Source organism: Crinia signifera, chromosome 3 (genome assembly GCF_055691185.1).
Source record: "Crinia signifera chromosome 3, ASM5569118v1, whole genome shotgun sequence".
NCBI classification, from domain to species: Eukaryota; Metazoa; Chordata; class Amphibia; order Anura; family Myobatrachidae; genus Crinia; species Crinia signifera.
Genome location: NC_139219.1, coordinates 89,884,792 through 90,028,970, shown reverse-complemented (window position 1 = coordinate 90,028,970; position 144,179 = coordinate 89,884,792). Strand labels below are relative to the sequence as shown.

Sequence of the window (144,179 nt, the reverse complement as noted above, 5' to 3'; positions counted from 1 at the left end):
TCTAGCCAGCAGCAGCATTTGTAGCGGATAGCAAGGACACCATGGAGAAGTCCTGACAGCACCCAGATGAGCAAGTGTGTGGCTGGGGTCTCTGGATGGCGACATTACACATTTTACATGGTAAATACAACATTAGTATTTACTAAATACACTGTCCAGACAAAGATAAAAGTAAAAATATAGCAGCCTGCATATATGCAATGACCCTCTAAATTTAATTCTAGCAATTTGGAAGATGAGAAACCAGCTTGGGTTAGCAGCACATTGCATTTGTGTGTGATCTCCCTTCCTCCAATAGGATTAAAATTTTAGCATTGTGTCTTCTAGTGAGGACAGTCCGAAAGGTGTATAGTATTGAGCTCATCCTTCCACAGGGTAGTGGATACCATGGTTACAATAATAATTGTGCCATCTTTTAAAGATTCAATTATTACTAACATTTAATGAATAAATTAATTAATCAGTTATCCTTTTTTTTCTAAATTAAATAAATCTGTGGTCTCTAAAAATGATAGTAAAAATATAGAACCGTAACTAGTCTATTTGGCGCACTATGCCATAAAGAGCATTAGCACATTCACATAATTTAAAGAAGGGAAGTGCATGCCAAAGGCTCAAAAAAAAGTTTGAGGTATCCATGAGAAGGGGTGTGGCCACATAATAGTACCCTTAAATTATATAACCCTACACAGTACTACAACCTTGTTCATGCTACACCACACAGCAGTGCCTCTCATTCACATTATACTGCATAGTAATGCTCCTTATTCATGGTACACCACACACTATTTCCACTTAATCACTTGACACCACCTAGTAGTGCCCCTTATACATTAATTCACACAGTAGTAATGCCCATTATACCCAAAATGACACAATGTAGTAGTACCCCTAAAACACATTATGACACACAATAGCAGTTCCACTTATATACATTATGATACACAGCAGTGCCCCTTATTCCCATCACACCACACAGTATAGCTCCTAAGACACATTATGCCAAATAATAGTGCCCCTTATTCACCCGATGCCATATTGGTGTCAAGTAAATTAAAGATAATAACACTGGGCTTTAGTACAACTGGTCCTGGTAATAGTAAAGGAGGTGGGGTTGGAATATTACTGTCCCAATTTTTCACATACATAGTTCTACCATTAGTTCCTTCACTGACATTTACATGTTTTGAAGTTCACTCTATCAGAATTTTCTTTCCATTTTCTCTGTGCATTGCAGCTATCTATCACCTACCTGGGCTTCCTAAACAACAATTTCTGGAAAATTTTACTGCCTGGCTCTCAGACATATATTATGACATCACCATCATCCTGGGTGACTTCAATATCACTATTGACAACCCACAACCTACCAGGCGCTGCTTAGTTTCTGAATTCATTAACACTCCTTCCCCTCTCTCTGATCCCAACCATGATCACTTTTTCAATCTCTTCCATTACTCCAAACTCTATGACACTGAAATCATGCAAGCCTTTAACCCGCAGAAATACTAACAATGTACATTTTCAACAACTTTCTACCTCTTTGCAACAAATGCTCTCACCAAGTTATACATTTACGTCTCCTGAGAATGCTGCATCCCACCTGAACCAGACTTTAGAGAGAGCCCTTGACGAAGTGGCTCTGGCTACCCCTCACACTCTTCGTAGGCTTTAACACCAACCATGGCACTCTAAATCAACAAGACACCAACTAAAACTGTCACGTAAAGTAGAACGTCAGTGGTGCAAATCTAAGTATCCAAGTGACTTCCTCACATATTGTCACGATCCGAGCTCTCAGACAGACTTTCTTACCGGCTAAGTGCCTCCGCAGGTTCAGCTTGCGGTCCAGACGTCATCCCTGCCGACGTCCTGTCTGCCGTGCGCCATCACCGCTGCCATCCTCCAGTCCTCTCAGCGCTGCTGAGTCCGCGGCTGCGCGGCGCACCGCTCTCCTGTCTCCCAGTGACAGTCCCCAATGCACGGCAATCCACCTGTCCGCCGCCATTGCTCCCAGTATCCAGCATGGCGTGCACAAACATACTTTCCCGCCATAGCAGACATGGGGGCTGCCATGTTCTTCCCAGTCACATGTCTGTACTGTCCAATCCCAATGGTTCTGATCTCCCTGTCATACCTGCCCGGCCAATCCTGGCCACCCAGTGGGTATAAGTATGCAGGGAGCTCTCAGAACCATTGCTAGTGCTTCAGTTGTCTCCAGTATATGGTCAGCTGTCCTTGTCTCCGTGCAAGTGTATTTACCTGCTGGTGTTGTCTTCCATGCTGCAGTGCGTTCCAGGTTGTTCCATCTCCTGTGAAGTCCAGGTTATTCCACCGCCTGTAATCCTGCCTCTCAGCCCAGCGACCAAGCCTAGCTCCGGGACTCTGGTCCTTCCGATGCTCCAGCATCATCCACCATCGATGTTTCCTCGCTAGTCCGATATTCCGGATCTCCTGCTTCCGTCCATCATTCCGGACCCACAGTCATCTCCCGTCCGTCATTCCGGACCCACAGTCATCTCCATATCCGATATCCGGATCCGATGTTCCACCATCGATATCATTCATTATATCTGTAAAGTATTGCAATCTGCATGAACTGTCATTATCCCTGCATACTTTACTGTCTGTCATTATTACAACCATCTGCAAATAAACTCCGGTTGTATTTTTCCTCTGACTGCTTATTGGCTCTGGGTGCACTGTCGCGCAGTTCATGCGCAAGGGTCCTCTCCAACCTCCCCAGTTCAGGTACCGGTCCAGGTCCCCACCAGAGGTCTCAGTCTTGTTGACCAAGCCCCCTGGTGTGACAGTAAGCACTAGCCAAATGGATCCAGCCGCAAACCAAGCATCTCCACCCAGCCCTGTACAGCAACTGGCTGTTCGCTTGGATCAGCAAGAGGCTGCGCAGAGCCAAGTGATTCATTGTCTGCAAGATCTGTCTTCCCGGCTGGATAAGCTACAGACCACTCTCAGTGGCCCTGAGCCTGTCAGAGAACTTCCAAGTCTCGTTCATCCTCCTGTGATGGCTGCTGCACCTCGCCTTCATCTGTCTGTCCCCACCAAGTATGATGGGAACCCCAAGACCTGTCGAGGTTTTCTCAATCAGTGTGAGATTCACTTCGAGCTGCAACCCAGCAACTTCCCTACTGAAAGGGTCAAGATCGCCTACATCATCTCCCTCCTGTGTGGAGCAGCGTTAGAATGGGCGTCTCCCTTATGGGAAAGATCTGATGCCATCCTGTCCAACTACAAGGACTTTGTGTCAACATTCCGGCGTATCTTCGATGAGCCTGGGCGATCAGCATCTGCCTCCACTGAACTCCTCCGTCTCAGACAGGGATCCCGCTCCGTCGGGCAATATCTGGTCCAGTTCCAGATTCTGGCGTCTGAACTCTCCTGGTGTGATGGGTCCTTATACGCAGCTTTCTGGCATGGCCTATCCGATCGTATTAAGGATGAACTCGCTACCAGAGACTTACCTTCAGGTCTAAGTGACCTTATTTCATTGTGTATCAAAGTAGACCTACGCTTCCGAGAAAGGGCTGTAGAACGTCACAAGAGCGCTCCAGTTAAAGTGCCAACTCCTCCATCTTCTTTACCCACTGCTCCCGCAGTCCATTCCAAATAAGAACCAATGGAGATAAACCGCTTCCGTTTGTCTCCAGGAGAACGTCGACGTCGTCGGTTGGCACAGCTCTGCCTGTATTGTGCCGATCCTGCACATCAAATTTCTGCATGCCCAAAGCGTCAGGAAAACTCCTCCTCCTAGCCCGTCAAGGAGAGGGTAGGGTACTCTTTACTTAGAAGGGCGCCCATCACGGTGATCGCGGGCATCGCGGGCAGTACATTAACGGCCGCGACGCGATGCCCGCGATCACCGCGATTTCCCATAGGGTTCAATGTTAAATTTAGTGCTGACCGCGATTTTACATTCAATGCTTCAATGGCCGCGATTTGGCCATAGGAATCAATGTTAAATGGGCTACAGAGCCCAAATAGGCAAAATTAACCCTTAAATGTCCCCCCAAATTTTTAACGCCACCCCACGATCCACGCCAACCCGAAGCGTGGCGAGCGCAGCGAGCCCGCGAGGGGCAGCGGTACGCGTCCTCCGACCTTTTCATGCCCTACTATCCACGTCGGCGTGGAGTTGAGAATAGAATAGTGTGGCGAGCGCAGCGAGCCACCGAGGCCCGAAGCGTGGCGAGCGCAGCGAGCCCCGCGAGGGGACGCGGATACCTTCACAGTTATACGCGTCCCCTCACGGGCTTCACAGGTGTCCGTGGCGACGTGGACACCTGTGAAGCCCGCGAAGGGACGCGTTTACCTGTGAAGGTATCCGCGTCCCCTCGAGGGGCTCGCTGCGCTCGCCACGCTTAGGGCTCGGTGGCTCGCTGCGCTCGCCACACTATTCTATTCTCAACTCCACGCCGACGTGGATAGTAGGGCATGAAAAGGTCGGAGGACGCGTACCGCCGCCCCTCGCGGGCTCGCTGCGCTCGCCACGCTTCGGGTTGGCGTGGATTGTGGGGTGGCGTTACAAATTTGGGGGGACATTTCAGTGTTAATTGTGCCTATTTGGGCTCTGTAGCCCATTTAACATTGATTCCTATGGCCAAATCGCGGCCATTGAAGCATTGAATGTAAAATCGCGGGCACCACTAAATTTAACATTGAACCCTATGGGAAATAGCGGTGATCGCGGGCATCGCGTCGTGCCTGTTAATGTACTGCCCGCGATGCCCGCGATCACCGAGATTTTTTTACCCACGACGGCCGCGATGGAGATCGTGGGCGCCCTTCTAAGTAAAGAGTACCGAGGGTAGGCTAGGAGTGATTAAGTCCTCTCCATCAGCAACTGATTGTGTCCTTCCAGTTTACCTACAAGTTGGTCAGCATTTCAAGACTGTCTCCGCACTTCTTGATTCCGGTGCCGCTGGCAACTTCGTTACTGCAGAACTGGTCCGCAAGTGGGGGTTACCCACTGAAAATCTTTCCAAGACTGTCTTCCTTACTGCTGTGGATGGCAGTAGGATTCCTGATGCGACAGTCTCCCGCAGAACTTTGCCACTTACAGTAAAAGTGGGAGTCCTGCACACTGAACTTTTGTCCTTCCTGGTTTTACCCCGAGCCACTCATGCTCTGGTTCTGGGTTTACCCTGGCTCCGTCTTCACAATCCTCGTCTTGATTGGAAGACATCGGAAATCCTTTCCTGGGATCCTTCCTGCTCCGGTACCTGTCTCCAAAAGGTACTCCCAGCTCGTCATTCTTCAGCCGATGCAGCAGACCTTCCGCCTCTTCCCTACCAAGAGTACTCAGATGTATTCAGCAAGTCTGGCGCTGATGTCCTACCTCCTCACAGACCGTGGGATTGCCCTATCGAACTTATCCCAGGCAAAGAACCACCCAGAGGTAGAACCTATCCTCTCTCTCTTCCAGAGACTCAAGCCATGACCAATTACATCAAGGAAAATCTGGCAAAGGGATTCATCCGTCCTTCGACTTCTCCTGCTGGCGCAGGATTCTTCTTCGTCAAGAAGAAGGATGGAGGTCTACGTCCCTGCATTGATTATCGCGGTCTCAATGACATTACAGTAAAGAACCGATATCCGTTGCCCCTCATCACCGAGCTGTTTGACCGTGTCAGCGGTGCAACCATCTTTACGAAACTCGATCTGAGGGGTGCATACAATCTCATCCGCATACGAGAGGGCGACGAGTGGAAAACGGCGTTTAATACCAGAGACGGCCACTATGAGTACCTCGTCATGCCCTTTGGGCTCAGCAATGCCCCAGCCGTGTTCCAGCACTATGTCAATGAGATTTTTCGGGACATTCTGTATCGTCATGTAGTTGTATATCTCGATGACATTTTAATCTACGCCAATAACATCACTGAACATCGTTATTGGGTCAAAGAGGTTCTGTCCCGGCTGCGAGCTAATCATCTCTACTGTAAACTGGAGAAGTGTGTCTTCGAGGTGAAGTCTATACCCTTCCTAGGGTACATTGTCTCCGGTTCTGGTCTTCAAATGGATCCAGGAAAACTGCAGGCCATCCAAGATTGGCCAATTCCCTCTTCGCTGAAAGGTATTCAACGTTTCCTGGGTTTTGCCAATTATTACAGAAAATTCATTCGTAACTTCTCTTCTATTGTGGCTCCCATCACTGCCTTGACTAAAAAGGGGTCTAATCCAGCGAAGTGGCCGGCAGAAGCCATCGAAGCCTTCCATCTGTTGAAACAGAGGTTCACTTCCGCTCCTGTTTTAAGACAACCTGATATCACCTTGCCCTTTATTCTCGAGGTTGATGCCTCCTCCGTGGGTGTCGGGGCAGTCCTCTCGCAGAAAGCGCCCGATGGTCGTCTTCATCCCTGTGGGTTCTACTCCCGTAAGTTCCTGCCTGCAGAGCGTAACTATGCCATCGGCGATCAAGAGCTCCTCGCCATCAAGTTGGCATTAGAAGAATGGAGATATCTTCTAGAGGGCGCTGTTCATGAGATCACAATTATCACAGACCACAAGAATCTTCTGTATCTCAAGTCTGCTCAATGTTTAAATCCCCGTCAAGCCAGATGGACACTTTTCTTTTCCAGGTTCCGTTTCAAGCTGTCGTTCTGTCCAGGGACACAAAACCGAAAAGCTGATGCCCTTTCCCGCTCATGGGAGCAAGAAAGTGAGTCTAAGTCCACACATCAACACTTTATTATTGATCCAGTGGCATTTTCCGCAACGAGAGTCTCAAATCTCACGCCCCCTACAGGGAAAAGATATGTAAAGCCAGCTCTAAGAAAGAAGTTGCTCTGTTGGGCGCATTCTTCAAAATTCGCTGGCCATGCAGGCATTCAGAAAACTTACGAGTTTATCACCAGGTCCTACTGGTGGCCGTCCCTCAAACAGGATGTACAGGACTTTGTTTCCTCTTGTGCTAAATGTGCTCAGCACAAGATCAGTCGTCAGTCTCCTCCTGGGCAATTGATGCCACTGTCAGTGCCACATCGTCCTTGGACGCATATTTCTATGGACTTTGTAACTGATCTTCCAGAGTCTGACAAATTCACCACCATCTGGGTGATTGTTGACTGGTTCACCAAGAAGGCTCACTTCGTCCCCCTCACCGGTCTTCCATCAGCTTCCAAGCTGTCCCAGCTCTTCATCAAAGAGATATTCAAGCTTCATGGGCTGCCTCTTGAAAACATCTCCGATAGAGGAGTCCAATTCGTAGCTAAATTCTGGCGAAGCCTGTGCTCCCTGCTTCAAATTAAGTTAAAGTTTTCCACAGCCTACCACCCTCAAACCAATGGCCAAACGGAGAGGGTGAATCAGGACCTTGAAGCATTTCTCCGCACATATGTCTCTTCTTCCCAAGATGACTGGGCTCAACTCCTTCCATGGGCAGAGTTCTGCCATAATAACCAATATCATTCTTCATCAAATGTCACTCCATTCCTTGCCAACTATGGGTTTCATCCTCGAGTTCCTGACTTCACTCTGCAACCTGTATCCTCTGTTCCAGCGGTCGACACGACCATCCGGCAATTCGTCAAATCCTGGAAGCTCATTCGTTCTTCACTCCTGAAAGCTTCAAGCAGGTACAAAAAATTTGCCGACAGGAAACGCAGAGCTGTGCCAGCCCTCCGTCCAGGAGATCGTGTCTGGTTGTCAACCAAGAATCTTCGATTGAGAGTGCCATCGATGAAGTTCGCTCCCCGATATATTGGTCCTTTCCCAGTTGAGCGAGTCGTCAATCCAGTAGCTTACAAGCTCAAGTTGCCGCCCTATTTGAAAGTGCCAGCTACATTACACATTTCGCTGCTCAAGCCGCTGGTCTTGAATCGCTTTCATTCCAAGCTCCCCAAGGCTCCTAAGGTTTGCACCCAGCGTGGAACAGAATATGAGGTCAGTAAGATCTTGGACTCTCGCATCCGATATGGTCGTCTGCAATATCTGATCGATTGGAAGGGCTACGGCCCCGAAGAGCGATCATGGACCAATGCCATCGATGTCCATGCTCCCAGACTCATCCGGGCGTTCCACTCCAAGTTTCCCTGAAAGCCTAAAAGGTGTCCTGGGGCCACCCTTAAAGGGGGGGGTGCTGTCACGATCCGAGCTTTTAGACAGACTTTCTTACCGGCTAAGTGCCTCCGCAGGTTCAGCTTGCGGTCCAGACGTCATCCCTGCCGGCGTCCTGTCTGCCGTGCGCCATCACCGCTGCCATCCTCCAGTCCTCTCAGCGCTGCTGAGTCCGCGGCTGCGCGGCGCACCGCTCTCCTGTCTCCCAGTGACAGTCCCCAATGCACGGCAATCCACCTGTCCGCCGCCATTGCTCCCAGTATCCAGCATGGCGTGCACAAACATACTTTCCCGCCATAGCAGACATGGGGGATGCCATGTTCTTCCCAGTCACATGTCTGTACTGTCCAATCCCAATGGTTCTGATCTCCCTGTCATACCTGCCCGGCCAATCCTGGCCACCCAGTGGGTATAAGTATGCAGGGAGCTCTCAGAACCATTGCTAGTGCTTCAGTTGTCTCCAGTATATGGTCAGCTATCCTTGTCTCCGTGCAAGTGTATTTACCTGCTGGTGTTGTCTTCCATGCTGCAGTGCGTTCCAGGTTGTTCCATCTCCTGTGAAGTCCAGGTTATTCCACCGCCTGTGATCCTGCCTCTCAGCCCAGCGACCAAGCCTAGCTCCGGGACTCTGGTCCTTCCGATGCTCCAGCATCATCCACCATCGATGTTTCATCGCTAGTCCAATATTCCGGATCTCCTGCTTCCGTCCGTCATTCCGGACCCACAGTCATCTCCCGTCCGTCATTCCGGACCCACAGTCATCTCCATATCCGATATCCGGATCCGATGTTCCACCATCGATACCATTCATCATATCTGTAAAGTATTGCAATCTGCATGAACTGTCATTATCCCTGCATACTTTACTGTCTGTCATTATTACAACCATCTGCAAATAAACTCCGGTTGTATTTTACCTCTGACTGCTTATTGGCTCTGGGTGCACTGTCGCGCAGTTCATGCGCAAGGGTCCTCTCCAACCTCCCCGGTTCAGGTACCGGTCCAGGTCCCCACCAGAGGTCTCAGTCTTGTCGACTAAGCCCCCTGGTGTGACACATATAAGACCACCTACCACACCTATCGTCATGCTGTGGATATTGCCAAACAAACATACTTCCAATCTCTTATCTCTTCTCGTGCCAAAAAACCCATGACTCTTTCATTCATTTAAATCACCTCTTTACCCTCCCTCACCATTCCTACCAGCCACTATCAGTGCACAAAGAACTTGCTTCTTACTTCAAGGACAAGACTGAGAAAATCTGAGATGAAAAGGTATGCTATAACCCATCCAGTGTCCTGCTTAATTCCCTGTCTGATTTACCCTGTCACCTTCTCTTCAATTGAAGATGAAGTATCAACACTCTTCCCCTCCTCCTACTCTACTACCTCTCCTCTTGACCTTATACCCTTAAGAGTCAGTAAAACTTTGTCTCCTGTCCTTATCCTAACCTTAACTAAAATCTGTTGTCTCTCACTCTACTAGTATCTTTTCTTTTCTGCTTAAACATGCAGTGACCATTATAAAAAACACAATTCTGACCTAAACTCTCTCACTCTCTAATTACTGTCCCATCTCTCAGCTCCTTTGCCTCTGCAAGCTACTTAAGAGACTTGTCTACACTCACCTGACACACTTTCTTAACTCTCACAACTCATTGGACCCACTTCAGTCAGGCCTTCAGTCACAACATTCCACAGAGACAGCAATGACTAAGGTAAGGACTTATGATCTGGCCACTGCTAAATCTAAAGGCCATTACTTACCACTCTCTTCTCATACAAACATTGCAATCCCTAGGTCTTCAGGACACAGCCCTTTTATGGTTTACTTCTTTCCTAACTTACCGCTCTTTCACTTTTTACTTCTCTGATTCCACCTCCTCTTCCCTACCTCCATCAGTTGGGGTACCGCAAGGCTCAGTCCTCTACTTTTGTTAATCTATACCTCTTCGCTTGGTAAACTAATTAACTTCTTTGGTTTTCATTATCATTTGTATGTGGATGTTACTCAAATTTACCTATTCTCCCCAGATTGTTGCCATCTGTATTGGTGCGTGTCACTGAATGTCTTTCTGCCATTTCCTCTTGGATGTAATTTCACCATCTCATGCTCAACATTTCCAAAACAGAATTACTTATTTTTCCAAAAGCCAAGACTAGCTACCAACCTGATATCTCCATAACTGTTGAAAATTCAACTATCCACCCTACCCTACAAGCTCGCTGCCTAGGTGTCATCTTTGATTGTGAACTGTCCTTTGTTCCACACATTTAATCTGTCTCTAAATCATGTTACATGCACCTAAAAAAATCTAAAACTAGTAAGCCTGTTCAAAACAAAAGCTTTCAAAGCTAGTCTGCTACCTTCTGTGTTTGTGCATGTGTGAGAGAGAAAGAGCTGTAGTTTCACTCTCTACCAACAGATGGCAGTGTTTCAGAGACAAACAGACACTAGACATATATACATAGAGGATAAGACCATATCTTACACAGAACTTGCAAAAAACTCTAATCCGTGAATTTATTATCTCCCGCATTGACTATTACAATAGTCTCCTTACCGGACTTCCCAAGAAAAGACTATCACCGCTACAATCCATTTTGTGGTGTTCATAATATGCTGATCTACTCTATCAGTCCCTCCATCGGTTGCCCATATTCTACTGCATTCAATTCAAAATACTTCTACTCACATATAAAGCAATTATCCAAGCTACACCAGCATACTTGTATATGTTAGAAGCTGCACGGGGAATCCTCTCGCATCCCCGGCAGCCTCTGGGCGGCACGTCCCGGCTGTTGCTAGGCAGCCGGGACGCCGCCGCGTCATTAGACGCGTACTTCCGCCCGGCAGGGACGCGCTGCCTGCTACTGCAGCGCAGCCCCTTCCTCCCTTACCGCAGCGGTTGCCTAGGCGACGGGGGACGCCAGGCAGCCGCGGGTAGGAGGGGGTGTGCCGCCATGGCTGACGTCACTCTGGCGCCTTATTTTAACCTCCGGACCAGGACAGTCAGCGCCGGTTATAGTTCCTTGCTTGGCGCTTGGAGTGTTCCCGGTTCCTGGCATCTGTCTCCTCGTGTTCCCATTCGGTTGCAGTACCCTTGCCTTGTGTCATCAGCGTTCCAGTGTCGGTATCTTGGAGATAGTCCTGGCTGCTCGTTATCCTGGCAATCAGCCTGCGGTGGTTCAGATAAGTTTGAAATTTCTCTCTTCTCTTATCTGCCGAACAGTGTTTATATTATACCAGCTTTTGTGTATTGTTACACCTATCAGGATTTATATGATACCAGCTTCTGTGTATTGTTACACCTATTAGCATTTATATTATACCGGCTTTTGTGTATTGTTACACCTGTCAGGATTTATATCATTCCAGCTGTTGTGTATTGTTACACCCATCTGTACTTAAACGGTGCTAGCTCTAGCACCTTTTGTAAATTCGGTATAGTCTAGAATCATTGCCAGTTATTGGATACAGTCTGACTTCTGGGCACTGCCTGTTCCCAGGGGGATCCCGGTTAGCCTGTGGCACGTACAAGACCTCTTAAAGGGCTGGGTGCACCTCACCGGTTGGGTCTAGCTAGTTTTCCCCTTGTACACCTTTGACCTTGGCGGCCGCGTTGTCACTCATAAGACCAGGTGGCATCGGGGTTGGAGCCTGACTAACGGGCTCCTTCGGACGCGGCTATTATTGGTGAAGCCTAGCACCGCACGCGTCCGCCAATTTCACTGGGAATCAACGGAGTCAGGTTCGGTGAGGTCACCCGAGACCCTAACATTATAACCGGCCCATACTACACCCCCAGACCCTTATCTTGCTCCTATGGACCCAGCTCAGCAAGCCGCAGGCCACGCTCTGGTGGGGCAGATGCATACCCTTACGCAGAAACTCCAGGAATTGACTCTTCGGGTTAATTCACAAGAAGAACGGGTTCAGGGGGCATTAGCCTCGCCTAGGAACCTCGAACCCAAGTTGAGTCTCCCTGACCGTTTTTCTGGGGACCGGTCTCAATTTTTTAATTTTAGGGAGTCGTGTAAATTATACTTTAAGCTCCGCCCGGTTTCTTCTGGCTCTGAAACTCAGCGGGTGGGGATGGTTATTTCCCTGTTGCAAGGGGATCCACAAACCTGGGCTTTCGGATTACCTGCAGCATCTTTGACCCTTGCCTCAGTAGATGCCTTCTTCACTGCTATGGGGATACTGTACGATGACCCAGATCGGGCCGCTTCTGCAGAATCTAATCTCAGAGCATTACGGCAGGGTCGGGGCAATGCTGAAGCATACTGTACTCAGTTCAGGAGGTGGGCCATAGATTCAGGTTGGAATGACCCCGCGCTGCGTAGTCAGTTTAGAATCGGCCTATCTGAAACCCTTAAAGATGCCCTGGTACACTACCCCACTCCCACTTCACTTGATGGTCTTATGGAACTAGCCATCAAGGTAGATCGGAGGTTTCGTGAGCGTCATAGAGAGAGGGAATTTGGGGTACTTCCCTCATCTCCGCAGGGAGAGGTTTCCGAATTGACTGGGGAAGAGCCCATGCAGATTGGAGCCACCCGTTTGTCTGCCGCAGAAAAGAATCGCAGGAGGCTCAAGGGTCTCTGTCTGTACTGTGGGGGCCAGGGTCACCGTGCTGCTGTCTGCCCATTAAAGGCGGGAAAAGACAGGGCCTAGGTGAGTCCGGGGGAACTCACTTGGGCCTATCTCGATTTTCTCCCATAGACTCTATACTTATTCAAGTATCTGTCTCTAGTGGTAACCGTACCATCAATATTGCCGCCTTTATTGACTGCGGGGCAGCCGGTAATTTTATTGACGAAGGGTTGGTTAGTTCACTGGGGCTCAAGCCTATTCCCTTGGTCAATACTTTGTCGGTCTGTGGCTTGGATGGTCGCTCATTAGTTAACAGTAAAATAACAGCATGCTCCCCCACTCTTCAACTCTCAGTGGGGGCTCTTCACTCTGAAGAAATTTCATTCTTTCTGTTCCATTGTCCACTTACGCCACTCGTTCTGGGGCTACCATGGCTTAAAAAACATAACCCCAGCATTGATTGGACCACGGGGGAGATTACACGTTGGGGGGCCTCTTGTTCTGGTCATTGTCTTTCTCTTCCTCTTCGTGTTGTCCAGTCTGTCCTTTCTTCTCTTCCGACGCCCTACAGAGACTTTGCCGATGTCTTTTCCAAAAAAGAGGCGGAGTCGTTACCCCCTCACCGCTCTTTTGATTGTGCCATAGACTTAGTCCCCAATGCCAGATTACCCAAGGGACGTCTATATGCCCTTTCCGGCCCAGAATCCCTGGCCATGGATTCATATATTAAAGAGAGCCTTGAAAAGGGGTTCATCCGTCCCTCAAAATCTCCGGTAGGCGCAGGGTTTTTTTTTGTAGAGAAGAAGGATGGTTCTTTACGTCCTTGTATTGACTATCGTGCTCTGAACAAGATTTCTATCAAGAATTCCTACCCCTTACCACTCATCTCAGTATTGTTTGATCAAATTCGGGAGGCAAGGGTTTTCTCGAAGATTGATCTTAGAGGGGCGTATAATCTTATTAGAATTAGAAAAGGGGACGAATGGAAAACCGCCTTTAACACTCACACAGGCCACTACGAATATCTTGTAATGCCGTTCGGCTTGGCTAATGCTCCTGCAGTTTTCCAAGATTTCATCAACGAGGTTCTGCGACCTTACCTGGGTCTATTTGCTGTAGTCTATCTTGATGACATTTTAATTTTTTCCAAGTCTCTTCCTGATCATCGGCAACATGTCCGGACAGTCCTCCAGAAGTTGCGTGAGAATCAACTTTATGCCAAACTGGAAAAATGTGAATTTGAGGTTGGTCAAGTCTCTTTTCTTGGCTATGTCATCTCTCCCAAAGGTTTTTCCATGGATCCAGGTAAGGTCCAGGCCATCCTCTCCTGGGCGCGTCCTACTAACCTCAAGGCAATTCAAAGGTTTTTAGGATTTTCCAATTATTATCGGAAATTTATCCGTTCCTTTTCTGATATTGTCGCTCCCATTGTAGAATTGACCCGAAAGGGTGCAGATCCAGAAAATTGGTCTCCACAGGCCATCGAATCTTTTGACAGGTTGAAAGTAGCCTTCAGTTCTGCTCCTATTTTGCTTCATCCGGACCCCAGAATTCCTTTCATTGTTGAGGTCGATGCTTCGGATGTTGGGGCTGGAGCGGTTCTTTCCCAACGAAAGGACCATGATCAAAAGATTCATCCCTGCGCTTATTTCTCTCGCAAGTTTTCCGCAGCTGAAAAAAATTATGATGTCGGTAATCGCGAGTTATTGGCCATAAAATGGGCTTTTGAGGAGTGGCGGCATTGGCTTGAAGGTGCCAAACACTGCATCACCGTCATCACTGACCACAAGAACTTAGCGTACATTGAGTCGGCCAAACGTTTAAACCCCCGGCAAGCCCGATGGGCGTTGTTCTTTACCAGATTCCATTTTATCATTACTTTCAGACCAGGCCCCAAGAACATCAAGGCTGACGCACTATCACGCAGTTTCCAGACTTGTCAGAGTGCCGGCCTGGGGGAAGCTCCCATTGTTCCGCCTTCTACCATTTTCGCTGGGCTGACCCAGGATTTGGCCTCCCGTGTTATTGCTTCTCAACATTCTGCTCCTCAAGAGACTCCACAAGATCGTCTCTTTGTCCCCAAATATTTACGAGACTTAGTCCTCAGGGACTTTCATTCCAGCAAAATTTCTGGTCACCCTGGCATTACTAAAACTCTGGAACATTTGTCCAGAGCAGTCTGGTGGCCCACCATGAAACAGGATGTCGTTCAGTTTATCTCTCTTTGTTCTATTTGTGCTCGGCATAAATCTTCCAGAGGGTCACCAGTGGGTACACTTCATCCTTTGCCCATCCCAGAAATACCGTGGTCCTGTATTTCTATGGACTTCATTGTCGACCTTCCTCCGTCTGCACATTATACCACCATTTGGGTTACTATCGATCGATTTAGTAAAATGGCACATTTTATACCATTGCATAAGCTTCCCACGGCCAAAGAGTTATCACAATTGTTTATCACCCATATTTTTAGACTTCATGGTCTTCCTGTGGATATTGTTTCGGACAGGGGGTCTCAATTTGTGGCCAGGTTTTGGAGACACTTTTGTTCTTGTCTAGGTATACAGGTCAGTCTCTCGTCTGGATACCACCCACAGTCCAACGGACAGACTGAACGGGTCAATCAGGCCCTGGAGCAATATTTACGTTGTTTCGTGTCCAAATGTCAGAGCAATTGGGCAGAGTTGGTGCCATTGGCCGAGTTTGCCTATAATAACTCTTATCATGTGGCCTCCAAGAGTTCGCCTTTTTTGTGCAATTATGGATTCCATCCCAAATGTAACTCCTTCAGTGTTCCCAATGTTCCCTCTAGATCTCCTTCGTCCACGGTGTCCCTCCTCAGGAAATCATGGCAAAAGGTACATCTTGCGCTCAGACAGGCTTCTGCATGCTCTAAGGTCTTTTTTGACAGACATAGGAAGCCTTGCTTGTTCAGAGTAGGGCAGAAGGTTTGGTTGTCTACTCGTCATATCAAATTACGTCAGAGATGTCCTAAATTGGGACCCAGGTTCATCGGGCCTTTTCTGATTACAGGACAGATCAACCCGGTAGCATTCAGATTACGTCTCCCCAGAACATTACGGATCAATAATGTTTTTCATTGTTCCCTTCTCAAGCCTGCCTCGAGGACTTCTCACTCTGGGTCTACACAGAACCGTAAACCCATTGTCGTTCAAGGGCATAAGGAATTTCTCGTGGAACAAATATTAGACTCCAAGTTCGTACGGGGTCAACTTAAATTTCTGGTCCATTGGAAAGGTTTCGGTGAGGAAGAAAGATCCTGGGTGCCCGAGCGATTCCTGCATGCCCCCAGGCTCAAAACTGAGTTTTTCAAGAAATTTCCGTCCAAACCAGGGTCAAAGGGTTCGGTGACCCCTCCTCAAGGGGGGGGTACTGTTAGAAGCTGCACGGGGAATCCTCTCGCATCCCCGGCAGCCTCTGGGCGGCACGTCCCGGCTGTTGCTAGGCAGCCGGGACGCCGCCGCGTCATTAGACGCGTACTTCCGCCCGGCAGGGACGCGCTGCCTGCTACTGCAGCGCAGCCCCTTCCTCCCTTACCGCAGCGGTTGCCTAGGCGACGGGGGACGCCAGGCAGCCGCGGGTAGGAGGGGGTGTGCCGCCATGGCTGACGTCACTCTGGCGCCTTATTTTAACCTCCGGACCAGGACAGTCAGCGCCGGTTATAGTTCCTTGCTTGGCGCTTGGAGTGTTCCCGGTTCCTGGCATCTGTCTCCTCGTGTTCCCATTCGGTTGCAGTACCCTTGCCTTGTGTCATCAGCGTTCCAGTGTCGGTATCTTGGAGATAGTCCTGGCTGCTCGTTATCCTGGCAATCAGCCTGCGGTGGTTCAGATAAGTTTGAAATTTCTCTCTTCTCTTATCTGCCGAACAGTGTTTATATTATACCAGCTTTTGTGTATTGTTACACCTATCAGGATTTATATGATACCAGCTTCTGTGTATTGTTACACCTATTAGCATTTATATTATACCGGCTTTTGTGTATTGTTACACCTGTCAGGATTTATATCATTCCAGCTGTTGTGTATTGTTACACCCATCTGTACTTAAACGGTGCTAGCTCTAGCACCTTTTGTAAATTCGGTATAGTCTAGAATCATTGCCAGTTATTGGATACAGTCTGACTTCTGGGCACTGCCTGTTCCCAGGGGGATCCCGGTTAGCCTGTGGCACGTACAAGACCTCTTAAAGGGCTGGGTGCACCTCACCGGTTGGGTCTAGCTAGTTTTCCCCTTGTACACCTTTGACCTTGGCGGCCGCGTTGTCACTCATAAGACCAGGTGGCATCGGGGTTGGAGCCTGACTAACGGGCTCCTTCGGACGCGGCTATTATTGGTGAAGCCTAGCACCGCACGCGTCCGCCAATTTCACTGGGAATCAACGGAGTCAGGTTCGGTGAGGTCACCCGAGACCCTAACAGTATATCTCTTCACGTATCTCAAAATATCTCCCAACTGAACCTCTCCGATCTTCATAAGATCTGCGTCTCTCATCCACACTCTTTACCATATCTCATTCACAATTGCAGGACTTTCATGGGGCAGCACCCACCCTATGGAATGCCCTCCCACCAACCATAAAACTTTCAAGCGTTCCCTGAAAACTCTGCTCTTCAGGCAAGCTTATCAAATCCTGAACTGCCCACACAACCTTCAAAAGCTTTCATTCTAATTACTGTACATCCCATCAGGGACTGCTATACTATAGATAGTGCCTATCCTTGTGTATCCTTCCTATTTCCCTATAGATTGTATGCTTGCGAGGAGAGCCTTCCAACCTCTATGTCTGTATGTAATCACCCAATTTTTCTTATCACTGTTGATTTCAGATGCGCTATATAAGAAACTGTAAATAAATAAATAAAGTTAAGCTTTTCAGAGTTTTCCTATATAAAAATGGCATCAGTCATTCAATGTTTGGACAGAGTATCAACAGAAAGTAATCTTCTGATCTCTACTGTATTTTGCTCCATGTTCCTTTCTCCCTACGATTTGGATTTGCATGCTAGGGCTTATGAATAGATATGTGCACCAATAAGGCCAAAGTAGGTGATTGTGGAAGCTCTCCATGAAACACATACAGTTGACCGATGGTGGGAATGCCAGAGGTCAGAATACTGACCCTGATATACTGATTGGAATCTCGACAGGGGTCTGGTAAGTATACTTACCTTCCTGTCCCTGTAGGTTACCCCCTAACCCTCCCTCTCTGCAGCCTAACACTAACCCTCCCCCTGCAGCCTTACTCTACCTGCTAGTGCCTAAACCGAGTACACCGCTATATAACCATTACCCTCCCTCCCCACAGCCTAACCTCACCACTTTGCATACAGCCTAGCCCTAAGTCCTACCTAGTGCCTAAACCTAATTCGCACCACATACTAACGGACGTCGGCAATCTGGATTCCGGCATCGGTATGCTCAGCATTGTGAGGATTCCAGCACTGGTATTCTGACTGCTGGGATCAAGATTCAAACTACTTCTGTGTATAAAGAGGAGAGGTCAGAGTCTTACATGATAATATGCTTTCCTCTACTCCAACATGGCAGCCATCACCTGTGGGTTCTTCCCCTCTCTGGGTAGTAATTGGAAATGAAAAAAAACACCGGCCCCTACAAAAAACACTGCCCACCCTGGCCTCCGTGTCTTCACCTCCGGGTCTTCACCTTCTCTAGATCCGAACACAAAATTAATTATTTGCAAATCATAAAGCTGCCATGGAGCAATAGAGGAAAAAATATTATCAGGTAAGAATCTGACCTTTCCTCTACCTCCCCCATGGCAGCCATCACCTGTGGGTCATACCCAAGTCACTGGGTGCGATATATATATATATATATATATATATATATATATATATATATATATATAAATAGATTATCCACAATGGACCGGCACTCCGCGGGCTTGAAATAAATAGCAAACGACCATACTGTGCTTTTGCAACGTTTCGAACTTTACTACAGTTCGTCCTCAGGCAGCGTACAGACAACAAATAATACATAAAACTGACCTTATATCCCTGTGCTCGTCCATTCCTCCTTCGCGCCGGGTTATCCACGCACTTCCTGTCAAGGTACCGGAAGACCTTCTCTCCTCGGTGCAGCTTGTTTAGGGTTGCTATGGAAACCCAGCGTCCAGGTCCTGGAACGAGAAAATACAAAACAGAAAAGCAGAATATCACCAAAAAGTGCCTTATAAAGATTAAAAATATACAATGTGGCAATTTCCTTCAATATAAATGCCATAAGGCTCTAGTACATAAAATATGACGGGCAAATAGTTGACACAGAGCTCTGTGTCCATCATTGAGGTACTGTACTTAATGTCTACTGGTAATCTATAAGCACACATTCAGATTTAACTGGTCATTGAGACCCCTTGGTTTTACAGTGTCCAAGAGATAAATCCATTTCGCCTCCAGTGCCAGTAATTTTCTATTTCTATCACCACCCCTGTTATCATCTGTGATGTGGTCTATTACCATATGCTTGAACGTAGCCATAGAATGTTTGGCTTCTGCAAAATGGCGGGCCACTGGTTGCTCAGATGGTTTCCCACCTAATGCAGCCCTAATGGCTCCCCTATGCAGAGCCATCCTTTCCCTGACTGTTCTAATGGTCTTCCCCACATAACAGAGACCACAGGGGCATTTTATAAGGTATATAACGTACGTGCTCAAGCACGATAAGGCATGCCGGATCTCTAATCGTTTTCCAGTGTGTGGGTGCGTGAAATGTTTTCCTGTCAGCATATGATTACAAGTTGTGCATCCCACACACTGGAAAACGTTGTGGGATGCACAACTTGTAATCATGTTATGTGGGAAAGACCATTAGAACAGTCAGGGAAAGGATGGCTCTGCATAGGGGGGCCATTAGGGCTGCATTAGGTGGGAAACCATCTGAGCAACCAGTGGCCCGCCATTTTGCAGAAGCCAAACATTCTATGGCTACGTTCAAGCATATGGTAATAGACCACATCACAGATGATAACAGGGGTGGTGATAGAAATAGAAAATTACTGGCACTGGAGGCGAAATGGATTTATCTCTTGGACACTGTAAAACCAAGGGGTCTCAATGACCAGTTAAATCTGAATGTGTGCTTATAGATTACCAGTAGACATTAAGTACAGTACCTCAATGATGGACACAGAGCTCTGTGTCAACTATTTGCCCGTCATATTTTATGTACTAGAGCCTTATGGCATTTATATTGAAGGAAATTGCCACATTGTATATTTTTAATCTTTATATGGCACTTTTTGGTGATATTCTGCTTTTCTGTTTTGTATTTTCTCGTTCCAGGACCTGGACGCTGGGTTTCCATAGCAACCCTAAACAAGCTGCACCGAGGAGAGAAGGTCTTCCGGTACCTTGACAGGAAGTGCGTGGATAACCCGGCGCGAAGGAGGAATGGACGAGCACAGGGATATAAGGTCAGTTTTATGTATTATTTGTTGTCTGTACGCTGCCTGAGGACGAACTGTAGTAAAGTTCGAAACGTTGCAAAAGCACAGTATGGTCGTTTGCTATTTATTTCAAGCCCGCGGAGTGCCGGTCCATTGTGGATAATCTGTATGCTGCATTATTGACAAGGCACCCCGGCACGAGACGCTGTGACAGAGAGAGTGCCTGCTACTCGCAAGTTATATATATAAATATATATAAAACTACTTCTTTCCTCTTTCTTTTTTATATATATTTTTTTTTCCATAACACCGCACTCAAAACATTTCTACCAAATTTAGCATCTACTGATGATAGGACTTCAATTCTGTAGTGTTTGGTAAACGTATGAGCCGTAGCCCAGATCGCGGCTTTACATAGATCAGTGATTGATGCTGACCCTTTTTCTGCCCAAGAATCTGCCATGGCTTTGGTCGAGTGTGCTTTCAACCCCTTTGAGGGTTTTTGCTTATTAATCTTATAAGCCTCTGTAATTCAAGTTTTAATCCATCTAGTAATAGTGGATTTTGACGCTCCTTGACCTTTATTCTTCCATTCTGTTAAAATAAATAGCTTATTTGTTTTCTTAAGGGTTTTGGACGGCTTTGAAGGCTCTCACAGCATCCAATTTATTAAAACGCTCTTCTTTAAGATTGCTCGGATTTGCACAAAAAGAAGGAAGTACTATCTCCTGATTTATATGAAAGTCCGAAACTACTTTTGGCAAAACTTGAGGACTGGTTCTCAACACTACATTACTGTCGAAAAAATTAAGGAACGGTTGCTCTGCCCACAATGCTTGCAACTCAGACACCCTTCTTGCTGACTTTATAGCCACCGAGAATACTACCTTCCAAGTTAGAATCTTCAATGAAACATGTTCTAATGGTTCGAAAGGCACTTCTTTTAAATTATTCAGTACCAAAATCAAGTCCCATGGTGCTAATGGACAGTGAAATGTAGGTTTTATTTTCCTACTTGCCTGGACAAACCAACATCTGTCTTCTGCGATTTTTTTATCCAGCATAGCAACAAGGGCTGATATCTATACCCTTAACAAACTTGCTGACAAGTTCTTGTCCTGTCCGGATTGTAGAAAATTCAGAATAGTTGAGATATGATCTGGATCTTGTTTATCTTCCCTACACCAAAACACATACTACCTTCATATTTTGTAATAAGTTTTGGAGGTTGACTCCTTGCCTTAAGAAAAACTTTTTTAGAAAAACCTCTATCTCTCAAGGTTTTGGACTCAGAAGCCATGCCATCAGGTTCCAGGCAGCTGGCTGTGGCTGACGAACTCGGCCCTGCACCAGAAGATTTGGTATTGCAGGCAGTCTCCACAGTTTGCATACGGCTAATTGAAGGACTTTGAAAAACCAAGCCTTCCTTGGCCATAGGGTAGGACTGCTATAACCATTGTTTTCTCTCTCTGAATCTTCATCAAGTCTCGGTATAATCGGGAAGGGCAGACACCCGTAGGCCAGGAACATACCCCATACCGTCATCAGTACATTGAATTGTGACACTTGATGTTCCTGGTACCAGGAAAAAAATATGCTAATGACACTGCTCTCATTTCCCTTATATTTGAAGGTGCCAGCTGGAATCCCTCTGGCTATTTTCTTTGCACAAGTTCTTGTCCACAGACCACTCCCTAGCCTACTTGGCTCGCATTTATGGTTACCAGGACTTGACATTTTGTTGTGAAGGACTTCCCGCGTTCCAACCTTGTCTTGTTTGACCACCATCCCAAATCTGCCCATGCCCCCTTGATAACAGGATCTTCTGTGTCAATATCTTGCTGTTTCCGTCCCACTGGGATAAGAAACAGACTTATAGTCCCCTCATGTGGAATCTCACGCAAGGAACTGTATCCAGTGCTGCCACTATGAGGCCCAAGGTTTTCATGCAGACTTTTGACATCACTCTCTTCCTTTTTAACACTAACAACATCTGCTGCACCAATTTTTGTTTCCTTTCTGAGGTTACCTTTACCCTCATTTCTTGTGTGTCTACTAACACCCCCAAATATTTGATTTGTCTTGTTGGATTCAACTGGCCTTTTTGAGTATTGATGAGCCAACCAAGTTCTCTTACTGTAGATACTGTAATGCTCTGTCTGTATGTCTCCTGAACACTTCCTCTGTGTCTGCGACTATCAGGATGTCGTCTAGGTACGGCCAGATCAACATGCCTTCCTGCCTTTGTTTGCAATGACGACGACCAACACTTTGGTAAATGTCCTTGGAGAAGTTGACAGCCAGAATGGAAGAGCTGTAAACTGATAACTTATTCCTTCTATGTGGAACCTGAGGTATTTTTTATGGCCTCCAAAAATCAGGAAATTAAGATAAGCGTCCTTGAGATCTATCAAAGTCATGTACAGTATGTCCCATGCTTTAGATATGGCAGAATTGATCTTATTGATTCCATCTTGAATGACCTGACTTGAATGAAGTGATTGAGGTGTCTCAGATCAAAGATTGTCCTGAACCCTCCTGATGCCTTTTTTACCACAAAGAATCTGGAGTACCATCCCTGATCCTCTACGAATTGGGGTACTTTCACCACTACATTCTGATCCATCATCTCTTTAAAACTTGTAAACAATGCTTACTTCGCCACCCCGTCCTGGAGAACTTGGGTTTTTAGGAAGGAAACCCTTGGATTTTTTTTAACTCTATCTTGTACCCTGTTCTTTTTATCTCTAAAACCCATCTGTCCATGGTTGATCTTTCCCAGGTGTCTCTGAACTGTAGGAAAAAGTGGCTCTAAATTGCACACCCTCAGTAATGAAAGGTGCCATTTGCTGAGAATAAAATGGTTTACACAGAGAGAGAGAGGGTGCAAATGCACTATGCGATCATTACATTACAATATAATATATAATAAGAGGTTGTTGGTACAGTATATCATTGGCCAGTGATATTGGCCTGTCCACCAATCGTCCAGGTCACCTCTTGTCGAGCAGATCCCTAACACTATGGGGTCACCACCTGGGATGCAGGGAACCGCGAAACATGATCCAGCTAAGGACCCCCCCCCAGGGCATCACAAAAAAGAATAGTGATAGTAAAGTGGTAAAATTATAGGTACTCTTTACCTAGAACGGCGCCCACGATGTTCATCGCGGTTGTCGGGCCGAAAATCGCGGTCATCGCGGTGATTGAGGAATCGCGGGTGTTGTTTGCGGTACAAGATGACCGCGATGCCCGCGATTCCTCAACTTTTTCCTCGGCACCATGAAAAATCGCGGTGATTGAGGCATCGCGGGTGTTATTTGGGGGACAAGATGCCCGCGATGCCCGCGATGCCCGCGATTTCCCGCTCACACTCACATCTGTAATAGGTTGGAATGACCCTAATTCTGCATAGTAACATCTGTAATAGGTGGAATGACCCTAAGTCTGCATAGTAACATCTGCAATGGCTCACATCAACTCTAAGGCCCTTATTCTGATTCGCGCGGTACGGCCCGCGTGCGGCCGTACCGCCGATGTTTTCCGTCTGCACATGCGCAGAGGTCAATCTGCGCATGTGCAGGCGAATTCGCCGCACATAACGTTACTACGCCGCAAAGGGGGCGTATAGGGGAGTGAGGGGCTTCATGCCCTCATTTCCCTATGTATACGCCCCGCGTTTCATGGGCGTTCCCATGCAAACGCGGGGCGTACGCATGCTAATGAGGGCATGACGCAACTCATGGGGGCGGAAAGCTGACGTCGCCGGATGTCAGCTTTCAGCCCCCATACAAGCTACCACACGGACGATTGTCCGTGTGGTCTCAGCTTGCGGGAGCTGCCGCGGCGTGCGGACCTGCCTTCGATGGTCGACGACCATCGAATGCAGGGGGCAGCTCCCACCATGGTGGAGGCGTAGCCTCCACCATTTTTATGCGGATCGCCAGCCGTCCGTGTACGGACGGCCGTGGCGATCCGTAGGGTGGGCGGGGATTCGTCTGGTGCGGTCGGAGCCGCATATGCGGCTCGACCGCACCAACCAGAATAAGGGCCTAAGTCTGCATAGTAACTGATGTTTACAGGACAGTTTTCATAACACAAAAGGGTACATCCCCCTGTCTGAGACTGACCCCCTGTGACAGCTTGGCAGAGTTTCATTTTGTGGGTAGTTTTGTTGGAGAGAGGAGCTGTGGTTTGAGAGAGAGAGATTTGTGCGTATTGATTGATTTGGAGCTGATTATTACTGATTCCTGAGTCCCTGCTGCTGATTGCTGTGTCCCTGCTGTTGATTCTGCTGCTGATTGATCGTGATTCCTGAGTCCCTGCTGCTGATTCTGCTGCTGATTGAGTCCCTGCTGCTGATTCTGCCTGCTGCTGATTCTGCTGCTGATTCTGCTGCTGTTCCTGTCATGGCCATGGCATCTGGAGTGACCATGTACTCCTTGCCTCAGACGGAGGCGGAGGCTATCTCATTCCTCCAGGAGCATAAGCTGTTGCCCAAGGAAGCTACTTGTGGCAATGGCCATGCCATGAAGCCCAGTGAAAAGGAGGGGATGTGGCGCTGCCACGTCAGAGCCTGCCGGCAGAAGATTAGTCTCCGCGCGGGGCTCTTCATTCCTGGCTGCCGGATGTCTTATGTGAACATCATCCGGTTTATTTTCAACTGGGCAGAGGAGTTGACGAACGGCGACTTCTGTGAGCGGCACCTTGGCATCTCCCCCAAGACAACAGTGCTTTATAACAAGTACATGAGGGAGGCGTGCCTCATGGACCTGATGGCTCAGCCCCAGCGGCGCATCGGTGGGCCCGACAAAATAGTCGAGGTCGACAAGACTCTTTTCGTCCGCAGGAAGTCCCATGTCGGCCGCGTGCTACCCCAACAGTGGGTGTTTGGGGGCATCTGCCGGGAAACCGGCCAGTGCTTTGCCACGAAAGTGGCCACCCGGGACGCCCCCACTTTATTGGCTGCCATTGTGGAGCACGTGGAGCCGGGCTCCAGCATATACAGCCATTGCTGGAGGGCCTACAATACCGAGCAGCTGGAGGCGGCAGGATTCCAGCATGCTAAAGTCAACCATCGGTATAATTTTGTGGACCCCACAACAGGGGTCCACACACAAAACATTGAACGGATGTGGGGGGCCGCAAAATGGTGCAATAAACGCCACCGGGGGACGGCGAGACATTTGCTGGAAAGCTACCTCCAGGAATTCATGTGGAGGAAGAGCCTGGGTATGGACAACACATTTGAGCGCATATTACATGCATTGACTCTGTGAGATAAAGACGATTAAAACTCCATTGACTTTCATGTTTCCTAATTGCATCGTTTGCTACTACATGTTTCATGTTTACTGTTTTGTACTATGCTTCTTTACTATGCTTTTTTTTGGAAGTAAATTACTGTGTCTTTTACCCAAAGTTGTCTTTACTGAGTCAGTTGAGTGATTTTGCATGTATGACTGAATTTGCATACACACCTGAATTAGGCCCATTTCCTACTCTTCCCCCAAAATAAGTAATAACATTCCCTGGTATCTTAAGCAGTGTTCACCCATCATGTATCACCCCTAGCCGTATTGTGTCCCTGTAATTATTCATGTATCCCCCCTAGCCGTATTGGGTCCCTGTCATTATTCATGTATCACCCCTAGCCGTATGTGTGTCCCTGTAATTTTTGTCTCCCTGTAAATTTGGCCCAAATCATCTGCTGTCACCTCTCACACTGCTTATGTGTGACAGAGGATCACAGCAATGGTATTCTAATATATCACCCCTAGCCTTATAGTGTCCAAGTAATTATTGTCTTCCTGTTAATTTGGCCCAAATCACCTGATGTCACCTCTCACACTGCTTCTGTGTGACAGAGGTTCACAGCAATGGTATTCCAGAATCATTTTAATCAAGTTAACATTGAAATCGCGGTCATCGCGGGCATTGAGCTGTGTAATGTACACCTCAATGCCCGCGATGACCGCGAGGACCGCGATTTGATGCACTTTTAGCACTACTAAAGTTAACATTGAAATCACGGTCATCGCGGGCATTGAGCTGTGTAATGTACACCTCAATGCCCGCGATGACCGCGATGACCGCGATTTCATCCACTAATGTCACTCAAACTGGAAAACTGCATGCAAGGAAGACAGGAAGTGTCCCAGCATGCAATTCACTCTGCAGACAGCGCGGAATCCATGACACACCCTGCCCCTGCTTAAAATGTAAGTGCCTTGAAGCGTTTCTAAATAAATTTGAAGAGTGGGGGGGGGGCTGGGAAATGATAGGGGTAGGGAGGGGGGGGAGGGAGGGAGGGAGGGGGGGGGTGAGAGGAGGGGGGCAGATGGCTTGTGGGGAAGAAGGGTAGGAGGGGGGCCCAGGGGCAGGTGGAGTGGGCCAGAGGAGTAGGTGAGATGGCCAGGGGGAATCAATGTCAGTATAACAAAAATCGCATATAACACTGCTTGCTATGTGCACTAGCACATAGCAATGTATGTCACCATATTATCAGTGAGTGGCTTATGTTGCTATATGGTATTGCACATAGCAACCAATGTAACTCAGTTAAAATTACAGTGGATAACACTGGTTGCTATGTCAAATAGCGCATACCAACATACGTCACCTGCATATATTATGTTTGTGACAAGTGTTGCTATGCACTCTTGCACATAGCAACCAGCATTTTACACTGTAAATTAACATTGAAACGGTGTTTGCTATGTGTAAAAAGGCATAGCAACATATGTCACCAACTGATTATCAGTTGGTGACATATGTTGCTATGCCTTTTTACACATAGCAAACACCGTTTCAATGTTAATTTACAGTGTAAAATTTGAAATTCTCTTAAAAAAAAAAGCAGATCAATCCAATGGACCATAAATTTACATAGGGTACTATGTAAAATGGCCCCCAGAGCCCCACCCTAATTTTTTAAATGACCCCCTTCCCTTGTGTACCACGCCCACTATCCACGCACACCCGAAGCGCGGCGAGCACAGCGAGCCCCGCGAGGGGCGGCGGTACGCGTCCTCCGACCTTTTCATACCCCCACTATCCACGTCGGCGTGGAGTTGAGAATAGAATAGTGTGGCGAGCGCAGCGAGCCACCGAGCCCAAAGCGTGGCGAGCGCAGCGAGCCCCGCGAGGGGACGCGGATACCTTCACAGGTTAGCGCATCCCTTTGCGGGCTTCACTGGTATCCGCGTCCCCTCACGGGGCTCGCTGCGCTCGTATACCAGTGAAGCCCGCGAAGGGACGCGCTAACCTGTGAAGGTATCCGCGTCCCCTCGCGGGGCTCGCTGCGCTCGCCACGCTTCGGGCTCGGTGGCTCGCTGCGCTCGCCACACTATTCTATTCTCAACTCCACGCCGACGTGGATAGTGGGGGTATGAAAAGGTCGGAGGACGCGTACCGCCGCCCCTCGCGGGGCTCGCTGCGCTTGCCACACTTCGGGTGCACGTGGATAGTGGGCGTGGATTTCTATGTCATTGAATTTTAAATAATGATGGTTTTTTTTTTGGGGGGGGGGATTGCAGTTGCTGTTAACGTTGATCCTCAATAAAAAAGTTGATCCGAACAAGAGATCTTTATCCCCAAATAAGGTAAATCGTGCTTAAATTGTTCTTCAAATTAACTTGTAAATGTACTCCAAATGCCTTTTTTTCCAGTGTACCACCCCCACTATCCACGCGCACCCGAAGCGTGGCGAGCGGCGGCGGTACGCGTCCTCCGACCTTTTCATACCCCCACTATCCACGTCGGCGTGGAGTTGAGAATAGAATAGTGTGGCGAGCGCAGCGAGCCACCGAGCCCGAAGCGTGGCGAGCGCAGCGAGCCCCGCGAGGGGACGCGGATACCTTCACAGGTTAGCGCGTCCCTTCGCGGGCTTCACTGGTATCCGCGTCCCCTCGCGGGGCTCGCTGCGCTCGTATACCAGTGAAGCCCGCGAAGTGACGCGCTAACCTGTGAAGGTATCCGCGTCTGCTCGCCACGCTTCAGGCTCGGTGGCTCGCTGCGCTCGCCACACTATTCTATTCTCAACTCCACGCCGACGTGGATAGTGGGGGTATGAAAAGGTCGGAGGACGCGTACCGCCGCCGCCGCTCGCCACGCTTCGGGTGCACATGGATAGTGGGCGTGGTACACAAGGGAAGGGGGTCATTTAAAAAATTAGGGTGGGGCTCTGGGGGCCATTTTACATAGTACCCTATGTAAATGTATGGTCCATTGGATTGATCTGCTTTTTTTTAAGAGAATTTCAAATTTTACACTGTAAATTAACATTGAAACAGTGGTTGCTATGTGTAAAAAGGCATAGCAACATATGTCACCAACTGATAATCAGTTGGTGACATATGTTGCTATGCTATTTTACACATAGCAACCACCGTTTCAATGTTAATTTACAGTGTAAAATGCTTGTTGCTATGTGCAAGAGTGCATAGCAACACTTGTCACAAACATAATATATGCAGGTGACGTATGTTGGTATGCGCTATTTGACATAGCAACCAGTGTTATCCAATGTAATTTTAACTGAGTTACATTGGTTGCTATGTGCAATACCATATAGAAACATAAGCCACTCACTGATAATATGGTGACATACATTGCTATGTGCTAGTGCACATAGCAAGCAGTGTTATATGCGATTTTTGTTATACTGACATTGATTCCCCCTGGCCATTCCAACCACTTCTCTGGCCCACTCCACCTGCCCCTGGGCCCCCCTCCTACCCTTCTTCCCCACAAGCCATCTGCCCCCCTCCTCTCACCCCCCCCCCCCCCCCCCCCCCAATTCTTCAAATTTATTTAGAAACGCTTCAAGGCACTTACATTTTATGCAGGGGCAGGGTGTGTCATGGATTCCGCGCTGTCTGCAGAGTGAATTGCATGCTGGGACACTTCCTGTCTTCCCTGCATGCAGTTTTCCAGTTTGAGTGACATTAGTGGATGAAATCGCGGTCATCGCGGGCATTGAGGTGTACATTACACAGCTCAATGCCTGCGATGACCGTGATGACCGCGATTTCAATGTTAACTTTAGTAGTGCTAAAAGTGCATCAAATCGCGGTCATCGCGGGCATCGCGGGCATTGAGCTGTGTAATGTACACATTACGGATACCTTCACAGGTTAGCGCGTCCCTTCGCGGGCTTCACTGGTATCCGCGTCCCCTCGCGGGGCTCGCTGCGCTCGTATACAGTGAAGCCCGCGAAGGGACGCGCTAACCTGTGAAGGTATCCGCGTCCCCTCGCGGGGCTCGCTGCGCTCGCCACGTTTCGGGCTCGGTGCTCGCCATGCTTCGGGCTCGGTGCTCGGTGCTCGCCATGCTTCGCGCTCGGTGGCTCGCTGCGCTCGCCACACTATTCTATTCTCAACTCCACGCCGACGTGGATAGTGGGGGTATGAAAAGGTCGGAGGACGCGTACCGCCGCCCCTCGCGGGGCTCGCTGCGCTTGCCACACTTCGGGTGCACGTGGATAGTGGGCGTGGATTTCTATGTCATTGAATTTTAAATAATGATGGTTTTTTTTTTGGGGGGGGGGATTGCAGTTGCTGTTAACGTTGATCCTCAATAAAAAAGTTGATCCGAACAAGAGATCTTTATCCCCAAATAAGGTAAATCGTGCTTAAATTGTTCTTCAAATTAACTTGTAAATGTACTCCAAATGCCTTTTTTTCCAGTGTACCACCCCCACTATCCACGCGCACCCGAAGCGTGGCGAGCGGCGGCGGTACGCGTCCTCCGACCTTTTCATACCCCCACTATCCACGTCGGCGTGGAGTTGAGAATAGAATAGTGTGGCGAGCGCAGCGAGCCACCGAGCCCGAAGCGTGGCGAGCGCAGCGAGCCCCGCGAGGGGACGCGGATACCTTCACAGGTTAGCGCGTCCCTTCGCGGGCTTCACTGGTATCCGCGTCCCCTCGCGGGGCTCGCTGCGCTCGTATACCAGTGAAGCCCGCGAAGTGACGCGCTAACCTGTGAAGGTATCCGCGTCTGCTCGCCACGCTTCAGGCTCGGTGGCTCGCTGCGCTCGCCACACTATTCTATTCTCAACTCCACGCCGACGTGGATAGTGGGGGTATGAAAAGGTCGGAGGACGCGTACCGCCGCCGCCGCTCGCCACGCTTCGGGTGCACATGGATAGTGGGCGTGGTACACAAGGGAAGGGGGTCATTTAAAAAATTAGGGTGGGGCTCTGGGGGCCATTTTACATAGTACCCTATGTAAATGTATGGTCCATTGGATTGATCTTCTTTTTTTTAAGAGAATTTCAAATTTTACACTGTAAATTAACATTGAAACAGTGGTTGCTATGTGTAAAAAGGCATAGCAACATATGTCACCAACTGATAATCAGTTGGTGACATATGTTGCTATGCTATTTTACACATAGCAACCACCGTTTCAATGTTAATTTACAGTGTAAAATGCTTGTTGCTATGTGCAAGAGTGCATAGCAACACTTGTCACAAACATAATATATGCAGGTGACGTATGTTGGTATGCGCTATTTGACATAGCAACCAGTGTTATCCAATGTAATTTTAACTGAGTTACATTGGTTGCTATGTGCAATACCATATAGAAACATAAGCCACTCACTGATAATATGGTGACATACATTGCTATGTGCTAGTGCACATAGCAAGCAGTGTTATATGCGATTTTTGTTATACTGACATTGATTCCCCCTGGCCATTCCAACCACTTCTCTGGCCCACTCCACCTGCCCCTGGGCCCCCCTCCTACCCTTCTTCCCCACAAGCCATCTGCCCCCCTCCTCTCACCCCCCCTCCCTCCCTCCCTCCCCCCCCTATCATTTCCCCCCCCCCCCCCCCCCCCCAATTCTTCAAATTTATTTAGAAACGCTTCAAGGCACTTACATTTTATGCAGGGGCAGGGTGTGTCATGGATTCCGCGCTGTCTGCAGAGTGAATTGCATGCTGGGACACTTCCTGTCTTCCCTGCATGCAGTTTTCCAGTTTGAGTGACATTAGTGGATGAAATCGCGGTCATCGCGGGCATTGAGGTGTACATTACACAGCTCAATGCCTGCGATGACCGTGATGACCGCGATTTCAATGTTAACTTTAGTAGTGCTAAAAGTGCATCAAATCGCGGTCATCGCGGGCATCGCGGGCATTGAGCTGTGTAATGTACACATTACGGATACCTTCACAGGTTAGCGCGTCCCTTCGCGGGCTTCACTGGTATCCGCGTCCCCTCGCGGGGCTCGCTGCGCTCGTATACAGTGAAGCCCGCGAAGGGACGCGCTAACCTGTGAAGGTATCCGCGTCCCCTCGCGGGGCTCGCTGCGCTCGCCACGTTTCGGGCTCGGTGCTCGCCATGCTTCGGGCTCGGTGCTCGGTGCTCGCCATGCTTCGCGCTCGGTGGCTCGCTGCGCTCGCCACACTATTCTATTCTCAACTCCACGCCGACGTGGATAGTGGGGGTATGAAAAGGTCGGAGGATGCGTACCGCCGCCCCTCGCGGGGCTTGCTGCGCTCGCTGCGCTCGCCACGCTTCGGGTGCGCGTGGATAGTGGGGGTGGTACACTGGCAAATGTCAATGATTTTTGGGAAAAATGGTATCGCATCACATCAGATGGCATGGGAGTTGATACCACACAAGTACCGTATAGACATCAATTACTTATAGATGGTTTTGTTTGTGTTTCATTTTTCAAGCAATGTCTAAGAAACGAACTGCTTCAAACAGCTTCTTGGCGAAGGTCATTGACATGTACAAGGAGAATAGATGCCTCTGGGAGAAGAAGGATAAAGACTATTACAACAAGGCAAAGAGGAATGAGGCATATCAGAAAATGGTGGCTCTCTGTCGAAAACGGGAACCTGATGCAAACATCGCCTGGGTGCAGAAGAAAATGACAAATATGCGGACAGTCATGGTGAAGGAGTTTAACCGAGTACGGCAGTCTCAAAGTTCCGGAGCCGATGCTGAAGACGTCTACGTGCCGAAATTATGGTACTACGAGCGGATGAAGTTCATCTTGGAGCAGAGAGAACAGAGTGGAACAGGGGGAACGGATACGGAGGACACCTCTTCGTCCGGTGCAGCGGAGAGTGTGGACGTTGTAAGTATTTGCTGTGACATGTCTTGCATGTAAGTGACTGTGAAATGTCATGTTATTACCATTTGCCCTTTTTTTTTCTTTCTAGGAAGTTCCCCCTGAGACAGAGCAGGAGTCTGCGACAGTTGCGGAGGTGGACACTACTCCAATGACGGAGAGCACTACACCCGCTCTCCCGAGGAGGCGCCGCAGAAGACAGCTGTCCAGCACTGCTCCCAATGTCCAAGGGCATTGTTGCAGGTCTGTACCGGAGGCAGTACAAAATCCCCCTGACGATTGTCAAATTTTCGCAAACAACCTTGCCGTGGAAATGCGGAGCATGGAGAAAGACCAGCTCCTGCATTGTAAGAGGTTGGTATATTGCACTATGATGCGCGCAACAGAGAGAAGTCTCTCTGCTGAGTGCAACATAGAGCTATCTGCCACGATCGTAAGGCAAGTGGCCCAAACGCCCAAATACCCCTATCACTACCCTTCGTACAGTGCGTCGGGTTATGCTCCGCCTCCTCCTCCTCACCCTTTTATGTACGCGCCGAGGCCCCCTATGCCACCAGTCACAGACCCTTCGTCTTTGCCTGGGACTATTTCAAGTGCTCTGTTGAGCACACAAAGTCCCCTCCCAGGTGAAGAGCGCGATTTCAATTAATTATCAATTTGGCTTTATTGGTTTTAAATTATTGTGCCATGCAGCAATGTCCTCGTTCTACTCTGTTTGTTATTTGCTCCAAGATGAACTTTTTAGCTCGTAGACCATAATTTCGGTTACTGAGGGTCGCAGTATCGGACTCCTGAACTTTAAGCTGTCCGTACTCGTTTTGCGCCTTCACCATTGACTGTTCCGCATATTTGCATTTTGTTCCGTACCCAGTGCATGTTTGCATCATGGTTCCTTGTTGTACATTAAGCCCCATTTTTTGTATGCCTCATTCCAATTTGCCTTGTTGTAATGCAATTTTTCCCATGAGGCATCTATTCTCCTAAACTGTTAATGACCTTCCCCCAGAAGAATGACCTTCCCCCCATTGGCCAAAAATAAAAAAAAGTGATTATTTAAAAATCATAACCTGTGTCGTGTGTTATTTCATTGTCTTCTAATTGAGGGATGGCATGTAATTTGATGTGTTTTTCTATTGTATTTTGTTGCTTTTTGCTCACCCATCACGGTGATTGCGGCCACATGACGGCCATGGGCACCCGTGATGCAACCGACACGCGACACGATCGTTGATCGCGTCGTGATCGTAACGGTCACATCACGTGTGCCCAGTAATGTGGCCGCGATGTGCCCGCAATTACCGCGATATGTGCGCGGTTTTAATGTTATCTTGTCTTATAATTAAGGGATGCCATTAAATTATATGTCATTTAATAGTCTAACGTTGAATCTGCAATTTTTTTTTTTTTTTTTACAATTGAGGGATGCCATGTCATTTGCTGTTTTTTATCTGTTTTTCACTTGACTGTTTTCCACAGCGTCGGTCGCATCGCGGGTGCCCAATAATGTGGCCGCGATGTGCACGCGATGACCGCGATGGGCGCCGTTCTAGGTAAAGAGTACCAAATTATAAGTATGAAAGTCCCTACTATATGTTTGGAGGTAGAGAGTGTGTGAAAAAAAGAGTGCATACATAAATAATAGACATTACCACAAAGAATCTGGAGTACCATCCCTGATTTCCTTTCGAATAAGGGCACTTGCACCACTACATTCTGATCCATCATCTCTCTAAAACTTGTAAACAATGCTCACTTTGCCACCCCGTCCTGGGGAACTGGGGATTTTAGGAAGGAAACTCTTTGATTTTTTTTTTAACTCTATCTTGTACCCTGTTCTTTTTATCTCTAAAACCCATCTGTCCGTGGTTGATCTTTCCCAGGTGTCTCTGAACTGTAGTAGCCTGGCTCCCAACTTTTGCTGGCCTGGCGTCTTTGTGGGTTTTGATGAGAGGGAAATCTACCCTCTCTTCCCCTTTGGCCACGAAAATCGCTCTTGAATTTGCCCAGACATTCCTCCTGTAACTTCTCCCTGGTCTGTATGCTATGACAACTCTATAGTCTTGAGGCTGATACCTAAATTCCCTATTCGAAGGGCCTTTCTTTCCAACTCTGTCCTGAGGTAGCCAACTGACTTATGCTGGGTACACACCAAAACAATTTGGGCACAATCCCATCAATCTGGATCCAATTCAGACCAATTGGATGCAGATTGGATGCAGATTGGGTCAAAATCGATTGGTTGGATCTGAATTGGATCCAATTCCGATCCTACCTGCTGCAGGTAGGATCTGTATAAGATCCATTCATCTGAATACAGATGGGATCGGATTGGGATCGGATCATATGCAAATCAAATGCAAATCGGATCGCACAATTTGCATACGGTTTGCATACGATTTGCATCCAATCCAAATAGTTTTGGTGTGTACCCAGCATTAACCCCAGACATTTTGGTGATGAGTTCATACAGTTGCTGAATAAACAGGTAACTGCCTTTAAACGCCAGAGAAACTAATTTTGGTACTTGTTTCCTATCTGGGCGCCCAGGTTTTCTACGTACGGCACCGTAATGAAATCGGATCGCATCGCATCGTACACATACACGATATTGAACGATGCGATGCGATGCGATGCGATCCGATTCGATTTCCCATAGGAAACAATGTGAAATGGCTCAATTTAGCCAAATTCTCATAGGAACAATAGTAAATGGGCCAAAAACACCCCTGAACATTGAAATGTCCCCCCAAAAGTAGTTGACGCCACCCCGCCATCAACGTGAACCCGAAGCGTGGCGAGCGCAGCGAGCCCGCGAGGGGCGGCGGTACGCGTCCTCCGACCTTTTCATGCCCTACTATCCACTAGGGCGTGGAGTGAGAATAGAATAGTGTGGCGAGCGCAGCAAGCCACCGAGCCCGAAGCGTGGCGAGCGGACGCGGATACCTTCACAGTTATACGCGTCCCCTCGCGGGCTTCCCAGGTGTCCATGGCGACGCGGACACCTGGGAAGCCCGCGAAGGGACGCGTTTACCTGTGAAGGTATCCGCGTCCCCTCGCGGGGCTCGCTGCGCTCGCCACGCTTCGGGCTCGGTGGCTCGCTGCGCTCGCCACACTATTCTATTCTCACTCCACGCCCTAGTGGATAGTAGGGCATGAAAAGGTCGGAGGACGCGTACCGCCGCCCCTCGCGGGCTCGCTGCGCTCGCCATGCTTCGGGTTCACGTTGATGGCGGGGTGGCGTCAACTACTTTTGGGGGGACATTTCAATGTTCAGGGGTGTTTTTGGCCCATTTACTATTGTTCCTATGACAATTTGGCTAAATTGAGCCATTTCACATTGTTTCCTATGGGAAATCGAATCGGATCGCATCGCATCGCATCGTTCAATATCGTGTATGTGTACGATGCGATGCGATCCGATTTCTCTACGGAGAATAGCATGGTGCGCAATTAACTTAGCGGGCGCCCAGATAGGAAACAAGTACCCTAATTTTTTTTTTAGACTGGACATCTGCCGCCCAGGGCTTTAACCAAAGAGCCTTTCTGGCTACTGTGGCAGTTGTGTTGGCCCGTCTCGAATCCATTGAGGTATTGCATAAGAATTTAACAGCTAATTGAATGTTCTGTATTATTTTAAGCAAGTCAGACCTCTTAATGCCATCCAACATTTCAGATTCTAACTCCTGGCACCATCCTCTGAGCACTCTCGAGGTTACAGCCATGGCTGCAGCCGGCTTCAATGCTGCACCTGTTGTTGAATGCTGTTTCCTTAGCCCCAATTCTATCCGTCTATCCATTGGGTCTTTAAATACATTAGCCTTCTCTAGAGGTAACATCATTTTTTAAGAGATACAAGCTATAGCTGTGTCCCCCTTAGACGGTTCTTCCCATGTGAGGACCTGCTCCTGTTCAAATAGATACATCTCAAGTATCTTTGGAGGTACATTGACTCTTTTATCTGGATGATTCAATTCATCCGATATCAAGTCTTTAAGGTGGAAACAGCAGGTGCAGGGGGTCAATATTCAGGAGGGGTCAGTTGAATACTGACCCGCAAGTTGTGACGGCGAACAATCAGCACTTCTCGCCATCACAGCTTGCTAAAGAGCATTGAATATACCCCACTTTGTCGCACAGCTTAGCTACCAAGATCCAATGTAGTAGGTTTGCAGGTCCCCTGATGAACAGCATCACGCTGCCTCTGTGCTGCCAACCTGGCGTCCAGCACATTCCTAATGTGCACTGCGCCTGCCGATGATATCCAGCCCGGTTTCACCTGTGGAAAAACCCAGGCCAGGCATGTCCTGGCTAACATCATTCAAAATCCGCCTGCCTGAGGACGCCGCCGTGTCTGGACACCCAGGAACAGGGGATTGCCTGCGACTACAGGCACATATTCAATGCCTCCAGAAGGCAGGCTCCGACCTTCTGCTACCTGCCAGGATGCCCAAAGTGGCAGCGGGGGAACCATACAGACTTCCCGGGGTAAGCCACTTCCACTACCCGGTAAGGAAAAAAGACACAGAGGCCAGGATGGGTGGTGCATTTTGTAGGGGCCGGTGTCTTTTTTTTCCTTTCCAGTTACTACCCAGAGATCGGAAGAACCCACAGGTGATGGCTGCCATGGGGGGAGGTAGAGGAAAAGTTGGTATTTACATATTAATGATTCTATTAGAAATTATCAATGGCACTGCATTTTTATTTAGTGGTGTTTATATTCAGACATCTTTAAGAAATAAGAGTGAACAAGAAAGAAGGCTGCTTGCTGCAATGATATAATGAGACAAATGAATCATAGATATTGAATAGCTGGTGTGAAGTTAGGCCGTTCTTAGGTCAAACCAACTAATATTGACAATGTCAAACTTAGTAATGAGAGGAAATAGCTTAAATGAGAAATCCAGCCAGTAGTTATATTTTAGTTCTAATCCTGCTCCCTAAAATGAATCGAATACTAAATAGGAACCTGTGTCATTCAAGAGCTACATAGCATGCTGCTGGCTGTACAAGGTAATTCTGGATACTGTCAATTTGATTGACAGTCAGGGACCATTTAGGGGCTGTTACAGGAAGTGGGGTGTATCGGCATACATCTGTGATCGTATACACAGATAACATGGCACTAACACCTCAGTGCCCTGTCCAATCTACATAATATAAGGTTACTCAGATGGTTGATTATGAGTATACATGACCACCTCTGCGTGTTTGTATGTGGGGCTGTCAGTGGGCACCACAATCCATTTACAGGCAGATGCAGCATTTGTATTCTTTCTCACATATGCTACATATAGGATTGTAGCTGCAAATGCATTAGCATAGATCTTAATTAGGCCCTATGTGGCTTAGTTACCTATTCATCCAATCAGAACTTAGGGGTCTATTTATTAAAGTTAGCTACAGCACATGTATAGGGCAGTACGGATGGTGTGCATAGGCGTGCGCACGGTAGGTGCCGGGGGTGCACAGGCACCTCCTAATGCCCAGCAGCCGCAGTCTGTAAGTGGGGTCTGGCCATCTGGGTCAAGACAAACACAGTTTGACAGCGGTCACCTCTATATATAAATCGGCAGCGGGAGCGTGGGCGGCCGGGCGGCGAGTATGAAGAGAGGAGTAGAGGTCAGAGGCCGCTGTCAGTGTAATGACAGCGGCAGCAGTAGTCCCCCGCTGCTGCGGAGCTCTGCAGACACTCTCGCGAGATGATGATTTCATTATCTTGCGAATCTGTCTGTGTCTGCAGCAGCCGCTGGGACTGTAATGATGGTGCACCGTGCGGGACATGCAGGAGCTCATGCACGGCTATGGAGGAGCTCAGGCAGGGAGGCTGTGCTCGAGCCGACACTGCACAAAAAATGTGGCTGTTCTGTAAGTACAATTCTCTGCCTGGCTACTAAAATGTATTGGAAAGGCTGTGGAGTGCCTGGCTTCATACATAAGATACTATGAATGTATGTATGTATATATATATATATATATATAGTATATACCGTATACATACATTCACACACACACACACACATCAATCATAGTATCTTATGTATGAAGCCAGGCACTCCACAGCCTTTTCAATACATTTTAGTAGCAAAGATGTGAATTCTGACGTTCGGGGTCATAGAATCCTTTTACACCTTGATAAAGGGGTTCTATGACCACGAAACATTGCAATTCACAACTTTGCAACTAAAATGTAATGAAAACCTAGAGGAGTACCACTGCCTTTGTTTGCACCATTGTTGAGATGTGTGTTTGTGTATATATATATATATATCTATATATATATATATATATATAGATATATATATATAGATATCTATATATATATATATATATATATATATATATAAGGTTTCAATGCTTCTAGGGGGGTCCTGTGAAGTTGCACGCTTCTAGGGGGGTCCTGGGAAGTTGCACTGGGGCCCTGGCTGCAGCCCCCTAAATATACCCCGATCCCGCATCAGGGCTGTGTGTAGGGTAATGGGCACCACACATTGGTGCCAGGGAGGAGGCACAAGAAGCAATGAACATATAATCCCCTTGGCAATGAGCATGCAACCCCCCTCCCCCTGACAACAAGCATATAACTTCCCCCAGGCAACTAGCATGTGACCACCCCCCTTGGCAATGAGCATGTAACTCCCTAGAAATGAGCATGTCATTTCTCCTAGCAATGAGCATGCAGCTCCCTCTAGCAACAAGCATGTAATCCCTAATAGAATAAAACCCCTGGCAAGAAGCATGTAGGTAAGCTTCACTTACTGTATGTGGCATAATATGTAATAGGCATTACGGTGTGTAGTGTAATGTGTAGTAGGCATTACGGTGTGTTGTATAATTAGTAGTAGGCATTACGTGTGGTGGCATGATGTGTAATGGGTATTACAATGGGTGGCATTATGTATAATGGGCATTACGGTGTGTTGCATTATGTTTGATGGGCATTATGGTGTGTGTCATACTGTCATTATGTGTAATGGGCATTACATTGGGTGGCAATATGTGTAAATTTATGTGTAATGGGCATTACAGTATAAATTTTTGAAGCGCGCCTTCATCACACACTGTCCCTGTTTCTGGTGTATGTGTGGGGGAAATGATTAATTCTGAAGTGCATATAAAAAAAATAAGTCACCTTCTATTTAGTTTGCATTGACACCCAATAGGAGGTGATGGACACGCCCAGTAGGCGGTAATGGACACACCCAGTAGGTAGTGATGAACACGCCCCTCCAATGGTGCACCCCCTAATGAAATGGGCTGCGCACGCCTATGATGGTGTGGATGGTGTAATGGTTAGCATTACTGCCTTGCAGCACTGAGGTCATGGGTTCGATTCCCACAATAACCGGGATGCGGTCATTTGGTCTACTGCATTATGGTAGAAAGTCATTAGGTCGACATGACTCTAGGTCGACATGGGAAAAGGTCGACATGATTCTAGGTCGAAAGGTCATTAGTTCGACAGGTCATTAGTTCGACAAGGTCATTAGTTCGACATTGTCTATGTCGACATTTACAAGGTCGACATGGGGTTTTTCACTGTTTTTTGAGCCAACATGTGCCGACAGGCGGTATTTCATGCCCTACCATCCACTAGGGCGTGGTGGGAGAATAAAATAGTGTGCCGAGCGTAGCGAGGCACCGTGCTCGACGCATAGCGAGCGCAGCGAGCGATGCGAGGGGATGCAGTGCACTTTAAACTGTGTCCACGTCGACTGTGTTGACATTCAGGTAAAAAAACAGTGAAAAACCCCATGTCGACCTTGTGAATGTCGACATAGACAATGTCGAACTAATGACCTTGTCGAACTAATGACCTGTCGAACTAATGACCTTTCGACCTAGAATCATGTCGACCTTTTCCCATGTCGACCTAGAGTCATGTCGACCTTTTAGCATGTCGACCTAATGGATTCGACCTAATGACTTTCTACCATAATGCAATAGACCAAATGATCCCAACCCCAATAACCCTAACTGTACTGTATATTCAGTATAAATATGCAGTATAAATATACTGGTAGGCTAATTGGCTCCCAACAATTTAACCCTAGAATGTCTGTGTGTGCATGTACATGTGATAGGGAATATTGATTGTAAACTCCACTGGGGCAGGGACTGATGTGAATGTTCAAATATTCTCTGTAAAGTGCTGCGGAATATGTATGCGCTAGATAAGAAACTGTTAACAATAATAATAATAATATTATTAATAATGTGATACTCATGGCGTCAATGAAAGCCACTGGGCAATGTTATGCAGGAAGCTAGTAGGTGGAGCAGCAGACAGGGGCGGATTTAAGGGGGCAAAAGGGGCGGTCGCCTCCCCTAGACTGCCGTCAGTTACTCTTCCACCACTGTCGGGTGCAAGGTTAATGGAGGTAGCGGTGATGGCCGTTTGGGCTGGGAGGTGGCAATGGGGAAATGCGGCCGGGGGTGAGACAGGAGCGCACACACTGGTGACGACTCCTGTCCATAGTTACACTTGAGGGACCTGCACAGTACAGCTGGTAGTAATTAGTGCACCTGCTGTAATGATCACAATGGCAGTGACACAAGGCCAGGACCTGCTGCATGTCACACACCTTCTCATCCAGGTACATAGTCACACACACACAGCTACCAATTCCAGCAGCAGCAGCCATGTGACAGGATGAATCCGGGGAGGAGGAGATTCTAGTGCAGCGGGATTCAATCAGAAAGCTTCTGTACAGTTGAGTGGGTGGTGGTGGCGGCGGCACGCCCCCTGCTGGACAAACACACTCAGCACTGGAAGAAATGAATAAGTATAACACTGTGCTGCTAAAGCCCTGGCTGCAGAGTATTATGGATGGTGCAGGTAACTTTTCACTTTGTAGCTATTTGTTTCTATTCAGAAGAGGCTTAAGCAGAATCCACTGATCTATAAATATACTGCTTACACCGAACTTTCTCCACTGTACCTTCACCTGAAGGACACCTTCTCCTCCTCTAGAAAAAAGAGAGAAGAATGTCCTTTGGGTGGGTGCACCTCAAGAAATAAACAAATCTATTAAAATGTAACCTTTATTAACATTTCCTAAAAGGCTGCAAAAATATTAAAACCATACAACATACAGGGGTGGGTTTACACACATTGAAATAAGGTGGCAGGCAGGTGTTGCTGGAAGTTTTTTAATCATCAAGTGTGTGGTGATTGCACAGTGTGTGGGGCTGTCCAATCCTGTGCAGTGGATCGCAATATTAGTGAAAGCCGATCTCTCTCTTCTAACAGAATGTATGCCCTAATGGACTGGATTGATAATCTACAGTCTAATACAAAATATCAGGACGTGCTCTCCTTCCCAAGGTCCACAAGAATGAAAAGACACCGCCCGGCCGACCCATAGTGTCTGGCATAGGCAGCCTCACAGAAAGAGCGAGCCAATTGGTCGATGCCCATCTGAGAGAACATGTACTTACTACTCTCATCGTACGTGAGGGACACTATGGAGGTGCTTAACAAACTTCAAGATGTGTTCATCAATAAAGACATCTGGATAATAACCTGCGACTTGGAAAGTCTGTACACGAGCATCCACCACCAATACGGCCTTGAAGCGGTCAAATATTTCTTAAAAATGGACAAAAATGACGACCTCCATGAATTGGTCATCCGACTCTTACGATTTGTCCTGACTAAGAACTATTTCGTTTGTAACGAGCAATTCTACCTCCAGGTACGGGGGACTGCGATGGGGAGCACTTGTGCCCCCATGTATGCCAACCTGTACCTGGGGTGGTGGGAAAGAGAGGTCGTCTTTAGCGAAGCCAACGACAGGTTCACAGACCACATATTATTGTGGGTGAGATACATAGACGATCTCCTCATACTTTGGGAGGGAGATCGAGACCTGTTTATCGAAATGATTACCATTCTCAATAAAAACCATCTCAATTTACATCTTACATATGAGATGAGTAAGGAAGGTGTTAATTATCTGGACCTGCGCATCACTATTGAGGATGATGGCTCCCTGACCACAGATCTGTTCAGAAAGGAGACAGCAACAAATTCATTGCTACACAGTACCAGCTCCCATTACCCGCCTGTCATCAAAGGCCTCCCTAAGGGGGAACTTCTCAGGACAAAGAGAAACTGCTCCAATGACAACATCTACAGGAAGAGGGCAAAAGAATTGAGTACGCGCCTGACAGACAGAGGATACAGCAAAAGAGGTGTAAGGAAGGCTTTCAATGACACAAACACGTACAAGAGAGAGCAACTATTGGTACCCAAAGTATCCTAAGGGACCAATAAAGATGATGATACTGTACGCTTCATTGGTACGTTCTGCCAAGAGTGGCGACAAGTACAAGGCATCCTTGATAAACATATTCACATCCTGAAGACAGATCCAGACTTGGCGGACATTCTGGAAGATAGAGTAAAACTTAGCTGGCGAAGAAGTAAAAATCTCCAGAACATTCTGGTCCAGAGTCATATGGATAAAATACATAAACCCACACAACAGAGAACTGGCTCTTTCAAATGTGGGTCATGTAAAGCATGTACAGCCATGACTCAGAAACAAGAATACACAGACAAATTCGGACACACAACCAAGATCAAGAATTACATAAATTGTAACACAGTGGGAGTAGTGTACAATTTGGAATGCCCGTGCCATAAACATTACATTGGGAAAACCAAAAGGCCTCTGAAAAATAGGATACTTGAACATCTAGCCAGCATAAGGAATGCCGAAAAAGACAAGCAAGCAATGAAAATTCTAACCCCGGTTGCTAGACACTTCTACAGGTACCATCAAAGCAAACCGGCAGGTTTACAAGCATACGGCATGCTACAAGTTGACCTGGGGATTAGGAGAGGTGATATAGACACAGAACTTTTGAAACAAGAAACACGACTTATCTTCATGATGGACACCATGGCACCTAGGGGTCTAAATGAAGAGAATAGCTATTCTGCATTTCTGTGAGATAAACATCCCTCTTCCCCCATTTATCCAGAGCAATAGACCTCTGGGGATGCATTATTTGACACAAACACCAATCAAATTTACTTCGCGACACTACCCTTATGCTGGACGATCTGGTAGCACTATTGTATACCCTTATGGGGCCTTATCAGATTTATACCAGCATCCTACACATCCCTTCACTCGGAATCAATGATACGACCATCCTGACATTTCTTTCTCCATTACTAAATTGAGGAAAGTTTTTCCTTATCTTTTTAATACACAGGCTTCCCCATTGACTCATACTTCCCCAAGCTTTCATGTGCCTCCGGATGGTTATCTTGATTAACTGATGCCACCCCATGATTGCCTCAACCACCCACTCATGTCATCCTAATAAAATAAGGACAATCTACACAGAACCATAAGGTTAATATTATTTTTATCAGTGAATGTGCATATCAACCGAACATACAACTGATGTCTCTTTATCGATTCTGTGAAACTCAATAATCTCCTTTTTTTATATCTTTTCATCCCCTTTTTTGACCCTCTTGGGACACCTTATTACTTACACAGTGATACCCTCACCCTCATTCACATTTCATATGCGACTCTTATGAGTTATCACACGTGTTTTTTCATTTGTTATTTTTTATTTTTGTGTGGCACACGACTTTTCCCCTTTGTAAGAGAACGCACACACCACCAAACTACGATCTTTATTCAAGGATATACACTCTGACACTCCCTTCTGTCTGTTTATTGTCCAACCACATGTATTCACTGCTTTCACACCTTATATAAATAATTCTGTATCTCATACCCACCCATATGGGGGTATGCGCTTATATTATAACACGAGTTCACACTCAACCTCCTACGTCACCATTTTTCATAAAAATCTTTCAAAAAATGTTCTTACATTTTCTACATTGAGGATCGACACCCCACTTATATAGGTAACTTTATGATTGTCAAATTGAAATTATTTGTATGACCACCAACCCCGACCAGTATATTTCTGACATGTCCTACCTGAATCGACATATTGGCACACCACAAAGAGTGGTTACAATTCTTCCTATACAACCATCTACACGTCAAATCCTTATGCCAGGTAAAACTCACACATATCTTCGAATGTTTCATATATGAATTATATAAAAATTCTTTCATAACAAAAATTCTTTCATTTTCATTGATATCAATATACCACACTTCAGGGACCATTAGATACTGTATGGAAATCCCCGGGGGAAGTGCAACTGTTTGTTGCCATGACAACAATGTCAGAGTACACATATTTAGCTTGAAACGTAATCAGCGATCCGATTGAATTGAATTAAGTGCAGACACCATTCTAATCAATCAAATCTATGTGCAGACGTAAATGACTGTCATTATACAGTAAATCTTCAGAACGCCAGCTAATAAGGTTACTAACACAAGAATGTCCAGTTACCATAACTACAAGACACAAGTCCACAGCCCGGAGAGGCGATGACACGCTCCGAAGCCACGCCCGCGCCCTAAGTCATTGGTCAGAACGTTGCCCTAACAACGGACAACACACCTGATGTTTAGTAGCATCTAGGACGTGATGACATCCCGGAGACGCGATTACACGCTCCGGAGGTGTGCCGCATGCCCAATGGCCATTGGCTGACCGGAGACGCGATGACACGCTCCGAAGCCACGCCACTCAGTCATTGGTCAGAACGTTGCCCTAACAACGGACAACGCGCCTGATGTTTAGTAACGTCTAGGACGTGATGATATCCCGGAGACGCGATTATATGCTCCGGAGGTGGGTCGCATGCCTGATGGCCATTGGCTGATATGTATACATACAATATAAACGCGCCAAAAAGAGGAACGCAGCAATTGGACCAATTAGATTAGAAGCGGGTATTTAAACCCTCACAGGACCCCAGGCAGGTTGGCCCTGAGGAAGCTGAACTGCGAAGCGCGTGCCGGCTAGCGGTGCACAGGCAGTTCTGTTGCTGTTTTGTTATTTTTCTTATATTGCATTTTGATTTATGTACTCGCAGTGTGGAGATTTAATAGCCCTTATAAGGGCTTGAATCTGCATATGTGCTCGCAGTAAGGATACCCCATACAGGGTCCCTCCTATTTTCTGCATAGTGGAGATTTCTCTGAAGGTCTCAACGCCCCTGCTTCATATACAGGGCAGCGCTTCACCCCAGAGGCACCACTAAGCAGCCTTGCTTATTATTCACTGGCCATCCGGTGTCGAGGTCTCTCTGATATTTGCACAGAGAAGGCACCCCGAGATATCCAGGTCTGACATACTGAAGTTTATGACTGTGATTAGTATAAACACGGCACCTTATCATTAAGCAAGGAATCATCTTTCGAGCACGTCCTGATATTTTGTATTAGACTGTAGATTATCAATCCAGTCCATTAGGGCATACATTCTGTTAGCAGAGAGAGATCGGCTTTCACTAATATTGCGATCCACTGCACAAGATTGGACAGCCCCACACACTGCAATCACCACACACTTGATGATTAAAAAACTTCCAGCAACACCTGCCTGCCACCTTATTTTAATGTGTGTAAACCCACCCCTGTATGTTGTATGGTTTTAATATTTTTGCAGCCTTTTAGGAAATGTTAATAAAGGTTACATTTTAATAGATTTGTTTATTTCTTGAGGTGCACCCACCCAAAGGACATTCTTCTCTCTTTTTTCTATATGTCTCCCAACCATGTCCTGGGTTAGCACACCCCTGTCCAGATAATTTAATAAATACATAGGGGTCCATCTAATACGAAGTCTTGTGCGATTGACCCAAAACTCCCCTTTCTGCCCACCTTCTCCTCCTCTCCCGTCTCCTCCTGACTGGCAGCTGGAGCTATGGGAGCACTCCCTCCACCCGGCCTTGTCCCTGCATGACTCCTGTCACCTGTACATCACCTTCAGATTTCGGTGTTCCAGAGAAGGGGGAGGAGTCAGGTCTGGAGGAGGGTCAAGATTAAGCAGTAAACCATCCCCCCTAGAAGAAAATTCTAGATCCACCCCTGGCAGCAGAGTAAAATGAGAGACAAGTGGAAATTGTTGGCTGCACATGTGCAGTGGAGAGAGAGAGTGGAAATAGTGGAGCATAAGAGCAAGGTGTTTTGCCACAGATCTGAAGCTAAGACCGGGCAAGCAACAATGTACCTGAGTGACTAAATACCTGATGATAGATTCAGTCAGCCTCAGTCAGGGCCGGTGCAAGCCCTACCAGCTCCCTAGATGACCACCAAATCGCAGGCCTAACTACTAGCATTGTGTCTAAGACAGGGGTAGCCAACTCCAGTCCTCAAGAGCTACCAACAGTTTAGGATTTCCAGGTCTCCTTACAGAATCACAAGAGTAATAATTAGCTCCACCTGTGGGTCTGTTAAAATGTGTCAGTGAGTAATTAGTATTACTCCGTTGCAGCTTGGTCATCTGGAAAATGTGCACTGCTGGTAGCTCTCGAGGACTGGAGTTGGCTACCACTGGTCTAAGAAATCCAAAGAGGCATTGTTGCAGCGGTGAGAGCCGCAGCAAAGTATCATAGAGGCTGTGTGAGTTAAACTGATTAAGGGAAATGTCCATACCAGCAGTGGGTGCTGACCCTGGGCTGCAGCATTGGCCAAAGATTACAGGGAGGAGCTGCTCAGCACATATGAACATACATGTAAAGATATATGTAATATATGTGCTGGCATGACACAGTCACACAGTGCTAAGCCTGTTTATCTTCAATAAGCCCACTCCCAGACTCCTGTAAAACTAGCTAATGGGAATTTGAGATAGACAGGCAGAGCACAGTCTGATACTTTAGAGAGAGGAAGCCATTTTGTGAGAGAGTCAGATATACAGTAAATGCTGTCTTAAGTGTTCTTGGCACCAACATACAAATATAATATAATGTTGCTGCTAAACTGGAGTTGTATTCATTGTGCCTTATGATTGTGATGCTAATGATGTCTGGAATTAAGAAAGATCAGCATTACATTCTCAATCTAATACTATACTATGGGGAAATTTACTAAAATGGGAGTTCTATGTTACATATGATGTTGCTATTGGCAACCAATCAGAATCTACTTATTCTTTATTTAGCACCTTCTAGATAGTATCTGATTGGTTTCCCATAGCAACATCACATCTGGACTAGAACTCTCACCTTAGTAAATTTCCCTCTATGACTGTTCTATTACTTTGCCTTTAGTGGATTATAACTAGGGATGCCAATCCTGGGGCATTTTTTCAATCCCAGGAATCAGGATTGAAAAATGCTCAATCCCGGGATTAGCATCCCTAAAATAAAAAACGCACCCCATCCCCCAGATTAAGTTACTTGGTGGGAGCAGGTGGGTGGGTGTTGCGCCGGGCAGCGGAGGAGCTGCTCCTGAAGTGGCGCCGGGAGCGGGCTGCAAGAAGGTTTCGGTGGCGGTACAGTAGTTAGGCCAGCGCAGAGTAACCTATGACCTATTCACGCTGTGCAGGCTGCACGCCGGGGTCGGGAACAGCCAGGCAGCGTCTGTACAAGTGCTCAGATGCTGCCTGGCATTAGACTGCACATGCGCAGTCTAATCCTGGACATTTTGGGGCTAAATCCATGGATCCCGCCAATCCCGATCCCTGGATTGGCCACCCTAAGTACAAGTACATGCTTGAAAAAGAACAGTGGCCATCTGGCAGAAAAGAGTACTCCAATGATAAAAACTTAATGTTCACTTTAAAGTAAATGACAGGTAATAATTTGTTTTGCTCTTCTATTATGTGTTTTGAGAAGGTTATTGTGTATTCAGAATAACAGGGCCTGATTCAGCTTTGTACATACAGTGGCTGTGCAATGTGGTAAAACTACAATGTAAATGCAGCAAGAGACATCTGTAAGAAATAGATGTCGCCTGCATCTGTGATCCTCAGTCAGCCTGCGGAAGACAACGTTTATTCAGCCTGGCCCACAGAACAGGTCAGCTGGGTCCAGGAAGTCTGTAAACAACAAAACAGTGCAAGTCACACCCATGTTTTGTAGAAAAGTCCTGGTTGCCATCCCACAAACACAGAAGCATGCTGCATTTTGCCTGGCCCTCGTGTCTCCCGCTAATGATAATGGACGTGACTGTGGGTTGGAGAACTTGTCGCATATCTAGTCTCCTCCTAATGCCTTGAGCCTTATTTTTTTGGCATACCTGTACCTGGTGCCGGTTCTTTTGTTTATTATTGTATTATGTATGCTATCGTCGGGGCTATTTTTCAGCAGGCTCCAGCAGGAACTGAGGCCCTTATTCTAGTTCACTCTTTCTGACAAAATATTCCTTAGATGGACAAAACCATGTGCACTGCAGGTGAGGCAGGTGTTACTTGTGCAGAGATAATTAGATTTGGGTGGGGTTTTACACCTGCCTCACCTGCAGTGCACATGGTTTTGTCCATCTAAGAAATATTTTGTCAGAAAGAGTGAACTAGAATAAGGGCCTCAGTTCCTGCTGGAGCCTGCTGAAAAATAGCCCTGGCTATCGTATTCGCTTATGGACTGTGTTTTCACCTTCCCCTGCTTCCCACTCCTCTCCCCCCCAACCTCCCTTTTCCCCACCACCTTCTTTTAAAATTTGTCTGTTTAAAAAAAAAATATTGAATAAAAAAATTAAATACAAGAAACATTAACATTGAAACCTTTACTATTGTTTCAGTTAATCTTCAAGAAATACACTTGATTTAAATTCTCAAACACTGGATCCATGTATACTGAGAAAGGGAAGAGAAATGGGACACATTTATGAAATTATGTTTTTTCCAGCAGGATTCAAATTGCTGCACATCGCCAGACAGCCAGTAACACTCCCAGATTGCATGCAGTTTAAGGAAAACCTTTTCAATTCTAGAGGGGGGGGTATATCAGACATATATGGCCCATGGGTTTGGTCCACTGCACCAAGGAGTAACCAGAGTCAATGTTACATGACACTGGCCATCTGGTAAAAAAAAATACCCCTAAAACTAATGTGTATCCTGTTGTGTTGTAATCTGTGCTTCCTAAATTTATTTTTACAAAAGCCATTCCCTCTTTATTTGTTTAATAATATATGTGCTCTCTTTATATTTAGAAATCATATAATATGTGCCCCTTTAGTTTTTGTAATAAATATCTGTGTTGTTATTTTGATAACAAACATTATTTGGCCCCATATTTTTTTGTAGTGTAGTGGATTTAATATCTTACATTGGTATCTAAAAAAATAACAGGTGAAATATGAGCTACCTAACACAAATTAATAAACACATTAATCTTATAAGCAGGTAGACAACAAGATATCTCCCACATTTGGTACATTTCCCCCTAGTGGTTTACAGATAGCAGCATATCCTATTAATTTACTAAACTCTATAAACCTTAAAATGTATTTTATTTTTATCTTTTTCCTTAACAGTTTTTTATATATAGCGCTTTACAGAGAATATTTGAACATTCACACCAGTCCCTGCTCCAGTGGAGTACAATCTATATTCCCTACCACATTTACATGCACACACAGACTTTCTATGGATAATTTTGTTGGAAGCCAATTAACCTACCAGTATATTTTTGGATTGATGGAGGAAACTGGAGTACCCGGAGGAAACCCATGCTAGTAAGGGGAGAATATACAAACTCCGCACAGTTAGAGCCATGGTGGGGATCAAACCCATGACCTCAGCGCTGTGAGGCAGTGATGCTAACCATTACACTGTCCGTGCTGCCCCAATTTCAGCCTTCGTGTGTGTATAACACTTTATTCCTTGTAAGAAATTATTAATGTCACACCTTTTCAAGATAATTTACATTTTAAATAATTAAAAATTAAAAACCAGAGTACTCTGGATAATATAAAAATATGGCACTTAGTAATTGTTGATTTAATTTGACACGAAAGTCATTCAGAAAAATATACCTAGATATTGGTAAATTGAACAAAAAAAAGTATGCAATAAATCAATATATTTGAAATTTCAATTCCGGACCCCCAAATTATACATCAGTCTGGTCTCTTCCATAAGACTTCTGTATCTTTTCTTATGCGCAGGAAACAGTGTGATGATGGTGGGTATGGAGCAGTCCCTCAAGACATTTTATTATTTCATAATCTGGTAGTGCCAAGGCGTTGACATTCAGACCCAGCATACGTGACACCACCTCTCGGAAATCTACCAGCTGTAAGAAATTACAGAACAAAATAACTTATTCATTATTATTTTCAAATCTGGAAAAAAAAATTACAGCAACTTTTTGAGTAGCAATTTGGAGAAGGTACAGTATATGTGCAGGGCTATAGAGAGCAACACATGATTGGTTGTTATATGCTTTAGTGTTCTGAGTCAGCTAATGTAATAGCATCTAAATTCATTAAAAGCCAGATGCTTTCAGCTCCGAATAAGAGCGGCCAGCAAAAAGTTGAATTCAGATGTTTTGCCCATGTTAAACATACAACTCGGCCGAAGTAATGGAGGTTGAGTAACAAAGTCGAACATAAAAAAAGCTCTATAAAGTCAGACATAACTAAAGCAGTTTTTGGGGGGTAAGTAGTATTATGCATTGTTTAAAATCACTTACAAGTACACAATTACAGCACATTTGCAAATAATTATGTGTTACCTTAAAAATTTTGCACTTTTTCACCATAAAATGCATCTTTGCATCACTATTCAAATCAAACGCACAAGCAGCTTCTGCTGATTAATATGATATACAGCATGAGTATATTCTGTATGTAAATGTATGTTCCAGCCAAACACTAAAACATAATTTGATATGCAGATACAGTCGCATAAAGTTATATGTTGCATGCCTATATTATGTGTGTAATTGTGACTGTATACAGAATATACTGTAGGCATGCTTGTGCACATGTCAATGTATTTTTTAATATTAAAGTCATAAATAGTTTAAAAAACGGTTTGTGTTAGGCACCGGACTGCACGACTCCCGAGTCCTGACGGTACTGGACAGTCCGGAAACTCGGGTGCACCGCCTGGTGCTGGTCGTTGCCGCACTTTCCCGGCTATCCCAGGCTCCCGCAGTATCACCTGCGCCGTAGGCTTGGGAAGGGAAGCTGGCGGCGGTTATGTTCTTCTGGACGCAGACTCTCAGAGGCATCGGGGACGTTGCTAGGCAACGTCCCAAGCCTCATTTCTGTTTCCCCTGACGGTGGCTGATGTCACACGCCGCAGGGCAGCATTTTTGAATATAAGGCCAGCGACTGCTGGGCACAGACGCCGATTATAGTTCTTTTGGAGGTTTGCCTGCTTTAGAGTGTTCCCAGTTCATGGACCCTGTGTCAGCCAGCATCTCAGCCGTTCCATGCATCTTGTGACTGTCAGCAATGTCCCTGCACTTCATCTGTGGTCCTTGTCATCCATCCAGATAAGTCAGTGATTCCCCTGCAATCTTTATATTCCTTTTTGTATATTGGTGTCATCCTTGTGCATTGTTGCATTTGTACTTTTCTTGTATTCCACCTCTGTGCATTGTTGCACTTACCATATATACTCAAGTATAAGCCTACTTTTTCAGACCATTTTTTATGCTGAAAAAGTCCCCCTTGGCTTTTTGTTGTAAAATTAGGTGCCTCGGCTTATATTCGGGTCGACTTATACTCGAGTATATACGGTATATTGTATTTTATACCATCCCCGTGCATTGTTGCATTTTGATTGTGTACTACTTCGGTTTAGTGGTTGCCCCCAGTATTCGCAGATACACCTGGTGTAGCACCCTCCATCTGGGCCACCTCAGGTGGGTTCCGGCCAGTCTCTTCAGGATTAGGTAGTTTTTCCTTTTGTACCCGGTCCATCTCCGTGAACACGTTGTCCCACCATAAGACCTGGGCGGACCTAATTTGCCCTTACAGCCGGGGCGGTTAAAGGTGAAGCCTAGTATTGCACGTGTTAGCTGACACTAGGCCGGGGCAACAGAGGTAGAAGGCAGGTCCGGTTCCACTCCTACAGACCCTGTAGTTAGACCCGGTTCCACTCCTACGGGTCCTGACAGTTTGTTTGTTGTAAATGTGCTGTAATTGTGTACTTATTTGTGATATACATCATTATTGAATACAACTTATCCCAACAAAAAAAAACATTACATTACACTATACAATGCATTCTGGTTGGTTGAAGTTTTCTGGGAAAAAGTCGGGCATTCTAATGTTCGACTTTCTAAGATCATCTGCCATTACATTCCAGTCTATAAGTCCATTATTTGTAAGCTATCTCTTCTAAAGTCAAAGGCATCATTTTGGTAGACATTTGTTTGGCATCACTTAAAAAATGCCATCCCATTCCCAATGTTGCAACTTAGGGGGACATTTACCAAAATGGATTCGTAGAAAAAAGGTGTATTCCTAGGGAGAAATACACCTTTTTTTTACGAATTTGTATTTTCGGGATTTACAATCCCAAAAATACAACAATTCGTAGTCCTAAAGATGGAACATTCGTATTTGTATTTACAAATACGAATGTCTACACCATCGATAGAATACGACAGAAATCACCATTCAAAAGAATGGTGGTTTCTGATTTACTAAGCAGCCGTACTGATAATACGGCTGCTTAGTGGTGTAAAACACCCACGCAAATACGACAGGAAAATAGAACACCATTTTCATGTCGTATTTGCGTTTTAGCCTGCACGGATCAGTCAGATCCGTGCAGGCTGCAGTGTAAAAAAATAGAAAAATTAAATAAATTAAAAAAAAAACGGCGTGGGGTCCCCCCCACAGCCGAAACCAGCACCAGGCTGACAGAGGCTGGAGCCGGTAATAAAAATCAGGGAACCCGACAAATAGGGGTTCCCTGATTTTTAACAACCAGCCCCAGGCTCCTGCTCTGGGGCTGGTTCCCAAAATACGGGGGACAAAATGACTAGGGGTCCCTCGTATTTTAAGAACCAGCCCCAGGCAAAACCAGCCAGCAGGGTAATGCCACAGCCGGGGGGAGACTTTTTATGCAAGTCCCCCCGGCCAAAGCATTAACCCTACCGACCAGTCAGCCTGGCCAGGGGCCCTAGGGGAGTGGGGACCCCCCCAATAAAGGGGTCCCCCCCCTCCAGAACTTACCTTACCAGGCTGAAGCCTGGTGCTGTCCTCGATGCCCCTGGGCGGTGGGCATCGAGCTGATAGCGGTGTAAAAAAATAGAAAAAACTATTGTTTTTTACTGTGGCACTACAAGTGCCAGCAAGCCTCCCCAGCAAGCTGGGACTTGGAGAACCACAAGTCCCAGCCTGCTGGGCATTAAAGGGCCCGCTGGGTCTTGTAGTGCCACAGTAAAAAAAATAGTTAAATAAAACACACTGACACCCATTTTAAATAAAAGTTTAATACACACATTACATACATACTGATACTTACCTTTCTTGATCCCGTAGGTAGCCCTGGTCCTGATGTCCTGTGTCGTCCTTCAGGTCCATGTCGGCTGTCTGCGTCGTCCTCCAGGTCCATGTCGACGGTCCGTGTCGTCCTCCAGGTCCATGGCGGTGTCCGGGTCCGAAGAAATCCATGTTGGAGCTGTGGAAGGAAATCCTACTCACCTGGTCCTGCGCTGAAGAAGTCTTCTCTTGATCCGACGTAATCCAGGTAATCTTCACAGCTGTCGCCGGTCCCCGCTGCCTCCGCTGTCTCTGCATCGCGCTGAGGAGAGATGCTGAGATGTTTCATATTCGGCGCCTCTCCTCAGACTGAATTCTATTGGCCGCCTAGCAGGCCAATCAGGAGCCGACTTTCTCGGCTCCTGATTGGCCTGCTAGGCGGCCAATAGAATTCAGTCTGAGGAGAGGCGCCGAATATGAAACATCTCAGCATCTCTCCTCAGCGCGATGCAGAGACAGCGGAGACAGCGGGGAGCGCCGACAGCATGAAGATTACCTGGATTACGTCGGATCAAGAGAAGACTTCTTCAGCGCAGGACCAGGTGAGTAGCATTTCCTTCCACAGCTCCAACATGGATTTCTTCGGACCCGGACACCGCCATGGACCTGGAGGACGACACGGACCGTCGACATGGACCTGGAGGACGACGCAGACAGCCGACATGGACCTGAAGGACGACACAGGACATCAGGACCAGGGCTACCTACGGGATCAAAAAAGGTAAGTATCAGTATGTATGTAATGTGTGTATTAAACTTTTATTTAAAATGGGTGTCAGTGTGTTTTATTTAACTATTTTTTTTACTGTGGCACTACAAGACCCAGCGGGCCCTTTAATGCCCAGCAGGCTGGGACTTGTGGTTCTCCAAGTCCCAGCTTGCTGGGGAGGCTTGCTGGCACTTGTAGTGCCACAGTAAAAAACAATAGTTTTTTCTATTTTTTACACCGCTATCAGCTCGATGCCCACCGCCCAGGGGCATCGAGGACAGCACCAGGCTTCAGCCTGGTCAGGTAAGTCCTGGATGGGGGGGGACCCCTTTATTGGGGGGGTCCCCACTCCCCCAGGGCCCCTGTCCAGGCTGACTGGTCGGTAGGGTTAATGCTTTGGCCGGGGGGACTTGTATAAAAAGTCTCCCCCCGGCTGTGGCATTACCCTGCTGGCTGGTTTTGCCTGGGGCTGGTTCTTAAAATACGGGGGACCCCTAGTCATTTTGTCCCCCGTATTTTGGGAACCAGCCCCAGAGCAGGAGCCTGGGGCTGGTTGTTAAAAATCAGGGAACCCCTATTTGTTGGGTTCCCTGATTTTTAATTACCGGCTCCAGCCTCTGTCAGCCTGGTGCTGGTTTCGGCTGTGGGGGGGACCCCACGCCTGTTTTTTTTTTTTTTTTTATTTATTTAATTTTTTTTTACACCTTGCAGCCTGCACGGATCTGACTGATCCGTGCAGACTGCCTACAAATAATTTGTATTAGCAGCCGTATATACGGCTGCTAATACGAATTCCTACGACATCGGAGGGTTACAAAGCAGTCGTATATGACTGCTTTGTAACTGATCCTCCGGAACACGACTTTGCATACGACTTAAACAGTCGTATGCAGTCGTAGGGAAAATACCAATACGAAAAACTAGGTTTTTCATATTGGTAAATTTCCTCCTTAATATCTATAGGTGAGTCTCATGCCTGAATATTTATAAAAGACACATTTCTTTAGAAATGCTTTTGAAAGTATCATGCTAATAAGGCCCATTGGCAACCTTGTTCCATTGGTGGCACTGTGCAATTTTGCTGTTGCAGAAAATTGAGGGTACAGTGGGCCAGATGTAGCAAGCTTCAAAAGTGATAAATTGGAGAGTGATAAACAACCAGCCAATAAGCTGCTACCTGTCATTGTTTTTTTCTAACCCAGCCTGTGACATGGTAGGTAGGAGCTGATTGGCTAGTTGTTTATCACTCTCCATTTTATCACTTTTAGAAGCTTGGCCCAGTATGAGGTATGTCCTCTCCAGATACAATGCTGCTACTATGGCTGAAGGTGATCAAAACCACTTCACCCACCCGAGGTATGCTAAGAAAAGTCCCCCAAACTGATTCTGCGTTTTCCAAGTGTGAGCCCAGGAGACCATCACTGTGAGTGTTCCCCTTCATGATAATGTTTTTCATGCAAGTCATTAATTATATAAGTTATATGTAACATTGCTTAAACTTTTGCGAGTTTCAAAATATAAAACAAAAAAAATTGAAAACAGTAAACAGTGGAACAAAGGGTATAATTTACATTTGAGATAATGGTTCTTGATCAGTTGTGACTGAATCTTACAGTATGTACTGCATCACTAGTGGTCCACAAATATCTGGCATAAACAATATCCATTTTATTCTAACATTAAATAACCTTTCTTGAAATGAATCAAGTAATCATAAAGTGCAAATGACTCTTCCATGTCTCCTATTATGTTAGTGCAGCTTTTGCTACAGTTCTCCTTGAGACAGAACTGATTGAACTGTTCTCCTCATTGTAACTGGGTACATGTTGTTTGTTTATTTTAACTAGTTCTTTTGCATCCACCATGTTCTCGCAATAGTGACTTTGGCTCTCAAAAAGATTGCAGACTCTATTTAGTAGTGTTGTCAGGGCAACGCAGACCATGACAGAAAACTACCACTGCATTTGTTTCTAGACCACCCATTCACTAGGTAATAGATGGAAGCAAATGATAACACAAAGAGACATATAAAATACATTTAAATCAAATGGCTTGATCATATTTGCAATAGGCCAAGATAGATCATGGAGTGCACCTTGTGTGCATGAAGTGACATAAGTTTTATGGCCTATGCATGAAATGTATTCCAGGAGCTCTCGGCAACAGGGGATGGGGTGTTTTGTTTTTCTGAAGGTCGGATTGGCTGTTGTATATCAGGCTGTTATTGGTTAGGATTTGTTATGGGTGGGGATTAAGGTTAGGATTATGGGAGATTCTAGAATTTTCTGCCTCTTTGATTTCAAACGTTGGACTGATAAGTACTGTGGTTGAATTCAGAGATTTATACCCTGTTTTTTCACTTTCTACTTTTTCTTTTCTTATTCTTTCCATTTTGCTAATCTACTTCACCTGTTTTTCAATCCTTCCTGTCATCTTTTAAATAGCTAGTCTATCCTTTTCTTGCTTCTATTTTCTGTCACTGAAGTGATTATGTCTGGTGTCAGGCCAAGGAGGGAGGCTGGGGTCCCTGCTCGCTTCCTTCAGGGAGCAGGGATGCCGACAACCTCAGGGGCGAGAGGGAGGGCGAGGGCTAGGGAGCCTGCAGGTTCCGGTCCTGCCTCTGCCCCCGCCCGTGTACGCACCCGGCCGCCAGGTAGGGATGCGGTGAGAGGCCTGTCCGGCTCTCCCGCTCCACCTGGTAGTCTCCTGTCACCCGCGGCTGATGCCCAGTCAGCGCGCGGGAGGAGGAGGGAGACAGGCCCCAAAGCAGACAGACGGTCTGCTGACGGGCGGCTTGTAATGGCGCCCGCGGTTGGGATTCAAGCAACTCGCGGGCGCCGTGGTAGTAGGGGGTCGCCCGCGGCTGGCGCTCAGTCAGCTCGCGGGCGTCGCTCAGGGACACGGCAGCCCGCGGCTAGTACAGCTCGCGGGCGGCCGGCTGTTGATGACGCTCCTGCAAGCAGGAGAAGCCGCGCGCAGGCGGCGTATGAATCCCTGCACCGTCTGCCCGGCGCTGTGCGCTCGCGTCGGGCTGGCGGGGGTCAGGGGTCAGCAGGGGTGCCGGGAGCTGCGCTACGGCAGCGAGGCGCCCCCTGTGCAGCAAATGTGGCAGAAGCTGGGCAGCGGCAGGCAAGACGCCCTGCTGCTGCTAGAGGGGGCGGGTCTGCGCGTGGCAGAAGCCGTGCAGAGCTGCCCTCTGGCAGTGTTTTATTAAATACTGGGGAGGATAATATAACTCCCCAGCTAGATGAAGGGGATGTATATAGCTATGTTCCAGTTGGGGGCAATGCCAGGACAAGGAGGAGGAATAGGAGGGCACAACAGTTTGATGTGCCTGCTGATGGAACAGAGGATGGAGGCTCATCCTCTGGGTCCGTGGGAGAGCAAAATGATCTGGCTTTGGTTCCAACTGGAGGGAGGGGTAACCGTGCGGGGTCCCACCGTACTTATGCGGAGGTGGTCCGGGGGGGTGCCCCCACAGGGAACATGGCCTCGCTTTCCACGATCTGTGCTGCAGTGGTATCCGCCATCATGCCCCTGTTAACCACCGGTCCAGGTGGGCAGGGTGCTGGCGGTCAGCGTCCATTAGACGCTGCAGCACTGACTCAGATCATGGTGCCGGCCCTTTCCTCTGCCCTGGGTGCCACCAGCAATATGTCAGCAGGGTCAGCTGTGACAAATGATGCGATGGCTGAGACAAATGTCCCTTTTGTGCCCGCAGTAGCAGGCACTTCAGGAATCATGGACAGAACACCAGCGGGACGCCGGCGAGGTGGTGGCAGCAGGTCCGGAGGATCTTCACATTCCGGGGGTTAGCTGCCTTCTGACCCTGATTGGGTTAATTCATGCGGGTCAGGTACGGGTAACTCTGACACCGATGGGTCTAGCTCATCAGGAGGGGGTAGGCATACAAGGCTAAGCGCGGTAAGCGATCAGGGAAGAAGCGTAGACGCAGGCACTCTGATAGTTCAATGGCCTCCACTTCTTCTGAATCACCCTCCTCGTCGGATGACGGGGTGCGGAGACCTAGGAGGAAGAGGAGACGAACTAGGCGATTTCCTAGTGAGGATTCAATAGTTACAGTTGAATCCGACTCTGTCCAGTGTGCAAACACCGCCGTAATGCGGGGTTTGCGTCCAAGGATGCGGGATAGGATTAGAAAGGGCAAGTATGTTAACATATTTGCTCTTACTAGCAAAAGCCAGAAAGCGCTGATTGCGGCGCGAAAGAAAGGCACAGACAGTGAGAAAGCGTTAATGAATTACAATAACTGGGTGCGAGGAATGCTGGTCTTCGCGGCGTGTTATATGGAGTCTAGGCCTGATGAGTACATGAGTTTGATACGATATCAGTATCTAATTCACAACTTATACACATCATACCGCAGCTACGGATGGCGCACGTATGATGAGGAATTCAGGCGCAAGCAGCACGGGAAGGAGATTTATGACTTCGGCAGAAAAGACATTGAGCTTTATGTCGAGGTCACGAATTCTGCCGTGCCAATGGGTGAGGCTTCTTCGAAACCTTGGAATAAGAAACAAGGGGGACAGGTTTCAGGGGGCCGTGCTAACAGAGTAGGTCATGGGAAATGCTTTGCCTACAACAACAACACGTGTACCCTGGGACAGAAGTGTCGTTTTCGGCACTCCTGTATCAGGTGTGGAGGCAATCATCCCATTAAGGAGTGCAGCAAGCCAGCTCAGGGACAGGGTGTAGCTTCGGGCAGCAAGCAAATCCGCGGTCCAGCAGAACCAAATCATGCTTAAAGCTCCATCCCCTGTCCAGCTGCAGGCTATGTTGCCGTGGTTGGATAGGTACCCCTTTAGAGAGGAGGCAGAATTCATTTAAAACGGATTCTCTGGGGGGTTTGCCTTACCAATCTCGGGTAACATTAATCAGGGGTCTGTGAGAAATTTGCGTTCGGCATATCAGTTTCCTTTAATTGTTAAGGAGAAGGTTAATGCAGAGGTGAATTTAGGACGGATGGTGGGTCCTTTTGAAGAGCCTCCTATTCAGGGCATGATCCTTTCTCCGGTAGGAGTAGTCCCCAAAGAGGCAGAGGGAAAATTTAGGCTGATTCAGCATCTATCCAGCCCAAAGGGTGCATCAGTTAATGATGCCATCCCTGAAGAATTATGCAGCGTGGTTTATCAATCTTTTGATGAGGCCATTGCATTAGTGAGGTCATTTGGAAAAGGGGCTTTGCTGTGCAAGATAGATGTTGAGTCAGCTTTCAGGTTATTGCCCCTGCACCCATCAGCTTTTAAATACATGGGTTTTAAATTAGATGATGGGTTTTATTTTGATAAATGCCTTCCCATGGGTTGTTCCATTTCCTGCGCTTATTTCGAGCGATTCAGCACCTTTTTGCAATGGTGCTTGCATGAGGTTTCTGGAGAGTCCGGAATAGCGCATTATCTAGATGATTTTCTGCTAGTTGGTCCATCCAACTCGGATAGATGTTTGGCCCTATTGGTTAGTACCCAGACACTTTTCAAGTCGTTTGGAGTACCGATAGCGGACGATAAAACCGAGGGCCCAACTACAGTACTAACTTTTCTAAGGATTGAAGTGGACACAGTACAGGGACAATGTAGGCTTCCAAGAGACAAGATTAATCGCTTACATGATGAAATCTTGTTTGTCCTCGCAGCAGGGAAATTGACGCTTAAGCAGGCCCAATCGTTATTGGGTGTGTTTAACTTCGCCTGCCGAGTGATACCCATGGGTAGGATTTTCATGAGGAAATTAGAAAGGGCTACTGTGGGAATAAGGAGGCCTCATCATTTCCTGAGGCTCACCAGCGAAATGCGGCGTGACCTGGGGATTTGGGATGCCTTTTTGTCCCAATTTAATGGAATTTGCATATGGCAGGAGGCGCCCATTTGTAATTCTGTTCTGGAGCTATATACCGACGCAGCGGGTGCCACCGGCTTTGGCGCTTTCTTTGCCGGTAGATGGTGTTCGGAATCCTGGCCTGCAGACTGGGTTGAGAAGGGGTTCACGAGGAACATGCTTCTATTAGAAGTGTTTCCCATAATGGTCGCTATTGAGCTCTGGCATGATTTCTTAAAAAATAAGGAAGTGGTTTTTTGGTGTGACAACCTAGGGGTTGTTTACGCTATCAACAGACAAAAATCTACTTCCTTAGAGGTTCTCAGGGTAATCGGTCAGATTGTGCTTACATGTCTGGTTAACAACATAACGTTGAGAGCCAAACATGTCCCCGGCGTACATAACGAAATAGCCGATGCCCTTTCGCGCTTTGAATGGCAGCGTTTTAGACGTCTGGCACCTAATGCACGTTTAACGGGTGACATTTGCCCTTTTTATGTATGGCAGGTAATACACCAGGAATGGAGGGGCTAGCTCATAGCTCTTTAGCGCCGGCTACGTTTGCCGCATATTTGACGGCGTGGCAGAGTTGGAGCCAATTCTTATTGGAAAGGGGCAACAGAGGTAAGAGTTTAAAATCATTAATTCTTGCCTTTGCTTGGCGTTTCTATGTAGCCGGGAAGTCTCGTGGCGCAGTGGGTAAGGCCTTAGCTGGCGTTTCTTACTTCCTGCGTTCGAAAGGGAAAAAGGACATTACAAAGTCCTTTTTCCTGCAGAGAATGCTTAAGGGCTGGGCGAGATTAGAACCACCTATCCCCGATAGGCGGCGGCCGATTGATGGTCGCCTGTTGGGGAAGTTGGTACGCGCCTTGAAAGCAGTTTGCACGTCTCAGTATGAGGCCAAACTGTTTGCTATGGCCTTCGTGATGGCCTTTCATGGAGCGTTCAGGGTAGGTGAACTGGTGGCACCATCTCGGTCATCGGCTTCACCTATGCTGGCAAACCATGTCGTCGTTGCCCCCGACAGGTTATAGTGCAGAGTACAACGGTCTAAAACTGATGTAGTTGGCAAGGGGCGTTGGGTTCGTATGGGTTCCTGTCCGGATCGGCGGATTTGTCCGTTGGTTGTGGCAGGGGCTTATTCGTCCTTGCGTCCTAATATGCCTGGGGGATGGCTCATTCATATTGATGGGTCTCCCCTGACTCGTTATCAGTTTCATTCGGTTTTGAAACGGGGCATTCTGCACCTGGGTCTTTCACCGGAGATGTATGGGACGCACTCTTTTCGCATCGGCGCCGCTTCGGCTGCCGCTGCGGCGGGTTGGTCCGATAGATCTATTCGAGCACTGGGTAGATGGAGGTCTGGTGCGTTTAGACGTTACATCAGGCCTTGATCTGGCAGTGCGCCCCCTTTGAGGATTAGTCGCTCGCTCAAACACGCTTTAGTGTTTGGGGGGCCTTGAGGAATTTTTTATTGCCATCAGTTTTAATTACGGCTTCTGCCGGCTGGTGGGTGTGTTTTTTGCCTCAAGTCAAATTGGGGCGACCCAAATCCCCCCCCCCCCCCCTCCCAAGCCCAATGTCAGGAATTAAACACAGCCCAATGTCAGGAATTTCTCTATCTTAAAATTAAACTAATTCAAAAATCCTACTAATTTTTCTAAAATTCTTTTTTCAGGCATGCGGATTGATCCGCAATTTATCTGGTTGTTGGGTCATTCCTTTGTTTACTGGCTATCAGTATCCCCAGATGCTCAGGATTACTCACAGTATCCAGAACTGCATCTGTTTAGATGGTTAGGGCATCGGGGGTTAAGGTTTTCACAATTTAGGCGGACATTCGAAGAGTCAGTGGATAGGTTCGGTTACCCACTATTTTTAATAGTACACTTGGGGGGTAATGATTTAACATTCAGAACCTGTCTGGAGGTTAGATTCGAGATCAGAAATGAATTATTAGATATATTGCAGCGTTTCCCCTTTTGCAGAGTCTTTTGGTCGGACATTATACCAAGGCAGAATTGGAGGGGTGCTCTTAACCCTGGTGCAATTGACCTGGTAAGACGGAGGGTGAACTCAGTAGTGGGTCGAGCTGTCTGTCAGCATGGCGGATACTAGATACCGCATGCGGGTATCACCTTCCAAGATCAGAGGTTGTACAGGAGTGACGGAGTACACCTTTCAGAGGAGGCTATGGCTCTGTTCCTTAGGGATATTTTAGAGAGATTGAGGGCTATGTAGTTTTAGTCTATGGTGGCGGTGCCGGATCGGGAGATCTCGGCAGGTGGCCGGTCTCAGAACGGTGGCTAGGTTATTTTTGTACATTAACACCTTTTGGGATTCATTTCCCCTGAGGGGCAACTCCTTTGGAGAAAGTGACTTTGGCATGGCAACAGTTTTTCCTTCAGGGGCATCACCGATCCAGGTGGGCCCCTGATGTCACTTTAGTTGAGTTGTGACCTGATGGGGAATATTTAGATCGTTCAGGCAGGTGGCCTGAATTTTATTTTTGAATAATTTTAAATTGTATTTTAAGGACAGGGATGTGGCAGGAGGCCAGTTCTTGTTCCTTTGGGCAGTCGGCCCAAGAAATCTTTATTTAAAGCTGTTCTGACCTCGCCACCATAGATAGTTAAATTTAAATATCATAGTTAGATCAAATAGGCCGCCCTCTTTCAGAAAAATAAAAAGACGACCCCATTCACCACATTTCAGTTGTCCGAGTTGTTATTTTAGATAAGATGATTTGAGTGGTGCATGAATGCAGTGGGTCATGAAAGACTTAAGATCATGGAGTGCACCTTGTGTGCATGAAGTGACATAAGTTTTATGGCCTATGCATGAAATGTATTCCAGGAGCTCTCGGCAACAGGGGATGGGGTGTTTTGTTTTTCTGAAGGTCGGATTGGCTGTTGTATATCAGGCTGTTATTGGTTAGGATTTGTTATGGGTGGGGATTAAGGTTAGGATTATGGGAGATTCTAGAATATTCTGCCTCTTTGATTTCAAACGTTGCCCGCCCTCCCGACCTAAGTGGAAGGTAGTAAGTCAGTTTTAGTTGTATTTGTCGTCTTTTATTGAGAGGCCGGTCTCAGAACGGTGGCTAGGTTATTTTTGTACATTAACACCTTTTGAGATTCATTTCCCTTGAGGGGCAACTCCTTTGGAGAAAGTGACTTTGGCATGGCAACAGTTTTTCCTTCAGGGGCATCACCGATCCAGGTGGGCCCCTGATGTCACTTTAGTTGAGTTGTGACCTGATGGGGAATATTTAGATCGTTCAGGCAGGTGGCCTGAATTTTATTTCTGAATCATTTTAAATTGTATTTTAAGGACAGGGATGTGGCAGGAGGCCAGTTCTTGTTCCTTTGGGCAGTCGGCCCAAGAAATCTTTATTTAAAGCTGTTTTGACCTCGCCACCATAGATAGTTAAATTTAAATATCATAGTTAGATCAAATAGGCCGCCCTCTTTCAGAAAAATGAAAAGACGACCCCATTCACCACATTTCAGTTGTCCGAGTCGTTATTTTAGATAAGATGATTTGAGTGGTGCATGAATGCAGTGGGTCATGAAAGACTTATGGAAAAACAAAATTGTCCCTCTCATTGATTTACCTGCAAACGGTGAAGTAAGACTCACAGATGCAATTGCTCATTGTATGTATTGCACATTTTCCTTTTGCAACACTTTCATATATTCTGATTTTCTAAGCTTTAAATATTCTGATTTCCTAGAGGAAATTATTATGAAATAAATGTATGAAAATTCAATTCAGTAAGTGTATAAAATTGGTGAGTGCGGTTTAAGTTGGTCTGCCACCACAGGGTCACAGATGACCTACTCAAGTGCTTTGGCTCAGCAGCATGGTGGCACTCGAAATTCTTTTCAAATGCTTTCAAATGTTAGCTAGTAAGCACTTCACACAGCATACTGTAGACATTCTCCGACCTCTTCTCATGGGGGAAACTGTATTCTGAAATATGTTGTAGAATTTGGAACTGGGAATGCTTGCATTGGCAAAATTGAAAATGTCACTTAAAGGTCTGCTTACTTTCACTTAATGGCCACGAGCTTAGAAATGTATATCTTTATAATAATGCATGCTTACAGTACTGCAAACTTCTGTATTTGCATGGGTTTAATGTAAAGAAAAAAAGTACCTTCATCAACTCCCACTATTATTAAACCTTTAGGCATGAGCTATCCAGTATGTCCACATGCTTAAAACATACACTTATGTACTGGAATACATAGTAAATGAATACATAAATAACCATAAAATTGTCTTGTTCCTTGTTCCATAATTCCCAAATGCCCCGATTTTCGGAGGACAGTCCCATTTTTCGGGGACTGTCTCAGGCAGCAGTGTCCCCTGACTGGGGGCTGTTGGGAGACCACCTGTCATGCTCATGCGCACAGTATCTATTTATAGGAGACAGAGGCTGGGATGTATCAATATACATGTCCGTGTCATGTATTGTTTTTTTCACTTTTCTAATATGTTGCGTAATCGGCGGCCTCCTCCAGATAGTTATCGTTTTGTTTTTTTCCTTTCTGCGCATGCGCAATGTAGTTTGATTTTTCTGTCATGCGCAATCCACAAATCCACAAAGGATGCAGGGGGACGCACATGTGTATTTTTAAAAATATTCAACAAATATATACTAAAATATATTTATATATTTCTGTTCTTAAAATTGCATGCTCTGCACCATAATAAGCCTCACACCTCATCCTACACACCAAACCCTAACATGCCTCATACCTCGCCCTCTGGTGCCTCCCACCTCCAGCAAAACTGCCTCTCCCATCCCACCCTCTGGTGCCTCTACCTCCAACCAAAGTGCCTCCCATCCCACCATCTTGCTCCTCCCACCTCACCTTCTGGTGCCTCCCAACTCCTCTGACCCAACAATATATTATATAAACAATAAAATGACCTTATATATTTAATTTAATATGGCACAACAGTGTATAACGCCACAAAGACTTGGCGAACAAAACCAGGGATGATCATTGCGCTACGAATGTTAATACATTCCACAGCGCATCACCTTGCATTGAACACAATGCAAATGTTAGCCGCACCGGAAACTCTGCGATATTTGAAACCGGCGGAGATTTTTGTCTTCAAAATTGCGAAACTTTATTAATACATTAAGCGAGGGCACTGCGGATGCGAAAACAGGATGTCAGTGCAGCGGTAAGTGTTGATACATCCCGGCCAGAGGGATGCCAACAGCTGACAGAGAGAGATGAAGATGGGAGGTGTGGCTCACAATAATAACATTTGGTACTTGTTTCCTAGCACGGCCACACCGATTTACATTGGGGTGGTCGTGTCGGAAAAATCGCGTCGATCGCATCGCATGCGATTTGGTCGCATGTGACGCGACCGACCCGATTTTTTGATTGAATGAAATGTAAATCGGGTCCCTGGGACCCGATTTTACATTGGATTCAATGTAAAATATTCCCAACCCCCCCAAATTTAACGGCGTAAACCCCACCCCACGATAGACGCCAACCCGAAGCGTGGCGAGCGCAGCGAGCCCGCGAGGGGCGGCGGTGCGCGTCCTCTGACCTTTTCATTCCCCTACTATCCACGTCGGCGTGGAGTTGAGAATAGAATAGTGTGGTGAGCGCAGCGAGCCACCGAGCCCGAAGCGTGACGAGCGCAGCGAGCCCCGCGAGGGGACGCGTATACCTGTGAAGGTGGCTCGCTGCGCTCGCCACACTATTCTATTCTCAACTCCACGCCGACGTGGATAGTAGGGGAATGAAAAGGTCGGAGGACACGCACCGCCGCCCCTCGCCACGCTTTGGGTTGGCGTCTATCGTGGGGTGACGACGGGGACATCTATAATGTGAAATGGGTCATATTGGCCCATTTCACATTTTTCACATTTTCTCACGATTTCAATGTTAAAAAATATTTTAACATTGAAGCCTATGGAAAAATCGGGGGCATCGCGTCGGTCGCGTCGGGACCAATGTTAATGGTCCCGACCGACGCGATGCCCCCGATATTTTACCTTTCCCGACACGATTTCAATGTTAAAATATTTTTTAACATTGAAGCCTATGGAAAAATAGGGGGCATCGCGTCGGTCGCGTCGGGACCAATGTTAATGGTCCCGACCGACGCGATGCCCCCGATATTGTGCCTTAGCCGGCAAAATGGACCTGATTTCAAAGGAAATCGGGTCCATCGTGTGGATCGTGTACCTTAACTTAAAGGTACACGATCCACAAGATTGTGGCCGTGCTAGGAAACAAGTACCTAACATTTTTGCAGAGCCATGCCACCTTTTCAGAGACAACGGAGTTCCGATTCCATGGGAGGTTTGCTTTTTCTGTAGCTTAATTTACCCTCTCTCTACCTGTTTGTGTTTTAATTTGCTACAAAAAAATACTATTTGTGATCATGTTTTTTAATTGCTATGTGTTTTGTACTACAAGCAGGGGCTATGCATTCGTATTCATTTGTATTAAGAATACGAATATGAAAAATCCTATTCGTATTCTTAGTACATTTCCCAATTGTGTCTGCAGTTCCTGTGTAAAGGTGTTAGTAGTAACAGGGGACTTACAGTATGTATGTGATGTGTCAAGGAATCCATGCTTTCCTGTCCATTTGGTAAATATTCTAAGGAAATTGGATTGAACCCTTTGACATGTAATCTGGATCTATTTATGACAGGAAAATCTTTTCAGATCTATGAGCAAATAAACATCTTTTTGCCTCAAGATGACCGTTTTCATCTTGCGACCAACAGAATTACTGCACTAATTCCATTCTCTGGCTGTTCTGGGTAACTGGATCCAGCATCCTCCATGTTCCGCTCTGCCAGCTACCGAAGCAGAGGTCTGGTCTGAGACCAGTGGGGAACCAACAAACGCCAGTCGGGGGGTGTCAGCAGCATGACGATACATTCACCCCAGCAGGGTAACTGAGGAAGAGATGGAGGGCAGACGAGGGCAAGGTGATACCACAATGGCCTTCTGGAGTATGAGAGCAGGACCGGACGCTGACGGAGGATATCCCCGGAGTCTTCTGGGTAGTCACCCAGGAATCCCATGAGCTAAGCCCACAGAGCACACCAGGAAGCGTCCCGGTACTAGTATGCTGCCAGGAGTTACATCAACAGGTGGCAGTGTAGGCTTAACCCAGGAAGACCCGAGCAACCTACCAGTGAGAGAAAAACTACACTAAGACTATAACATAAGAGTAGTACAGCAGGACAGGGTGTGACGAAAGGTGTATGACAACGGGGGTGAGTACAGACAAAAGGCAACACAAAAAAAAATACTGACACAGAATAAAACGAACTACGGAATGCAAGACAAGCGGACACAGGAATGCACACACACAAAGTGAATAACAGAAGTATAGGCTAAACACCAGCTGAGGATGATTAGGCCTTTTACTGAGATCTAACCAAACACTACCCCAGAGGGAAATGTAACTACAGCATGGGGCACTGGCAACACTAAGTATACTGATAGCCTCCCTTTCGCAGGACATGCGACAAGGGGGTATAACAAGAAAAAAGGGATAGTGCAAATTATCCTTTAAATACACAATTTTTTTTATAAAAGTCCACACTTACAGTCTGTAGACGTATAAAACAGCATAAAAGGTTTCCACAGGGGCAATACAGCAATACAGGATGGAATAGAAGGCAGGTGTCCGCCTCTCGTGGAAAACGATAAAGACACTCGAGTGTCTTTATCGTTTTCCACGAGAGGCGGACAGCTGCAAGTCGGCGCGGTATCCCTGGTCTCCAATCCCCGGTTCCGGACGGGTCGTTTGGATTCCACAAGTGTTACCTGCCTTCTATTCCATCTTGTATTGCTGTATTGCCCCTGTGGAAACCTTTTATGCTGTTTTATACGTCTACAGACTGTAAGTGTGGACTTTTATTAAAAAATTGTGTATTTAAAGGATAATTTGCACTATCCCTTTTTTCTTGTTATACCCCCTTGTCGCATGTCCTGCGAAAGGGAGGCTATCATTACAGGTTCCAATTAAACCATCTGAAACAGTTTGGCTACCTAAGGTGATACAATTTTATTATCTTCAAATGGTTATACACTGAGCGCTTTTCTGTTTATTATAACACTCTGTACTACTTTTTGTTCTATTAAGGTTTTCACTGTATGTTTACCTTTGGTGTATGATGAACCTAGCTGCACAGTGTATTTAATTGCGCACCAACTATTGTAAACTACACTCTTTTCCGCTAACACTAAGGGTGACATTCTATGGGATGAGATAAATGCGCATTTTTTTTATCGCACCACTTCGCCCTTTTTAAAATCGCAAGATTGGCCCGTTTTTCGCATATTTAATGAGATGTGAAAAACGGGCCAAATAGTGCGAATAGGTGCGAGGTGGTGCGATGTCTTTAGTCCTGAAAATGTGCGATTTTCATGTCTGAAAATCGCACGTTTGCAGGAAAGCGCAAATTAAAATAAAAAAAAAAATGAGCGCGGGGTCCCCCGCCCGAGCATAACCAGCCCCGGGCTCATTGAGCCGGTGCTGGTGACATAAAATCAGGGTCCCCGACAAATATGGGTCCCCTTGATTTAATGAAACCAGCACCAGGCTCAAGATCCGGCGCTGGTTCCCAAAATACGGGGGACAAAATGACTAGGGGTCCCCCGTATTTTAAGAACCAGCACCAGACACAACCAGCCAGCAGGGTAATGCCACAGCCGGGGGACACTTATTATATAAGGTACAGCGGCCAAAGCATTAACCCCCTGGCTGCTCAGCATGGGCAGGGGTCCTGGGGAAGTGGGGACCCCCCCAAAGAAGGGGTCCCCCCCCTCCAGGACTAACCAGCCCATGCTGAAAGTCCGGGGCTGTCCCCGATGCCCCTGGGCGGTGGGCATCGGGCTGATGGAAAGTGTAAAAAAAAGAATATAAACTATTGTTTTCTACTGTAGAACTATGAGTCCCAGCAAGCCTACCCCGCATGCTGGGACTTGGAGAACCACAAGTCCCAGTATGCGGGGCATTAAAGGGCCCGCTGGCACTTGTAGTTCTACAGTGAAAAAAATAGTTAAATAAAACACACTGACACCCTGAAAAATAAAAGTTTAATACACACATAACACACACATACTGATACTTACCTACCTTGAGCCCGTAGGTCGGTCCCTGGATCCTGGGTCTGGGCTCCGGGGCTCCAGGGCAGAAGAGTCTGGTTCCGGGGCCTTGGTCCTGGTTCCGGGGCTGGTCCGGGGTTCCGGGGCTCCTGGGCTGAAGAATCCGGGGTCCAGGATCCGAAGTAGTCCACAGGGGTACCTGAGGAAGGAAATCCTACTCACCTGGTCCCCGGCAACAACATCGGCATCCTCTCCGGCAGACGCGCTGCTCCCGGCTGCTGTGGTACCCGCTCTCGGACTGAAGAGGCGCCTCTTCAGTCGCGCGAGCGCCCGAAAAGGGGGCTGGGCGTATGCAAATGAGGGCACAGCTTATGCTAATTAGCCGTGACCTCATTTTCATACGAGAATAGACCTCTAAAATCGTGACAGTTGGGAGGTATGGCTCAATGAGCCCGGGGCTGGTTATGCTCGGGCGGGGGACCCCGCGCTCGTTTTTTTTTTATTTTAACTGTTTAATTTTTTTTTTTACACCAGAACCCTGCACAGAACATTGCGATCTGTGCAGGGTTCTGGCTAATTCGCCCATCAGAACCTGGTCTGATTTTTGGGCGAATTATAGACACACTTTATACAAATCGCATACCATTAAATATGCGATTTGTATACTTTTTCATGTGAAAACATCTGGATGCTATGTGCTGCGAAAAGCAGCCATCGCATTTCCAGTGTGTCCAACTTGTTGGCAAAAATCGCACTTTTTTTCACATTTTCGCAGCTCATTAAATATGCGAAAATGGAAAAAAATGCGATTTCGGCCGTTTTTTCGAAAAAAATCGCAAAAGTCTATTTTTCTCATCCCATAGAATGTCACCCTAAGTATACGCCAGTCCTCTACCTATAAACATATATAGTGAAGGAGAGAAATAGATGTAGTACTTGCGTATCACCCTGTTAGTGCACCAGGCAGGGAGCTTGTACTGAAAAGAGCCTTCCAGCAATAGGACCGGACACCAACACAGAGCTGCAAGAGAGCACTCCTGCACAAAACTCTATAACCGGTGCCTGAACAGCCCCACAGGAAGGAATATAAGAAGGGCTGCAGCCAATTCCCCCCCCCAGGTCCAGCCAACGGCAAATCAAGGGGCAGCTGTGACTATAGGACTCACCTGCCTGTGGCTGCCTGGCTTTCTTCATTGCCTAGGTAACTGCTGTGGCATGGGAGGAGAGTGGCATCCCGCGTGCCTAGCAACAGCACCCGGAAGTTCAGAACCGGAAGTGACGTGACGCAAGCACTGGGACCCGCTGAAGCGCGGCTCCTAACAGCGCCATGTAGTAAGAGTCTGGTGGTGGCAGCGATATCCCCACCTACTGCATAGTGGGTACTTACATTAACAGGGTATCCCCTATTGGCCAGGTCCCGTGAGATCAGCAACCGCCATCTGTGGACCCGAAGGGCGTAGCCAGAGCGTAAGGGCAGACGTCCGGTCACACTGGGCTGTAAGTAACAAGCTTACTAGAAAAAGCTCAGTACGGGCATGCTGACAGAACTGCTGCTACAGAGTTCCATACCTCCCAACTGTCCCGATTACAGAAGGATAGTCTGGCTATTTGGAGACTGTGCCGCTGTCCCTCCCGCAGATGCCAATGTCCTGCGAGTGCAGTTGAGGGGAGCCAAAAATCACTGCTGCTCTGCTCCATGCAGAGCAGCAGTGGGCGCTGAAGAGATGCTGTGCGCCTGTGCATGGCATCCCATGCAGGGAATAACAGTACAGCCCCTTGTGCTTATTAACTGCAGTGCTCATTGCTGTGTTGTTCTCCTTGCTGTGGGCCTCAGCTTCCAGCCTGCCACACTAGCATGGGTGCTGATAGAGAACTGGAGGCGGCAGGCACCAGGTACTTGTTTCTGAGCCTGCGATAACAGACTGAATTAGTGGTCGCTGAATGTACCGGTGGCCTGGCCATCTGTGTTTACTTTTCATATGACCTTTAGTATTTACCCTTTATTCCTAACTTTTATCGGACTGTATGACCTGTATTGTTCTGCTGCTGATACAAACATGTTCTAAAAAAAGACTATTCAGTGTGACACTGTTTAATAGGCAAATTAGATTAATGCTATTGTCAAAAAATAAACAAAAGTAGTCATTTGCACATCCAAAATACTAAATGATGTGCAGTGGTTTTTTTGTTCAGTTTTTGCTATATATAAATATATACATAAATTCAGACAGACAGATACATACATACATACATACAGTGCATAACAATAGCTCTGCAGACCCAACGGTGGCTTGGATGCAGTTTGGGGGTCCGCGGGGTCTGCAGAAGCTATTGCTGCTCCGTTAATGGGGCCGCCACCGAATCTGTTGCTGCCAGCACGCTGGGTACAGCAGAGCTTCCTGTCTGCAATCCTCGTGCTCCTCATTTCTATTATAGATACCCCTCACAAAATGGCCACCCCCCTCACAGCAGTCGGTTAAGGATGCTAGAAGAAGCGGCGACCTCCTCTTGCATCCTAAATAATGGTCTGCTGTAGGTGGTTGCAATTTTGCAAGTGACATTTTAACAGGAGCCCCGGGACCGCAGACAGGAGGATCTGCTGGAGGAGGGGTGGCACACAAATTTTAGTTACGCCACTGAGTACTTATATCCATACATGACTACAAGTACATTACCTGCTTTTCCCTCTTGGAAACCTCGTCTAAGGTTTTCTTAAGTGTCTTTAGCTCACTGGTAATGACATCGATAAAATTGTCTGCTTTCTCTTTGTCCTCTTTGGCCTCTTTTTCAGTAAAGTCTAATTCTGATTTGACAGAAAGCAATTTCTTCTGAGTCTTGCCTTTAACTTTCTGAAGTTGATCCAGAGTCTTGCTCAGGTGTTCAATAGTTTTGTGCTGTTCCAGTGTTTTTATCTAAAAAAAAAAAAAAAATGATTGTAGTACAGCGATAATACCATGTACCATGTACAAATAAATAATGTCATCAACTGTTTACATAAGGGCAAATTTCATTTTTATTTCTCATTAATCTAATCTAAGTAACTAACAAAAATATCTGCACAATTACAAAACAAAAATAATACCTGTGTATAGTAAGATGGTCACATATTCAACACTCAGTATAATCAATATATACATTAGTAATACAGTACTTTTTTTTTGGGGGGGGGGGGTGTAAGCCTGTTACTTTTACTTTGTTCTGTTTGGTAGCTGCTCTTCACATGTGAATATATGCAAAGAAGGAGTGTGTATGCCACATTGATAAAATAGATTAAATCTAAACATGTAATTAAGCTGCAAAATAGAGGAAGTCCAGTAGCGACCAAAGAAGTGGAGCAAATAAAAAACAACAAATTAAAAACTGTAAAAAATAATTAAATGCCAAAACCCATTTAATAAATTAGTGCTTTCATTTAAAGATTTTTGGTACATACAGCAGACGCTACAATGATAAAATTATCAATTTTTTCTTGTTACCTGCATATTACCTGAATCTTGAATGTTAATTAAGAAACTTTTAAAAATTACCTTGTGTTAATTACTAAAATGATTTTGTTTCATTATGCTTTTAATCCAGAATACAAAATGACTACATGAATAGTCAACTGAATCAAGTTTTTTTTCTAAATATATTTGCAGCATGCAATCCTGACCCCTAGTGTTCCCTGTGTGTAACAAGAGTGTGAGCTGGATGTATATTTAGTATCATTTAATTATTATCGGTTTCTTATATAGCGCACACATATTCTGCAGCGCTGGAGCTTTCTATATTCCCTACCACATGTACATGCACACACATTCATTCTAGGGTTAATTTTGTTAGGAGCCAAATAACCTACCAGTATAGGTTGTGGGAAGAAACCGGAGTACTTGTAGGAAACCCAAGTACGGGGAGAATATACAAACTCCGCACAGTTAGAGCCATGGTGGGAATTGAACCCATGACCTCAGCGCTGTGAGGCAGTAATGCCATTACACCATCCGTATCTCATTCTTTCCATGCAGTCATTTCAGCTATTAATGCAAAATGATGTTGCAATCTGCTGATCACACATATTATATTATATATTATATAGATATTTGTCATTATTTATAATATATCTGTACTTTGGGGGTGATTCTGGATGACAAAATCATTTGATGGTCGCGGACTATCAAATTATTTTTGCAATTGCTCGCAGATCTGAGACACCAGGGCTCCCTGTACTGGAACAGGACGGGCAGTTGACATCCGCTGACGTCAGCTGCCTGCCACCGCCTCAAGAATAACCCCCTTTATACCAGTAACAATTATAAAACACAAATGAATGTTTTACACTAAACCTAAACTTTTTTGTATTATTACTTTTTTTGGACACATGCCTACAATCCCTCTATATAAGATTTATTTACTTATTTATTTATTAACAGTTTCTTATATAGCGCATACATATATTCTGCAGCGCTGTAATGAGAATATTTGGACATTCAAATCAGTCCCTGCCCAAAGGAGCTTACAATCTATGTACACACACACACAGACATTCTAGGGTTAATTTTAACCTACCAGTACATTTTTGGATTGTGGGACAAAACCGGAGTACCCGGAGGAAACTCACACAAACATGGGGAGAATATACAAACTCAGCACAGTTAGGGCCATGGTGGGAATCGAACCCATGACCTCAGCGCTGTGAGGCAGTAATGCTAACCATTACACCATCCGTGCTGCCCTAAGATAATTATTGTTTGGGAGTTTAAAGTGTTGCCAAGAAAATAGCGCTTTATAATAGGGAACAAACACGATAATACAAGATACAGGTAACATGCTACCTTACATTTTCTGTTATACTCTAAGCTATAGATATTACTTAGTAACTGTTTATGTATTACTGTATATGTATATTTTCCATATTGTACTGGAGTGTAACATTTCCTTTTTTGTTTAAAAAACAAAACACATTTTAGGCTGCAACACCCCCACAACCTGCTAGCGCCATACCATCAGTATTTTAAAGGACCATACATACCCATATTTCTCCAAATAGCCCTGACTTTAGGTGCCCATACATCAGGTTGCACAACTCCCTGATCCCCTTTCTCGGCAGAACAACCAATCAGCCAACTGAATCAATTGATTGGTGGCCAACAATGATCGGTGATATGTCAGGGATCAAGGAAATTAACCATGATAAAAAGGCCCTATTCCTCAATCTTGAACGAAAAAATTCCCAATCGCTGATGCAACAGAATTGCCGCAATCCATTGCTGGTGTATGCCATGTGACTTTCCTTTATCTGGTACTTTATATCAATCATTCTGTGACAAACATTCCAGTCTCTAGTATGGACAGAATGCTGATGTTTTACATAGTTGTGTAATGCTGTGTACACACGGGAGCGATATGTGCTATAATTGCTGGGAATATGGTCGCAGGCGACCATATTGCCAGTGATGGAAGTGTGCCCCAGTGATAAATCGCTGGGTGCGCGCTCCCGTTTTCTGCCCCATTGTAATCGCTGGTCACAGGAGCTTGCTCCTGCGACCAGCTAATTACCTCTGCGGCTCCCCCAGCAGAGGTTCCTTTTCATCAGCGACCATCTCTGGTCGCTGATGAAAAGGAGACACTGAGCAATATATTGCTCAGCTATATATTGCAAGCAATATATGGCTGAGCAATATATCTCCCACCGTGTGTATGCACCTTAAGATTGCTTCTATGGGCAGTATTCAATGCTCTGGATTTACTGCTTTTTTCGGCAAATCGGGCTATTTTCACACTCTGTGGTGAATCTTTTCACTGAAAATCTGATTCACCTTATTTAACGATCACTGTTCGCAAAAGCGAACAGTGAATGCCGGCCAGTTCACCATTTCATGCTCGCTGCAATTCGCTGGTGTATTTCAATGGGGTTTTGACTCTAATTCGTCGAGAGTGTATTCAATGCTAGGATGGAGAACTGCTTTCACTGTGATTTTCGCTGTGTTTCACCGTTTTGCATTCGCCATCTTTTTAAGGCAAACTGAAATGTGTTCTTTTAAAATAGAGGTTTTGCTTTTTTTTGTGTCAAAAAATCATTAATTTTATTATTGGAAGGATCTTGCTATTTGGTTTCATGTACTTGCAGCAATATATTTAATTGTAATAATTTTTTTTTACATGACATTATCAGGGGGGCGGAGAAACGCTCATTAGATATTCAATGCACTGGGTCCCGCTCATTACATATGCACGAGCGGGACCAGCGCAGCGCACCCTCCACCTCCCCGCCAGCCCTCCTCCTCCCCCCTGCTGCTGTGTGCAGCGTCTGGCGCAGGCAGGGAGGCTTCTCCCTGCCTTCCGCCATCCCACGGCTCCCCGCAGTTTTCACCGGAGGGGGGGGTTTTAAAATCCGCTGTCAATAGGGGAGAGGGAAGGCTGGCGGCAAACCGGGAGGGTGGCGAATGCCGGCAAATGTGCAGCGAATCCTAAACAGGATTCGCTGCACATTGTGAACATTATCATTGAATACTACCCTGTGAATGCGCCACGATGGTCTTACATTGGCAGTTACATATAGTCTTTGTTAGCAAACTAAGTGGTAAGCAGGAAGCATTTCTGGGTGGTAACTAGGGTGGCAAACTTAACACAGGCATGTTGTGACCTAGTTTGTGGGTGTCAGAGCCTGTAACTGTGCTCCAGTGCATATTAAAAATGGCTCTGGTGTCTTACTTTCCACAGCAATCATAGGGTTACTCAGTTCTATGACCAACTGATGTGAAAATTAAAATGAAATCTTATGTGAAAATACATGCAGCCATAGGAAGTGGAGCAGAGAGAGGGGAGGGGGTACTAAATACCCAGGCCAAAGTACGATGGAGGGACCCAGTGGGGCCCCTGTTTCCTGGCTGAGCAGCTCTTCTCAACCCAGCAAAAGCTGCTGTGTGCTGAGCTGCTGTACGGCCCAGAAAGTGCTTCAAGGACTATTTTTTATGTATCTTATTCTAAGAGTGCCTTACAACCAAAGCAGGGAAATGTCACTGATGATCTCATTTGAATGTATATATCTCTGATAATGGGGGTAAAGTACAATCAGAGAGATTCCTATACTCGTCGGGGAGTCAGGGAGATTGCTGCTACGACAGGAAGAGCTGGCTGTTAGGCCTAAATGACCCAATACCTTCCTTTATTACAATGTACTTCAGTTTTCATTGACTATAATGTTGCGTATAATGTGTTCAGTGCAACAATTTTAAGATGGCAGTAGGTAAGATTTCTCAATGGCTTTCTACACAGTACAAAAGATACAATCCCAAAAATATCCTATACTTACCTTTAGCTCATTTGTATCTGAAAGCCTGGATTTAAGCTCTGTGATGGATTCAAGGGCTGCATTTAAATCCTTCTGTAGTCTCTCCACCTTCTTCTGCAGACTCCTCACTGTCAGGTTGGCCTCATCTCTCTCCACGGCCAGAGCTGTGCGGACCTGTTTTTCTTCCTCTAGCTGGGCAATCTTTTTCCTCAAAAGTTCCATGTGAAGTTCTTTGCTGTCAAACTTTTCTTTCTGGGCTTTTAACTACATCAAAATATAACAAATTAAGGCATTATCACTTCACTGTAGTCTAGTGGCACAGGGCCGCAACCAGGGGGAATAGTAGGGGGTCGCTCGCCCGGCACCCGGGTACCGCATGTGATACTGCTAGTGGCTATTATACATGTAATTAGGCACCATGGGACTTTTTTTATTGTAATTGTTGTACTTTTGTGAGAAGAGCTACATAACAGGGCTCATTACACATCTGGGTGACATATTCAATAACATGTCGTTGCTCCAACAGAGCGGCCAGTTAGGCAAGCTGTACACAATTACCAATCGTCCCAGCTTGGTAGGAATTTGAATTTGCAGCCTAATTTGCAGCCCAGTGTTGGCTGCAGCCAGAGTATGGAAGTTATGCGGGTCACCTGTGCACACAGCTATATGTGCCTTTTATAAGGCGGGATGTACTATCCTTAAAAAATATACAGCCAAAGGCAGAAAATGCCGTTTCCAGAATATAAACTTCAGAATACAATGAATTTCAGAGTTTGGAGAAGGTGAATAATTCCATCTGTGGGTGACATTACCCAATGGATCCTTCCCAGCACACCCCACTGCATATAAGCAGAAGGGCTCTCAGATAATACAGTCCACCTTGACATGGTAGATGGATGCATATTTGGCAAAATATGTGCTAAGAACCATATTTATACTCCATGTTAATTTGTAGATAGATGTGTAATAGTACAGTGGTATATCTATAATGGGTGGTGCACACGGTCCTCTTAGTCCCGTGAGGGCCCACACCCTGCACCCATTTTGGAAATACTTAACCTCTGGTGTCCTAGTGCTCTAGTGCTCAGACTCCACAGCGCAGCGGAGCCCAGCAATTAGGTTAATGCCAGCCCACATGAGTGAAATCCCGCCCACGCGCATGGCTGTGGATGCGTTCGCAGCTGTGCACACAGGGGGAAATCCATACGTAATCACTCAGGTTTTTTTGGGATCCCCCTCTGTTTACAACAGCAAAGAGTGCAGGTCTGAATTGAGCCCATTGTGTGCAAGCTTAACTTTTTTAAATGAGGTTGGTACTATAATACAATTAAAAGGTTTTAACCATATTGGCAATAAGACTACAAAGATGACGGCAAAGTGTTTAAAGTTAACATGTCAATGCAAATAAAATATTTTACATGACTACCGTGTCTGAATTCTTTGGATGACATTACATTGTTGGCAGTAAAATTTATCACAAATGAACTACTTCCGTTGAGAACAATCAAGTTTTCTTTTCCCAGAGAATGATGTCACAGGAAAGGAATAAAGGTGCGTACACACGGGGGAGATATAATGCTAGCAATATATTGCTGAGCAATATATTGCTCAGTGTCTCCTTTTCATCAGCGACCAGAGATGGTCGCTGATGAAACGGAACCTCTGCTGGGGGTGCCGCAGAAGTAATTAGCTGGTCACAGGAGCAAGCTCCCGCGACCAGCGATTAGAACGGGGCTGAAAACGGGAGCGCGCACCCAGAGATTTATCGCCGGGGCACACTCCCATCACTGGCAATATGGTCGCCAGCGACCATATTCCCAGCTACATCAGCCCCTATCGCTGCCGTGTGTACACGGCTTAAGTCTTAGTTATAAAACATAAAACAGAACAATTGGATCATGTAGCTGAAGATGCAGTGAGAGGACCAATAGGTAGCCAGAATGCTTGTGCCTAAAGCTTCTCATTGGTCGTCCAGTTCATACCCTTCTCCAAAGCTCATGCAATTCCAATGTTAATCATAATGCCTTTGAAAAAAATGGTCTATTAAAAGGTGGTGATTGCTATTGTGTGAATTTGGAAGCTGATCGATTATCAAACAACTACCCATGCATCTGGGTCACAGATTGTGTGCGTGACAGCACAGTGACAAAAATCAGCAACTTTCTTTGCAGTCTTGCACAGGGCAGGATCTCACTCTATTGCGGGGCGGTGGCAAACAGCAATTTCACTCAGCAGCCACCTGGTCTGATTAACCAACTAAAGTCAGAAACGCTGATGATAGCAACTTCCAAAGTGTCACATGGCCCAAGTTTTCAGCCGATCTTTGAAAACTAACCAGACAGCTTTCACAAAAATTCTCAGGGAAACGGGATAAGCTATATTGCTCCAAATGGTAATGCAGCATAACATGTAGAATTGAAGGCAAAAATTTTTAATTGTAAGTGTTTGAACGGGTAAAAACTTAGCACCAGACAGTTTTTTCTTTTTTGTATCCTGAGACGAAATGACTTTTGTGAATGCTAAGGTGGTTCTGTAGCTGACAGTTATATCATTGCATATGACACATTTTTCTACAAATGTACACTTATATCGGTGATCCGCTTCACTGATGGATAAAATGCATTACATTTGTTAATAGGCACATATTCATTTCAATAATATAACTGTATGCCACCCAATATTTAGCAATGTCATTATGTCCCTCTAAAGTGAGCTATGCAAAGGTCTAGGGCAAAAAGAAAGTGACATTTACCTTTCTTTGCAATCCGTGAGCAAGTGTCTTGTTTTCAGTGACAGCATTTGATTCTAATTTGACCAACTGATCTGCTCGGGCGAGGATGACATCCAGACGCATGTCAAAACCTACATCAGCAGTTATTCTTTCCAGCTTCATCTTATCAGACAGCTGCTCCAAGAACTTCATGTACTACAGAAGGTATCAGAGGTAGAAAAGTGAAGTTTGCAGAAATGAGTAACTGTAGCGGAACTTATATTGTGAGCGTGTGGAAACAGTACTATGCCATAGTACATTTACCCCTTACTTGCTATAATGTCTGATAGTGCAACCAATGTGTAACCAATGGTGCCAGTTTGTATGCTGAGCGGTGGATTTAAGATGCAGCCAAAATTCCAAAAACTGCATCATTCGCATAAATTCATTGTTGATTTGCCCCCCAAAAAAATTCTCACGCCAGTATTAGCATCCACCTCTGATAAGAGCCCTATATCCTGGTGAAGGATCTATTTTGTTAAAGAAAATGTCAACAATTTAATGTGTTCTCTGTTTTGCTCACTGTAGACCAGTAAGTCCTGTATTATGTATCATTTATATATGTCTAGTGTCTGTCCGATTGTGTGTCTCTGAAACACTGCCTTCTGTTGGCAGCGAGTGAAACTTCATCTCTTTCTCTCTCGCACTTGCACAAACACAGAGGCAATCACAAGGTAGCAGACTAGCTTTCAAAGAATTTGCTTTGAGCATACTAGTAATCTATACTTAATTTTTAATTAAAAGAGGAGCTAAAGACAATTTATAAGTATCAGTGCCCTCTAGTGGCTGGTTGACATGTTATATCAGATACAGTATCTGTTTCATCTCTTATAAATACTACTATTTGGTGTTGTTTAGTCATACTTGTCTATGACTGAAAAAAGCATGTCAGGGAGATTGTGAAAGCAACACCTTTGAGTGCGGCGTGAAGTGGACATGTACTGGTGCACCTGAGAGGCTTGTCATAAAACTGCCTTACATGCAGCTGTTACATATTATGGCACATACAGTATATTGGCCACGAGGAACCTTATTTCAAAATGCATGAGGCAGCAGGGATCAGAGTGCCTTCTAATGAATGCAAGAAATGGCACTGATGGTCTCATTTGAATGTTCAAGTATGTAACAGCTACATAATATTGGTAAGGTGTAATCAGGGAGATTGCTAGGTTTTCAGGGAGACAGGAAGTTTGATGCTATTTCAAGGAGAGTTGGAAAGTAAGTGTTTAGCATGCCTGACATGTGTCTTGACCATTGTGAGTGCACCTAGGGGCATGGGTTTGTGGAGGAAGATAATCACATCTGTAAAGAGACGGAACTCTGCAAAGTAATGACCATACTTACAAAGAAGAGTATAAGAGCACTACAGAGCCTTGTTTTGCAGAGAAATGCCAAATTTAGATTTGTTCCAATTAATTATTCAAAAATGTGGAAAGGCTTTGAATTTTGAAGTTTTTTTGTTTGTTTTGTTTTTTAGAATACTTTTTATTGAGCGAGTCACAGCATAATGTGGGCCATACAGATATAATAAGCACATAATAAACCCAGAGAAGGAGAAACAAAGGAGTAGAAGAGGAATAGAAGTTAGGGAGGTGACCGCTATCTGGATTGCCCATAAGGAAAATACAGTGAAGACATTTGGGTACCAAATAATAACTTTTGTTTTACCTTCTGCTTCTCGTAACTCAGATTGTCCCTCATGACATCTCCAGAAACTAGTTCTCCTTCAGCCATTTTCAGCCGAACCCTCAGCTCTTCCAGTTGCTGCTCTGCCTTCTTTGCCCTAAGCATTGCTTCCTGATGCAGATCTGTCTGCTGCTGAAGCTGCTCATTCAGCTTGCACGCCCTACCTTCCAGCTGTATTACCATCTACAGTCAAACATTAAACATTGTTATTATAAGCGACACATTACTTTTTCATGCAAAGTTTATTTATGTATTTGTAGTGGCTGAGAAAAAAAATAACACTTTGAAACAACAAATTTCAACAAAAAGACTTTAGCACCCAGGATAACATTCTATGGACAGTAGGTTATATGTGTGGGCAAACGAGATGCCATTCTAGGCTAGTTCCACAAAACATGCACACTATCGCGCATGCTTAGAGCAATATATATATTTGCAGAACACCAGTTTTTGGGTGGTTCCTGCAAACATAGCTTCCCCAGGATTTATGTACTGAAAACCGTAGCAGAATAACAGTGATAAAAAAATTATAATTATTGGGGCCAATACACTTCTTCTTTATGTACTTCATTTTGGAAAGTACAAATATTAGTAAAGTAGACATTAAAGCAGGGGTCAGGGAACTTTTTTACCTTTTACCCCAAAATATATTTAGATACGCCGACGTTACCCCCTTGATTTGAAAGGAAAGAGATCATATCATTGTAATACACACTGTACCCCTAAAAACTTATGATATATCCTGCTAGTACGGTACACAGCCTGGCAGCCATTGATGATGATGATGATGAGGATGATCACCATGTATGGCTGTGTGTGGTTCAAAAGCCATACATGGTCATCATCATCATTAATGGCTGCCAGGCTGTGTGGTATGGCCACTGATAATGTGACATCCAGGAAACTATTAGGGTCAGTCTTTCAAGATGATATAGTGACAGTCTGTCCAAATTTTTTCCCTAATCTAGAGATGGGTATACCTTGACAGGAGCCTATAACCAGGCAAAGAAACTGGGCGCTGCAGCCACAGTACAGACTGCACGCTGCCGAGATTGCGCAACAACTAGTCGACTCTACTGAAGAAGCGGGTGGACTTGGAGGTGGGGCCCGGGGCATTGCGCAGGGAAGCGTATTATACACAAGGGCCTTACACACAGCACTGCGTCAGGTCCTTGTACACTGTAACACACAGCCAGGCATGCATATAGATTCATATGCATGCCCGGCTGTGTTTCGGCAGCACGACTGTCCTTTACCCCCAGAAATTTAATTTTTACCCCAATTGGGGTAATTTACACCTGTTCCCTGACACTGCATTAGAGTAAAGTTACACTAGTTAAAAACCAATATATAAATATTAAATTAAAAAAGTAACACCAAAAACAAACAAAATTTATTATCTGGCCTCATCTGGCCATCGGCCTATAAAGTGAGCATGCTGTGAAGTGCCCCCCTTCCTCCAAGGTGGCTTGTGGGAAAATTACCTCTGTGGAGCTCTACATACTATTTTACTGATGAGTGCTTTCAGGTTTTGTATTCTAAATAAAATAGTATATTAGTACAAATATAACAGCATAGAAACATAGAAACATAGAATTTGACGGCAGATAAGAACCATTTGGCCCATCTAGTCTGCCCCTTTTTTATCCTTCAGGTAATCTCAACCCTTTTTGATCCTTATTTTTTTGTAAGGATATTCATATGCCTATCCCAAGCATGTTTACATTGTTCTACTGTCTTAGCCTCTACCACCTCTGATGGGAGGCTATTCCACTTATCCACTACCCTTTCTGTGAAGTAATTCTTTCTAACATTTCCCCTGAACCTACCTCCCTTGATTTTCAGTGCATGTCCTCGTGTTCTATTACTTATTTTCCTTTGAAGAAAATTTCCCTCCTGTACTATGTTAAAACCCTTGATATATTTGAAGATTTCTATCATGTCCCCCTTTCCCTTCTCTGCACCAAACTATACATGTTAAGATCTTTTACTCTTTCCATGTAAGTTTTGTGATGTAGGCCTTGCACCATTTTAGTTGCCCTTCTTTTTACAGTCTCTAATGTATTTATATCCTTCTGAAGATATGGTCTCCAGAACTGGACACAGTATTCCAGATGAGGCCGTACCAATGACCTATAAAGTGGCATTATTACATCTTTTTTTCTGCTACTGATTCCTCTCCCTATGCAACCAAGCATCTGACTAGCCTTCCTCATTGCTTTGCTACATTGCTTTCCTGACTTTAAGTCACTTGAAATAGTGACGCCTAGATCTCTTTCCTCCTCAGTAGTTTCCATTATAGTACCCTTGATACTATATTGAGCTTTTGGGTTTTTGAGTCCCAAGTGCATAATTTTGCATTTTTTAGCATTAAACTGTAGTTGCCATGCTCTACAGTTTAATGCATATGAACATAAATGTGGTTGAAATAGGGGTGTTTATTACCAGACACTCAATCGGGCTATAAAATAGATGATGGATGGATTGAGTGTTTCATACATACTGTACTATACTGTATCTAGTCACAATTGTAAGACAATCATAAAAGACTATGGGCAGGATGTACTAAGAGAAAAATGTGGTAATCAGTGCTATAAGAGGGATCTGTTTGGATCACTCCCAGCATCCCCTGCGCCTACATATGCTTAAACAGATGGACTCCTGGGTCACAAACACGGAGGTCCAGGAACCGGCAGTCATTGCAAAGAGCAGATCTTATCGAAAGAGTTGCCATGTCTGATAGAAATTGCATATAATAGTACATAGGTGGCAGAATGTACTGCAAGAGGTTGGTATATCCTGACATATATTTTAAAAACGTTGACATATATTTTAAAAACGTTCATAACAATGGTTTTCTAATGTGGCTGTACATAACAAAATAGACATCACCGTTTTTTATTAAAGACAGAGCTTTTTTACCCATTTGCTAAAAGGAGCCTAATTAACAAAATGTGCAATGTCACCTTTCTTTATTGCAATATATTGCAGCAAATTGTAATCTGTTTTCAGGGCTATTTCTTAAGAGCCATGTGCAGGAACATACGTTTTTATAAGAATCTGTACTGGTGATGAGTAAAAAGTAAAGTGACAAAGTGCTAATGTTATAACTTTATGGAACCGGGTATGGGTCATAGGTCCTCGAGAGTTACCAACAGTTCACATTTTCCAGACAACCTAGCTGTTGCACAGGTGCACTCATTACTCACTAACACATTTTAAAAGATCCACAGGTGGAGCTAATTACTTCACTTGTGATTCTGTGAGGAGACATGGAAAACATTAACTGTTGGTAGCTCTCGAGGACTGGAGTTGGCTACCCCAGCATTTGGTTGACCACTGAAGGTCGACATGTATGTTGACATTTCTGACGGGGTTAGGTCAACCCAATCATTAGGTCGACATGGGCAAGGTCAACAGTCAAAAGGTCGACATGGGGTTTTTCTCTATTTATCCCGAATGTCGACGCAGTCAACATGGACACTAAAAAAAGTGCACCATGTCCACTCGCATGGCTCACTGCACTCGCCATGCTAGGGCATGAAATACTGCCTGTCGGCACACGTCGGCTTAAAAAATTTAAAACCCATGTCTACCTTTTGACTGGTGACCAAGCCCATGTCAACTTCATGCATGTGTCGACCTAATGTCCCTGTCGACCTAACCCCATGCCGATCTTCAGACATGTCAATCTTCTGTGGTTGACCTTCTCTTTGTTGACCTAGTGAGCGTATACCATGGAACCGGACACACAATTGCACATGCAGTCACTTGACACGTGGGCAGAGAAAAGTGGTTGCAGAAACTATGGGGAAGGCTGCTGTGAGCAGGGCCAGCGCCACCACTAGGCAGGACTAGGCATTTGCCTAGGGCGGCAGTTCGCCCCTTGCCCCCCCACCATGCAAAGGGGGAACCTGCTGCGCCGTCTGGGGAGCGGGCAGGGGGGTCCATGCCGGCTTCTGACAAGAGCCTACAGTGGTGTCCTTGCCGCGCGGGTACCTGCGGCGCTGTGTATAAAGCTGGTGGCGGTGGGGGGTCCCTGCAGTGAATATGAAATAATTAGCGCTATCCGCCGGGCTATGCGGCGGCGCGGGAAGCACTGCCGGGTTTGAAAACACTGGCCGCACGCTGATTGGCTGAGATTCAGCCAATCAGCGTGCGGCCAGTGTTTTAAAAACAGAAGCGCTTCCCGCGCCGCCGCATAGCGCTTGTTATTTCTTATTCACTGCGAGGACACCACTGCAGGCTTTATACACAGCACCGCTGCCAGCTTTATACACAGCACCGCAGGTACCCGCGTGGCAAGGACACCAGTGCCCACTCCCCAGACGGCGCAACAGGTACCCCCTTTGCACGGGGGGGGCAAGGGGTGAACAGGTACCCCCCAGCACCGGGGTGCCCCCACCCCGACTTGCCTGGGGCGCTCCGGTGCCTTGCACCGGCCCTGGCTGCGAGCAAAGAAGGAGCTATCTCCGATATCTGGGTGGTATATAATATTGTATCTGCATATGGAAATCCATTCCAAGGCTTCACCCAAACACTAGATAATAATCAGTTATTGCGTATACAGAAACTACTAGTAGTGTATAGCGCAAAACAGTAACATATGCTTGTTTATTGTGATGTTATTAAGTACTGGCCTCTTTTTTTTCCTGATAGAACATTTAATTGTTAGAACTAGTTCTGAAACAGGAAGAAATAAGAGAAATTAGAGGAATAATTTCAGAAATGAATAGAATAAGCATCTGGCCAATTATCCAGTGTGGAAGCTACAGTACTAAATTTTGTATCACCTTGTAACTTTAATATGTCATATATTCTGTGCTTTTTTTTCCCCTATGTAAATTTTTTTCATTTAAAAAAATAAGTACTGCATATATGTATTAGAACCTTACTAATAATTAATATAGCCAATATCATTTATAAGGAAAATGTATTAAATTGCAAAATGCGTTGTATGACTATTAAAAAGGCACTATATAGGACTACCCCCAGCAATAACACTGCTTCTGCTACCAGTAGGATGTGGAATGCTTCAACATGATATATTTATCAGAGTGACAATGTATCATCCACAGTAGCAGAATAAGGGTACTATGGATACATTAACCCAGTGGTTTCCAAATTGTGTTCCGTGGCACACTCTAGTGCAGGGGTCTTCAACCTTTAAGACAGTGTGGGCCACATAAAAAAATTCAATGAAGCCCGAGGGCCACTAAGCTCTACTGTGGTATTTAGCACAGCTCTTAATAGATAGACAGCACAGCCCCCGCATAGATAGTTGGCACAGCTGCCCATACACATAAACCCGACCCCCAATATATAGTCTGCACCAGGGCTATTTCTAAACAATTAGGGTCCCAGTGCGAACAGAAAAAAAATGCAGCCCTCCATACATAATTTGGTATTTAAGAAATTGAAGGCGCGCGCTCCCTAAAAGGGGTGTGGCCTAATTATAAGGGGCGAGGTCTAATTATAAGAGTGTGAACTAGCAGGAAAAAAAATTACCTGACATCTCACTTTTGCAACCTGCATGACCAGACATTGGTTACCACAGGAATGGCTGTTGTCCTTCCACGCTTAAGTTGGCTGTCTAAAGGCCGCACAGTGACATATAAACATAAAGGCCCATTACACCATGATGCCCATTGCGCCACACACCGGGATGCCCATTAAACATGCCACACACCGTGATGCCCATTAAACATTATGCCACACTCCCTGATGCCCATTGCACATTATGCCACACACCATGATGCCCCTTGCACTATAACGCCCCCAATACTCCTGCTTATGCATATGATGCCCCCAGCAGTGCCTCTCACAAAATGCCACCAGTAGTGTCCCTCATTTGGGCACAGCCACCACCCCCACCCAGGGCCGGATTATAATGGGGGCGCAAGGGGTCAGTGCCCCTGGGCCCCCCTCTAGCTAGGGGCCCCCTGTGGTTGGCATTTATTTTTTAGCTACAGGTTGTGTGCATGGGAGTGGGGTAGTGCTGCAGCTTCACCTATTTGCCAATGTGACAATGATTAATGGTGCTGAGCACGAGAGCCAAGTGTGCAGTGCATTACTGGGAGTTGACTAAGTCCCATGGTACTTTGCACCAGAGGGCAGAGGCTGAGACGTTTGTGCTGAGCTCTGATTGGTGGAGCTCATTACATGCTTCTCAGGCCCATGGATAACAGCAGCAGCAGCCTAGTCATGGGAGGGTTTTTAATCAGAGGCAGCACTGGGACTGTGAGGTCTCCTACAGAGTAAGGTGTAGAGGGACAAACACAGGCTTTTCATGTGGTATGTATGTATGTATGTATGTATGTGTGTGTGTGTGTGTATATGTGTAATATATATATATATATATATATATATATATATATGTATATATATATATATATATATATATATATATATCCCCTGAAGTTACCCATTGACCAAGTTTATACTGCCTTTACTCTGTGTTTTGACAGTGTAATATTCCCCCATGCAGTTTGCGGCCAGTACAAGTGCAAGGGGGCCCCCCTGTCTAAAGTGCCCCGGGCCCCCCGAAGGCTTAATCTGACACTGCCCCCACCCCATGTTCAGCAGCCGCCACCCCATGTTCAGCACAGCCGCCACCCTAGCCCCATATTCAGCAAAACATTACAAAAGGCAGCCAGCTCACCTCTCACTCCTCCCCCAAACATTTCTAAATGCAGCCTGCTCACCTCACATGACTCCCCCCCCCCCCCCTCAAAAAAAAAATTTCTAAATGCAGCCAGGTCACCTCACCCCCCCCCCCCTTCTAAGCCAGCTCACCTCACCCTCACCCCCACCCCCAAAACAATTCTAAAAACAGACAGCTCACCCTCTCCTGAGGCACCAGCCTCTGTGTCCCTTGCAGAGGGCTGCTGCTGCTGGCGGCGTCTGCGTCTGTCTTTGCTGTCTTAACAGCTAAGAAGGGACAGGTGCGGTGCAGTGCAGTGTGCAGCTGGCGGCGGTAGTCACAGTCTCCTCCCGGCTGACTGAAAGTGCGCGGGCGGTCCGCGCACAGTCCCGCCTGCCCCAGGATCAACATCACCCAGCAGCATCCTCCACCGTGTCCCTCTGCTAAGAGGACAGCGCGGAAGGATTTTTTTAAATTTTTTCATACAGCACGCATCATTTTACTGGCGGGCCAGGAAAAACAAGTCGGCGGGCCACTCGTGGCCCGCGGGCCACGGGTTGAAGACCCCTGCTCTAGTGCTACAGAGCACTTGCAGTGGTGCCCTGGGTTGGCGGAAAAGGACAAATTAAAACTATTTCTGGTCAATGTATAGTAATAGGCTTCAAATTACAAAATATGTCAACAAACAGAAGTGAATCTTGTCCCTCACTGCATCATTAAACCTAAGGAAAATAGAAATAGAAACACAATTTACTTCATTTAATATTTTTTTTTTCAAAAACTACATAGTAACAAACTTTTGGTCTAGGGGTTACATGGCAAAAATCTTGGAGACTCTAGGAAGCCGTGATTCCAAAAAAATACCAGTGCCAGAACTCCGAAATCTAACACAATGCAGATGCCAGAATCCCAACAGCCAACATCCTGATTGTGAGTATGCAGGGTATGTAGCATTAGGCCTGGGGGGAGGGTGGTTGTTTATGTTTAGGCACCATGGGGGATTTAGGGTTAGGATTAGGCTGTGGGGTATAGGGTAGGGTTAGAGTTATGCACTAGGAGGAGATGATTAGGGCTAGGGTAGAGGGTAAGGATGTGGGTACTTACGAGGCACCTGCTGGGATTCTCAGCATCGGGATGCCGGAGTTGGTCTTCTGACAGCCGGCTTTCCAATCACCGGTAGAGTGTATGTATTCTATATGTAGCACACAAATATCAGGATTGTTTGAACTTCATAGCAAGGAGGTTTAGGAAATCATTGACCCATGTTCAGTGTTTTTTTTTGCGACTAGCCCCACATGAAAAATGAATTCAAACAAGGTCAAATTGTATTTGGTATTTATTGCGTACACATCACATTAATTATGTATACTGTGCGGAGTCAGAAGAAAATAAATATTACAGTTAATATATAGTTCCAAATAAGAAATCTCATATTGCAGACAGCAATGTTAGTATCAATACTTGAAAAACATCCCAAAATGTATTGCTACTAATGTTATAAAGAAAGTGCATGCAACGACAAGCATTTAAGCATAAAGACACCCATATGTGGAGCTTGACACTCTCTTTAGGCAGAGTATGACACACCCCTTGGCACTCTCTGTGGGCAGAGTTTGACACACCCCCTTGACACTCTCTTTGGGCAGAGTATGGACACCCTCCTTGATCGCACATGGCCCATCTTACAGTAATCACCCTGGTTTCAGTTTTAAAAAGTAGGCAAGTATGCTACAGAAGATTACATTTCACCCTAGTCTATGTACCAAGATATACAGTAAAGGAGAGAAAGCAAACAAGTGACCCCTGTCTGAATTATGAAGATGCTATAGCACCAGCATGACATGAATTCTTGTCTCTTTATTGCACTCTGTGCAGCCCACCACACTCACACAAGAGCTTCACCACAGGTCTTAGAACAAAGTGAATTCAATGGTAAGGGTTAGTGCATATGGGCGCTTAGGTGATAAATCATTTAAAAATAATTGCACATACAAACTGAAAATCCAACTGTCTGTCTGATGTTCAATGGATAGTGATATCCAGAGATTAACCTGATAAAACACAAACCATCGCAAAACATAGTGCAATAAATTTAAAGGTATAACAATTTATTTGTCTCACAGGATACTTACAAACAGACAGGATAAAAGGCATATAACCACCGACTGTGGTAAAAAGTTCCTTTGACACCAGGCTAGCAGTGTCCGCAACAGGTCCCAAGAATGGAATCAGGGAGAGTGAGGGAGAGGGTGCCGGCTCCACTTTCCTCCACAGTCTCTGTGCGTCCAAGTATCACCATGGGTCTAGGTTTGAAAAGTCACCAGCCTAATGCATTTCGCACACTCCTGTCCTTCATCAGAGGCTTGGTAACTAGGTGCTCCGGATCCAATATTTATACCCCTTCAATTAGGTAACTTTTACCTGCAGGTGCCGCCGCCGTCTCCCTCGCTCCTCCAGTCCAGAAATATCCTTTGGAACGCATTTTGCGCTAAATATGTCCGGAGATGATCCCACTTCCAGGTTTCGGGGATCATAGTGAGGCGTGGAGCGCACCCTGCGTTTCAGCTTGCGGAAACCTGCTTTTAAATTCAAATTCAAATTGGAGGGAAAATTATAAACCAAATTGGAGGGAAAGACCCAAAAGAGATTGGAGAGATAACCATAGACCTTACAAACCAAGGGATGATAGATATGTCCCTAGACGTCTAAATTTCAAAGGTCCCACCCAAGATGACTGATACAGGTTTTCAACATCGGAATAGATATGAAACATTAAATAGGTCTCCTTTTTTAGAACACGGTCAAATTCAAAGGTGGAAAGCAAGATGACTGATACAGGTTTTCAACATCGGAATAGATATGAAACATTAAATACAGTAGGTCTCCTTTTTTAGAACACGGTCAAATTCAAAGGTGGAAAGCAAGAAGATAATTAATCAATACCCCAATAATAAAAAAAATAAAAAAAGGGGGAATATCAAAAAAGAAAAAAACTGAACAATAAATCCGTAAAGGAAGTCCACCCAGAATAATCGAACGATGAAAAAAATTTGTTTAATCTTAGTGATAGGATACTATCCAAAGAGGAGGAAAGAATCCTGAAAAAAGGTCTAAAATTCGCCCCTACAGGCCAAAAGATCCCTTTGATCTTTATTTAGATATCCAAAAGTTCACTAGGAAAATAACTAACATTTATTTTTTGCAAAAATAGAAAAAGAAGAAGATAAAGAAGAACTATCACCACCACAAAATCCACCAACATCAGGTTTCAAACAAAAATCCATAGATAGTTATAGATAGTTTCAGCAAAACTGTAAGTGAGGAAGCCGAAAAGGTAGTAAAATCCAAATGTAAAAAATCCCAAAATCTTACAAATAAAGAATATGCAGCAATAAAATCCTTACAAGATGATAAAACAATAATTTTGAAGCCTGCTGATAAAAGGGGGGGGGTAATAATTAAGAAAGGAAGATTTCTATAGCATAAACTTCCGCTATCACCGCTTCGGGAATAAGACGGGGAAGCTCCTCACCAACATGCTCCATGGAACCCGGCCATCGGCCACGGTTCACCCCTTGAAACTCCCTGACAGCTCCATTACTTCTTCAAACGAGCAGATATCACACACCATGAAGGAGTTCTACTCATCCTTATACTCTCTCCCGACACAAAAACCCAAGGCAAATCCTCAATCACCTTTGCCCACTCCCTCCAACTGGGAGGCCCTCCCTTTCCCCACTTTAGCAGCGGAAAAAACAACACACCTTATAGCCCCTATAACCCCAGAGGAAGTCTTAAACACTATTAAGTCACTAAAACAAGTAAAAGCCCCCGGTCCTGATGGCTATGGAGGCAACTTCTATAAATTCATGTCACAATATGTACTTGAACCCCTTACTAATTTCTTCAAAACTATGCTACAAACTGAATCCCCTCCCCTCCACTTCAATGCAGCCTATATCAAAATTCTTCCGAAACAGGGACGAGACCTCTCTTTGCCCGGGTCTTATAGACCTATTTCTTTGCTCAATTCGGACAATGGGGAAATCTACATACACGGATGCTGCATTGCAAAAAGCAGTGTTTTCTCCCTTTTCCCCCTCCACACTACTACATATGAAACCTTCCAGTGTACCTCCTGAGATATATTCGAATGTCTTATTTAAAGACACTTATAATAACTGGGTGGGGTTGAATAAACTCTTTAACCGAGACTATCATTCCTCGCCTTACATACCACTATGGGGAAACCCAGATTTCAGCCCATCTTTAACCAACCATGTGTTTAAGATCTGGCGAGAGGCCGGTGTAGATCTAGCAAGCAAGGTTTTCGATCCAGGGGGACAAATCTTCCCATATGCAGATCTCCGGAAGAACTACTCCCTCCCCAATAATACCTTCTACTTATACCCTCAGGTACGACATTATGTCAAGACCCTGAATGTGAGTTCCTTGCTGGGCAAGGAGACGCATGTCATTTCTAACATTCTAAGAACACGACACAACACAGAATATAGGTTGAAACATCTATACCCATACCTTCTAGAGGCAAATAATAAATCTAGGCCCCTTTCGCAGGACCTTGTATCAAAATGGAAAGCAGACATCCCAGAACCTGAAAAAATATCCCCAACCACAATAGATCATTATGGTAGATGTTCTCAATGCCTAACTTCCGCCTACCTGCAGGAAACCCACCTAAAAGCCCTACACAGATCCTTCATCGCCCCTGCCCAACGTAAATTTATGACCCCCGATAATTCTGAACCCGGAAATTGCATTAAATGCAGAATGATGAACGCTAAATATTTCCACTGTTTCTGGGATTGTACCAAGATCCGTAGGTTTTGGGCAAAGGTTATAGTTTATATCAACAAAGTATTAGATATATCTGTTACACCCACCCCCGAAGTATGTTTGCTTCTGGATTTTAAATCCTGGAGCTTAACCCCCCATACACACAAATGTGTTCCTTTTCTGGTTATATCACTGACCTTAGCAAAAAAAATAATTTTGGTCCACTGGACCAAAAGGTCTGCACCCACAATACGAAAATTGGTAACTAAGCTCCTACAACTTTTATACTTCGACTTAAAATCTCTCATGTTAAATGATGCTGTGTCCACGAAATCCTTCCACAATAAGTGGGACACATTCATCCAATCTATTTATGAAAATTCACAAAATACTATTCAAAGTTTCTTTGGGAAAAAGAAATGGCTAAAGGCCTGTCCACATCTTAATTTCTCAACTTCACCACCTACACAAGGATAACATTATGTTTAAAAAAAAAACTGAAGGGACTAAGACTCGTACTGCTCCGAATATTCGTAACCCTACTTTTTAATACAATGCGCATTGTTTATATACATTATATCCTGTTGCCATGCAAGAATACATATACTGCTGATATTATCTTCATGTCTGTGTTTATGACAAACTGGAGCTTATCTTTACCCTAAGCTAATGCAAAAACCCACTAGGTTACACCCTCATGTGTCTGTCTATTGTCTATATTATATGTATACCGCTGTTCATCGCTGAATAATACCAATGTCTTATTCTTATTTCTCTATGTGAACTTATTCCTACCGACACTTGTTTGACAGTCAGAACTACACAATGTTAACTTACCTACTTGCAAAGAATAAGACAAATGACAACTTTCTGTTTATGTATGTATGTTTGTTTATTGAAAATTCAATAAAAAGATTTTACACAAAAAAAGGAAGATTATACAAAAGAAATTGATAATCAATTAAAAAGTTGTGAAACATATAAAAAATTAAAACAGGACCCCACAAATACCATCCAAAAAGAACTTGGTTTATTAACTGGAAAAGCAGTGCACGATAAAGTCCTAACAAAAACCGAGTGTGAATTCATTAATATTAAAAACCCGACGGTACCAACAATATATGTTCTTCCATAAAAAAAAAACAAAAAAACCCTGGAAGACCCATTATTTCGAGTTCAAACAGCATTTCTTCAAACTTATCTGATTTCATAGACCATTTACTCCAGCCATTGGTAAAATCCACTAAGGCATATTTGAGAGAGATACCAAAGATGTCTTAAACAAAGTGGAGAAGATAAGGTGGGATGACAGCTGCACAATGGTAAGTGCAGACGTGTCAACCTTATACACTATTATAGACCATGAAATGGGTCTTAAAGCTGTAGCTTATTTTTTAGAAAATTCTGAATATGGTACAAAATTGAAAGAATTCATTTTAAAAAGTATTACATTTATTCTTATAAATAATTATTTCTATTTTAATGGGTCCTATTATTTGCAATTAATTGGCACCACCATGGGCACCAGATTCGCCACAAGCTATGCCAACCTTTATATGGCATTTTGGGAAGATCAGGTGGTTTGGCAAGGTGAGAGCTTAGGGGCGAATCTGGTGTCATTGCAACGTTTTATCGTTGATATTTTATTAATTTGGCACGGTACACAAGAAGATCTTATGGCTTTCTGCGAGAATTTAGATAGGAATGATTTTAACATTACATTAGTTTTTAACGTTAGTCAACACGAAATTGTATTTTTAGATCTTAATATTTATTTTAAAGAAGGTCAAATACATAAAAAAACTCACAGAAAGCCAACGGATTCCAATAGTTATATTGAAATACACCATAGACGTTGGCTGTATGGAATCCCGTATGGACAATTTATTTGTGTCAACCGTAACTGCACTGAAGATAAAATTTGTGAAGAACAAACACAGGAAATGTCCTCATGTTTTAAACAAAATGGATACAGATCTGGTAGATTTAAAGAAGCAGAAAATAAGGTCAAAGCAGTTGAACGATCGACATTATTATTTTTTTTTCAATTAGTTTTTATTGAGTTTTTCAACATTATAGAAATAAAATACAAAACATAAAAATAAAAAAAGGGGGGATATAAAAGGCAAAGTATAAAAGGGGGCAAGATGAACATGTCAGGTATAGAACTCTATTCACAGACTTTACAAATATCGTGAGAAATTGAGCAAAGGGGGGTAGGTGCACGAAAAATTCCTAGGCACATCAGTACAGGCTCCGAAAATGTGATATTACATCTGCGACGATCAACATTATTAACCCCTTCCCGACATTTGACGTATATATACGTCATGGCCGGGAAGTACTTCCCGACACATGACGTATATATACGTCATGACTTCTAACTGTCACTTCGTCTAGAGACGCAGTGACAGAGGGACGATGTCTGCTGTCCCTGACAGCAGACATGTCCCTGCATGCCCAGGGGGGGCTGCGATGCAGCCCCCCCGTCGGCGATCGCTGTGATTGGCTGTTCAGTGTGAACAGCCAATTACAGCGTTTTCTGTGTCACCGGCGAATAACGTTCGCCGGTGACACGGGATCGGAGGTGATTGGTGCTGTAAAGTACAGCACCAATCACCGCGGGGTGTAAGGGTGACACTGGTGTCACCCCACCTCACCCCGCCCGCCCCCAAAGGCCGTGATTGGTCCGTCGGACCGACGGACCAATCACAGCCATGGAGGGGGGTTTAAACTAACGGGGACTACACTGCAGACGCCATTCCGGTCTGGAATAGCGTGCAGTGCGGTCACCGTGCCCAGCTGTCGCCATTTACTGACCAGAACCTTGCTCAATACTTACCTGATCACTGCTTGGGATCTTGCTTCATCTTGTGACATCCTGTGCTGTGTTGTGCTGTGTTGTGCTGCTGCAGTGTCATCGAGTTAGAGAGAGAGAGAGATAGAGAGAGAGAGATAGAGAGGCCTAGTGACAGAGAGTGCTATATTTTGTGCTGCTGCAGTGTAATAGAGTTATAGATAGAGAGATAGAGAGAGATAGAGAGAGAGAGATAGAGAGAGATAGAGAGATAGTGACAGATCGTGCTATATATTTTTTATATAACTGACTGCTGCCCCCCCTTTTGTGCTGATCAGTATAAATTAACTGATCAGCAACTTTTTGGGGGCGCAGGGTATTTTTTATATATATATATATACCTGTCAGTGCTGCTGCTGCAGTGTCATAGAGTGATAGATAGTGAGAGATAGAGAGATAGAGAGATAGAGAGAGATAGTGACAGAGAGTGATAGAGACTGCTATATTTTGTGTCTGCTGCCCCCCTTTTGTGCACCCCCAGCAACTTTTTGGGGGTGCAGGGGTTATTTTTCATATATATAACTGTCAGTGCTGCTGCTGCAGTGTCATAGAGTGATAGATAGTGAGAGATAGAGAGATAGAGAGAGATAGTGACAGAGAGTGATAGAGAGTGCTAAATTTTGTGTCTGCTGCCCCCGCCTTTTGTGCTGATCACTATATCTGAGGTGATCAGCAACTTTTTAGGGGTGCAGAGTTTTTTTTTTTATATATATATACCTGCCAGTTGCACTGTCAGTTGCACCAAAGGTTGTGCACCTGCTGCCCCTCACTGGTAATCAGTGTCGCATCACTGATCACCTTTTTTTTTTTGTGTGTGCTGTGGGGTCTTTTTTTAATTTTTTTTTTACACACACTGTGATTTTGGGGGTGTCCTGTGGCCGCTGTGCGCTGATCAGTGACGTACATCACTGATCATCTTTTTCGGCACAGGGTTGATCTATTTTTTTTTTTTTTGATCAAATTCCTGTTGCCTTTGAGCGCTGTTCAGTGACGGACGTTACTGACCAACATCTGTGCTCAATTTTTGGCGCAGGACCTTTTTTTTTTTTTTTTAACCCCTTCAATTTTTTTTTTTTTTAACCCCTTCAATTTTTTTTTTTTTTTAACCCCTTCATTTTTTTTTTTTTGTATAAAGTATTTTTTTTTTTCTGCACTACATACACACTACACACTACATACCCCCCTGGTTGAAATAAAGTTTGTACCCCCCCCCTACACTATACACGTGTTGAAACATTTCACTACCAGTAACACAAAAATAAAAATGGCATCCAAAATGTCATCCCAAATGTCATCCCAGTCATCCAGAAGAATGTATTCAGCAGAGGAGGCATATGCCATGCTTGCTTCTGACTCTGACACAGCCAGTGATGCAAGCGGGGAATTTGAAGGATTCGCCTTAAGCTCCTCTTCCTCCTCTGGTGATGAGGGACCCCCTCAAAGACGCCCCCGTAGAGCAGCTGAGACCCCCCCCCCCAATAATTGATCTCGTATGGACCCCACCACCAGACAATTTTGAGCCCCAGGTTCCTGAGTTTTTGGCCATGCCAGGAATCCAATTTGATTCCACAGGTCTCAGAGAAATTGACTTTTTCAAATTATTTTTCTCTGATGATTTTATAAATTTAATGGTGGACCAAACTAATTTATATGCCCAGCAGTTTATTGCTCAAAACCCCACGTCATCATTTGCTAGGTGGACCCCTGTAGATGCAGTAGAGATGATGACGTTTTGGGGTCTGGTGTTTCATATGGGCATAGTAAAAAAGCCAGAAATTAGGCAATATTGGAGTACAGATGTTCTGTACAGCACCCCATTTTACCGTATGGCCATGCCCCGGGCTCGATTTGAGACGATCCTTAAATTTTTGCATTACAACGATAATGCACAGTGCCCACCCAGAGATGATCCCACCTTTGACCGGCTATTCAAAGTCAGGCCGGTCATTGATCATTTCAGTGCCAAATTTGAAGAGATGTACATCCCAGATAAATTCATTTGCATAGACGAGTCCCTTATACATTTTAAAGGAAGGGTTAAATTCCGCCAGTACCTTCCCAGTAAGAGGGCAAGGTATGGCATAAAAATGTATAAGCTGTGTGAAAGCACCTCAGGGTACACTCACAGGTTTAGGGTATATGAAGGGAAGGATTCAAGAATTGAACCGCCAGAATGCCCCCCCTCCCTCGTAGGTGTAAGTGGAAAAATTGTCTGGGATTTAGTGCACCCCTTCCTGGATAAAGGTTATCACCTCTATGTGGATAACTTTTACACTAGCATCCCCCTGTTTAAGGCCCTTGGTTCAAGAGGTACAGCAGCTTGCGGTACTGTGCGCAAGAACCAAAGAGGCCTCCCAAAAACGCACATTGCCCAAGTAATGAGAAGGGGTGAAAGCAGGGGAATATGCACCGAAAATATGTTGTTGGTCAAATATAAGGACAAGAGGGATGTCCTTATACTGACAACAATTCACGGAGACAGTACCACCTCCGTCCCTGTACGAGGTACCAGTACCCACACCTCAAAACCTAATTGTATCCTGGATTACAATAGGTACATGGGCGGAGTGGATCTTTCAGATCAGGTACTGAAGCCGTACAGTGCCCTGCGGAAAACAAAAATCTGGTACAAGAAGCTGGCCGTGTATATCATCCAGATGGCACTGTATAACGCTTACGTGCTATTCCGTTCTACCGGCCAGAGGGGGACATTTATGCACTTTCAAGAGGAAGTCATAAAGGGCCTAATATTTGGGAACCAGCAGGCAGAGGGCCCCAGTACTTCTAGTACTGGCCCCCGTATTGTACCAGGGCAGCATTTCCCGAACGAAATCCCCTCCACTGCAAGAAAGGGCAGGACACAAAAAAGGTGCAAAGTTTGCTATAAAAAGGGAATAAGAAAGGAAACTATTTTCCACTGTGAAACTTGCCCCGACAAACCCGGCCTATGTATAAAGGAGTGTTTTAAAATATACCACACATCTATGGATTATTAGGTTCATCATTTCACCGTGCTTCGGGGGTCTTGCTAATGCCACATAGCACCCACCAACATTCCACCAGAATCTGAGCTGCAAAATCCAAAAATCACTCCTTCCCTTCTGAGTCCTGCCATGCACCCAACTGGTATTTTTTGGTCACATATGAGGCATTGCCATACTCGGGAGAAATTGGGGCACAGATTTTGGGGTGCTTTTTCTCCTTCATACCTTATGAAAATGAAAAATTTTGAGCCAGAACTGCATTTTTGTGTAAAAAAATGTAATTTTTCATTTTCACTGCCCACTTGTATCAAAATTGGTGAAACCCCTGGGGGTTTGAAATGTACACTATACCCCTAGATGAATTCCCTGAGGGGTGTAGTTTGCAAAATGGGGTCACTTGTGGGGGGGTTCCACTGTATTGGTGCTTTGGGGGTCTTGCTAATGCGACATAGCACCCACCATCATTCCACCAGAATTTGTGCTGCAAAATCCAAATATCACTCCTTCCCTTCTGAGTCCTGCCACTTTTTGGTCACACATGAGGCATTGCCATACTCGGGAGAAATTGGGGCACATTTTGGGGTGCTTTGTCTCCTTCATTCCTTCTAAAAATGAAAAATTTTAAACCAGAACTGCATTTTTGTGTAAAAAAATGTAATTTTTCATTTTCACTGCCCACTTGTATCAAAATTGGTGAAACCCCTGGGGGTTTGAAATGTACACTATACCCCTAGATCAATTCCCTGAGGGGTGTAGTTTGCAAAATGGGGTGACTTGTGGGGGGGTTCCACTGTATTGGTGCAACATAGCACCCACCATTCATTCCACCAAAATCTGTGCTGCAAAATCCAAAAATCACTCCTTCCCTTCTGAGTCCTGCCATGCACCCAACTGGTATTTTTTGGTCACATGTGAGGCATTGCCGTACTCGGGAGAAATTGGGGCACAGATTTTGGGGTGCTTTTTCTCCTTCATACCTTCTGAAAATGAAAAATGTTGAGCCAGAACTGCATTTTTGTGTAAAAAAATGTAATTTTTCATTTTCACTGCCCAGTTGTATCAAAATTGGTGAAACCCCTGGGGGTTTGAAATGTACACTATACCCCTAGATGAATTCCCTGAGGGGTGTAGTTTGCAAAATGGGGTCACTTGTGGGGGGGTTCCACTGTATTGGTGCTTGGGGGGTCTTGCTAATGCGACATAGCACCCACCAAAATTCCACCAGAATCTGAGCTGCAAAATCCAAAAATCACTCCTTCCCTTCTGAGTCCTGCCATGCACCCAACTGGTATTTTTTGGTCACATGTGAGGCATTGCCGTACTCGGGAGAAATTGGGGCACAGATTTTGGGGTGCTTTTTCTCCTTCATACCTTCTGAAAATGAAAAATTTTGAGCCAGAACTGCATTTTTGTGTCAAAAAATGTAATTTTTCATTTTCACTGCCCAGTTGTATCAAAATTGGTGAAACCCCTGGGGGTTTGAAATGTACACTATACCCCTAGATGAATTCCCTGAGGGGTGTAGTTTGCAAAATGGGGTCACTTGTGGGGGGGTTCCACTGTATTGGTGCTTGGGGGGTCTTGCTAATGCGACATAGCACCCACCAAAATTCCACCAGAATCTGAGCTGCAAAATCCAAAAATCACTCCTTCCCTTCTGAGTCCTGCCATGCACCCAACTGGTATTTTTTGGTCACATGTGAGGCATTGCCGTACTCGGGAGAAATTGGGGCACAGATTTTGGGGTGCTTTTTCTCCTTCATACCTTCTGAAAATGAAAAATTTTGAGCCAGAACTGCATTTTTGTGTAAAAAAATGTAATTTTTCATTTTCACTGCCCAGTTGTATCAAAATTGGTGAAACCCCTGGGGGTTTGAAATGTACACTATACCCCTAGATGAATTCCCTGAGGGGTGTAGTTTGCAAAATGGGGTCACTTGTGGGGGGGTTCCACTGTATTGGTGCTTGTGGGGTCTTGCTAATGCGACATAGCACCCACCAAAATTCCACCAGAATCTGAGCTGCAAAATCCAAAAATCACTCCTTCCCTTCTGAGTCCTGCCATGCACCCAACTGGTATTTTTTGGTCACATGTGAGGCATTGCCGTACTCGGGAGAAATTGGGGCACATATTTTGCGGTGCTTTTTCTCCTTCATACCTTCTGAAAATGAAAAATTTTGAGCCAGAACTGCATTTTTGTGTAAAAAAATGTAATTTTTCATTTTCACTGCCCACTTGTATCAAAATTGGTGAAACCCCTGGGGGTTTGAAATGTACACTATACCCCTAGATGAATTCCCTGAGGGGTGTACTTTGCAAAATGGGGTGACTTGTGGGGGGGTTCCACTGTATTGGTGCAACATAGCACCCACCATTCATTCCACCAAAATCTGTGCTGCAAAATCCAAAAATCACTCCTTCCCTTCTGAGTCCTGCCATGCACCCAACTGGTATTTTTTGGTCACATGTGAGGCATTGCCGTACTCGGGAGAAATTGGGGCACAGATTTTGGGGTGCTTTTTCTCCTTCATACCTTCTGAAAATAAATAAATTTTGAGCTACAACTGCATTTTTGTGTAAAAAAATGTAATTTTTCATTTTCACTGCCCACTTGTATCAAAATTGGTGAAACCCCTGGGGGTTTGAAATGTACACTATACCCCTAGATGAATTCCCTGAGGGGTGTACTTTGCAAAATGGGGTGACTTGTGGGGGGGTTCCACTGTATTGGTGCAACATAGCACCCACCATTCATTCCACCAAAATCTGTGCTGCAAAATCCAAAAATCACTCCTTCCCTTCTGAGTCCTGCCATGCACTCAACTGGTATTTTTTGGTCACATGTGAGGCATTGCCGTACTCGGGAGAAATTGGGGCACAGATTTTGGGGTGCTTTTTCTCCTTCATACCTTCTGAAAATGAAAAATTTTGAGCCACAACTGCATTTTTGTGTAAAAAAATGTAATTTTTCATTTTCACTGCCCAGTTGTATCAAAATTGGTGAAACCCCTGGGGGTTTGAAATGTACACTATACCCCTAGATGAATTCCCTGAGGGGTGTAGTTTGCAAAATGGGGTCACTTGTGGGGGGGTTCCACTGTATTGGTGCTTGGGGGGTCTTGCTAATGCGACATAGCACCCACCAAAATTCCACCAGAATCTGAGCTGCAAAATCCAAAAATCACTCCTTCCCTTCTGAGTCCTGCCATGCACCCAACTGGTATTTTTTGGTCACATGTGAGGCATTGCCGTACTCGGGAGAAATTGGGGCACAGATTTTGGGGTGCTTTGTCTCCTTCATACCTTCTGAAAATGAAAAATTTTGAGCCAGAACTGCATTTTTGTGTAAAAAATGTAATTTTTAATTTTCACTGCCCAGTTGTACCACAATTGGTGAAACCCCTGGGGGTTTGAAATGTACACTATACCCCTAGATGAATTCCCTGAGGGGTGTAGTTTGCAAAATGGGGTCACTTGTGGGGGGGTTCCTAACTTTTAGCATCTTATGGTGCCTAGAAACCTACATGGTGCCTAAAAAATAATCTCATAAAAAGGAGGCTCCAAAATCAAGTAGGTGCTCCTTCTATTATGAAGCCTGTGGTTTGGTCAACGTGCACACTAGGGCCACATATAGGATATTTATGAAAACAAAAGAATTGGGGGAATCAATTTTTAGTCACATTTCTCTAGTAAAATGTACTGTGTTCCTTAGAAAAATGTATTAAAATTGCAAATCTGCAAAAAAAATGAAATTTTGAAATTTCACCTACACTTTGTTTTAATTCCTGTGAAACACCTAAAGGGTTAACAAACTTCCAAAATGCTGTTTTGAATACTGTGAGGGGTGCAGTTTTTGAAATGGTATCATTTATGGGGGTGTCTCACATACAAATCCCTCAAAGTCACATCAAAACTGAACTGGTCCCTAAAAAAATCAGTGTTTGAAATTTTCTTGAAAATTTGAGAATTTGCTATTTATATTGTAAGCCTCCTAGTGTCCAAAAAAATTAAAAGGAAGTTGAAATAATGATGTCAACATAAAGTAGACATATGGTCTATGTTAGTTATTAACTATTTTGAGTGGTATGATTATTTGTTTCACAAGCAGAAAATTTAACATTTTGCAAATTGCTAAATTTTCCATTTTTTTACGACATTTTGGTATTTTTCACAAAAAAACACAGACTGTATCGACCCAAATTTACCACTAATTTGAAGTACAATGTGTCACGAAAAAACAATCTCAAAATCACTGGGATAAGTAAAAGCAAAAAAAAGTTATCCCCACTTAAGTGAGACATGTCAGATTTGAAAAAAAGGGCTCTGTCAGGAACGCAAAAACTGGCTCTGTCAGGAAGGGGTTAAAAGACAAAATGGATAATCAAAGTAAAAAGAGTAATTCAATTGAATGGGCCTTTATGTCTAATTTTAATACACAAACAAGAGAAATTGAGACTTTTTTAAAGAGAAATTGGCATATTTTAAAAAGTTATCCCGTTTTAAAAGATGTTTTACATGACCATCCAAGTTTTATCTATTGACGAGCACCATCCCTAAAAGATAAACTTGTCCAAAGCAAATTGACGGAGGAAAAAAGAAGTAGTATAAGAAGTCAGGGATTCCACCGATGTGGATTATGTGTTATGTGTAGAACGACAAAAGGTCAGAGCAAACAAAAGGATTTTAAATGTAATGACCACACGTATAAGATAAAAGATTTTATAACTTGTAATACAAAAATCTTTATTTATATTTTAGAATGTGACTGCTGTCTATTTTATGTTGGTAAAACAACTAGACAATTAAAGACACGTATAGCCGAACATATATACAATATAAGAAAAGGCTTGGATGCCCATACTGTATGGTCGCATTTTAAGATTAAACACAATTCTAAAGAATGTCACCTTAAATCGTTCCTGGGAATACAAACTGCAGTGTCAGATTGGAGAAACAGGAATGTGGATCTAAAATGATCTCAAAATGAAATGAGGTGGATTTATAAGTTAAACACATTGATGCCTCATGGGTTAAATGGTGACTTTGAATTGAAATGTTTTTTGTAGGTTTCATTTTTTTTTTTTTATTTTAACTCTGTATTATTCTTGTCTTTTATATACCCAAATCGCTTTAAAATGTTATTAATGTCCACTTTTTGGAAGGACCTCTTATTAGGTGGTGATGTATATATCTGGAACTCAGGAACATCCCAGATCACTTTGAAATCAAGCATTCGCTTCACCTACATATAAAGTCCAGCCCCCTGCAAGATGGAACGCAGGATGCGCTCCACATTCATCCAGAAAAGCAGGTTTCGGCAAGCTCCTCGCCTCAATATGATCCCCGAAACCTGGAAGTGGGATCATCTGCGGACATATGGAATGCAAAATGCGTTCCAAAGGATATTTCCGGTCTGGAGGAGCGAGGGAGACAGCGGCGGCACCTGCAGGTAATAGTTAACTAATGGAAGGGGTATAAATATTGGATCTGGAGCACCTAGTCACCAAGCCTCTGATGAAGGACAGGAATACAGGTCCGAAATGCATTAGGCTGGTGACTTTTCAAACCTAGACCCACGGTGATACTTGGACGCACAGAGCCTGTGGAGGAAAGTGGAGTCGGCACCCTCTCCCTCACTCTCCCTGATTCCATTCTTGGGACCTGTTGCGGATGCTGCTAACCTGGTGTCAACTTTTTACCACAGACGGTGGTGATATGCCTTTTATCCTGTCTGTAAGTGTCCTGTGAGACTAATAACTTGTTATACCTTTAAATTTATTGCACTATGTTTTGCGATGATTTGTGTTTTTTCAGGTTGTATGTGCAACTATTTTTAAATGATTTATCACCTAAGCGCCCGTATGCACTAACCCTTACCATTGAATTCACTCTAATAAGTACAAAGCCTGTAGTCAACACAGTAATGAAGGTACACCATGGGCTAGATTAAGCTGTTTACTGAGAACATGTTGCCCATTTGCTTGTTAAAAGCATAATGAAAACACAAGATAAACAGCAGTTTAAAAATATATGCATCTATTCTGATTACCTAGCAACTGTAACAAGGTCTTGCTTTTAATAATACCAATTTCCTTTTCTTACCAACAATTTTAATGAGTTGTTATTTGCAAACCTAGGTACACTGGATGAACAGGGCACAACCCTTACGTATGTGAGCATCCAAAACATTAAGAAAAAACTTCAGTATATTTCAACAACACAAGGCAATGTTAGTTTACTGACAATCAAAGCATTGAATAATACCCTTTTTTCACCAAAACGCCAGGTCGCACCCAGGTTTTTGGACCCAGCTTCAACACGGGTGCAACCCAGCATTTGTTAACTTTTACATTGCAGTGTGGTTCCTGAGCCGGCGCACCCCGGACCGCCGAGCAGGGGGCAAGCCCAGCACCAAGGAAAGCTGCTGGGTTGCCCCCAGCCCCCGCGGTGAATAAAGGCTGCATACAGTTATCCATTCACCTCCTCCCTGCCTGTGCTGCTGTCTGCAGAGTACAGCAGACAGCAGCAGAGGCTGTGTGTCCCCCCCCCCCTCCCCCGTCCAACCTACGTACACTGCGGTCCGGAGGTTGGGCTTCTCCCATTAATATAAATGGGAGGACGGATGAGCCGGCATATTCATTTACACTGCCCTCTACCCAGGTCCCGCCCGTGTTCTACCCTGGACAGGACCTGGGTAGAAGTACTGTGTAAAGGGACACGGGTTAACCCCTTTTACACCACCGCTGACCCGGGTCCACAAGGGAAAAAAATGGGTTTTTGCAGCGGTGTAAAAGGGATATTAAAAGGGATATTAGATAGTTTGACTTGACCTACCATAGAAAACTCTTGGACTCATGTAGTGTGTGGAGAACTGTTTTAGTTGGACTGTCAAGTTGGATGGTTGGAGATTTGAAGGGTTTTTAAAAAGTTGGTCTGATGTGTGGCCAGCATAAGATTCTGAGATAAAGCTCTACGGGCCTAATTCAGGTTCCCACGCAATAGGACTAAAATCACTATTCGGTGACTGGTCGCAGGGACTGACATCATATGAGGCCAGGCAAATTCAAAATCCCTCCCAGCTGCTATGTGAGGTCGGCATCAAGCGGCCGATCGGTAAGCACCTATGCGTACCTGAGTCGGCTGCTTGATCGGTGGAACTGGTGGATATCGGTGGAACGGTTAGATGTGTGGAGAACTGTTTTAGTTGTACTGTCAAGTTGGATGGTTGGAGATTTGAAGGGTTTTTAAAAAGTTGGTCTGATGTGTGGCCAGCATAAGATTCTGAGATAAAGCTCTACGGACATAATTCAGGTTCCCATGCAAAAGTACTAAAATCACTATTCGGTGACTGGTTGCAGGGACTGACATCATATGAGGCCAGGCAAATTCAAAATCCCTCACAGCTGTTATGTGAGGTCGACATCAAGCGGTTAATTCTGCCAAGATAACACCCACTGTTGACTCAGCTAGTCACATTGGGGTGTCAAATCTCATCATGGCTTCACCATAGCATTGCAATAACACAAATTGTTTCCTCCCACCTTATATGAGCTTCTAAAGCCCCCACTGATCAGCATGCTGCCCCTTCAGCGCAAATTCATTGCTCCTCCAACTGAACCAACATGAAGTCCTCTGTTACCAGCACCAGCAGGACCCATAACAAGCTCACTCCTGCAGTCATGGCTGACTCTATTCCGGTGCTTAATCCTGGCTCCCTATGTAGACAGCTAAACTGAATATCCTGTGCAAATACTGGAGCAGTCCAGGAATTATGCTGCTAAGATGCCAGGAAATACTGTGCTACGTCATCTTGACTACTAAAACATAAGCAAATCTGTGTAAACTCGATTAAGTTGAAAACTGAACAGTTCAGGTGAAAACTCTTTTTCTTCAACCTCACATACTATATTGCCACCTAATGGTCAGCAGAAATACTCAAGCCATTCACGTTTCAAGTGTAAACACCACTTTCATAACTTTTTATATACAGCACAGCCGCAGGCTAATCCAGAATTCCAGACTGCCGTTTATTTTTCAACATCCCATTACTATTTTGATTATGACATGTGTCAATAATATAGTAGTATAGATAATTCAACCTCTAAACCTCTAATCACAAAAGGTACCATAACTGCTATATAGGGTGGCCAATCCCGGCGAGATCCCAGGATTTGGCCCCATAATGGCGATCCAGGAATTCAGGCCCAGGCAGAAAGGGAGCAGGGATGTGGAGTCTATCAAGTATAATTTGTCATGAACAAAGTTCACATTTCCTTTGAAGCAATGTAGCAGGCAGAGGTGTAGCTAGGGTGGAGCCGGCGGAGCATCTGCTCCAGGCGCTGACATGTCACCTGGCGCCGGACCTCTGCCGCCGGCTCCCTCGACCTGCTTGCCCGCTCCCCTCTGTGCCCATGGATCCCCATTGTGCCTGTGTAATACCCCTGTGACGGGACATCACGGCAGGGGACTTTGGTTGATGGCTCCACAGTAGGGGGCCGTAACAAGGAGCCCACATTGGCCGTGGAGAGAAGTGCCTGGTCCCTGGAGAGGAAGAGGAAGCCCGGGGTCGGGGGTCAGCACGACGAGGAGGAGAGTGAAGCTGCATGGCAAGGGGCAGCCGCATCACTGCACCAGTCCACGGCACCTGGCAGCCCGGTATTGGGCGCTGCTGTCGGGTGCCGGGGGCTGGAGCTGTCAATCTCCGCTCTGTCCCCCTCTCTGCTCTGCTCCCACACGCTGCTGGCCATGCTGCTGCTCTTCCTCCTCCTGCCCCTCGCCATGCAGCTTCACTCTCCTCCTCCTCGTCGCGCTGACCCCCGACCCCGGGCTTCCTCTTCCTCTCCAGGGACCGGGCACTTCTCCTCTCCACTGCCAATGTGGGCTCCTTGTTCCACAAGTCCTGGTGGCCACAGGAGAGAAAGAGAGCCCAGGCCTCGCACCCAGCCTATGTACCCAGCACCTGGCAGCAGTACCCAGTGTCGCCCGGGCACAGCACTCAGCGCGCCTAGCAACAGCCAGAGCAGCAGGGAGCCAGCACCTACCTGACAACAGCAACTGACCCCCCACAGCAGCACCCCACATCAGGCAGTGACCAGTGATGGCCCCCAGCATCCGGTGGCATAGAATAGGAAGGTCTGGAACCAGACCACCCCAGGGCATGTGAGTTGGCCAGTGTGGCCCTATCTCCAAGGGTACCCAGAGGAACAGGCAGGACTAATCCCTGACCCCCATCTGTGCCATTGCTAGCAGAGGGGGGATTGTCACCCTCATTTTTTATTGCATTATTTATTGAGCAGCTTTATTCTATTTTTTAGCGAAGTGTTAACCACGTGCAAGTCTATGGGGAAAGTTAAAACCCGGCAAGCGCTCTCACTGTGCATGCTCCGGTTTGGGATGCCGGAGGCAGGGATGCGGTGCCATGACGACGGAGGGGGGCGCGAAACATGCCCTTGCTCCGGGCACCGTGGAACCAAGCTACACCACTGGTAGCAGGGGCAGATTTGTAAAGAGATTTGGGCCGGGAACAATCTGTAAGGAGCCCGGGGGGAGGGGGGCTACTGCCGTGGGAGCGGAGGAGCGCTACTGCCGGGGGGCGGGTTTGTTGCTGCTTACATATTGTTCCTGAGCCCGGGGGTGCTCACGCTGCTACCGCTACTGCCGGGGGTGGGGAGGGCAGGCGCGACTCACCTTAGCTCCTTGTCCCGGGCAGCTCCTGCCAGCTCCAGGTCCCCGCTGATGCAGGAGTCGGGTGATGTCATCCTATGCGGCCACAGCATAGCCGCATAGGATGACGCCAGCACCGACCCTGATAGCAGGGTCGGCGGCCCGGCCAGCTGGCAATCTGGACCGGCCCACCGGGAAATGGCACGGTTTCCCGGCGGGCCAATCCGCCCCTGCAGTGTAGGAATAGTAGTGGGACCAGTGCTGCAGGTACTGATGGTCCTTCCAAACATGCCAATGTTTTGAGAAGGGGTGGGGGTGCCTGTAGTATTAGTCTAGGCCCCACAAATTCTCATGACAGTCCTGAGATCAAGCCAGCACCATCATACCCCAGCCTGTCCTCTCCGGTAATGCCCGTCAAATACTCCACGGCGCACCAGCTTATTTAACGAATAATACATCTAGATGCTAGTTACAGTTCTGCTTGTTTTGCACATTATTGTTATACTCAATTTATACGGTATTTACAATCTTAAATACATTTATTAAACTTCTCAGAGTAAGGCCATTAGCTTACCAGGTTTAATACATCTGCCTCCTTTGTCACTGTACTGCTTATGAGAGTGTTACTGTACCTTTTTCCTTTAAAGGGGATCCAGTGCTGTCTTTTCAGCTTCAGTGATGACTGTCAAATTACCCATTGTCGACATAATGCTTGTGTCAACCTTAGGCATGTCAACCTATTCAGGTATCAACCTAAGCCATGTCGACCTTCAGTGGTCGACCCAATGTCTGTCGACTTTTGGTGTGTTGACCTAACGACTGTATACCCTTTAGTATAATCTTAAAATCAGTGCCTATTTGTCCCCATGCTTAAAGCAGTCCCGGAGAGGTGGTGAAACTCTTTTCCCCTCACATCGACACCCCCCTCCCTTTTACACAGAGCCTAAACCAGTGCCAGGGAAATTGTGCCCTACTTCCCATAAAGGGATAATTGCCCCACAAGGAAGGGTGTGTTCATACAATAGTAACTCCAATTAAAATTACAACACACAGTAGCACAATCGTATACACATTACACCACATGTAGTGCCCTTGATTCATATTAAATCACACAGTAGTGCTGCTTATACACATCTGTCCATGTCCCTCCAGCAGCTTCCCCACCTCTCTGTGTCCCTCCAACCACCTCCAACCCCCTCTTACCCTGCCTTCAGCAAGTACAGAGCCAGCAGCAGTGATGGCATGACATCACATACGCCATGCCAGAAGAAGAAGCCTGGGACAGGCTTTTCTGTTGGAATTACTGTTCAGGGCTGTGGTAGAGATGGAACTTACTTTCCCCACCCATTAGAGGTGGTGGAACTCATTTCCTCCCCCATTCCCTCTCACTTTAACCCCTGCTTGTCCCTTACTTTACTGTGTATACACAATTTAATCAGACAGGACCTGAATCTGAAGTCCAGGTCTCAATGCATCCACATTCTGAATGAGAGCAGATTGCACATGGAATGCTAATGCGGCTATACACACAACCCAATACATGCACTTCTATGCAGTGACACCAGCTCACTTTTTTTCTGACATCCCTCATCATCATTATCATCACAATTACAAATGCACCTAGCATGGGGTATCTAAAGTTGGCTTCCAGAATGCATACACATGACAGTGAGTACTGTGGTTCTGGCTTACACACCATGATACATCCACATAACAGCTCTCTTGTGTACCATCACTTTTGTTGCCGGCCCTTTCTCATCCATAAATGCCAATTTATCAGCCACATAGAAATGGCTGATATATGAACCATTCTGATTCAAAAGTCAGGGCCTGATTCAGACCTGTTCATTAGGCTTCGTAAACTCGTAGCCTGGTGATCAGGTCAGCGCCACCCCGCTGTCTAACCTGACTTATTTCCTCCACATATTGGCAAAAAAGAGAGCGGGCATTGACACCATGTGACATCAGATGCCCACCCAGAGCAGGGACGCCCATAAAACACTGGGCGTTCCCCTGCTGCCGGGGTCTGCCCACCTCCTTCCCTCCCCTGCCTGGGCGAACAGGTCGGCGAGCGTGATACTAACCGAAGGCATTCACACTGGAGGTCTGCGCATATTCTTATATAGCGCAGCAGATTGAGCTGCGCTTTACAATAGTAGACAGTGATAAAATAAACTGGGTAACAACAGACAGACTTGGAGGTAGGAGGGCCCTGCTGCAAGCTTACAATCTATAGGGATATAGGAGGGAAACATAAGGACAGGCACCATTAATAGCATAGCTTGTAGGTCCAGAAGGGAAGCTATATAATACATAAGTGCCTCAGAGAGTTATGCATGTAGAACTTAAATATGATAGGCTTGCCTGAAGAGGTGAGTTTTCAGGGAACGCTTGAAAGTTTGGAGGTTAGCGAAGAGTCTTATTGTGCGTGGAAGGGCATTCCACAGGATGGGAGCAGCCCGATGAAAGTCCTGTAATAGTGAATGGGAGCTAGTGATCCGTGCAGAAGAGAGGCGCAAATCTTGTGCAGAGCGGAGTGGTCAAGATGACAGATATTTTGTGATATGTAAAGAGAGAGATATGTAAAGAGAGAGATATATGCTGGTGCAGTATGGTTAATAGCTTTATATGCGAGTAGAAGTGTTTTATATTGAATACGGTAAGATACAGGCAACCGATGGAGGGACTGGCAGAGCGGATCAGCAGACGATGAGCGTCTTGCAAGGAAGATCAGCTTAGCAGCAGCATTTAAAATGGATTGCAGTGGTGAGAGTCTGTTCTTGGGAAGACCAGTTAGGAGACTATTGCAACAATCAATGCGGGATATAATGAGTGCATGGATAAGAGATTTAGTAATGTCTTGTGTGAGATACGGTCGTATTTTGGATATGTTTTTTAGATGCATGTAACATGATTTGGAGACAGATTGAAAGTGGGGAAGAAAGGACAGTTCAGAGTCGAGGATGACCCCTAAGCAACGAGCTTGTGAGGTAGGGTAGATTGAGATATCAGGATGGTAACTGTTCGTAGTTGGCAGGACTATAAGTAATTCCGTTTTGGAAATTTTGAGTTTGAGTTGGCGAGAGGACATCCAAGATGAGATGGCAGAGAGACATTAAGAGACTCAGCCCAAAACCACTGGTGACAAATCGGGGGTTGATAGATAGATATGAGTATCATCCGCATATAAGTGATACTGAAATCCGAAAAAAGCAGATTAGTTTGCCAAGAGAGGAAGTATAGATTAAGAAAAGCAGAGGACCTAAGACTGAGCCTTGCGGAAATCCGACTGACGGAGGTAATGAAGAGGAAGTAGAGTCAGAAGTGAACACTGAAAGAGCGATGAGATAGGTAAGATGTGAACCAGGAAAGGGCTGTATCATTAAGACCTAGGGAGTGTAGTGTTTGTAAGAGAAGAGTGTGATCCACAGTGTCAAACGCAGCAGAAAGATCTAGAAGAATAAGTAGTGAGTAATGGCCTTTAGACTTAGGAGTTACCAGATCATTCACCACTTTAGTCAGTGCTGTCTCAGTGGAGTTTTGAGAGCGAAAGCCTGACTGAAGCAGGTCTTATAGGGTGTGAGAGTTAAGAAAGTTTGTGAGGCGAGAGTAGAGAAGTCTCTCTAGTAGCTTGGAGAGGCATAGGAGCTGAGAGATAGGACAATAGTTAGAGAGAGAGTTAGGGTCAGAATTGTGTTTTTTCAGAATGGGAGTAATCACTGCATGTTTGAGAAGAGAAGGAAAAGTACCAGTAGCAAGAGAGAGATTGCAGATTTTTGTTAAGGTTGGAATAAGCACAGGAGATAGATTTTTAATGATTTGTGCAGGTATAGGATCAAGAGGAGAGGTAGTAGAGTAGGAGGATAAGAAGAGTGTGGATACTTCATTTTCATTTGTAGGCTCAAATGAAGAGAAAGTGCCAGAGGGTTCAGGTGGGGAAGAAAGAGGGTTAGAGGTGGTGGAAGAGCTTACCATTTCATCTCGGATGTTATCAATCTTGTCCTTAAAGTAGGAGGCAGTTTGCGCACTGATGGTAGCCGGTGGGGGAGGGGGGGAGGGTACAGAAGAGACTTAAATGTGTTAAAAAGTCGCTTAGGGTTGGTGACATGAGAAGAGATGAGAGAATGGTAGTATGTTTGTTTGGCAGTGTCCAAAGCACTGCAGTAGGAGTGGTAGCTAGTCTTATATGTGAGGAAATCAGTCATATTACGAGATTTACACCATTGGCTTTCTACTTTACGTGACTGATTTCGTAGTTGTCTTGTTGTTTTGGAGTGCCACGGTTGGCATCTAAGCCTACGTGGGGTGTAATGGGTAGCTGGAGCCACTTCATCGAGGGCTGTTTCAAGAGTCTGGTAGAGGTGGGAAACAGAAGAGTCAGGAGAGGTAATTGTAGAAATTAGTGAGAGCTGTTGTTTCAGGGAGGTGGAAAGTTGTGGAAAATTAATAGCATTAGTATTTCTACGAGTTAGAGTAGGCTTGCATGATTTCAGTGTCAGTGAGCTTGGGGTAATGCAGGAGAGCAAGAGGGTAATGAGATTGTAATCAGAGAGAGGGAAGGGAGTTGTATTAAAATCAGAGACTGAGCACAGCCTGGTGAAAACAAGGCCTAGGCAGTGGCCTTCCTCATGAGTAGAGGCGTCAGACCACTGGGAGAGGCCGAGAGAGGAGGTTAGAGAGAGGAGTTTGGAAGCATGCAAAGATGATGGACTGTCAATAGCATATTGAAGTCACTCAGGATGATAGTAGAGATCTCAGAGGATAAGAAATGGGGGGCGATAGATAGCAGCAACACACATAGCGAAAGGGGAAAAAACCCTAATAGAGTGAACTTCAAATGACGTAAATGTGAGTAAAGGAACTGGTGGTAGAACTGAGTACGTGAAAGCTTGTGACAGTAATATACCAACCTCACCTCCTTTACAGTTAGCAGGCCTGGGGGTGTGAGTGAAGTGGAAACCACCATGTGACAGTGCTGCAGGCGAGGCCGTGTCTGAGTGTGTGAGCCAGGTTTCTGTAATGGCCATCAGGTTGAAGTTGTAAGAGATGAAGAGGTCATAAAGGGATGTAAATTTATTGCAAACAGAGCGTGCATTGAATAGGGCACATTTAAGTTGTTTGGTATGTGGTGGGAGGCATGTGATATTTATGAGGTTAGCTGAATTTCTAGGCTTAGAATCAATTAAATCTGAGTGGGACAGATGGTTGGGGCCTGGGTTTGGTGATATGTCACCAGCTAATAAGATTAGAAAGGAGAGATAGATATAGGTGGATGTGTGTGTTTTTTTGTATTGGTGGTGGGATGTGGATGTGAAAGTACAAGTAGAGAAGTAATTAAAGAGCTCATGAGTGTTTAGAAGAAGGGAGTGAATAATGGAAGAGGCAATGTGCACTGAGTGGTGAGTGTCAGGGAGATTATAGGATGGTTGAAGTTTGGTGAGTATTCCATGTAATGGAAGAGGCAATGGCCCTTATTCAGATCTGATCACACTACAAATTTGTTCTCAAAATGGGAAAAACCATGTGAACTGCAGGTGGGGCAGATGTAACATGAACAGACAGAGTTGGGTTTGTGTGAGTCATTTTGTTTCTATGCAGAGTAAATACTGGCTGCTTTATTTTTACACTGCAATTTAGATTTCAGTTTCAACACACCCCACCCAAATTTAACTCTCTCTGCACATTTTACAACTGCCCCACCTGCAGTGCACATGGTTTTGCCCATTTTGAGAAAAAATTTGTACTGCGATAAGAGCTGAATAAGGGCCAATGTGTAGTAGCAGTTTGGTGAGCATGATGCGATTGTGTGTATGTTTGAGACTGGGTTAACCCCTTCAGTGGTGGGTTTTTCTGGGGCAGGAGTACCTAAATAAGACAGGTTTTTCCTGTGCCAGAAAAATAGTCCACTGATGGGGTAGATGAGTCCCAGTGCTCCCCTCCCCTCCTGTGACCCCCACCAGCCCCTCTGCTCCAGCGGTCTTCAGCGGAGCTCCCTTGCCGCTGCGGCCACTGCCGATAATAGCAGCACACTGAGCGGCAGGCTCGGGGGGACTCGGGCGCCCGAACACCCAAGCAATCCCGAGTCCCCCGAGCCGTGCCGAACATCCCCGAGCCTGCTGCCTTCTCTCCCGAAGTAATGGCGGCTGCAGGGGAGCTCCGGAGCAAAGGTGAGGGGGCACAACAGTGGAGGTGGGGAGGAAGCGGCCTAGTGGGGGTCGCTGGTGAGCTGATGTGCCAGTGGTGCACACCTGCAGGCACCACTGGCGCCATCCAGGAGATTTGTGGCATGGCCGGAAATTTTCCGGGACTGCCCGATGCGGCACCGTGGCTTGGCCCGGAAAATTTCCGGGACTGCCACTGAAGGTGTTAAGTAGAGTGAATAAGTATATTAATAATGTGTAATAAGTACTGTATTTACCTTGCTTGATGTTGTTCACTGTTTTTCAACTGTTTGTTTAACTTTTCTTTAGGGTAATTCCTACTTTGTATTTTCTACTTAGTAGATTTCTAAATGATAGAACTGCCCTGGCAGAGAACTGCCCTCTATGTGAACAGATATACCAGGTCTAATTAGGAGAGCCTACAGCTGAGGTCACATGACCAGCTAACCAAAGGACATAAATTAGCCTGTGTTAAATAACCACTAGCCAAAAAATATACTCCAATAAATTATGCCTCCGTGAACACACCTTCAAACAGGTACTGTATTACAAAGACTAGAAACACATTAACAATACAACACTGGTTATGCAATCTGCAAAATACAGATTAGCAGTTATAGTGATTTTAAGATACTAAATTAAATCACATAGATTGTATATTTCTGCAATGGGCTCATGGGAGTTTATGCAGAGCAGACAGCTTGGGACGTGTAGTGCTGACCAATTTAAATCACATACATTTTATATTACTGCAATGGGCTCATGGGAAAACACATTCAAAACGACTGTATGTATGGGCCCAAAATGTGTAGCGCTGAGCGGAATAATATACATAAAATAATTAGAAATGTAATACCTTTTGTAACTTGTCATGTTAAGAAGACGGTACCGATCACGGAATACAATGGAAAATCTGTTTACAGCTGTACATACACTTACATTTTTTTTGCTTTCTGTCCGGTTGCATAAATCATGTATCCTCTCCAAGATGGCCTCCTCTTTTGGTTTGACCTTAACAGAATTGCAGCTCAGAGCTGCTGCAACTTCTTCCTTGAAAGATTCAAGGTGGCTTTGGGCAACTTTGGCCTCCCCGAGACTGCTCTTTAAAGTCATGTCTAACTCGGTGGAGCTTTTCTTTAGTAGGCCCAGTTCTTGCTTGCTGGCTGTCCAGGCCTGTTGTGATGCACTCAGCCTGTCCTGAAGCATTATGGTCTCTCTTTCCAGAGCATGCTTGGCATCACTTGCATTTTCCAAATTCTGAAATAAGGATGAACGCATTGATATTATACTGAGTGTAATATTGAGTCTTACTAATTAGAAAGTTTAAATAATAAAATGCAATAGAATTAATCTAGCAATAGTTATGTTAATGGAGGAAGTTCAATTGTTTTAGGGAACCCACACCTCCCGTGTCTGTGCCAATGGGAATGAGTTTCACAGACACCAATTCCTTCTACTTGCACCCTCCTGAGTTAGCAAGCAGAAATTGGCCCAACATTGGATTTTGGGCACAAAAACTACATTTTGGCAGTATACCGTAATACTTTGCATGGGTTTAGCTATTTTGGGTGCAACAAGTGCAATAAGTAATGGGCGCCTGTACAACTCCCAGGCAACTGCAGAACAATTGATTATTATTTTCTGCCGTACATTACTTATATGCACTCAAAAACAACTACATTCCCTCCTGTCATCAGTTCTCTACAACATATTTTGGGTATGCCCATATTCGTAGCCATTGTCTGTCAATAACGAGCCGTAAATTAGCTTTTGCTCATTTACTAAGCTGAAAATACATGTGTGGAATTTGTTTTATGAACGGTATAATCATTTGTATTTTTTGTTACGAAAATCCAACGTGCGGTCCCCCTGCTCGGCAATTACCAGACCCAGGCTCAATGAGCCGGTCCTGGTTGCAGCAATACAGGGAGGAAAAAGGTGGTGTCCTCCTGTATTTCTATAATCAGCACCAGGCTCTTGGCCTGGTTCTGGATCCCTAATACGGGAGACAAAAGTAGTAGGGGGTCCTTCGGATTTTGGAAACCAGCACCGGGCTCAAAAAACCAGTGGTGTCATTCCACAGCCGAGGGATACATTATATAAGGTCCCGAGCCAAAACATGATCACCCATATGTTAAATTCATAATATGGGCATCTATGAAGCCGCCCAAAGCCAATCAGCCACAGAGCTCTCTCCTGATTAGCTGTGGGAGGACCCGGTTAATGACATCATCGGGGAATCCCACATTCTAGGGGAGGAGCTGCAAACACACTTGGGACTCCTCAGGTTCATTTGGAGCTGGGTCAGCGGTTGTTTTTTAAACCCGTGGATGCCTACATGGAACAAAGTGGATGCAATCTACATCGGTCTTTTCTTATGTACCCCTAAGGATTCTACTGGACAAGAGGACAGGCCTATGGGGGACCCTATAGTTAAGTATGTATGTGTGAATGTAGTATGTATTAAAGTTTTACTTTATTAGTATTTCTGTGTTTTATTTAGGTATTGTATATGTTGTGGAACTACAGAAACCAGCGGGCCTATTAATGCCCCGCATGCTGGGACTTGTAGTTCTCCAATTCTCTTCATGCGGGAAGGCTTGCTGGGACTTGTAGCTCTACAACAGAACAGACTAATTTCAATCTTATTTTTCACTGCCATCAGCCCGCCACCGACAGCCCAGGGGCAACGGGGACAGCCCAGGGTTTCCCTGGCCTGAGTTTCCCTGCAGGGGGGGGGGGGGGGCCTTATTGAGGGGGGGTCACCACTCCCCCAGGGAGATGTGGATTTTATATTCCCTCCCCCAAACACCTGCCACCACCATGTGGAAAAAACATGATCTTTTTTTGCATACTGTATGACAATAACTACTAAGAGTGCCCACACATGTGCGCAGTCCTGGATGCACCACAGGTGTGCAGTCCTAACGAGGAAGACTGTGTCCTCTATGGAAGACAAACAAAATATCTGTAGTATTGGATGATATTGTCACAAGTGATCACCAGATAATAGCTACTAAGGGATCTCATCATTTGAAAGAGGGGACTCCTATCTTTCATGTGTGTCCTTACATGCATACAGTAGGTATACATATACATACAAACATATACACCCATTCAGACCCATTCCTACGGATCCCAATTCGGCTCCGTTTTCAATGTTGGGGGGTCTACAAATGCGTGAATATGCGCATGTGCAAACCCCCTGTACAAAAGTTTTCAGCGAGTATCACACTCCCCGAGGTGTTCACACAGTAATGGGAGGGCCCAGGTGGGCAGGAGGTGGCGACAGGGGAATGCCCAGCGTGTCAATGCCTGGCTGGGTAATGTCAGCACCTGCCCCGAATTCGGACTGCAGCGGCCATCTGAATAGTAAGTATTAACTTACTTCTCAGACCGCTGCAAAAATCCTTTGATGGTCAGCGACGGGATGTGTTCCCATACACATCCCCTCGCATACCCTCGGCCGGCAGGGGTGGTGTTCGGTGGGGTTTACCTGTTCGCTAGCCTGCGAGTGTACGCAGCCTAGCAAACAGGTCTGAATCAGGCCCATAATGTATGGATGCCTCAATCTTCAGTCTTAATTATGTGAGAAGAAACTGCATATTGCCACCACAAACACCCATTGCTTAATTTTTTCTTTCAATACAAAGCAAATGTACCAATTTAAATCCTTTCCATTCAGAGCTTTTACAATTCAATGGGGCAGATGTATTAATCTGCCCTTAACGTTTGTAAAGTAACGGGTCCCGCTTCTCCTGCATAACGTGGAAGCGGACACCCGTTATGCCCAGCGTTAATGACTCTCCTTATCGGCGCCCCCACAGCGATGTGCGTCGAATTTTAAAGAAAGTTCATACATCTGCCCCTATGTCTGCTATATTTTATTTAAGGTGGTGGCTGTATCTTGCCCTTGCTTTTAATGTAACTACGGTAATCCATCCAACTTTTCTAAAAAAAAACCTAAAAAGCACTAGTAGAAGTAATGCAAACCTTGTGGAGAGAATCTATTTGCTGAATAAATGAGGTGCTCTTTTTCTTTTCCTTGTTCAGTTCAGAGACAAGCTTCAGTATGGTTTCCCTGCTGGCTTTAGATTCTGTCTCATGGACATTAATGGTGTGCTCTAGAGTGGCAACACGGCCCCTCAGCCCAGTATTGTCTTTGTAGAGCTCACCTGCCTAAACGGAAATAAACAATGAAATTACAAATTATTGGCGCCTCATATCTGGGTAATATATTCAGCTGAACACATGAGCAAAACAGGCAAATTACTGAACAAAGGCTGCAATTGCAACATCAAGTAAAACTGTTTAACTTATTACTAAGGGGGAAATTTATCAAAGCTTAGGGGGCGGGATGTACTAAGGAAAAAATAGTCTTCTAAAGCCTATGGGCTTCCCTCCACAGTGCTGCTGTGTGGGGGATCTGACATGAATATCTGCCAGCATGCCGCACGACCACCTGTGTCTCTGCGCATGGGCAAAGGGACACCTGGGTAAGAACCTGGAAGTCCATGGCTGAGGCAATTATTGTGGTTATCCCTAAACCTGGGAAGGATCCCTCTCTCCCAGACTCTTACCGTCCCATATCACTCCTTTCAACAGACGTGAAAATATTGGCCAAAATTTTAGCTACTAGGCTTAACGCGGTGGTCACCTCAGTTATCCATGAAGATCAATCCGGCTTCATGCCAGGCCATTCTACCACTCAAAATCTTAGGAGGCTCTTTTGCCACTTACAGGGGGGGCATGGACGCTGGGTCGGGGGCAGTGGTGGTGTCACTTGATGCCGCCAAGGCCTTCGACTCAGTTGAGTGGGGTTACTTGTGGGAGGTTTTGCGTCGCTTTGCCTTTGGCCCCAACTTTATTAACTGGGTCCGTCTGCTATATTCCTCCCCTATGGCCCGTATATCGGTGAATAGGTTTGTAACCTCAGCATTTCCACTTGGCAGGGGCACCAGACAGGGCTGCCCACTGTCACCTGCCCTCTTTGCCCTTGAGCCCTTAGCCATCATGCTCTGCGACTCCCCAGTGGTTCGAGGTATCCCCTTGGGTGGACGAGAGGATGTTGTTGCCCTATATGCAGACGACACTCTTCTCTTTCTCAATGATGCTGAGGCTTCCCTAGTCCTTTGGGTCTTTTTCGGGCTTGCTTATAAACTGGGGAAATCGAGCATTCTCCCTCTTTCAGGTAAGATTCCAGATAGGGTGCCCTCCCCCTCCATTCAGTGGGTCCTTAAGTTTAAATACCTGGGAGTCTGGTCACCCCTAAGGTGTCTGAGTTTGTATCCCTTAACATTGATGTAGTTACTACAGAATTGAAGAATAGAATACATCAATGGAAAAAGCTCCCTCTTATTGTTATGGACCGAATCAATCTCATTAAAATGACGATACTCCCCAAATACTTGTACCTGTTACAACACTCCCCAATCTACATACCTAAGCATGTCTTTATGAACATTATTACCCTGCTCTCGTCCTTCATTTGGGCGAATAGACCACCTAGAATTGCCTTGAGGACACTCACTAAACCCAGAGCTGATGGTGGACTGGGACTCCCGGACTTTCAAGTCTACTACCTAGTAGCCCACCTAATGCATCTATCAGACTGGATATTGGGCAGGGCTGGAACTACCTTTGAGAGCTCCTATACCAAGTGTGTGGCGTCCCGTCTTCCTCCCCTTCAATTTCTTCTGTCCTTTCCTTTCACTCCTACCCTCTCCCCTCTCTTCAGACAGGCACTACTTGTCTGGCGGCAAGCCCATAAAATTTGCGGTTGGGGTGTGGTGGATAGGGAGACCCCTCTGCGGCACAAAAAAACGTACCCTGAGTTTAATCAACTTTCCTCTGATGGTTTTTGGTTGAAGACGAGTCTTATATCCGTTTCCCAGCTGTTTCTAGAGGGAACTATTAAATCATTCCAACAACTCTCTGGGGAATTTAAACTGTCTGATAGATCCTTCTATCGCTACTTGCAACTTAGACATGCAGCTCAAACTCAGTTCACCAGCTCTTCCCCTTCTACTGACTACTTCTGACTCCCCAATTAAGCCCCTTCTTCAAAATCTGGCCACGACAAAGCAGGTTTCCACTGTATATAAAAGCATTGTTAGTCAGATAGACGCCAATAGTCTTGTTCCCCTAAGTGGGCCTAGATCCTCAACTCGATCAGATACGCGACCCCCTGCTTAAAATACCAACAAATTTCATTCTATGTGCTGCACAGGGCTTATCGCTCTCCGGTATCTATGTTTCGAGCAGGTCTTAGAGCTGACGACGCCTGCCCTAGGTGTGCCTCGCCTGGCGGAGACTTCTGGCACATGCTGTGGTCTTGCCCACCAGTGCTGGCCTTCTGGGAGGCAGTTTGGACTGACATAACTGTCACCAAGCCCCCCCCCCCCCCCCATAGACCCCAGATATTGTATATTTGCTCTTGGTCTTGAGGAGACCCACTCACTCCCAGTGTATAAATATGTTTTGTGCCTGACTGCCTCAGCTAAGGTCCGTATTGCCAGAAAATGGTTTGATGTCTCCTACCCAAATATCTACAACTGGAGGGCTCTGGTCAACGAGGTTACGGGACATGAGAGATTCACCTACAGATCTAGAGGCTCACTTGCCCCCTATGTATCTAAGTGGAGTAGATGGACCTCTTCTAGATTTGCCCTGTCTGCTGATCCCCAGCAGGATCCAGCCGCACATTAACACCTACAGCTAGCAGATCCACTGTTGACCCATCCTCTCCTCCTCGTGGTATGAGTAGGCCATTTCTCCTTTCTGTTTACATCTTAAAACTAATAACCTGTGAGTAGTTCTGTACCCTTACTCCATCTGATCGTAATTTTTTTTCTTTCCTGGGGGGGGGGGGGGGGGGGTGTTACTCTATTTCGTAGGAGTAGGGTTAAGTTTAAAGGGAAAATTTAATAAGTGGACAATTCATTTGCATAATTTGTGCAGAAATAAAGCCTATCCATGCAAATATCAACAATGAAGAAAAAGAGACTCAAACATGGACATTGCTGAATGGCTTTTGTTTATTAATACTTACTTGTTTTCTTGTTATATACAACTTCTCACTGTAATACATACTAACTGTACAATTGTGCATTAATCAATTTTGTTGAATAAAAACTACTCAATAAAAAAAAAAAAAAGAACCTGGAAGTCCACATACCAGCGGAGGACACAAAAGGAAGCTCTTATCAGAAGAGCTGCCCTTTGCATTGCATTGACGCAATCATTAGCAGAAGGTACCGCCACTGGTTGGTACAATCCACCCAGGGAGAGCGAACGTGGAGATAAATTCAGTACTATTCAAGAAATTTCTGATTTTCCAGTACCTTAGATATTAGCAATTCTTCTGGATCTTCTTTTCCCAAGATGTCTAGACCCAAACTTGCAGATAGCTCAGTCACAAAATGTCCATGACCCCTGTTGTACCTAGAAGCCTGAGATTTGGTTTCCTCCAGCTGGCCAACATATGTTCTACATAATAACAAAATGCATTTTTGTTTACTAAAATAGCAAAAACTATTAACAGGAGTTGACACATAGACGAAACGAGCACCCATGAGTGCATTCCTGCTTACCACTTAAGCTAGCAACACATCTAAAATTTAACAATCGACCATGACTGCTAGTTGGCTGGCTAGGTTTAAAATCTGGTTATCTATGGCAGAAAATGGTCCGCTTGTTGGAAAACGGATGTAAACAATCGTACAGATAAGTTAGTTAGATCAAATGGATTTATTGCAGGGTTGCCTACCTGACCCTCTCCTTCAGGGAGAAAATGTTCTGTTCCTGAACTTATCTGGTAATGTATGATTGCCATCACCTGTGGTGAAACGCCTTTCTAATCAATTATCTAGCTCCCCACAGGTGATGGCAATCATACATTTGCAGGGAAGTCCAGGAACAGAGCATTTTCTCTGGGTCGGGGTCAGGTAGGCAACCCAGATTTATTGCTGGGATCTACTGTATGAAGAAAAGTCTGCCTGCAATTCATTCAATTTCTCTGACTGACTGTCAAATGTTAAATTTTACGTTTATTTAAAAAAATTGCCCCATTTGAATACTTGCGTGTGCCTAAATGTCCATTTATGAATCAACATTTGATTTTTATCAAAAAACCTGACTGTTTTTGGATAAAGTGGCGAGTGCCTGTGTCTCTATCTTAGAGAAACCACTTTCTATAAATTGGAGTTCGGAGTACACTCTGCACCCCTTCACAGGACACCCCACTGTTGACTTTTGCCTTCCCAAGTGAGAGTGCGGTCTACATCTACAACATTTATGAATCAATGTATATTTGATGCTTGAGGCGTTAGCAAATGAGGGGGGCGCCTAGGTAAGGGTTGTTCTCCCAAAGCTTTTGCTGGGATATAGGGATATTCCCTTTCTATGGAAAGTAAGCAGAAAAAAACACAAAAAAGCAGCACTGAAACTACAATGAATAAACCTTTTTGAATGAAAACATTCCTATATATAAAATAGAATGACATTACATCATACATACATACATATACAATATAATTAAAAGAAGGGTACTTATATGTTAGTTGGGCGCCCACTAAGCTATTTGCTTAGTTTTCCGCGTCCGCTCGCCACGCTTCGGGCTCGGTGGCTCGCTGCGCTCACCACACTATATAAAATCAACTCCATCCTGACATGGATAGTGGGGGTATGAGCGTAGTAACTATAGTGGGCGCCCAACTTACATATAAGTACCAAAAGAAGAATCTCACTCGCAGGATGTGGAATAGAGCCTCAGATATCAATGGCTCTAAATGGATTTATACAGATGACAATAACATCTGTATCCTCAAACCAACTTGCCCACTATTCCTCAGTGGCCACTGTGGGCCCCGCCACCAGGGAGGACCTGGGCTCCATTTACAAATTTTCCTATGCCATCTTTACAGATTCCTCCAGCGGTGCCATATCAAGACACCGTACAAATAGAGAGGGCCTGTGAACCTTTTCCCCCTCCACTATCCAAAATAGTGGTAAAAGCAACAATAGCTCTGGTAATCTTACCTGTTGGAATTTGGATAAATCCATATAGAGCTGAGGCTCTATTCCACATCCTGCAAGTGAGATTCTTCTTTTAATTATATTGTATATGTATGTATGTATGTATGTATGTTGATGTGATGTCATTCTATTTTATATAAAGGAATATTTTCATTCAAAAAGGTTTATTCATTGTAGTTTCAGCGCTGCTTTTTTGTGTTTTTTCTGCTTACTTTCCATAGGGAGTGACTACCCCTATATCCCAGCAGCAGCTTTGGGAGAACAACCCTTACCTAGGTGCCCTCTATATTCTCCAGTAGAATATATTTTTCTCTTTCCAGCAAACATGCCCCTTTTTAAATGATATTGTTTACATCTACATTATATGAGAGATTTTCATTCCAATCAGCCAAATAGCATGGCAATGTACAGTGCTCACACAGAAATCATTATACAAATAGCATACTTTAAAAATAGATAAAATAAAACCTACACAAACGATTCAAACAATAGAAGGAAAGAAGGTCCAATAGTTCAGGTTCAACTTCAATCATAAATTGAAAATTTTTAAATAAAACAAGTACAGCATAAAAAAAATATTTGCCCTGCAACTTAGTAAAGAGGCATACTGATATTAACTGCTGTAGGTAAGTTATAAATATACATCATACAAGTAATACTGTAGTATTGTAGAAATTTAGATTATATCAAATATGATCCTTGCAACCAACAGGGAGAAGACACAGGAAGCCAGCTCTGCCAGACTGTGGTGGTCCAAGAATATCCTGTCTATGGGACAGCTGATGAACACTGTCTATAAAAAGAGACCCTTGATATTTTTAAACCAAAAAAAAAAAAAAAAAGTAGTAAACAAGAGCTCATAAATGACCTACTTTAACCTTGAATCTATCTCATGGACTCTATCCTTCAGATCTTGGTTTTCATGGAGAACTGCCTGCATAGCCAGTTCTGCTCTCGTCTTAGAGCTGGCAAATATCCCAGACTCCTCCTCTGTCTCCTGTAGTCTTGCTCTCAGAGAGGTAATCATGGATGCCTGCCGTGCATTACTTTCTTTGTAATTTTCCAATTCAGCCTTATATTCTTGCAGAAACACTTCCTTTGAGGAAATTTTTGATCGGAGATCCAATAACTAAATAAAAATACACATGTATATGTATTATTATTTCTTAGGATGGGATGGAAGTTCTATTGAAGATGGGATGCTATGGGCAACCAATCAGAATGTACTTATTTATATAGCACCTTCTAGAAGATAATAAATAGAAACTGTCAGCCCACCTTCAATGGAACTCCCTTCTTAGTAAATTAACCCCAGTGATCTAAAATTCTTAATATATTATTATGAATCTCAAGTGGCCCAATTTATACATTTGAATTCACCCCCCTCCCCCCATGTCTGACAAAGTGAGTCAATATAGATAAAGCAGCTCTCTTGCACACACCCCCCCCCCTTCCTTAATTTCCTCCAATATCAACCCATATATATATATATATTTTATTCTCCTGCTGAAGGACTTTCAAAGCTAAAAACCCACCAACCACTTCTTTTCAACCCCTTCCTGACGCAGCATGTTTTTGCCTTCCTGACAGAGCCCTTTTTTTCAAATCTGACATGTATCACTTAAGTGGGGATAACTTTTTTTTGCTTTTACTTATCCCAGTGATTTTGAGACTGTTTTCTCGTGACACATTGTACTTCAAGTTAGTGGTAAATTTGGGTCGATACAGTCTGTGTTTTTTTGTGAAAAATACCAAAATGTCATAAAAAAATGGAAAATTTAGCAATTTTCAAAATGTTAAATTTTCTGCTTGTGAGACAAATAATCATACCACTCAAAATAGTTAATAACTAACATAGACCATATGTCTACTTTATGTTTCCATCATTATTTCAGCCTCCTTTTAATTTTTTTGGACACTAGGAGGCTTAAAATATGAATAGCAAATTTTAAAATTTTCAAGAAAATTTCAAACACTGACGTTTTTAGGGACCAGTTCAGTTCTGATGTGACTTTGAGGGACTTGTATGTGAGACACCCCCATAAATGATGCCATTTCAAAAACTGCACCCCTCACAGTATTCAAAACAGCATTTTGGAAGTTTGTTAACCCTTTAGGTGTTTCACAGGAATTAAAACAAAGTGTAGGTGAAATTTCAAAATTTAATTTTTTTTTGCAGATTTGCAATTTTAATACCTTTTTCTAAGGAACACAGTAGATTTTACTAGAGAAATGTGACTTAAAATTGATTCCCCCAATTCTTTTGTTTTCATAAATATCCTATATGTGGCCCTAGTGTGCACGTTGTCCAAACCACAGGCTTCATAATAGAAGGAGCACCTACTTGATTTTGGAGCCTCCTTTTTATGAGATTATTTTTTAGGCACCATGTAGGTTTCTAGGCACCATAAGATGCTAAAAGTTAGGAACCCCCCCACAAGTGACCCCATTTTGCAAACTACACCCCTCAGGGAATTCATCTAGGGGTATAGTGTACATTTCAAACCCCCAGGGGTTTCACCAATTGTGGTACAACTGGGCAGTGAAAATGAAAAATTATTTTTTTTACACAAAAATGCAGTTCTGGCTCCAAATTTTTCATTTTCACAAGGAATGAAGGAGACAAAGCACCCCAAAATCTGTGCCCCAATTTCTCCCGAGTACGGCAATGCCTCACATGTGACCAAAAAATACCATTTGGGTGCATGGCAGGACTCAGAAGGGAAGGAGTGATTTTTGGATTTTGCAGCTCAGATTCTGGTGGAATGTTGGTGGGTGCTATGTCGCATTAGCAAGACCCCCGAAGCACCAATACAGTGGAACCCCCCCACAAGTGACCCCATTTTGCAAACTACACCCCTCAGGGAATTCATCTAGGGGTATAGTGTACATTTCAAACCCCCAGGGGTTTCACCAATTGTGGTACAACTGGGCAGTGAAAATGAAAAATTAATTTTTTTACACAAAAATGCAGTTCTGGCTCCAAATTTTTCATTTTCACAAGGAATGAAGGAGACAAAGCACCCCAAAATCTATGCCCCAATTTCTCCCGAGTACGGCAATGCCTCACATGTGACCAAAAAATACCATTTGGGTGCATGGCAGGACTCAGAAGGGAAGGAGTGATTTTTGGATTTTGCAGCTCAGATTCTGGTGGAATGTTGGTGGGTGCTATGTCGCATTAGCAAGACCCCCGAAGCACCAATACAGTGGAACCCCCCCACAAGTGACCCCATTTTGCAAACTACACCCCTCAGGGAATTCATCTAGGGGTATAGTGTACATTTCAAACCCCCAGGGGTTTCACCAATTTTGATACAACTGGGCTGTGCAAATGAAAAATTAAATTTTTTACACAAAAATGCAGTTCTGGCTCAAAATTTTTCATTTTCACAAGGAATGAAGGAGACAAAGCACCCCAAAATCTGTGCCCCAATTTCTCCCGAATATGGCAATGCCTCATATGTGACCAAAAAATACCAGTTGGGTGCATGGCAGGACTCAGAAGGGAAGGAGTGATTTTTGGATTTTGCAGCTCAGATTCTGGTGGAATGAATAGTGGGTGCTATGTGGCATTAGCAAGACCCCCGAAGCACGGTGAAATGATGAACCTAATAATCCATAGATGTGTGGTATATTTTAAAACACTCCTTTATACATAGGCCGGGTTTGTCGGGGCAAGTTTCACAGTGGAAAATAGTATCCTTTCTTATTCCCTTTTTATAGCAAACTTTGCACCTTTTTTGTGTCCTGCCCTTTCTTGCAGTGGAGGGGATTTCGTTAGGAAAATGCTGCCCTGGTACAATACAGGGGCCAGTACTAGAAGTACTGGGGCCCTCTGCCTGCTGTTCCCAAATATTAGGCCCTTTATGACTTCCTCTTGAAAGTGCATAAATGTCCCCCTCTGGCTGGTAGAACGGAATAGCACGTAAGCGTTATACAGTGCCATCTGGATGATATACACGGCCAGCTTCTTGTACCAGATTTTTGTTTTCCGCAGGGGACTGTACGGCTTCAGTACCTGATCTGAAAGATCCACTCCGCCCATGTACTTATTGTAATCTAGGATACAATTAGGTTTTGAGGTGTGGGTACTGGTACCTCGTACAGGGATGGAGGTGGTACTGTCTCCATGAATTGTTGTCAGTATAAGGACATCCCTCTTGTCCTTATATTTGACCAACAACATATTTTCGGTGGATTGTGCCCTGCTTTCACCCCTTCTCAGTACTTGGGCAATGTGCGTTTTTGGGAGGCCTCTTTGGTTCTTGCGCACAGTACGGCAAGCTGCTGTACCTCTTGAACCAAGGGCCTTAAACAGGGGGATGCTAGTGTAAAAGTTATCCACATAGAGGTGATAACCTTTATCCAGGAAGGGGTGCACTAAATCCCAGACAATTTTTCCACTAACACCTACGAGGGAGGGGGGGCATTCTGGCGGTTCAATTCTTGCATCCTTCCCTTCATATACCCTAAACCTGTGGGTGTACCCTGAGGTGCTTTCACACAGTTTATAAATTTTTATGCCATACCTTGCCCTCTCACTGGGAAGGTACTGGCGGAATTTAACCCTTCCTTTAAAATGTATAATGGACTCGTCGATACAAATAAATTTTTCAGGGATGTACATCTCTGCAAATTTGGCACTGAAATGATCAATGACCGGCCTGACTTTGAATAGCCGGTCAAAGGTGGGATCATCTCTGGGTGGGCACTGTGCATTATCGGTGTAATGTAAAAATTTAAGGATTGTCTCAAAACGAGTCCGAGTCATGGCCATACGGTAAAATGGGGTGCTGTACAGAACATCTGTACTCCAATATTGCCTAATTTCTGGCTTTTTTACTATGCCCATATGTAACACCAGACCCCAAAACGTTATCATCTTTACTGCATCTACAGGGGTCCACCTAGCAAATGATGACGTGGGGTTTTGAGCAATAAACTGCTGGGCATATAAATTACTTTGGTCCACCATTAAATTCATAAAATCATCAGAGAAAAATAATTTGAAAAAGTCAATTTCTATGAGACCTGTTGAATCAAATTGGATTCCTGGGATGGCCAAAAACTCAGGAACCTGGGGCTCAAAATTGTCTGGTGGTGGGGTCCATACGGGATCAATCATTTGGGGGGGGGTCTCAGCTGCTCTACGGGGGCGTCTTTGAGGGGGTCCCTCATCACTAGAGGAGGAAGAGGAGCTTAAGACGAATCCTTCAAATTCCCCGCTTGCATCACTGGCTGTGTCAGAGTCAGAGGCAAGCATGGCATATGCCTCCTCCGCTGAATACATTCTTCTGGATGACTGGGATGACATTTGGGATGACATTTGGGATGCCATTTTTATTTTTGTGTTTCTGTAAGTGTAATGTTTCAACACGTGTATAGTGTAGGGGGGGTACAAACTTTATTTCAACACGGGGGGTATGTAGTGTGTAGTGTGTATGTAGTGCAGAAAAAAAAATACTTTATACAGGAATTTGATCCCAATAAAAAAATAAAAAATTGAAGGGGTTAAAAAAAAAAAAATAAGGTCCTGCGCCAAAAATTTAGCACAGATGTTGGTCAGTAACGTCCGTCACTGAACAGCGCTCAAAGGCAACAGGACACCCACAAAAGCAACGTGGGTGTAAAAACAATTTAAAAAAAAAAATAAACCACAGCACTCTCCAAAAAAAAAACAATTTAAAAAAACTGCAGAAAATTATATCAACCCTGTGCCAAAAATGCTGTTCAGTGATGTACGTCACTGATCAGCGGCCACAGGACACCCACAAAAGCAACGTGGGTGTAATAAACCACAGCACTCTCCAAAAAAAAAAAAAAATTAAAAAAACTGCAGAAAAAAAATTATATCAACCCTGTGCCAAAAATGCTGTTCAGTGATGTACGTCACTGATCAGCGGCCACAGGACACCCACAAAAGCAACGTGGGTGTAATAAACCACAGCACTCTCCAAAAAAAAAACAATTTAAAAAACTGCAGAAAAAAAATGATATCAACCCTGTGCCAAAAATGCTGTTCAGTGATGTACGTCACTGATCAGCGGCCACAGGACACCCACAAAAGCAACGTGGGTGTAAAAACAAAACCCCACTGCACTCTCCACTGTGGGTGCAACCTGACAGGGTATATATAAAAAAAAAAACCTGGACCCCCAAAAAGTTGCTGATCAGTTAATTAATTTAAACTGATCAGCACAAAAGGGGGGGCAGCAGGGGGGGCAGCAGTCAGTTGCACAGGCAGCACAACCTTTGGTGCAACTGACAGGTATATATATTATTCAGCACAGATATACTGATCAGCACAAAAGGGGTGCAGCAGACACAAAATATAGCACTCTCTATCACTCTCTATCACTCTCTGTCACTCTCTGTCACTCTCTGTCACTATCTGTCACTATCTCTCACAATCTGTGACTCTATGACACTGCAGCAGCAGCACACAGGAAGTCACAAGATCCAGGAAGCATCCAGCTGCTGGCAGCACGCTACCAGCGGTGATCAGGTAAGTATCAGGCAAGGATCAGGTATGTATATTACGACAGATTGGTCGGTGACCGCTCTGCACGCAATTCCAGACCGGAATGGCGTCTGCAGCGCAGTCACCGTTAGTTTAAATGACGCGCCTTGGCTGTGATTGGTCCGTCGGTCCGACGGACCAATCACAGCCTTGGGGGCAGGTGGGGTGAGGTGGGGTGAGGTGTGGTCATCACCGGTGACCCCCTCATGCCCCCTCACACCCGACGGTGATTGACACCTGTGTTACCGAGCGTCTGATTCGCCGGTAACACAGGAAAACGCTGCGACTGGCTGTTCACATTGAACAGCCAATCACAGCGATCGCCGACGGGGGGGAGGCATCGCCGCCCCCCTGGGCATGCAGGGACATGTCTGCTGTCAGGGACAGCAGACATGTTTAAACTGTAACCGCGTCTATAGACGCGGGGACAGTTTAAAGTCATGACGTATATATACGTCATGTGTCGGGAAGTACATCCCGGCCATGACGTATATATACGTCAAATGTCGGGAAGGGGTTAAATATTACATACTGTGGGTATCGGGAACACACATCACATGGTAATCCAAAATGAGGTGCGGCGGCTGCTAAGTTTTTTGTTGTGAAACCACAGCCAACCATTGAGTACCACCATTAGATGGATGGCTAGCTTCATTTGCTTAGGGCACTTAAGCTACCCATCCGGCTAGGCACAAATTGGAATGCAGCTGCATACAACTTCCAATCAACCTCTTTGAGTGCAGTTACCTGTAGGATTACAGCTTTGCAGAGAGAGCCACATCCCCCAGGCCTATCAATGGTCATCAAATGTGTTTATCTAATGCAATTTACAACCAATCTTCTCAGAATTCGGGAGGAGATTTATCAAAGTTTGAAAAGTGGAAAGAAATAAAGTACCAACCAACCAGCTAAGGTCACTGCAAAGGCTGTTAGGAGGAGCTGAGAGTTAGGAGCTAAATGGTCAGTACTTTATCTCTCCCCACTATATCTATTGTCAAGCTTTGAAAAATCTCTTCTTTAAATTTCAGAAAACCTAGGCACCCTGTGTTACATTTCACAAACAGTCACTACCCAGCATCCGAGTACTCTATATTTGAAAGACTGTAGCTGACAGATTGCCCCCATGCTGCTATGATGGGATTACCCTTAAACTGCCCATACACGGTCTGTTTAACGGATCCGTTTGGGACTTAAACAGCACACATTAGATCGGACCGCATCCCTAGTGCATGCAGTGTGCATGCACTGCGATCCGATACAATGTGTACCTAGTACAAAAAGTATGTGCAGCACATACTTTTTGTACCGTACTATGTGATGCACGGGAGCGCGCATCGCATAGTACAGAACGGATGCCGGCGAACGGCTCCGTGTATGGGCAGCTTTAGAGTTATCCTTACCCCAGGTGACAGAATAAACAAAACAAAAGGCAAAAATGGGGTCCTCAGCCTTAGCGGCTTTATTAGAAATTTGTATGGTCCCCCTTAGATAGCACAATGGAATTTGTCAGATGAATGGAAACAGAAGGCAAGTGTAACAAAGAGTAATGGTCTAGTTTTGCCAGAAATAAGAATATACTGTACACACCGCCTGCAGCCTGCCCTGAAACTAACATGGAAATAAATAAGGTAGGCTCATATCTTCAGGCAAAAGCATCATGTGAGCGATGCCCTGTGGAGAATGGCAGAAAGGCATTCACTGAGACAGGACAATAGAGATGGTGACAAGTCTGGGGTTGAAAGGTAGAGTTAAGCATCATCTGTGTACAGAGGATACTGCAATCTAAAAGAGCTGATTAGTTTGCCAAGAGATATGGTATAGCTTGAGTAAAAGAAGAGGATCTGATGTGCCATACACGCAGAGCGAGTTGAGCTTTGTGCTGAGCGACACTGAATTGCTCAGACTGCTCAGCACAGATCGCCCAGCACACAGCACTGCACTGGCGATGTGTACTTGGCGGTCTGTGCTTCAAATATCTACCCCGGCAACAGTGACGCGCGGGGCAGCGCATCTCTATCGCTATGGGGCATACACACTTTTCTAAGCGATCTAGTCAGAACGCTTAGAAATGTGGCTTAAATCGCCCCATGTGTATTCCCCATAAGACTGAGCCCTGCACTGGTCCAGCTGATAGAGGTAGCAAAGAGGAGGTGGAGTCAGAGAAACAAACCCTGAAAGAGTGATTAGATAGGTAGGATGAGAACCAAGAAAGGACTGTGCCATGATTATATGTTGCTTTTTTACCGAAGTGTGTCATAAATAAAACTGTCCCAGGAAGTATAGTATGATATTGGACACTTACCTCTGACTGTGCGGTTTCATACTTTACATGCAGAGCAGCTAGCTCGCTTTGGGAATTTTCAGCAATTGTCCGGTAGTGATTCATCTGTTCCCGCGAAATCGGAATGTCCACAAAGTCATAAGCAGACTATTGGCGAAAAACATAATATCTGTTAATGCGACTGAATTATTTATTTAGACTTGTTTTTGATATTTTTTTACACTGTTTTTAGTCTCCTCAAACTACCCTAAAAGCAGCTTTTCATACTGTTTTTGCCATTTTCATTTAATTCCTTTGTAATTAAATGAAATACATAAGCGTTTACCTTTTTTTAAACTACAATGCAAAAAATAAGTAAATAAAAAAATGATGCCCACTGACAGTTTTTTACACGATTCTGCTAACTAGGGTCCGGAAAGGTATCCCTACTTCTCCCAGATCACATTTAGTAGAAAATGTACACATCCTACCTTCCCAAGAGTACCACCAATTGGCATTTTTAATTAAATCCACAAATTCTCAGGTATGCGCATTTGTGCGGTCAGTGGGATTTGTGGACTTGCACCCAACTGTATTCCCCCCCTTTTGTTAAACTTTGGGGCAGCTTACCGAGCCAACCTGAATGAGTGCATTTGTATGAAGGTTACAGAAATGAATTGGTGTGTTTTAGCCATTAGATCTGTAAGTTCATGCCATTCAGTAAAGGCCATGTCATGAGTGCGGTGAGAACAATATTACAGAGCAGTTACAAAAGAACAGGTTTATTTGTTTGGGAAAGAAGGAATTTTAGTAATGGACTTATTAATAAGTTAAAGCACAGTTTTAAGAAAGGAACCTGAAGTGTACCATACATCATTAGTAAAGCTTTGCTTTCCCATTCATTGTACTATTCTGATGCCACTGAAGCTCCATGCAGTCTTCATTTCTATCCAGTCAAAGGCCAGTATTCAATGCTCCCGATTCACCGGGTTTTTTTTTCGGCGAATCGGGCTGTTTTCACTCCTTGTGGTGAATTTTTTCACTGAAAATTTGATTCACCCTATTAAATGTTCACTGTTCGCCGAAAGCGGACAGTGAATGCCGGTTCTCCGTTTCATGCTCGCTGCAATTCGCTGGTGTATTTCAATGGGGTTTTCACTGGGATTCTCCCAGCGCCTGCTGAGTGCCTCCGCCGCTGCCGCATTCCGGGCCCGGCAGCGCAGATATCCTCCTGGCTCCGTCTCCTGCAGTTCTAATGAAAAATGACACGACAAAATGGCTGCCCCCTAATAGAAGACAGTTTTTAAGGATGCTAGAGGAGGCTGCCGCCTCCTCTAACATTCCTTAAAAACTGTTTGCTGTATGGGGCAGCCATTTTGTAGTGTCATTTTTCATTAGAACTGCAGGAGACGGAGCCAGGAGGATATCTGTGTTGCTGGACCCGGAATGCGGCAGCAGCGGTGGCACTCAGCAGGCGCTGGGAGACTGTCTGCCCTGATGGGCACCGGCGGCGCCCCGCTGGCGCTTGCTCCCCCGAGCAGCCGCGGTGGCTGCCGTACGGTAGCTACGCCACTGCCCTTTATGTGTAGAGGACTGCGATTAAATATCCATGCATGCAAGATATCCAATCATTTAAAATCATGTGCCCTATTTCATTCCTTTTTATTCCACTCCTAGTGCTTCCAAGGTCCATGTTGATCCATATAAATGGGAGAATAAAAAGACACAACTCTGACCAATTTTACTCCATTAGCAAACACCGGTGGATAACGATGACAGTGTTAAAGGAACATACATACATTGTAGAAGATGAGTGCTCTGTATTTCCTTTTTTTTTTTTTCAAATTTTTATATTCACATAGGATTTTATCCACTAAGAAGATAGATACAAGTCTCATCAGAGACTGAAACTTTGAGGATCTACGTCAACTGGAATGGCACCTTACCCTTTTACAAATTCTACATTTGCAATATTGACTTACCTTTAGTAGATCACCTCTGTTCCTATTTCTGAAATAAAAACAAAAATATCCATTGCAGCATACTTCATACCCCTCTCAGCATACATCGTATCTCTCTCAGCATATGTCATATCCATCCCAGCATACAGTACGCCATATCCATTGCAGCATTAGGTCAACATGGGCAAGGTCGACAGTCAAAAGGTCGACAAGGGGTTTTTCACAGTTTTTTTACCCGAATGTCGACCCTCTTGACATGGACACAGTTTGAAGTACACCGCATCCCCTCACAGCGCTCGCTACGCTCGGCACACTATTTTATTCTCCCACCACGCCCTAGTGGATGGTAGGGCATGAAATATCACCTTTCGACACAAGTCAGCTAAAAAAAATGTGAAAAACCCCATGTCGACCTTTTGACTGTCAACCTTGCCCATGTTAACCTAATGGTTGTGTCAACCTAATGACCTGTCGACCTAGACCCATGTCGACCTAGACCCATGTCGACATTGACCCATGTCAACCTAAACCCATGTCGACCTTGCTGCCTGTCAACCTAGTGGTGTCGACCTAGTTGTTGTAGACCCAATGACCGTAAGCCTTTTGTTATACCTCTTAGCACTTTTGTTTCTTGTTGCATCATCCATGACTTCCATGCGTCGTCTGTGAGGATTAAAGTGACCTTGTTCCTGGGGGAAAATAATAAGACAGTTAAAACAAAAAAAAAAACAAATAAAGTAGTCATAAGATGTAAACTAGAAATTGTAAAATGGAATTTGTAAAACGTGTCTTCATTGTATTTCTCATAATGGCTTAAATTACGTTTTTGAGATGTCATACAGAAGGAAAGAGGTCATTAGGTTGAAAGTGACTAGGTCGACAGTCAAAAGTCCGACCGTTATTGGTTGACAGTGAAAAGGTCAACACATGAAAACAGGTCGACATGAGTTTTTCCCAATGTTTTTCATACTTTACTTGTTTACCAAAAACAGGCACAGACACCAAAAACAGGAAAAGCACATGTCAACTTTTTTCACGTCAACCTTTTTCTTGTGTTGACCTTTTGACCAAAAAGCAAAACTGCAACTGCTGTCTCTTGCACGCTTGGAGCCGCTTAGCTCAGTGCAAAGCTGCCCATGAGGCGAGTCCCTACACCCTAATATTGCAAAATATTTGCAGTCGCCTCACAGAAATGCAAGCGCATCTCAGAAATACAATGCATTTGCATAACTACGGAAGCCTTGTTGTGCAGGCAAGCGCAGGGCTGCCATCATCCGGCTCGCAGGGGCTACGTGTAACGTCATGCAACCACCCGGAAATGGTGGCATTGTCCGTAGCATTTTTTCCAGGATGCAACAGCAGTTTGAGAATTTGCGCATGCACAGTTGTGCAAAAATCGCTGATAACCATTTCTGATATGGAATCAAACCTATGCTGTGGTAATGAAAACCAGATCAGTGTTCAGCTATGATCTGCAATCCATTATTAAGGGAAATTAAACATGTTTAAAATACAGACACTGCCCCAATACATCTCAAATGTCTGGTCTAGTTGCTCTTATTCCAGGATATTGATATATTAGAAATTTTCAGCACTTATAATTTTGCATAATACGCATTGCTGGTAGCTGCACCTCGGCAGCAATAGAGGCCACGCACCCATTTGGTGTTCAAGATGTTGGGAGGTATGCTGTAAATATTGAACTGCATTGTTGAAAATGAATTTTATTTCATACTTGCCTATGTTTGAAAACTAGTTTGAGGAAGATTATAGTGGGTGGTAGAATTCACAGTGCCCCATTGAGGTGGCGTGTCATGCTCCACCCAAAGGGCGTGTCTAGTTCCATATATGGAGAGATTGTGAAAAGAGATTGTGAACGTGGCATCTAGAAGCATGCTACATCTGAGAATAATCTTTTAAAATGACATATACAAATGTAGACGAGCCCCAGAGCAGTTAGTAAGAGATACTATACTTGGTAAAGTGCTGGGAAATGGTGCTGATGATTCAATGTAAATGTATCTATCTTTCATTCCTTTTTCCCCAAAAAATGAAACAGTGTATTGTGGGCTAGGAGAAATGAGGGAGATTGTTAGACTAATGAGGGAGAGAGGGAGATTGCTGCTACTTCAGGGAGTCTCCTGTAGAATGCAGGAGGGTAGGCAACTATGTTTTATTTACATGCACTTTCCTAAAACAAAACCATTTTGTTTTATCTATACATTTATGCTTTCTGTACCACACTCATTCATGTTGTTGTTTTGTTTTTTAAATGATAAATGTCTCTCTCCTATATTCAATATAACAAACACCATGCATATTTTAGGATTTTAGACATTTCCGGGTGGTTTTGAGTTGTGTAAGTTCTGATTCATAATAATTTGCATCTGAAAGTATCTTAAGAGCAACACACAAGTTTACAAAACATAGCATGATGTGTGTACCAAGGTAGGTAATTTAGTTTCGCCCCCGGCACCACGGGGTATGGGTCATAGGTTCGACACAACAGCCATTAGTTCGACCACTATATGTTGACAGTCAATAGATCGACACATGGAATAGGTTGATATGCATTAGGTCCACATGGTCGTTAGGTTGACATGAAAATGGTCGACATGGGTTATTCATGTTTATTTGGTGTCTACGTTAACTAAAGTTGACATGGACACCGTATAAGAGTACCTCATCCCCTTACTTCGGGCACGGTGCCTAGCTCTGCTCGGCACACTATTATATTCTCACTCAATGCCCACTTGGATAGTAAAGTATGAAAAACCACCTTAAAAAAAAAACATGAAAAATTCATGTCGATGTAATGCTTGTGTTGACCTAGTTCATGTGTCGACCTAGTAACTGTTGACCTACAGTGGTCGACCGAATCCATACCTCCCAACCTGACCTTCTCCAGGAGGGACACATTGCTCAATTCCTGGACTTCCCCCTTAATGTACCATCGCCTGTGGTTAAGCACCTTTCTTATCCATTAAACCAGGGGTTCCCAATCTTTTTTGAATCATGGCACCCTAGAGTATCGGAATTTTTTCATGGCACCCCTAGGCCCCCAAAAAAGGAATTCGATTGGGTTTATATGCGATTCTTAGAGTCAGTTATGTGGTAAAGGGCAGGATTTGCATCTGTTTGTACACATATTTCATGATTGGCAGCCACCAGCACTGGTTTTGCCCATAAAAATTAACTATAGATAATTTGAATTGGTCCTAGACCACCAACCTGGGGCACCCCTGCAGGTGTCCTGAGGCACCCCAGGGAGCCACGGCACACAGTTTGGGAACCACTGCATTAAACTGTTTAAAACAGGTGACGGTAATCATGCATTAAGAGGCAAGTCCAGAAGCAGAGCATTGTGTCCCTCCTGGAGAGGGTCATGTTGGGAGGTATGCATTAAAATCGTTTTTCCTTTTTTAATGTTTCTGTGGCGCACACACAGGCATTCATCAGTAGGGCCTGATTAAAGGTTCCAGGTGCGCTAGGCTCATAGGTGCTGATTCTGTGGGTGCTCAAGGGCCCGAGCAGCCACGGAAATTGATGAGAACCCACGGACCCAAGTCCCGCTGCTGGGACGCTGTATTAACTTGCTAATTTGCAGCTGCAGCACCCGAATCGCTGGACCCGCCGCCTGGGAAACAGTATGCTGGGATGGCGGGAAGCCTGTGCGTGCTCTGTACATGCTGTGCACATAGCGCACACTGACTGAGTAGCTCAGCAGCGGCCCTTCCGCCCATGTCCCACCGCACTCCCCCTCTCTTATTGCTGGCACAGGTACTGTGGGGGCATTTATGTACCTGCACTGTGGGGGCATTTATGTATTTGGCACTGTGGGGACGTTTACTATATGTATTTGGCACTCTGGGAGCATTTATATATTTGGCACTGCTACCATAATTTGAATATTGGAGACGGAGACAACTGTACTGCGTAATATAAATTGGTATTCTTTTGTGGCCACGCCCCTTCCCGATGAAGCCACTCCCCTATATTTTTGGCTTCAGCACCCACCAGCAAAATCATAAATCGGCACCTATGGCTAGGCTAATAGACATGTGGCTCCCCTTGTAATGCTGCTATACAGGGATTCGCCAGTCATACTGCCCATGTGCATGTAACTGTCATGTAGGATCTAATGCTTATGGTGTGTGAAGGAGACTTTAGCTTTTTGGCTGCACAGCTGGCACTGTAGCACTATGTACATAAAGTCACATACCCTCCAACATGTTCCCTTTGGTACAAAATGCTCTGCTCCTGGACTTCCCTGATAATGTATAATTGCCATCAACTGTGGTGAGCTAGGTAATTGATGAGAAAGGCGTTCATTCATTTTGTACCTATTGGAATGGGTTATGTGGAGGGTCTGAACTAATGGTTCCATAAATAAATCTGTAAATCCCCTAAAGAACTTTACACATACACACACACCCCAGTACATCGGGACAGGTGATAGCTAACAGGCATGGAATAAATTAGGCCTTAATTTTATTCCTCGGCTGCCACCTGCAAGGCGCACCGCACTGCGTCCTGGTGCCTCAGGCTGCAGTCTAATCAGCCTATTGGATAATCGGGCACTGCTCATCACCTACTGTGATATCTGCTAGTGTCTGCTAGTGGCAGTGCCAGCAGCATCTGTTTGTGGTCTAGATAAATTCTATTTTATTTCCATATACTGTACATGGAGAATCACTATGGTAAGGGCCAATGCTGTTTGCATTTGCATTCTGTGCAGTACTGCCAGTGAAGTATGTATGACTAAATAATGTCTAAAAAATATCATTTTGTAACATGTATAAAAGTGTTCAGATAACAGTTCTGCAAGTCCATAGGTGACTGTAGTGGAGCCAAATGTGTTACAGTCTACACACATCCAAACAATGCAATATCTTGCAATACATACAGAGCATACACACAATAAATACACAATGATTACTTTGTCATCTACAGTACATAATGTGGCTACTAGGAGTACCTCAGCATCACCTCGTGAGAGAGGCAAAGTTGGAGAGACAGAACGGAAGGCTTCATTGCTATTCACATCTATATGTCTACTCCCATAGGTTGCAGCAGCACTGGAGAGTCTGGAAGGAGAGGGGTGATCGCTGTTATTGCTCAGGCTACTGTAACTCATCCTCCAGGTACTGGAACACAAGTTTCAGAGAACTGAATTATGGATATTTCTTTCTCCTCTCTGCTGGCAGCTCTCAACCAAAGAAGCAAAGCTCTGCCAACTACACAATGTAACCAGGACACGTTGCTGCTTAGCAACATGTACACACACAGACACAGACACAAGACAGGGCTGTGCATCTGGGGGAGTGTCACACAGTGTGAATACAGAGCCAGTGTAACACAGGTAACAACAACAGTGTGGCTCATTCTGTCAATATGTCACATATCAGCAGGCCACTACCATGGAGCCTTTCAGAATTGTTTTTGCTTTCGGAACTACAGGTTGAGTATCCCGTATCCGAGTATCCGTTATCCGAATTATTCCGAAAACCATACATTCCAGAAAGTGAAAAAAAAATATTTTTTTTGCTAAAAACTCACTGTGGACATTTGTAACAGCACTACTGAGGACATGATATGTAACTGGCACTATATATGTGCAAGAAAATTATTGCTTGACATTCAAATTCAATATCTGAGATAGTACACAAATTTTGTTTCATGTTTTGAAACCTTCTTTTTGAACAAATAAAATATTTTTGTGTGTATTTTATGTGGTAATAAAATATATTTGTGTGTATTTTATGTGGTAATAAAATGTATTTGTGTTTATTTTATGTGTTTATACAGCATAAATGCAAGATACTTCAAAATACATAATTAAAATATAAAAATATTCCGAAATACGGAATAATCCGTTATCCAAAATTCTCCTGGTCCCGAGCATTTTGGATACGGGATACTCAACCTGTATAGATATCTGTTTGCCATTCACCATAATCGGCCTGCGACATGGCAGAACAACTACAGTTCCATCCCGCCTGCTAGTCTACTTGTGTGTGGGAGCAAATGATATTGGCTATTTGCAACCACAAAAATCCGAAAACATGGTCCAAGTACAGGCGGAAGTTATACAGGCTATTGTTTCAGTGTATGAGGGAAAGATGTGCATTAACCCCCCCCCCCCCCCCCCCCCTCCCCCTGAATGAATGATACTTTACAGGGGTCAGAGAACACTTTCTGCCTTCTTCAGCAGTGTAATAAATAATAATTCAATATTTTTTTTAAATCTGTGGGGTTCTGACCAAATTGCAACTAGTAGTGGTGCAGCACTGCCCGGAAGGGCCTCACGACACATCCTTACAGTCCAGGCATGCTGGCACTTGTGGTTTTCCAAGTACTGGCACACTGGGACAGGCTTGCTTGGATCTGTACTCCCACTGTAAATAACAGTGGGGCAGATGTATTAAGCCTTTACAAGAGATAAATGCAAGGGTGATAAGGAGAGATAAACGTCCAGCCAATCACCTGCTAACTGCCATGTTACAGACTGTGTTTGAAAAAAGTCAGTAAGGAGCTGATTGGCTGGACGTTTATCTCTCTTTGGGGGTTATTCTGGTTGGTGCGGCCAAACGTGCGTACGTTCCATATTAGCGTACGCTCTCCGTACGCGGCCGGTGAGGTTAAGTCCACCCACAAATCAGCCGCATACGTACGGCCAGAAACAACGTCGAAGGGGAGTGGCGTACAATTGAGCGTACGCCAACGTACACGGACGGATCAGCCCTTAGACTCCGACAACTGGCGTACAACAGAGCGTACGCCACCGTTTACGGACGTCTCTCGTCCGTCTTCCCACCGACTTCTTGCGGCTATCTGAGCGTACGCCAGCTTGCACGGACGGGTCCATATTGTTTATTAAATTCATAGCAGATCAGAAAGTGGTACAGTTCTGTATTTTGGGTACTATACAAAGATTGTGTGCAAAATAGTGGGCATGGGCTTAAAACATTGCTGAAACATCCTTTGTAGGTGTTAGATGTGGTTTATGTATTTGTATCATAAATACAAAACATATGTTTGTATTAGAGTGAACATGTTGACACATGTCGACTTGTGTAGATTGAGTGTGCTACTGTGTAAAGTATATGAAAACACGTAGTCAATGTGTATAAATGTTTAACAAATACCTACCTTAGCATATATAAGCAGGTCTTAAAATGATTCTTACCTTAAATTAAACAAACCTTTAAATGTCGAGAAGTATAGAAATATAAGCTTCCAAGGTGTTTCAGTGCTGTGTGTGGCTTGCAGGTAGTGAAATAATGGTTTGGACTTAATAGACTGCAGCATTGCTTATTACATTCAGGTGTATGTGTTTGAGTAGTAATCAGCGTAAATTAGCAAACCCAGGCGTCCGCTGTCATGCGGTATCTGTAGGGGTGGTCTGAGGTGGCGGTTGGCGGCCGCCTGTTTTGTATCCGAAATGAACGGTGCTTTAGCCGATCGAGCGGTAGTAGCACCGTTCATTTTTGGTGCACACCCCCGTGTACGCCCATGTTTACGCCCATTTTCCATCATTATTTCGGCCGCTCCCCTCAACATGCCCCTATGCCGCCCCCAATGACCGTACTCTCGCGTACAGGTTTTTTCGCACGGAGAGACCCGTCCGTAAGCGTTGTGGAGTGTTCGCGCCTGCGCATTGGAGATGGTACGCATGCGCAGATTATTAAAAACCCCGGGACGTACGCGTACGGCCCAGCCGCACGAACCAGAATAAGGCCCTTTATCACCCTTGCATTTATCTCTTGTTAAGGCTTAATACAGGCATGGCCAAACTGTTGCCCTCCAGCTGTTGTGAAACTACCAGGGACGTGCAGTCAGGGGAGGCAGGGGAGGCAGTGCCTCCCCTGTCATTAATGATTAAAATAATACAAAGAAGATACTGGTGACACATATTCTGTCATAAGTATTTTCCTTATATTAATCTTATTATTTTTAACGCTGCATAGCCAGTTTAAATTGATTTTGGAGGCACGGAAAGCGGTGCCTCCATCTTTCCATTAGAATAGCTGGAAGCAGGGGGCAGGCAGGGGGTGGGGGCAAGCAGAGCGCTGTAAAAGCCCATTAAAATACTATTAAAAGCGGCACCTTCACAAATGCCTCAGTGACAGTGGGAGTGCTTTTAACCAATATGACGCCCCTGTCACTGAAGCCGATTGGGCCAGAGCATCTGTACTGTAACGCCCTACCTAGTCTCCGTCTGCCGCGGTGGGGATACTACCCGCGCTAGTCGCACACCCCTGGAGATCCGGTGCTGGGGATAGGGGTGCCTGGTCCCGGACTAGCTGCTAGCGACACACAACCCCCCGCACCCGCCCAGCAGCAGCGCGCTGCCTGCTAGGAGCACCAAGGTGCCAGCAGCAGTGACAGGGCCCCCGCCCGGCAGCAGCGCGGTGCATACGATGTTACAGGAGAGGGGACACACAACCCCCCCCGCACCCGCGCGCTGCCTGCTAGGAGCTCCAAGGTGCCGGCAGCAGTGACAGGGCCCCCGCCCGGCAGCAGCGCGGTGCATACGATGTGACAGGAGAGGGGACACACAACCCCCCCCCCCGCACCCGCCCAGCAGCAGCGCGCTGCCTGCTAAGAGCACCAAGGTGCCGGCAGCAGTGACAGGGCCCCCGCCCGGCAGCAGAGCCAACCACCCGCCCAGCAACATTGTGAGCCTGGAGCTGGCCGCAGCACCCAGCATGCGGTAAGCTTACCTGGATGTCATATTATTCAATGTTAGGTCATGCCATACTGTAGGTTTGTACAATATGAATTAATACATATTTGAAGATTACTGTACAGGCCAGGAGGGCGAGAGCGGTGGTGGCTGGACTTCAGCAACGGGATATGCCTCACCAGCCATTGACCTCACCGCACGTCACTGGAAACTACACATCCCAGCATACCTTGCCATAGTTTTAGCATTCCCTAATAGCAAAACTGTGGCAAGGCATGATGGGACTTGTAGTTTCACAACAGCTGGAGAGCCATACATCTGCCCCAATATTACTTGTACTTTTACACCATTAATCTCTCACACCCACCACCATTGACAGATTAAGGAGGGGACGCAGTGCATACTGTACCCCGGGCCCCTTAGTCAGAGCGTACTGCAGGGTTGCCGACTTTATTATTCTCCTCTTCGGGAGAAGCTCGGAGAGGAGAGTTTCAGCAGCTGCTCGGGGGGGCGGGGCTTGAGCGCGACGTCACTAAGCCGCGCCCCCATTGTGGTAAACAGTTTTATTCACGGATCTCCGTGGAGGGGGCGGGGCTAAAATGACGCGATTTTGTCATTTTAGCTCCGCCCCCTCCACTGAGACCAGCGGATTGCGGCATTTTAATGCCGCAATCGTGGGTGCAGCGGGGGTCCCCCCTGAATCTGGGAGGGTTGTCCACCCTTCCGGGGGGCCGGGAGGGGGACCCGATTTTTGGGAGACTCCCGGTAATTCCGGGAGGGTCGGCAACCCTGGCATACTGACATTACTAGCTTTCCCTCGTGCAGCAATAGAACCAGGCAGTCAGAGGCCCTTATTCTGGTTGGTGCGGTCGAGCCGCATATGCGGCTCCGACCGCACCAGACGAATCCCCGCCTACAAGACGGATCGGCACGGCCGTCCGTACACGGACGGCTGCCGATCCGCATGAAAATGGTGGAGGCGTACGCCTCCACCATGGTGGGAGCTGCCCCCTGCATTCGATGGTCGTCGACCATCGAAGGCAGGTCCGCACGCCGCGGCAGCTCCCGCAAGCTGAGACCACACGGACAATCGTCCGTGTGGTAGCTTGTATGGGGGCTGAAAGCTGACATCCGGCGACGTCAGCTTTCCGCCCCCATGAGTTGCGTCATGGCCTCATTACCATGCGTACGCCCCGCGTTTGCATGGGAACGCCCATGAAACGCGGGGCGTATACATAGGGAAATGAGGGCATGAAGCCCCTCACGCCCCTATACGCCCCCTTTGCGGCGTACTAACGTTATGTGCGGCGAATTCGCCTGCACATGCGCAGATTGACCTCTGCGCATGTGCAGACGGAAAACATCGGCGGTACGGCCGCACGCGGGCCGTACCGCACGAACCAGAATAAGGGCCAGAATGTGAGCAGGACAGACTGCAGTGCAGACAGAGACACAGGTTTCATGAGCTACAAATGGAGCTTCCCAATCTGAGGAGTGATGGGAGAGTGGAGAGCCCAAGCTTTTCCTCCTCCCCACCTGGGTGTCTGGGCATTATTAAACTATTAGTTTATATTTAATATATACCATTTGTTTAAATAGACGGATGGTGTAATGGTTACCACAGCGCTGAGGTCATGGGTTCGATTCCCACCTC

The 144,179-nt window shown here is 45.3% G+C and overlaps 2 protein-coding genes across 2 annotated transcripts; one reads left to right on the top strand and one right to left on the bottom strand.

Moving 5' to 3' along the window:
* The first annotated feature begins 31,803 nt into the window (after positions 1–31,803).
* LOC146062886 (uncharacterized) lies at positions 31,804–32,851 on the top strand. The gene is made up of 2 exons (XM_083174892.1): positions 31,804–32,208; positions 32,294–32,851. Exons 1-2 carry the CDS (start codon positions 31,804–31,806, stop codon positions 32,849–32,851), a joined length of 963 nt encoding a protein of 320 aa, XP_083031018.1.
* A 16,078-nt stretch (positions 32,852–48,929) lies between these two features.
* On the bottom strand, positions 48,930–139,063 carry CCDC170 (coiled-coil domain containing 170). Its single transcript, XM_083176200.1, has 13 exons — positions 138,815–139,063; positions 134,449–134,525; positions 133,858–133,885; positions 131,918–132,043; positions 123,965–124,221; positions 121,400–121,544; positions 118,050–118,235; positions 114,996–115,313; positions 80,933–81,133; positions 79,247–79,420; positions 76,516–76,758; positions 71,900–72,136; positions 48,930–50,347 (listed from the first exon to the last, which is right to left on the bottom strand). Exons 1-13 carry the CDS (start codon positions 138,971–138,973, stop codon positions 50,210–50,212), a joined length of 2,289 nt encoding a protein of 762 aa, XP_083032326.1. The 5' UTR covers positions 138,974–139,063; the 3' UTR covers positions 48,930–50,209.
* Between the last annotated feature and the right edge of the window lie 5,116 nt (positions 139,064–144,179).

Excerpts from the sequence above, each read along its gene's own strand:
- LOC146062886 (XM_083174892.1), top strand. The coding sequence starts at position 31,804 with ATGTCTAAGAAACGAACTGCTTCAAACAGCTTCTTGGCGAAGGTCATT. Across the intron at positions 32,209-32,293 it reads CAGCGGAGAGTGTGGACGTT|GAAGTTCCCCCTGAGACAGA; the intron begins GTAAGTATTTGC and ends TTTTCTTTCTAG.
- CCDC170 (XM_083176200.1), bottom strand. The coding sequence starts at position 138,973 with ATGAGTTACAGTAGCCTGAGCAATAACAGCGATCACCCCTCTCCTTCC. Across the intron at positions 121,545-123,964 it reads GAGATAGATTCAAGGTTAAA|AACATATGTTGGCCAGCTGG; the intron begins GTAGGTCATTTA and ends GTTATTATGTAG. Across the intron at positions 50,348-71,899 it reads TTTCCAAGAGGGAAAAGCAG|CTGGTAGATTTCCGAGAGGT; the intron begins GTAATGTACTTG and ends AATTTCTTACAG.